The sequence below is a fragment of the Erpetoichthys calabaricus genome, chromosome 10, assembly GCF_900747795.2.
Source record: "Erpetoichthys calabaricus chromosome 10, fErpCal1.3, whole genome shotgun sequence".
In the NCBI taxonomy this organism is placed as follows: Eukaryota; Metazoa; Chordata; class Cladistia; order Polypteriformes; family Polypteridae; genus Erpetoichthys; species Erpetoichthys calabaricus.
The window spans coordinates 304,346-424,771 of record NC_041403.2 but is presented as its reverse complement, the minus strand read 5'-3'; the positions used below and the strand labels follow the sequence as shown (position 1 = coordinate 424,771).

The 120,426-nt window shown below is 47.3% G+C and overlaps 5 protein-coding genes across 13 annotated transcripts; 2 read left to right on the top strand and 3 right to left on the bottom strand.

Moving 5' to 3' along the window:
* Window positions 1–5,240: 5,240 nt before the first annotated feature.
* On the top strand, window positions 5,241–6,838 carry vamp4 (vesicle-associated membrane protein 4). Of its 2 annotated transcripts, XM_028810715.2 has the most exons (8): window positions 5,241–5,387; window positions 5,561–5,635; window positions 5,825–5,871; window positions 5,954–5,980; window positions 6,062–6,162; window positions 6,254–6,333; window positions 6,408–6,459; window positions 6,532–6,631. In XM_028810715.2, the coding sequence occupies exons 2-8, from the start codon at window positions 5,570–5,572 to the stop codon at window positions 6,555–6,557; spliced, it is 399 nt and encodes a 132-aa protein (XP_028666548.1). In that variant the 5' UTR covers window positions 5,241–5,387; window positions 5,561–5,569; the 3' UTR covers window positions 6,558–6,631. The 2 variants fall into 2 exon arrangements, with proteins under 2 accessions (XP_028666548.1, XP_051789043.1); XM_051933083.1 differs by lacking the exons at window positions 5,241–5,387; window positions 6,254–6,333 and having other exon boundaries at window positions 6,532–6,838.
* Window positions 6,839–6,879: 41 nt separating this feature from the next.
* Window positions 6,880–8,391, top strand: myoc (myocilin). Its single transcript, XM_051933085.1, is given in 3 exon segments — window positions 6,880–7,256; window positions 7,258–7,493; window positions 7,583–8,391. Coding segments are annotated over 3 exon segments (1,407 nt in total). The 3' UTR covers window positions 8,377–8,391.
* Window positions 8,392–8,532: 141 nt separating this feature from the next.
* Window positions 8,533–30,711, bottom strand: prrc2c (proline-rich coiled-coil 2C). 7 transcript variants are annotated; one of them, XM_028810713.2, is made up of 33 exons: window positions 30,560–30,711; window positions 21,788–21,958; window positions 21,522–21,699; window positions 21,308–21,432; window positions 21,088–21,219; window positions 20,734–21,014; window positions 20,561–20,643; window positions 20,227–20,357; window positions 20,063–20,150; window positions 19,844–19,988; window positions 19,272–19,767; window positions 19,043–19,179; window positions 18,737–18,971; window positions 18,480–18,654; window positions 14,904–16,817; window positions 14,623–14,804; window positions 14,376–14,530; window positions 14,028–14,304; window positions 13,841–13,926; window positions 13,579–13,764; window positions 13,269–13,487; window positions 12,919–13,179; window positions 12,652–12,838; window positions 12,395–12,571; window positions 12,207–12,313; window positions 11,984–12,108; window positions 11,635–11,902; window positions 11,345–11,545; window positions 11,081–11,266; window positions 10,892–10,995; window positions 10,530–10,656; window positions 10,228–10,452; window positions 8,533–8,966 (listed from the first exon to the last, which is right to left on the bottom strand). In XM_028810713.2, the coding sequence occupies exons 2-33, from the start codon at window positions 21,900–21,902 to the stop codon at window positions 8,709–8,711; spliced, it is 7,566 nt and encodes a 2,521-aa protein (XP_028666546.2). In that variant the 5' UTR covers window positions 21,903–21,958; window positions 30,560–30,711; the 3' UTR covers window positions 8,533–8,708. The 7 variants fall into 7 exon arrangements, with proteins under 7 accessions (XP_028666546.2, XP_051789040.1, XP_051789035.1 ...); XM_051933080.1 differs by having other exon boundaries at window positions 13,579–13,761; window positions 18,737–18,965; XM_051933075.1 differs by having other exon boundaries at window positions 12,207–12,571.
* Window positions 30,712–43,298: 12,587 nt separating this feature from the next.
* Window positions 43,299–77,978, bottom strand: LOC114658683 (flavin-containing monooxygenase 5-like). 2 transcript variants are annotated; one of them, XM_028810712.2, is made up of 9 exons: window positions 77,842–77,978; window positions 57,148–57,348; window positions 56,886–57,074; window positions 56,234–56,399; window positions 52,099–52,241; window positions 47,166–47,365; window positions 46,734–47,089; window positions 43,890–43,962; window positions 43,299–43,815 (listed from the first exon to the last, which is right to left on the bottom strand). In XM_028810712.2, exons 2-9 carry the CDS (start codon window positions 57,277–57,279, stop codon window positions 43,419–43,421), a joined length of 1,656 nt encoding a protein of 551 aa, XP_028666545.2. In that variant the 5' UTR covers window positions 57,280–57,348; window positions 77,842–77,978; the 3' UTR covers window positions 43,299–43,418. The 2 variants fall into 2 exon arrangements, with proteins under 2 accessions (XP_028666545.2, XP_051789041.1); XM_051933081.1 differs by lacking the exon at window positions 77,842–77,978 and adding an exon at window positions 71,443–71,595.
* Window positions 77,979–86,342: 8,364 nt separating this feature from the next.
* Window positions 86,343–119,863, bottom strand: LOC114658681 (flavin-containing monooxygenase 5-like). Its single transcript, XM_028810709.2, has 9 exons — window positions 119,716–119,863; window positions 89,540–89,682; window positions 89,267–89,455; window positions 89,001–89,166; window positions 88,777–88,919; window positions 88,500–88,699; window positions 88,069–88,424; window positions 87,113–87,185; window positions 86,343–87,026 (listed from the first exon to the last, which is right to left on the bottom strand). Exons 2-9 carry the CDS (start codon window positions 89,669–89,671, stop codon window positions 86,621–86,623), a joined length of 1,665 nt encoding a protein of 554 aa, XP_028666542.1. The 5' UTR covers window positions 89,672–89,682; window positions 119,716–119,863; the 3' UTR covers window positions 86,343–86,620.
* Between the last annotated feature and the right edge of the window lie 563 nt (window positions 119,864–120,426).

Here is a 120,426-nt window from a genome sequence, read left to right as displayed (position 1 = left end):
CACCTGCCAGCCAAAGTGCCTCCCAGTCACGCCACCCTATGCCAATTAAAATTGGTCTGCGAGTGGAACGTCTGCTGCCATTCAGTCCTGGGTTCAAAGTGCCATGAAGTGTGCGGGGTATCTTTAATTATCAATACTTGTGGTGCATATCACAGCTCGTGTGCCAAGGTGACTTCAAATGTTTTCACGAGCTCTGCCCGCGGCCCGCTTTGTCACCTCTGCATACTTTCTTCAGTAGGCGAGTAACACACAGGTGGTCACTGTAGTGGGCAGACAGCAAAGTGTCACACAGGTAAGCTGAGCTCTGCCCCGGGTCATCCGCGTGACTCCTGCCAGGCCATGGGGGGGATTGGGGTGCTCCAGAAGGCTGGCAGAGATGACAGGGGCCACACCAGAGGGTCAACACGACTTATCAAGTGTGCATGAAGAACCTCGGCCAGTCCAAATATCACCTACTGTGGCATATGGGGGGGCTCTGTGCTGCCATAATAATGGAGGAGGACTCTTGTGAAAGTGAGGCGGGCATCGGGGGGGGGGGGGTCCGTGCTCCGTCCTGCCCACCTTGGGCACGTCACTCTGATACTTGATGTGAAGAACGTGTGACTCGGTACAACGTCCTACAGGATCAGGTGTCTTCTTTTACTCCTGTGATGGACAGAGACCCCCTTAGCCAGCCAGGAGGCCAGTGTGATGATGGACCACAGGAGATGACCACTGCTGACTACAGCAGATGGCAGCCTCCCGCAGGGCATGCTGGGACCTGTAGTTCTGTGGGACTCACGATCCCAACTTTCAGGGGGGCTCAACTCTGGAATTAGTCACGGGAGCTGCTTGAGGACCACCAAAGGACTTGGAGTTGGGAGAGGAGCGGGACAGCACACACCTAGGGGGACTCGAGGAGGAGGAGGAGAAGAAGAAGAAGAGTCGGCTTTTTTGTGCTGCGTTGGGCCGTGAGAGGTGCTTTGTGAATTAACAACATGTTTACTTGCAGCTGGGGGTGTCTTGGTGGGCTTGTGTCTGGGGGTCCCTCAGAGTTGTGGCGTTTACTGCGATTCCTAGGAGTCACTCGGAGGGACCTCATCACATGGCCGCTGCCTCATTGCTCTTTAATCTGTGGTGGCGGCGATGATCCCAGCAGTAGAGCCTCCCATAAAGTACTCACTGCAGCCATCTGCACCCGTGGCTGCTGACTGAACAAATTCAAAACCCCTCATGTGAGACCCCAATTCTCACTTTGTATCCAGAAAGACAATTCAATGTTAACTTAGAACCCCCCCCCCATTTCAATAAGTGGGGGGTCTGCTCTTCATTGTCTTTCTAACTTGTACCCAAATAATGACAACAGAAAGAGAAAACACTGGCACTGGGCAGACCCCTGAACCGCTGGTGAGGTCACATCTCTCGGCTGGCCTGGGACCACCTCAGAGGAAGTGGTGCGGAAAACGGAGGCCTGGCATCACTGCTTAGACCGCTGCCCCCACGACCCACATCTGGTTGTCAAATGCGCTCCTGAAGATTGAAAACCCAAAGTGAGGGGCCGAGGGTCTGTGTTGGTGCCCTCCCAAAACACACGAGAGGAGAGCGGATGGCAGAGGAGGGAGTCGCCCCCCTGGGCGTCAGATTCGCTTAATTGCTGTGCCTTGTGACGTCGAGGCAAGTCCCCCTGTTGAGCGCTGCACTTCCTGCCTCGTCCTTGGCGTACTCCCTGGCGCGGGCGCTTAGTTTGTCTGCAGTTGGCGGTTGTCCAGCGTTGTTTCTTCTTCTCCTCTTCCTCAGTAAGCGGAGGTTCGTCCAGCAGCAGGAGTTCCTCGTTATGCGAGTTCAGCAAGTCTTCTACGTTCTTGGCGTCGACCTCATCAAATCCGACCTTCAACTGGGGTGCCAACTGGGGGCAAAGTGTTTTCCAAACAGCAGTCATTGTTGGCCGAGACACTTTTTGCCACATAGTTAATGAATTCCAAAGCCTTCTCGCTGCCAGAGCCGTTCCAGGGAGGTTTTCCTCATTGGCATTGGCCTCATTGGCAGGTAGTGCAGCAGCAGCTGTAAGTAAGGTGCCCGAAACACGGCAGTAAAGACCTGGTGCGTGTGCTGCGGCAGCAGAGATGATGGGTTTGGGGGCAGAAATACCACCTGAACGTTCTCTCCATAGCTGAGGGTGCGAGACGGGGGGCCGGGCAGACCGTCGACGACCACTAAAGCCTTGTCCGGCAGATTGTTGGCACTTGTGTACATTTTAACAAAGGGTGACAAATAAGTGAGGGCATAGTTGGCAAACACATGCCTCGTGACCCAGGCTTCACGGCTTGACTGCCACACCACTGGCGAGGGGCTCTGTAGAAGGGTACACCAGCAGTGGCTTTGGTTTCACATCCCCTGCACAGTTGCCCCCGAGTAGCACGGTAAGCCTGTCCTTTGATGCCCTGTGCCCGCCTTTTCACCCCGAGAGATGAAGGTACGAGATGGTATCCTATTCCAGAAGAGTCCAGTTTTGCCAACACTGAAGATGTTTGGCGCCGTGGCCTCCTTCGACTACGATCTCCTGCATTCGGGCTGGGAAGTGTGCGGCAGCCTCGGTGTGGGCAGAAGCTCCGTCTCCGGTGATCCTGAGGTTATGCAGTGTGGCGCGGGTCCTGTCGATCACTTTGAATGACAAGTCCTTCTCCTGCCCGTCTCCGCTCTCCACCGCCCTGATCCTCAGGTCATTGAATATGGAGACGGCCTTCTCCTGGATTGTCGCTGTGGATGGAGGGACCCCTCGATCTGAGAGAGTCTCCATCCAGAGCACCAAACACCTCGTGGCGACGTTTGGTGACGTGACGCGTTCTTCCATTTGACTCGTAGCTTTTCCTTCTTTGGTGCGCACAGTAGAATCTGCCAGACTGAGAGTGGCACAGATGTCTTTTGAGTTTCTCCGCTCGCTCAAAGCGCCCAATGACGGTCAGCACTTTCCTCGCTCTCTTCAGGCTCAAAAATAAAAAAAGAACATTTAGAGATGGCCGCCCCGAGCCCCCGCGGCTGAATTACCGCCCAGCCGTCTGTATGTGAGGAAGACTGTGATCTGTGAGACTCGAGGACGGTGGGAGCTCCACATGAACAGGCCTGCCTCGGGCACCTGCGGCCACAAACAGAACAGCAGGTCAGGGCACCTATCGACACTCTTGGGGGATTCTCTACGTTTGGGGGGCACTGAGACAAGCGAAGAGAGAACTTTGGGAATTGTCTGCGACTGCACAACAGCAACACCCAGGAACTGCTTATGGACTTTCACTGCGCCAAAGAGCCTCTACGCCCGGGCACTATTCGAGGACTGGATGTAAAGGTGGTCTACTCCTACAGGTACTTGGGGGTCCACATCAGTGACAGGCTCGACTGCCGTGTCTCCTCTTCTCCAGTTCTTCGGTGTTCTTTCTTAGAAGACTGATGCTCCTTTCACTCTTTCAGGGCGGACGTCGACTTTTGTCAACAGAAGGGCCTGGGGTGGTAAACGTGATGTCTTAGTTTGACTCTCACTTTAGCTTTGTGGGTTTGACGGAGACTCCCTGCACTCGCGTGAATAACGAAGAGCAGGCAACAGCAAAAATGGCAAGAGAGCAAGCGAGGTGACTGACTGCGCAAAGCACACAACAGCGTGGATGACGTTTTGCGAGTTATCGCTGAGTTGGACTGTGACGTGTCAGACTTGTAATCAAAACAAATGGGAGGTGGCAGCATCAGCTAATGGTGGTGCTCAACACTTTCAAACAACTGATGCGCTGACAGGACAAAACGGACTGCACTGTACCGCGACCAATGTGACCGCCCAAACCCAAGAAACATGCCAGCCGTTGTGCTACCCAGGAGTGGCTTGAGCCACAAGAGACTGTGGACGGGTGGCCACGACACGCAGCACCAGACACTTTTATGTGTGAAACGATTGCTTTGTGTGCTTTTCAGAAAACCATTTTTAGGAAAAAATATTCAGCCCTCAAAGAGTTAATGTGGGAAGTGACGTCTTTCACGCCTTCTACGACTCTGTGATGGCCGGTGTGCTGTGCCAGGCTGGTGACGAGAGAGGACCACCGCATCAACAGGCTCATTAAAAGGGCAGGCTCAGTTACAGGACACCTGCTGGACCCCTGGAGGTAGAAGACGAGGAGAGGAGAGGGTTAAAACAAAACCGAGTGCCATTATGAACAATGCTGCACATCCTCCCTGTGACACACAATAAATCATTCAGCACCAGTGTGACAAGAGACGCAACTGGGGGTCCAACAGCAGTATGCCTGTTTAGCGCCTCACTGGGACCGCCACGTCCTCTTTCTTTTTAATTTTGCTGCTTTACATTCATTCTTGTGTGTGTGAATTTACTTCTCTATTTATTTATTTACTTATTCAAAGAGCTTCTGTAAAAAGCCAAATTTCCCTGAGGACAAATAAAGTTCTATTTATCCATCATAGGTAGCGACACAATAAAGCAGTAAAGAGTTGTAACTTGAATTAACAGAGGAGTTCTAATAAAATGGACACTAAAGCCCAGAGCCACGGCAGCCCTCCATGGGCCCATCTGAGCCGCGAGGCCTTAATAAATGGAGGCTCCAAACGACAGCTGGGTGTTTCTGTTCAGTTACCTGCTTCAGAGGAAGACACCGAAGGTCCGACTCGTTCTGCAAGCCCCTCGTATTCCAGTGACCTCCTCCACATCTCGGGCCTGTCCCCTCAGGTACGTCGGGTCTCGTGGGCCCTGCTCCCCACCCCAAGCTGTCACAACGTGGCTCCAGCTCCCTGGCGTCCTCGCTCATTCACGACGTCTTAAACTCAAAGCTGCCCTTCATGGCCGCTGCCAGGGCTGTAGCCGTAAAAGAAGGCCATTCAGTTCCTCAATCCTGACTGCGCAAATTCTCTTCTATCAAGTTATTTATTTAGGATACCCGCTTCCAATATTAACGGAATGCCACCATTGTACGTATTTACGTTTACAGTTTCATCATTTGCAGTCCCGTCCGTGGACTGTATACGGCCAATTCGAGTCTACCCACCTGCCTGACCCGCCGACGTGCCAAGTCAGCTTCATCGATGCCTTTTTCATTGGCGCTGCCGCCCGTCCCTAAAGCACCGAGTGCGGGCCAACATGAAGCTGCGGACGGGGCTCAATTAGCGGCGCGTGAGGTCCGCAGGCAGGCGAAGAAAACACGCGGGCGGACGACAACAACAAACTGAAGCAGGCGCCACGAGGTCACGTGAGCAGGCGCCGAGCCGAGCCTCTTCCGGGTCACGGCGCGCCAGAGGCACGAAACCGGAAGAGACGGAGGCGAGCGGGCTGCTCTATTGGAGTTCTGACGCCCAGTCGGACCGGAGCCGAGCCGAGCCGAGCCGGGGCTGCTGCGGACAGCCAGTTAAGTGCGGGACATGTAAGCGGGAGAACGGCGACGACGCGGTCGTATGGGATGGGTGGGCTAGCGGCCGCATCGGCGGGGTCGGGGCGGCTTGCGGTGGGTCAGTCCGGGGGGCTTAGCCGAGTAGTGGGCACGACTGCCGTTCCTGCTTCTGACCACCCATTCACATGCGCCTTTGTGTCTTGCAGCTGGGAATCATGCCCCCCAAATTCAAGCGTCACCTGAACGCCGACGAGCTGGCGGGGTCCGTGAGGAGCGAGCGGGTGAGTAGCGCCGCAGTGCCGGCCTGCGTGGCCGCGGGCGCCCAGGTGCCTCAGCTGCCCGTCATTCTCGTGCTATGAATCAGCGGCGCGCGCTAATTGCAGGGTGCGCGCGTGTGGAATGTGGGCGGGGCCTGTCGGGGGCACTGGGGTGACGGCCACGGCTGACTGCCAATGTCTCGTGTGTTTCAGAGGAACCTTCTAGAGGAAGACTCGGGTGAAGAGGAGGACTTCTTCCTGTAAGTGACAGAGAGGTGGGGGTGGGAGGCAGGGACATGGCCGTCCCCGAGCCCCTCAGCACACCTGTTGTCTTTGTTTCAGGAGGGGCCCCAACGATAAGATCCGGCAGTAAGTTGACCATCCCATTACGGGTGTTCTTGCATCAATGGGCACAGCGGGCTTGTCTGAGCTGCCTCCCTCTCCTGGCAGGGTGCAGACGCAGGTGGACGAGGTGATCGATGTCATGCAGGAGAACATCACGAGGGTCATTGACCGAGGCGAGCGGCTGGAGGAGCTGCAGGATAAGTCAGGTAAGGAACGTCCATTAGGGGTCTACATCTGCTGAGGAACTGGGTACAGTGATCTGGGGGGTCTCTCTCTCTGTCATCATCTTTCTTTCAGATGGTCTGTGTGACCAGGCGGCCGCCTTCAGCAGCAGAGCCAGGAAGTTGCGGCGAAGCATGTGGTGGACCGACTGTCGGGTGAGTGGCTGCCTTTTAGGCCCCGGATGCCAGGTTTGTCTTGCGTTTGTGTGACCCCTGCCCATGTTTTGCAGATGAAGGTGGGAGCGGCGCTCGTAGGGATCATCCTTTTCCTCGTCATCGTTGGTGGGTATCATGGTAGGTGAGAGTGCCACCCCTGCTCTTCTGTCTGTGCTGACCTCGACCCTCTCTTTCTAGTTGCTCTTGTCCTGCACTACCAGTAGCAGCCGAGCCCCGGAGCGACACCTGGGACCACTCTGATTGTACCCTTGAATTGTTCAATAAAGTCACTGCACTCCGCCTGTGTTTACCCTGCTGTGGTCAATGGGCTGGCAGCAGCCTTCTGGGAATGCGTAAGCCAGTAGAAACGGGAGCTGCTGGCGCCGCGCTATTAATATCGGAAGCTGAGCTCTGGCATTTGTGGAATGATAACAGCGCTCACCTTTATAGCGCCTTGCAGCACATTTACTCTCCCCCTCCCCCTGCTGCGCAACCTGATCCCTGACTGATCCCTGCCAACTCCCCAGCGGAGGGCCTCCTGTCAGCATGCGTCACTTGTGGGCCGCTCCCGCCCCTCGTCGCCCTATAAACTGCTGCGCCATCGGCCCACGCACAACTTACACCAGGATGGATGTCCAGCTTCTGCTCCTCTGTGTGTCCTGCCTACTGGGGGCCTGTGTGGGCAACACGGCCACCCTGCACCAGGCCAACAAGAATGGCCAATGCCTTTACACCTTCACCGTGCCCGGTCCTGTCGAAGGCAGCTGTCCACAGGCGGCGGGGGAACCGGAGATCGAGGCCATCAAGAACCGCCTCAGCCTCGTGGAGGCGCTGCTCAGCCGTGTCCTCCAGGGGACCCCAACAGCCAGCCAGGTGAGCCTGGAGCGGGAGATGGCACGTCTGCAGGAGGAGAACAGGCACCTGAAGGCGAACCAGTGCCACCACAGAGCTGGCAGCACAGGTGAGTGGCGGGCAGGGTGCCGTGTCAGGGCAGGATGCTTCTTGGCTGCCTCCTCACTTTTTGACATCCCCTTTGTCTGGCGCAGACGACACCCGTTTCTGGGATCTTCGGGGCTCCAGTTTCATGGAACTCAAGTCTGAGGTGACAGAGGTGCCCGCCTCCCAGATGCAGACTCCACCCGCCAGTCCGCTAGATTCAGGTAAGCTTGTCGTGCCATTGGAGCACATGACTGCCCGTGCGTGACCCCCCTCCCTGGCGAGTGTCCAACTGTGCTCTCCTGTCCTCCAGGCTGTGGGGATCTCGTGTGGATTGGGGAGCCAGTCAGCCACAGAAAGGCAGACGGCATCGCTGGCAAGTATGGGGTGTGGATGAGAGACCCCCAGCCGATGCCCCCCTACACAGCCGAGACCGTGTGGCGAGCGGACACCGTGGGCAGCGACGTGCGTCAGTTCTTCTGTTACGAGAATGGAGAGCAGTTTGCAAGGGGATTTCCCAGCCGAGTGCTGGTCCTGCCCGAGGCGATGGAGAGCACGGGGGCCGTGGTGTACGGGGGCTCGCTCTACTACCAGCGGCGCAAGTCTCGCACCCTCATCCGCTACGACCTCAACAGCGAGAGCATCGCCGCCCGCCGAGAGCTACCCCACGCCGGCTTTCACGGCCAGTACCCCTACTCGTGGGGCGGCTACACCGACATCGACCTGGCCGTTGACGAGAGTGGCCTGTGGGCCATCTACAGCACCAGCAAGGCCAGGGGGGCCATCGTTCTGTCCCAGCTCGACCCGGCCAGCCTAGAGGTGCGGCGGACCCTGCAGACCAACATCCGCAAGCAGGCCGTGGCCAACGCCTTCCTGGTGTGCGGCACGCTCTACACGCTGGCCAGCTATGGCACTGCCAACTCCACCATCAACTACGGCTTCAGCACGGTGGAGGCGGTGGGACGGCCACTGCACATCCCCTTCCAGAACCGCTTCGGCTATACGAGTACGGTGGATTACAACCCCGCCGAGAGAAGACTGTTTGCCTGGGACAACTACCACATGGTGACCTATGAGGTGCGGCTGAGCCCCAGCCGGGGGCAGTGACGGGGGGGCAGGCGGGGGGCTGCTTGTCTGTATGCCAATAAAGAGCTTCCAGTCAAGTTCTACTTGGTATCTTCTTGGTATTAGCGTCACACTATGGCGAGTGACCCCGCAGTGCCGTGCTTGGAAGAAGCAGCTTCAGACAGGCAACTCGGCTCCTAAGTCATCACTTTTTCCACTTTATTTTTATATATATATAAAAAAAAGCACAAGATTTAAAAAGAAGAGAAACGAGAAAAAACCAAAAAAAAAAAAAAAGTATACGACTAACAGGAAGGAAGAAAAGCCAAAGAGGGAAGCCAGGAACGTCTCGAGGCCTCCTCCTCCTCCAGGGCTTACTTGGTCTCATCGGGCTTCAAGGCCTGGGGCTTGATGGGCCCCGTTCGCACCGGCTTGGGGGGTGCCGGAGGCCCCTTGTCCACTTCCAGGAGCTCCTGAGCCAAGGGTGGGGTCGCCATACTGTTTTCAGCGGGCTGCTTCCCGGCACTGTCGCTTCGGCACATCTTGCTCCCAGCGGGCTTGTGTTGTTGCTGCTGCTGCTGCTCCAAAAAAAACTTCTGGGTGGACTGCAACACTTCGGCCCTCTGCCTGGCCTGCAAGTGAAGAAGAAGACAACAGCAGTGAGGGCAGGCAGGGGGACACAGAACCGAATCCAACTGGGTGCAGCATCTGCTGCTCCTACATCTAATCGCGCTCGCCCACATCAGCCAGCATGCCCACCAAACACAACTAGGTGTCCACGCTGTGACTGGCCGATGTTTCACATGCAGTATGAGAGGGGTGGCGATGCCCACTTGTAATCGTACAAACTGACCAACGTCCTTGAGTTAGTCTCACAAACAGAGCCTAGGGGGCAGTGGAAGTAGTCGCTTGTCCACCATTTCTAAAACTTACACAACAGGTAAGCAAAACACAGGCAGCACCATGGAAGCCAACTCTTCTATGCCCACTATGGTGGGATGTTTGGTTTCTGTTAAGGGTAACCAATCAGGGAAGAGGATGTCGTAAAGAGCCGCATCCCGTCAGGGAAAAGTCACACAACATGGGCACCACCTTTAGCAGCTGAAAAAGCTGGCGTGGTGTGGTTGGAAGGTGAAAACACAGACAAATGTCGGCAGTGCGGACAGCGTCTTAGTCTGTCAGCAGCCACCAAAGCGCTAGCCGTCTAACGGGGCGCCATGTGAGCAGACTGGCCGTTACCCGCAGTGAGGGCACGGTGCACGTGTGCTCAGGTACTCAGCCGATGTAGGCACAGCACAAGCATGAAGACCCCTACATGGACAGGTCCTACCCCCTCTACCGTGCCGACCGTCAGCGAGGCCGCAATCCCAAAGCGTTACATCAATTCAGGTCTGCAGACCACAATCCAAAAACGGACCGTCACGCCACAAGGGGTCCCGAGAGTTCTGTTTTCATGGGGCATTTCGAGGTCCTACACAACTTTACACTTGTGCCACGGGGGCACTACTGACTAGGGACATAATGCACCCCCCCGCCCTTTGACTAGGCCCACTCATATAAACTACAAAAAGACTAAAGACACTCAAGTAGTGCCATTCCATGGGGTATAAGCCTGGGCACCACTTTCAGCTCCCTGGGTTTTTACAATGCTGGGTAAACCGTATGACTGGTGCCCACTACGGACATTTTGTTACTTTTATTCCTTCTACAATTGCGTGTAATTAAAAAAGGAACAGGACACCCCCTCCTCATAACCCCCCCATTATGAATTCAAACCTTGTCTGGTGACCTGTGCCAACAAGGCCTGGCAGGGAGCAAAGCACTGGAGACAGTGTGTGCCCCTCTACCACCGTGAAGCAGGCAACACAGGAACAGCAGGAGCAGCACACTGACCTTGAGATCCTGCTCTGCCTTGAGGGCTGCCTGCCCACCACGAGTGGGGGCCAGGGCCCCTGAAGTGCTTCGAGCGACATGCTGGGACCGGGCATGGTTCATGAGGCTGGCACCAAGAGATGGAGACATTGGGGGGCCCATGGGTGTTCTCTGTACCCCTGAAGGGAAGGAGCTGGTGTGTGGGGGTCTTGCCAGTGGAGGCATCAAGTTGGGCTGAGACAGCATCTGGCAAGAAAGCAGAGCTAGGTGAGCAACGTCAGGAGCAAAGATCCTGAGGGGCCAGGGCATGACGGGCACCTCACCTGTGCAGGAAACTGCCCTGAAAAGTGCTGTGGCAAGCACACACTAGGGGGCGCCGACTGGAACTGCTTCTGGTACACCACGCTGTTCATCTTGCTGCTTTGGCTGCTGGGACTGGTCGAGCTTGCCCTAGAAAGAAAAGAAAACAAAATACTGAAGACCTCTGATCCGCCACTCTGCCCACCCTGGCAGATTCTGGACTCGGACACAAATCAGATAAAATGTGGTTTTGTTAATCCGGTTCCTCAGGGGCTGCTGGTAAACACCCATCACTTTTGTCATGCTGGAGGTCTTCTACTCCATTCCAGTGTCAATAAAATAAAGAGGCTTTCAGCAGCGCCACACACAGACACGTGCCACTCACCTGAACGGACTGGAGGTGGGCGTGGTGCTCCGAGCACCAATGGGGGGCGTCCCAGGCTTCATGTCCATCCCGCTGCCAAACAGCTTGAGGTCCATTTCACACATCTGCGGGGATACAGAAGCAAGTTAAGAGCACCACGCCATTCACCGGACCACCAACACTGTCCAGACGCCCCCACCCCAAACTCACCTTATTGGGTGGCGGCATCATGCTGTGCTGCGTCTGGTTCACTAGGCCTCGGTACGGCTGGCTGACCTGTGCCGGCCGGGTGAGGCTCTGAGCAGGGGACTGAGGAAGTGCAATCAGAGGCTGTGGGGCTCCCGTCGAGCCAAAGTTGGGTAGGGAAAGCTGGGAAGTGGGTAGGGGCACAGTCACCTGGCAAGCAGAAAGTCACATGGGTAAACGTGGAGGAACGTGACCAGAGCAGAGAGTTCAGCCGGACAGGAGGCTTACCTGCTGCAGAGTGGCACTGGGGAATGGTCTGCTAGTGTAGTAGCTGCTCTGGCTGGCGTGCGAGTGGGTGGGCACGTTCACCTGCTGCAGAGCGGAGCTAGGAGATGCCGCCGCTGCCGCCGAGCTGTAGTAACTGCTTTGACCGGGTTGCTGCACCTGCCCGGTATATAAGCTCGAGGGCTGGCTCAATCCCTGACGTGCCTGATACACACAAGAATTGTAAGTAACTCCCTTGACCCGACCGACAACCCACGAGGACATTACGGGACCCTCCGAGGCCCCATTCTTACCTGCAAAAGGTGCGTGTCCACGAGCTGTGAGCCCCCAAGCCCAGAAGGCTGACTGAGAGGCGGTTCAAACAAGATGGGTATGTGAGGTGCACTGGAGGTCTGCTGGAATGCCAGGCCAGATGATGCCTTACTAAGGTCAGGTGGCTGCACAGGTGGGTAGTTATGAATGGCTGCACCAGACAGCATCATGGCAGACGGCTGGCCTGTCCCCGAGAGGACCACCGGAGAGGGCTGGGACAAACTGCTCTGCATGAAGGCCTGCTGGGACCTGGCATACAGTAAAACACTGGTCAGTGACGTCTGTGTCTCAAGTTGGCAGGGAGGCGGTAGCGGTGGCAAATGGGCTTACCTGTACGGTTGCAGCGAAGAGCTGAATAGTTCCTGTGCCTGGGACACAGGGGGCCCCAGTTGTGCCTGATGCTGCCCCTGCAGTGGCGCATAGATGGGTATGGGAATCTGCTGAACTGCGGTAGGCTGAAAAAGGGAAAAAAAAAAAAAAAAAAAAAAAAGTCATTAGCTCGAGATGAAGATGCTGCGGGCAGCGGGCCGGGTTACCCTCCATTCCTCACTACCTGTGACAAGCCTGGCTGGAAGCTCTGCTGCTGTGCCAGCCTTGGGTGTTGTGTGCTGAACAAGTGGCTAGTGTCCACATAGAAGGCAGGGATCTGCGCAGCAGAGCCTGGCATGATAGAGGAGGAAGACGAGCAGTGAGCGGTGGAATCCCATCTAGCAGCGGACCTCTGACTAGAGTGCCACCCACCTGGAGCCGACTGGGACACAAACACCTGTGGGGGGACACAGCCCAGCTGGGAGAAGTGGCCAGCTGAAGCCATGCTGCCACCCTGTAGCTGCTGAGGCTTCACTTTGCAGATATTGGGTGGGTCAGAAGTGCTGGTTGTCTTGGTGCTCAAGGACGATGTGGTATACGTGGCAGAGCCTGCAAGAAGAAGAGCTTATTAGAAGTCACAGAGGATGCGGGTACATCCCACCATCGAAGGTTACCTGCTGCACTCATACCCGATAGGGAGGTAGTAGGCGTTACTGATGCCACGGGGATCTGGGCCATCGACGTACTAGAAAAGGAGCTGTAAGTGGTGCTGCTGGCAGCCGCACCACTTGTGATGGGAGACGCCGACGTCGACACTGGCGAGCTCTTCTCCCCAATACTGGGTGAGTTCTCCCATGCCTTCCTTGCTGATTCCATCTGTAAATGAGCCAGAGTCACGTTAACGTGGTACCAGCCATGCCCATCAAGAGAGGTCTGGGCACTCACTACCTGCTTACCTTAAGGGTCAGGTCAACTGTGGCAGGAGACACTGGCGTCAGACCTGAGCTCTGCTGCAGGGTTTCTCGTCGTGGGATGGGAAGTGCATGAGGCAAAGGCACTTGGGGAGCGCAGGGTGGCGGATGAGCAGTGGCATGCTGCCCACTGGGGGGCTGACTCCCTCCCCCACCATATCTACTCACGCTGGGCACTACTCCATCATCCATTTTAGTGCCATCAGCCAGAGATGAGGAGGGGGACGTGTAATCTGTCACAGTTTCCTGAAAAACACAAAAGCACCACATGGAGCACACAGTAGTGGCACAGGAGGGCAGGGAGATGCCCTTTCCCAGGAGGCATCAAGGCATACCTTTGGGCTTGTAGTGAACTCAGTGGTGTTGACCGACATCATGCTGTCAATGGGCACAACCTTGCTGTCTTTGGAGGGAGAGTTTGGGTCCACGGTCTTCTCGGTGGCCTGTTGCTCCACTTGCTGGCTATCCTTCACCTTGCGGTTCCTCAGAGAACGCTCCTTGCCAATGGGGCCGGGTTTGTGCTCCTTGTTCTCAGGAGGTACCAAATCTGGAAGCTACAGAACACCAGAGAAGATGATTAGGGACCTTCTGGCATGACCACGTATGGCATTTACCTCGGCTCCACCGCCCCCTTCATTGGCATACCTTCTGAGGCTTGATGGGCCCAGCCCGTGCCGGCTTCTGCCTCTGCTCCTTGGGTTCAGGAAGCTTATTATCTGCCACTTTGTCCAGAAGTGCTGGGGTACCATCACTGTCTGTACTGCCTGCGGATGAAGGAGCCCCAAACTGGATTCCTTCCACACTTCCCTCTGGTCCTGACTTTAGGCTCTGCTAGTTAAAGACAAACCCAGTCACTCGTCTGCAACTGCAAAAGTGCTCCACGAGCCAAAGGACGACAAGCACTCACCTCGGGGACCAAGGCTCCTCCAAAGGACGTCAGGGGCTTGTCCCAAGCACTGACACTGGGTGGCTGAGGGGGACTAATTGGGCCTACTAAAAGGCAGGCAGACAGACAGACAGGCAGGTTAGGTCAATTGGCTCATGTGACAACACCCCCAAAACCCCCACCCCAAAAATGGCATAACACCACTTACATTTTTTACTCAAGTCACTGAGCACACTGGAGCCAGCCATCTTGGTCTCCCAGAGCTCTGTTCCCAGGGTGCTGTGTGGCTGACCAGCTGCAAGTCCCTTGCCCTGACTGGTAAATTCAGTACCATGGGCAGCTGCGTTGGCAGCAGCCTCTGCAGGTGGCGGAGCAGCAGCTGTGGACTGGGATGCTGCCTGCTGCTGCTGCTTCTTTGCAAATCGGGGAGGCAATTTGGCTCCGCCCCCTCGGCTCTTTTCACTTGAGCCTTTCTTGCTCCAGCTCTGAAAACAGGGTAGCCATTTTATCAAATGTCCACTGGAAAAGCCTGCCCACAGACGGGCACTGCCCCTACCTGCACACTCTGCTCTTCCTTTTTTCTTCTCTCTTCATCCTGGAGTCGTTTCTGTTGCTTGCGAGAAACCACCTCTGTGAAGCCGTCATCCACCAGGCTGGACTGAGGGTCATCCAGAGTGGTCACTTCAGGGTGATCATCAATGATTACCACACCTAGAGAGGCAGAGACATTGCCACCATAAACAAAAAGCACCACGGCACACAGTTGTTGGGAGAGCACGCATGCAGAAATTGGCAGCACTTACTGGCGTAATTGTTGAGGTCAAACTGAGATAAGGCGTCCACCTTCTCCTTGACTTTGCGGGTGGCAGCCTGCTTAGACTCGTCCCTGCGTTTCCCAGAGGTGTCCTTGCTCATCCTCGGGCCAGAACTAGCTGTGTGGATACCATCTGCTGCATCCCCTCCTTGAGTGTGGTCTTCCAGAAGGCTGAGAAGGAAAGAACAACACAAAAAAAAAGTAAGGGCCAAGTCCCCAACATCTAAGCAACGGGTCTTTCTGCCACTTGTGCCCCCTAATCACACTCACCTTCGCCGGCCCCCCTTGGCGCCCTCGGCTCTCCTGCGGTCTCCTTTTCCACCGGTGTAGCTGCGCCCTGGTTTTGGGCCACTGTTGCCTCTTCGGTTGGGTCGCTCTGTCCCAGGACGCTGGCTGGAGAAACTCCTCTTCGCTGCAGCAGCTTCACGTCTGCTGCCGACACCTCCTTCTGATGTACCACCTTTGGAACCAGTAGCTTGTGGCGTGGCGATACAAGCAGTGTCGGTGGTCAATTTCTTCTCCTCTCGCTCCCGCCGCTCATTGAAGTCACTACTCTCAGAGGCAGTTTCCCACTCTTCGTTGGCCTGGTCAGATGAGTTCTGGTTGGACAGGTCCGGCGATTTACTGCCAGCCGCCACATTTTCCAAGGCATTGCCCACATTCTGTTCCACAGCTGGGGAACTGCTTGCTCCCACATCACTGGCGGCCTCCCTTTCCTTCAGTCGGCGGAAGCGAGGTGGCTTGTCCTGTCTAGGGGGCCTTGCTGGCCGCTGTCTCCGAGGCCTGTCCCTCCGTACTTCAGGGAACTTTGGGGTGGGCCGCTCGGCCACAGGGTGGAAGGCTGGACCTTGCTCAGGTCGTCTCGGCTCAGCATCCTCCGGCCTGAAAGTGTCCATAGGTTTGACTAACCAGTGTCTCCGCAGGGGAGTGCTGCGAGGGGGCCCGCCTCGCTCACGAGCCCCACGCTTGTATGTTCCTCCTCTTCCTCGTCGAGAAGGCTCCCCTTTGGGCAGGAAGCCTGCTTTGGGCTGTATCTCATCTTCCTTGAGTGCAGGAGGGGGACGGAATGAGAGGGGCTGAGCCCTGAAAGACCTGGCAGGCCAGTCATCACGTTTGCCCACACGCAGCTTGCTACTCTCCCTATCAGACACGCCAGTATCGCTAGCCGTGTCACGCGCTTCACTTTCCGAGTCGGTGCCCGAGCCACGCTGCCGGCGTCTTTTGGGCAGCACTTCAAAGTCAGAGCTCTCGCTGCGTGTCTCGCCCTCCTCTCGGTGCCTGTTTGTCCCAGTAGGGGCAGGGGCAGGGGCCGGTGCCAAGTCTTGGTGGAGTCGACCATCACGGAAAGGATATTCACTTCGACTGCGTCCCCGTGGACCCACACCTGGGCCTCGGCCCCTACCCCCATAAGTACCTCTGTAGCTCCGCCCCCGTGAATAGTACTCACCCCTACCTCGGCCCCTGTAGCTGGCCTCAGGACCCCAGTCTCTGTCACGGTCTCGCCGGTAGCTTCTTGGGGGCGGAGCCATCTCCTTCTTACCGATTGACTTGGTCTCAGGGTGCAGCTTCTCATTGGCTGGAGGACTCTCTGCTCGTGTGTCTGGTTTGTCATCAGGGACTATGGGCACCGTCTTGATGGGTGGGGTGACGATCGTCTCCTCCCTTTTGGAGTCGGCAGCAGGCTTACTGCTCTCCGCTTTGACCAGTACCTCCTTCCTGCTCACTGTCCGTTCTGACCGCTCCTCCTTCTCCTTCCGCTGCTCTCGTTCTTCCTTCATATCACGTAGGATGGGCTTTTTAATGGGGCCTGACCTGCGGATGGGCCTCTCACTAGCTCCTTCCTTTCTACTAGAGCTTGGCCTAGGGCCCCAGCGGGTCTCCGACTTCACTTTAGGGGGCTTTTCAACTTTGGGCAGATTCTCAGTTGGTGGGGTAGTCCTGCTCAGAGGCTGCAGACTTTCCTTAGCTTTTTCTGTCAGTTCAGAGGGGTCAGGGGTCTGGACAGTGGTGCTGCACATCACCTCCACAGGCTGGCACTCTGGAGTGCCAAGCTGCTTGTCTGTTTGCTCATTCTCATTCTGCACATCTACACCTGGGTCCTTACTGATGGGGGCATCCAGGAAAACATCGATCTTGGTCGGAGGATCCACAAGGCCCCGCTCCAGTTCTGCAGCTTCCTCCAACCTGCAGCAAGAAAGAAGGAGCTGAAGTGTGTACAGTAGGGACGGGCAGATCGATGCTAAAGTCAAGTATAGATGCCTCTGATCCTGACCTTTTAATTTAAACATCCACGTTCACATTAAAGTATTGATACACATTTCAATAATATGCAAGTGCAGAGAAGTTTTTTAAAAAGCATTTGATGGCGAGATCATGATTAAATGTGTCATACTGTGTAAAATGGAAGCTATTTTTCCTTCTGCACTTTTCATCATCCTGCATTCACATTGGCAGTGCGCGATCCACCAGCCAAAGATCTGGGAGTGTGTATGTAAGGCAACAGCAGAAAGAAAGTGAAGCGTCGTTTGGAGTAATTTCACTCCACAGAACAATAATGAAGCAAAATGTGATACGCGTCAGAAGACCATACATTATTGCAGTAACACCAAAAACCTGATAACACACATGAAAGTCACTCAGTTGCCAAACACATGCGATCAGAAGAGAGCACAAACACTCAGGCTAAAAAGCCTGGCATGGTTGCCAAAGGGCTGTAGTCTGCACTTGAAGCCTTCCACAAAGGCTGGCAGTACCCAGGTAACGTTAGGATCATAAACGGATGTGGGGTTGTTGATTTCTTTTAGTGAGGAGTAGATTACATTTATAGCTTGATGAATAGACATACTCAGAACACATTTTCAAACTACTCGATATTAGCCTTACTTCACTTGGGCTGTTAAAAAAAGGCCCAAGAGTGTTAGACCCAAGTAATGGTATAGGCGCGTCATCTTCTCTCACCAGTAGGCGTGCCTAGTGCTAATGGCTTCACGTGGCAATGCCTTTTAGCAGCCCAAGTGTTGCATACTCCACAGTGACATGAGCAGTGATGTCGAGGGGCCTCCCATCAGCAGTGATGACAAAGTTAATCTGCCTTCAGACGGACAGTGAAACCACAAGTGACACTCACATGGTATTGGCATCATTATTGTACATTTTACACTTCTGACTGAACTTTTAATGTTTTGCATGTTTTACATCGAAAACTCATTTTTTGAACCAAAAAAAAGTAGCACTTTTGAAATGTTTTTCAAGACAAAAATGTAACCCTAATGCTTGTTGCTGATCCACAAATCGTTTGCAAGAACTGAACATGTTGAATAATTTCAATTCATGAACAAGCAAAGAAGTCTGATCTTCGGCACTGTATGTAACAGTCTACTAATGCAAGTCTTTAAAAATGTGACTCAGGTCCGGGCGGCACGGTGGCACAGTGGTAGTGCTGCTGCCTCGCAGTAAGGAGACCTCCCTGTGTGGAGTCTGCATGTTTTCCCCGTGTCTGCGTGGGTTTCCTCCCATAGTCCAAAGAAATGCAGGATCCTAAATTGTCCCTAGTGTGTGCTTGGTGTGGGACTTTTCCTGCCATGCGCCCTGTGTTAGCTGGGATTGGCTCCAGCAGACCCCCGTGACCCTGTAGTTAGGATATAGCGGGTTGGACGATGACTGACTGACTTTGAGGTCCACACATACTGAAAGTTTTTATAGAAGGTTAACCATTCTTACAAGATGACACACTGGCAATGCTGGCCTCAGTATCACCCAGTATCAGTTTGAATAGAAAATCAACAGTAGTATCACCCATCACTACTGCACAGCAGTAAACAGTGAGCCCTGCACATCACACATTACCTCGGTTCATCTGCCACCTTGGGGGGTGTACCCGCAGGTGTAGGCTCTGGCAGAGGGTACGGCTCTGCTGCCCAGACGGCTGCTGCAGGATCCCGCGCTGATCTGCCAACGTGCTCAAATGCCTCCGTGCTTTCCATCTGCTCCCTTCTTACTACTGGCTTTGGAGCCAAACGCCCTGCACAGACAGACAAAGGACACATGGGGTCAAGAACAGATTGGTCATGCCGCTCAACCACCCCACAATGGGCAATGCATACCTGGGTGCATATTGGACATTTCCATAGTGGCACGGCCAGACATCATGCAGGGTTCCATGTATGACTGCATCACCAACCAGCGTGGGTCAAACCCCATGGAGGCCAAGTGCTGATGGTGAGGGCCCATAGGCTGATACAAAGAGCGATGTTGTGCCGTCGTCACTGGGCCACCTGAGGGAGGAGGGCCAGCCATTGCCTGCTGTTGCTGCCACTGCTGTTTCATCTGCTCCTGTAACTAAAACGAAATCATGACAGAGCACTGCTGCATAAGGCCAACAGACCAGTCCCAACAGGCCCACCACCTACCTGTTGTCTCTGGAAGCGTGGTGGCAGGCTCTTCTGAAACTGCTTGGAGTACCCAGAGGGGCGTGAGTGGACATTGCACTCCCCTCCCTCACTCTCCACTGAAAGGACTGGAGCAATCATAGGGGGCTCCTCCTCTGCTAACAACAACAAACATAAGAGAATGTTCACTTATAGGTCCATCGACACTGACACTACCTGTCCTAATTCCTCCTGCTCCTGTCCCCCCTACCTGGCTCAGGACCTCCATCCTTGGAATCCTCCCCCTCACAGGTATATTCTGGTTCTGTCTGCTCCTCCACCTCAGACTTGTCCTCGGCTTCTTCTGCAGGTGTTGCAGGTGCTGGTGGTGCTGGCACTTCTTCCACTGGTGGCTGTGGCTCCTGGCTTGGTGAATCACTCTGTTCTGGAGAGGCAGGGATGGGCTCTACATTCTCCTCCTGAGGTGGCACTGGTGCATTTTCAGCCACGGGTGTGGCAAGTGGAGCAGGTCTGAACTTTTCATCCAGCCGCTTCAGCTTTTCTGCACATGCAGCCAGACGCTGGATCTCCATCCTACGCTCCTCCTCTTCCCTCCTCCGCCGCGCACGCTCTGCTGCTTCAGACATCTCCGTCTGCTTTTTGCGCTTCTGCCTCCATGCCTCCAAATCTTCATCAGTAGTAGCAGCCTGTGGTTTTGTCCGTCCTGGCGGTGGCACAGCAGACAGGTGGCGTACTGAAGGAGCTCCCTGTGAGCCAATAAGACACGTCAATGTGAGGACTTATAGTAGGACTGGTTGTGGGTGCCTGCAAACATCACCTCACCTGTATGTCAAGCTGTCCTCTAGCGTTTGGAGAAACTGGTGCTGGGGGTGTACCCTTGCTGCTAGGCCATTCCTCTTCCTCCAATCGCTCTTCGTGGCTCTCAGCATTACGGGATCGCATCTTCTCCATTTTACTCATCCACTCCCTGAGGTTCAAAGGAGAATTAGTCAGAGGCCCTGGACACGAGTGGAAGGCAGCCAAACAATTTGTCCCACTCACCAACTGTCGCCTTTTTCTTTGCTTGCCTGGTTTTCCTCATCATCACTGAAGTTGAGCTTCTCTGTGTAATCCACCTCCATCTGCGCCCCTGACATTGACAAGTTTAGAGGTCATTTGACATTCAGGTCACATGCTTTTTACTGCAACACTGGAAACACACTCACCAGCCCAGCCCTCATCTGCCTCAGTGTCCAGACTGTCCAGCTCCTTCAGGTCTGTGGCACTGACAATGGAGGGCCTGTCCACACCATCTTGAGGCCAGCCCTGAGGGACACGTACAGCAGTCCTGGGGCCCCTTGAGCAAAGGCAACATACACAGCTAAGTACCAAGGCAGGACACTCAATAACATACATGGTCACAGAAAACTTGGGGAGTCCGTCCCTCCTGGCAGGCGTAAAATACCCAGCATGTTCCCATAAACTGAGTAGCCTACGTGTAGCAGTTTCCACCAGGAAATGCCTACGAGGGAAGGCACACAACCCCAACTTAACACTCACTTGTTGGCCTCCTGTGGCTGGGCATACCGTAAAGTGGCACCTTGCACCGGGGTATACGGCATTCTGGGATAGGCAGGAAACATCTGCAACATATAAAGGAAGGCCATTGCTCAAGTGAGTCGCATCACCTGCAGGCTCCTCATATGTAGGCGCGCACACACACACACACTTACATATGATGGCATCATATTTCTAAATTGAGTCGGGAGAGGGGCCACTCCACCAGCCAGTTGTTGCCCATTAAGCTTTGGCTGCCCAACTGATGGCCTGTCACGAACGTCCCTTTTCTCCCACTGCTCGCTGGGAGCCTTGAGAACCTCTGGCTCTGGGGTTGGGGATGGAGTGCAGTTGCTTGGCCCTCCCTCCTCTGCTGCAGCTTCTCTGGCATCCATTTCGGAGGTCCCTGAAGTGACGTTGAGATTTCGCCCACCTCCTTCTCTCCAGCTGCCCACATCTACAGAGAAACAATGATCAGTCTAAAACAAAAAGCAATGGGTCATCCTTCCAGGCAACTTGACGACACGTACTCTGCGGTCTGAGACTAGGGCCTGGCCCATATGGCTCCTCCGCCTCTTTCTCTTCTCCAGGCTTTTCAGACTCCCCGGCTGCCTGCAGACTGGGGAAATCCTGATGGAAGTGGCTGTTCAGACCGGCGGCACCTACAACAGACCCAAGTGGCTCAGAGTCCGGCCCACAGCACTTCAGCAGAGCACGGAAAGGCAAAAGACAAAAGGATGACTGGCCTACCGTCTATCTGTGGGCCCGGTCTGCTACTGGCCCAGGAGCGACCTGTTCCACTGCTCACCTCCTGAGGGGGTGGGGGTCCCGGCTTTGGTGGTGGTGGTGGTGGTGGCGTCGTGGTCTCCTGGGGACTGCAAGGACAACACCGCCAGCAGTCAAGCCTGAGGGTGATGTTCCCAACTACTCAGGTCTGGCTTTATGATGATACAGAAAAACTTACCGTTCCTCCCCAGGCTGGTCCTGGCGCGATGCCCAGCCACTGCCATCTTTAGGAACTATGTTGACGTTGGGATCGTTGCCCTTGTTCTCTGCTTTCAGGCTGGGCAGGTTGGCAGGCGGGGGCATGCGCCTGCTCACTGCTACCTTCCCAAGGCTCTGTAGGCCATGTCGAGCTGCCACTGAGAGTCAAACAAACAGAAAAGCAAAGGACACAGTTATGCCCGCCATCACTTGCTGAGAGGTTCAGCCCCCAAGACGCATACCCACCTGCGCTTTTCTGCGTCTCCAGTGACTTGCCCTTGTAAGTGTTAAACAGGCTGAGGGTGGCATACTTGGTCTTTCCATCCTTTGCCTTGGTGCTCTGGCCTGACTTCTCGGACATCGCGCTGGACGGTCATTGAGTCTGGTACCTGAGGCCCTCACCCTGAGAACTAGCTGCTGTGGAGAAATAAAAAACAGACTCATTTTTGTAGCACCCTTGTGAGGGAATGCAGAGAAAAGGAAGAGGTGGATCAATTTCCCACTCGTGTCCAGTCACATCAATGGGCATTCAAAAGCAGCGCGCATCCTCATTCTCTGTGCTGAGCAACGGCAGCAGATTGTTTGATCAATGCAGCGCATGTGGCTGTCCACACGACAACAGGCCCAGAGAGGGGGAACCAGTAAACAAAGGCGTATCAGCTCCACCTGGTGGCCAAATACTGCTTGACACACAAAAAGAAAAGTGCGGCGGCCAGCTTGACTTCTGAAACAACCTGCAAAATTTGACTTCCTGTGGGACACAAGAGACAAGCAGCTGTTAGCTAATGGTGTGTTGGAGAAATGAGCGGGACTTTTTCTGGTAATGTTCAAAACGTAAACCTTAACAAAGATGCTTTATTCTTTTCTATACTGAAGCCGCCTGTTACATTAAAAAATAAAGCAAAACAGCCTGTTATGTTAACTGGCTACTGAAAATATATTTGCTCCAGTAATGCTTTGGCACTTGCTTGAGAATTTATTTAAGTAGAAAGTGTAATTTGCTCTTCTATACTGTGAGCAGTGCTGTCAAATGTACTGAAATATTAATCAGTATCGATTTTACCATTTTAAAATTACTTCAGTTTCTCATGGCACTGCTTCAGTTGTCTGCATTATGAATGCACTTCCAGGATGCCATGGCAAGAGCTGCAGCCCAGTAAAATGGCAGCTTCAGTGGCTCTGGAGCCTTCACTAGCTGCTTAACCAACTCAAGAGGGTATCCAGAGTGGAGTCTGGAATTATTTTGGCTTTGTGGCAAATGGGGACGGAAAGCCACAACTTTAAGATGCAGGCTGTATGAAGACTTGATGATTAGATCAGTCAAACACTTCAAGGACTGCCACCCAAGTCAGTACTGAGAACTTCATGAGGTACCTTATTTCTAAATTGCGGAAATACTAACAAGAATAAACTAACTGTTGTGTTATGAAGCAATGATAGTCTCCCCCCACCCACAGGTTAAAACCTTTTTTTTGTTGTTAAACGTTTAATGCATGAAGTGCAGGATCTGCCACCATTTGTTACCTGTGGGTCAGTTTTGTTCTGTGGTACTCATTCAGGGGCAACATCAGCCCAAGCTCCATGCCAATATGGTAAGAGGGGCATTAGAAATTCTTGGTGGGACATAGCATGTTAAAAACTAAAAGTCCAGCGTGTAACAGTATACCCGACAAGTCAAATAATACAACTGTGACACTAGCAACATAAACAGAGGGCTTCTGCTGGCGAGCACAGTCTGCACTTTTCATAATGCCCACTGAGGGAAAGTACGTCTTTGATGCTCATTCACCCCAACTTCAGGTATGACATGATAATAGCATCTGTGGATTTAGTGTATTGCTGTACAATGCGTTACAACATTAGTAAGACTGAGATGAGAACAGGCCATCTAGACCAACCCACTTAACTGGATGTCACTGTGAGCTCTGAAGGTCCCTAAAGTCCTCCTGTCCACCACACTACTTGGTCACTTATTCCAAGTGTCTGTGCTTCTCTGTGTGAAGTCCTTCTAATGTTTAAATGAAATTGACCCTTCACAAGTTTCCACTGTGTTCTTGAAGAACTCATTTGAAAGTTGCCTTCTCTACCCACTGTACGACTTCCCTTCATCGTTTTTAAACACTTCAGTCACGTCACCAGTCTTCACTAAACAGTGCATTCTCTGAACATCAGACAAAAAGAAAAAAATATAGAAAAAAAACCAAATAAGTTTAAAACAAGCAAAGCTGATGCGAAAACAATAAATGTATCATATGATATCGAATGCAAAATGAAACTCTGCAGTATCACGCCTAAACACACACGGTGTGCACCAGAGACTTGTAACACACATTGTGTCAGACACGTAAACTGGGTTACAACATACAGAATAATCCAAGAACTACTATAATCATCATCATCCTCCTCAAACGGTACTTCTGTTTTCCTTTGTCATGCCATCCTTTTAGAACACAAGTGTTTTGATGAATTCATAACATATTTATTGGGGGGTGGGGGGGGGAGGCGAGGGGAGAAATTGGAATATTATAGAAATACAAATATTCACTTGTGGGGTTAGATACCAAATTGAAGAGGGGAGGTCACATAAGGTTTCTCCCTACCCATTCTAGTGTTGGGGCTCCAAGGGGGAGGTTTCACCGCCGTCCATTTAGTACACAAGTACCCCTCAAACTGTAGAGGACATGGACATGGCAAAGTAAAATGAAATGATCTCCACGGCCACACGCCTGTGACTTCAGACTTTGAATATGTTGCTGCAGGTTTAGTGTAAGCATCTCTCAAACAGACTGGCGTTAAAAAGCCGCACCGGCCAACAGAATGGGCAGGGGGGTACAGCCCAGCTAAATGACCCCCTGGAGCTCCTTCACTCCCTTGATGTTTAAACTGGCACTGCAAAGCATCCTGCTGTTGCACATTACTTTTTAATTTTTCATTACATGCAATTTAAAAATTATTTCATCACATTTACTGTAGAACTTAAAGCGCTGTAACATTCCAGCGTTCAGCTGCATAAACAGTCCTCCAAGTGCTCATATATTGCAGCTACACTTCAGAGCGTGTGTTTAGCTCATCATGGCTCATTTGCAGCACAACAAAAGGACATTGTGGCCTCATCAAAGAGTGCGCTGACATGAAACTGTGGAAGACGTCAGTTTAGTTACACAAAAATGCAACGTGTGCTGCTTTCATTTATTCAAAGCCTTTCAGTGTGTTAGTAGTCTACTGTTCTAAACAACTGTTTACAGGAGACCACATTAATGAGCGTTCTTTTTACTTGAATGTTTACACATCATTTTAAAATATGACTACTGTTTACAAAAGATTGCAATAATTAACATTTAATGATATCTGGAATATAAAATGGTATTAAACTTCAGTGCTTTTCTTTGTATCAATGTTTGAAATTTCAGTATTGCAAGAAACCCCAACAGCAAGTCAAAAATATGAATGGTCGAGCAATACAGGTGCTGGTCATAAAATTAGAATATCATGAATACCATTCAAAAAGTGAAACTTGTATATTAGATTCATTCATTATACACAGACTGATGTATTTCAAATGTTTATTTCTTTTAATTTTGATGATTATAACTGACAACTAATGAAAGTCCCAAATTCAGTATCTCAGAAAATTAGAATATCAATTAAGACCAATGCAAAAAAAGGATTTTTAGAAATGTTGGCCAACTGAAAGGTATGAACATGAAAAGTATGATCGTGTACAGCACTCAATATTTAGTTGGGGCTCCTTTGGCCTGGATTACTGCAGCAATGCGGCGTGGCATGGAGTCGATCAGTCTGTGGCACTGCTCAGGTGTTAGGAGAGCCCATGTTGCTCTGATAGTGGCCTTCAGCTCTTCTGAATTGTTGAGTCTGGCGTATTGCATCTTCCTCTTCACAATACCCCATAGATTTTCTATGGGGTTAAGGTCAGGCGAGTTTGCTGGCCAATCAAGAACACTGTGTGCACGTGCCAGGTCCTGTTGGAAAATGAAATCTGCATCTCCATAAAAGTTTGTCGGCAGCAGGAAGCATGAAGTGCTCTAAAACTTCCTGGTAGACGGCTGCGTTGACCTTGGACCTCAGAAAACACAATGGACCAACACCAGCAGATGACATGGCACCCCAAACCATTACTGATTATGGAAACTTTACACTGGACCTCACGCAACGTGGATTCTGTGCCTCTCCTCTCTTCCTCCAGATTCTGGGACCTTGATTTCCAAAGGAAATGCAAAATTTACTTTCATCAGCGAACATAACTTTGGACCACTCAGCAGCAGTCCAGTCCTTTTTGTCTTTAGCCCAGGTGAGACGCTTCTGACGCTGTCTCTTGTTCAAGAGTGGCTTGACACAAGGAATGCGACAGCTGAAGCCCATGTCTTGCATACGTCTGTGTGTGGTGGTTCTTGAAGCACTGACTCCAGCTGCAGCCCACTCTTTGTGAATCTCCCCCACATTTTTGAATGGGTTTTGTTTCCCAATCCTCTCCAGGGTGCGGTTATCCCTATTGCTTGTACACTTTTTTCGACCACATCTTGTCCTTCCCTTCGCCTCTCTATTAATGTGCTTGGACACAGAGCTCTGTGACCAACCAGCCAGCCTCTTTAGCAATGACCTTTTGTGTCTTGCCCTCCTTGTGCAAGGTGTCAATGGTCGTCTTTTGGACAACTGTCAAGTCAGCAGTCTTCCCCATGATTGTGTAGCCTACAGAAGTAGACTGAGAGACCATTTAAAGGCTTTTGAGTTAATTAGCTGATTAGAGTGTGGCACCAGGTGTCTTCAATATTGAACCTTTTCACAATATTCGAATTTTCCGAGATACTGAATTTGGGACTTTCATTAGTTGTCAGTTATAATCATCAACATTAAAAGAAATAAACATTTGAAATACATCAGTCTGTGTGTAATGAATGAATCTAATATACAAGTTTCACTTTTTGAATGGAATTACTGAAATAAATCAACCTTGTCATGATATTCTAATTTTATGACCAGCACCTGTATGTTAAAGTTTATGATGTCAGAAGCTACAGCAGCCGATTTTGGAAACAGGATTTTAGTTTGATGAAGTTTGGATGATGGCACAAGGGCAACTCATTTACAGAAGCACACCTCACTGTGCCTCCCGATTCTAATGGCAGAAACAGGTCAGCTCTGAACGCACTTTTAGGAAAAAGGAAATTAAACTGGGGGGAAAAAAAAAGGCCAAGTGGTTTGACAGACAGGATGACCACCACGTACTCGGATTAACTTTGTAGGTTCAGAGACGCAAGCAGGGGATTGTCAAGACAACAATCCTCAGACTTACTGCTGACACGTCAAGCAACACAATAAATTTGCTGCCCGGAGAAGAGTCAACATCCAACAGTGCCAGGCTGCATGGTGTTCACACATGATTTTGCTTTTCTTTATGACACAATCTATTTAGGCAATGCATAATAAAAGTGTAATGGGTTCTCCTGCCTGTTCTGGTACCCTGTCTAGCTGCCTGGCGTTAGACGTAAAAGGAAGGGCCTTTTGCAGATATCAGGAGCGCCACACACCCCTCTCCAGGGACCTCATGACAACCCATGCTCTCCCAATCCATCTACTGACTTCATAGGATGAGTCACCAGAGACATGAATGTCACCGCCGAGGTCAACACTCTCCCCACAGACAGACACACTGCCGATGGCCATGGCCAAGAGGTCATTAAAGGCCTAGCTCTTGGTTTTTATCAGGACACTCACAAGCCCACACACTGAGTCTCTCGAGACCCCCAATCACAGCCTCCATTGACTACAGTGTGGCAAAAGAATGAGATTTGAGGCGCTCTGTTAAGGTTTATGTAACAAAGAGTATAAAGTGAAATACGGTCACCCTAGGACCCTACCATGACAGTCACAGTGCTACTGGTATGACAAACAATCTGACAGGGCACGTCAAGGCAAGCAGAATAAGCTCCCCTTCAACACTGCAGTCACCGCTTACCCATACTATACCACATTTGACAAGAAAGTTAAATCAGCAGGATTGTGCTGAACTGCCCCACATGCCCTTCAAGCGCCTGACAATAGCTGGCTTTACTTTAAACCTGCTGCACAATCACAGAGGCACAGCGGTGTTCCATTACTCATTTATTAAACTTGAGTGGGCCAGTGGTGATGCTAGGAGGGAGGATTCAAACCAAAGGCAAAACTGCACTTGGAACATAAACTATGACAATGTCACAAACACAATTGAAAATGGGGGACAGTTTAAGAGAGTGAACTGTTGATGCAGTGGAAGTGTGCCCACAAACTAACAACGCTTACTGCAAATAAGGCTGCAGAGAAAGAGAGCATGACAGTCAAAATCTACAAAAAATAGCAACATAACACCAGATAAAGCCTGCAAATTAATCTGCTGTAGCATAAAAGAAATTATAAAACATTTGATTTATAGAGCACTTTTCCCATGTTCAAGAACTTCAGAGAAATTCAGGATGAACAACAGAACAGAACATTGGATACAAATAATACCACATAAAACTCAAAGATAGGAAATGCAAAGCTTTCAATTAGAATATCAAACTACAAACCAGTATATAATACAAACAATCACATATTTAAAAGGATTTTTCATTTGCCCTTTTTACTACAAGCGAAGAGGTTACGGCCAACCCTCCTCTTGTGGCCTTTTGCTGGAAATGTTTTGCCAGCTCCCCATTTTTGGTACTGTTGTAGCTGAAAGCAGCAGGTAGTATCTGGGGTCTAGCTGGGCAGATCAGTGAAGATTCCAGCCTGCTTGAGCAGCAGCCTTTGGGGGTCTCACGCCAAGACCTCCATATCATGACACTCAGGTAATCGCATGTGCAACCAATCTGAGAAAATTGAGATAAAGTATGTAAAATACCCCTACTTGCTCATGTATGCAAATTGGCCTTAATTTGAACAAACTACCTACCAGAGAATTCATATTTGGCTAGTTTCTTTTAAGTTGTGTTTGTTTTATTTTTTTGTATAATTAGGAATTTGAAAAGTGATTGGATTCAGAAATAAGGCATCTCTCTGGGTTTAACCCAAAGAGGACCTTGTGGAGTTTGTCTGCTCCAGCTGCTGCCCTATGCTACCAGCCTTTCAGCGCCATCACTTGAACAGGAGTAAACCACAGCACTCATTATCTGAAGCAAAGGCTTTAGCAACTTTGGGGAAACATAAAAAGACCGCTTTCAGTTTCTTTCATACTACTGGTTACGCCGCAACAAATCCTTTGGTTGCACACATATTACAGAAATAGCAGAACAGAACAAACATTGCTGCAGTCATATTTTCTGAAACATTACGATATTTTATAAGTTAGCACAGATTACAAAGTGACATAAGAGTAGAGGCAGGGAGTGTGGCATTGTGGTTAAGGCTTTGAACTTCAAGACAGAGAGCTCTGGGTTCAAATCTGACTACTGCCACTGTATGACGCTGAGCAAGTCACTTCACCTGCTTGTGCTCCACTTGGAAAAACTAATGAAATGGAGCCAATTGGATCATAAATGTTGAAATGCACTTTGGATAAAGGTATCACACAAATAAGGAAATAATAGAAACATGATTTTATTAACACATTTTGGCAATCATAGTTTGTGTGTCTCAGTCTGCATTTAAGCTTTGCCAGCGAGTTAGACCTCTTATCCTGTGCCAAGTGTGGTTGAAAAGAAAAAAAAACTGTTTGCTGCTTTAGAGAAAGTGTGCACATCTATTTGCGTCAAAATATGAGTCAAAAAAGGGAACATTACTCTGCAAATAATTTAAAAATGAAGGGCCAGTAACCAGTAATTTGGATCACTAAGTTTTCTTATTATTTCTCAGTAAGGGAATAAATTTCACCCTTTTAACCGATGGAAAGATAAGATACAAAGAAAGTTGCAGTGCCTCCGATACAGCAATAGCAAAGCAGAATCGGCATCAGTTTGTTTTGTGGATCTAAAATAAACAAAAAAATGATAAAGAATCAGGGCACTGGCGACGAGTGAAACGGTGTGATTGATAAAGCTCCATGGACAGGCCTAACGGGAAAGACTTAGAGGGAGAGTGGCGACCACGACGTGGCTTTGGGGCCCAAGACGCCCGCATCCCAAAGTGCACCTCACAGATTTGGAGGCAGCAACTAATGGAATTTTGCAAGCTCACGGAAATCAAAATCCTCCTACGAGAGCTCACGTGCTGCGAATGCACACAGCTGGAGCCACTGCAACCCACGCCCCACGAAGCCCTGGCACTTTTCATTTGTCAGACGGCTAAGAAGGGCATTGTTGGTCGCGCGGACTATGGCTGCACAGCAAGTCCAGATGCTGATGACCTTTCCGTCGCGTCTTTTGAATCGGAGGACGGGTACGCGGCGAGTGGGTGTGTTGGATGAGGAAGGACCTCAGTGGACTAACGGGCTCCAGAAGAGCTGCCTGACATTAGCACATGCGCCACGAGACAACAACAGAAAATAAGAAAAAAACAATGTGAATGAAGCGCCATTCCGCGAGGAGGAAGAAAAATCGCTAAGGACTGCGCGGCGGCTGCACACGACTTGCGCTACCCGACCACCCCCTCCTCCTCCACGGTCTCCGAACACTGATCAGCCCCGGCGTGAGTGGGCACATCTCTGCACTGACCGCTGCGGGGCCGACTTTCCGCTCGAGTGCTCTGCGGCACCGGGCCGGGACATTGCGGGCATTCCGCTGACCGCTTCCCAAAACCGAGGCGGACTTTCCCACCGCACCACACGGTTCAGACACGCGGTACCGGCCCCGTGTCTTCATGCACGCCGTGTAGGGTCATCTGACACTCCCTCAGCCACCCGCGCGCAACTCCTAGTTATGGATAGCGCATATCTAATACATCCCACCCCGACGCTCCATGGGGTTCCGAAGCCGCAGCTCTTGGTGAAGGATGTGCCGCAAGCACGGCGGAGGACAAAGGGCCTTCCAAAACAGCAACGACCGTAGGCCCTCCGTGACTTCGGGTGAAACCCCTGTACTCTCGTTCCCTCCGCCGAGCCTTCTTTACCTCTCTCCGCCAGTCCTCTTCTCGTCTCTTCGGCCTGCCTCGTCTCGGTTCCGTTTGGCTTCCAAGCTCGGCTCCGCCACGGCCTATCGCACCGTCTAAGCCGGAACGCCGCCAAGGCGCTGCGTATGACGTCAGACGCCGACGAGCCGAGGGTGAAGCCGTCTTTGAAGGCGGGGCTTGATAGGCGCCTGCGACGTCATCACTTGGCGTCCGCCGGCGAGCTCCCGTGACGCGCTGGATCTGCGTGGCCGCCTGTAGATGACAGCTGCCTGTAGATGATGCTGTCTACGACGGAGAGACACACACTCAAGGTGCGTTTTTCCGGTGTACTTCCTCTCTGTTGCAACCAGGGCTTCAACGACAATCGATAGGCTGAATTTGGTTTATATTAGTCAAAAAGTGACCCATAATTTGAAGAAAGCAGCCCATCAGCATCAAGTGACTCCGTGAAAACCCTAACTACAAAGAGGACTATTTCATTTATGTTAGGTAGAATGCCCAGAGGGGACTGGGTGGTCTCGTGGCCTGGAACCCCTACAGATTTTATTTTTTTCTCCAGCTTTCTGGAGTTTTTTTTTTTGTTTTTTCTGTCCACCCTGGCCATCGGACCTTACTCCTTTTCTATGTTAACTAATATTGTTTTACTTTACTTTCTTATTTTGTCTTTTATTTTTCTTTTCTTCATTATGTAAAGCACTTTGAACTACTTTTTGTATGAAAATGTGCTATAGAAATAAATGTTGTTGTTGGTGAAGGATTATCAAGACTGTGGTCTGTAAGCCTCTGACTGCACTAATGCCAGATAGCAAGCAATAAGTGAATTAATGTTTGAGTCAACGTTAAAGTGTCAGCATTAACTCCATTGAATCATTGTTGAAGCCTAACGTTGATCCACCATCAGTTTGTAGGCTACTCTGATTTAAAGTTGAAATCCAAAGCAGAACTTCAGCACTGCTTCACCCATTTTTCAACCTTGTGTAGAAGTTCTATTACTTTAGTAAGCCTGCTTTATTATTTATTACTGCATATTGTCCAAACAAACAAAGCACACAAATCTGTAGTTTCACGACAACTTTTGTATTAAAATTGCACATCTTTACACAAGATCACATTTTATTTTATGATCTGGTGCAGAGGCAGCCATTTTTTGACAGCATCTGCCAGTTCGTACTCGGGCTCTTTGTCCTCCTCCTTTCGCAGTTTCAGGGAATCTAAAACAAGCAGAAGGAAAAAAGGGAATAAGCTTGTCTACTGTAGAACTGTGTGCAAACACATGCACTAAATGAATAGAATCTCTCTAAACCTTGAGACGAGACGAGACTATCGGCAAGAGATGATTTCAAGTCCCGCCCTCCTCTCAGACCACGCCCTCTCACGGCCCTCTCACCTCTCATTGGTGTCCATGCTTTTGTCAGCACAGTTCCTGCTCTCTCAGCTCTTATAAATTTTTACGTTTTCCTCACTTTAAGTTCCCAATTAAAGAATAATTCTTTATTTATTTGTCACATACATAGTTATACCGGACAACATGCAGTGAAATGCATCTTTTCGTATAATTCTTGGGATCAGAGCGCAGGGTCAGCCATTGTACAGCGCCCCTGGAGCAATTGAAGGTTAAGGGCCTTGCTCAAGGGCCCAGCAGAGTAGCATCTCCTTTGGCAGTGACAGGGATTCAAACCAGCAACCTTTGGGATGCCAGCGCAGATCCTTAGCCTCAGAGCCGCCACCACTCCGCCCCCAAAAGAAGACGTATTCTGTCCAAATCTTATTGAAGAATTTCATCCCAAAGGGTTATCAACAGAAGAAATGAGTACACGGGCAATCCTGGCAACGAGAAATGAAGTCAAACAAATTAACATGAAAATTGTCGATCAGTTACACTGCAAATTGGTTAAATGCGTATCAATAGACTCTGCTGAAACAGTTAGTGGTGATGGTGTGGAAGATTAAAACATCAACTTACAGTATCACGTAGAATATCTACAACCATTAACACCGTCTGGTCTTCCACCGGCTGAATTGCTGTTGAAAGAAGGACGAATTGTAATGTAATTGCATAATTTATGTTTGAGTGATGGGCTATGCAATAGGACAAGATTAGTTGGATTCAAAATTAGTCAAACAATTCTGACCTGTAAAATTAAAAGGCGACAAGAAAGATAATGTAGTCCATCTTCACTAATGACATGAGACACCAGAGGAGATGTTGATATGCCATTTGTATTAAAACGTTTATAGTTTCCTGTACGAATAGCAAAGACAATTAACAAATCACAGCGACAAACATTCAAAAAAGTCAGTTTATTTATTAGAAAGAAAGAAATGAAATTCACTCCCAGGCAGTTATACGTGGAGTTGCCACGATGAAAGTCCAAACACGGAATCACAATTCAATGTGATAGACAAAGAATTAATTCCAAACATTGTTTGACAGTAAAAGTGTAAGTTTAAAAAGTCTTTGCGTGTTAATTTCAAAGCCAAACAGAACAAAAACGTGTAACGTAACGAATACCTTTAACGCAACATGAAACACCATTTTAATATCAATTTATTATGTTTGACTATTTTTTTAATAAAGTTAATTACTCGCTGTAATGTAAACCAGTTAGTTCTATTATCCATGTGTAACAATTCCCATGAATCTGCTTAAATTGTACATCTGCGAGCGGCAGAGCTGTGGAGTGGCTAGCGGGTAGTGCCCGCCTGGAGGTTGGCGAGCAAGGCAAGCAGGGGGCAGAGCCCCCTAGTTCTTCCTGACTAAAAGCGTACGCCTGTGCCAGCGGTACATTCAGTCTGTCATTAACCCAAATTAGGCGACGTCTACGAATAACCAAGCGACGTTTGTATCAGTCGTTAATATTTCAAATCCAAGTCACTCACCAAGTGCTGTGTTTCCTTCTGCTACCATCCCCGACAATTGAATCCCGATGGCCGCTTCATCGCCAGGGCACAGGAAAGCAGGCCACGGACCGGACCACCAATAACTGTAAAGCCTAGTGAGATGCAGATGACACGAGGAGACGTGAACTCCGAGAGCACAAAGGAGCTCCCACATGGTGGGCTTGTCCAAAACGTAGGAGGGTCGGCTTAAACCCCACGCTGGGTTTTAGGTAAAGCAGGTCAGTCCCACTAATGGGCTCTCTGCTGTTCCGCTGCTGTCCTCGCCTCTGCTGACTGAAGGATTTCTTCAAACCTTGGAGGGTCTGTGTGGAGGAGGAGGAGGAGGAGGAAGGCCTTAGAAAACCTCAAGGTTCTTCTCTGAGGTCCTTTACCTCTCCCTTGGGCTCTGTGACCGTTTCAGTTAGTTTCTGCAAAGCAACGTCTTGGGCGGATAAAGAAAGATTGTTATTCATCTCGCTGAGTGCGTTTTAAATGTGAATTGAATTTGGGAGGACAGGCGTTGGGCACTCACCTTTTATGAGGTGCCCTTCCGTGTGTCTGGCATCTGCTTTGAAAGACAAAGAGGAAAGACCGTAGGACACGAGGCGTGTGACATCAGACCACTTCCTGTCTACTCTCTGGGCTTAGAGTTCAATACAAAATCACACAAGAAGGGCCGCAGTGGGCTTTGACAGCCCCCCAGCCTGGACTCTCTGAGAAGACAAGGAAAACAACCCTTGTAGGGGAAAAAATGGGAGAAACCTCGGGAAAGGCAGAGAGACCCCTGGGCGTTCAGTGGGTGAGACACAAAGGCATAGTGGCAGCACGCGGGATTTTCTGTTTGCTTTTCAGAGTCGTGAGTCTCGGGTGACGCGCTGCCATCTTACAGACTGCTGGAGTGGGCAGCGCAGCGTTTTGCTGTACCAGCAGATGTTAAGGGAGGAATCTGCAGCTTTCTTGCCAACTACAAGTCACGTTCGTCTGTAAGCTGACAACTAAAAGCCGTTGTTAACTCAAATGGAGTTGAATGGAATGAGAATCTCACTATCTGACTTGTCACGTCTGTATTCTGTGCTCAGCCACGTTTAGCCATCACACCGTTCCTAAATGTTACTGAACCATGCCTGGGCACAGTACGGTTGGCCTGGCATGGAGAGATCACGCTAGTCAAATGAACGAGACTTTGGGGGTTGCCAGCATGAGTACACCCTGAGACCCTGCAAATCCTACAGACGTGCTGATGGTGCCCATGATGAGGTGGCAGACATGAGGCCCCTTCAGTGCCCATGGTCTGAATGGCACGGCATAAGTGAATGCCACTGATGGCCAAGGTCACTCCTTCATGCCTCCAGTCTGTCCATACTGAGGTGGACACGTCCAGCGTGATGAGACAACCTGGGCCTGGGCACATATGACACACATGACGACGAGTTTTCATGGCTTCCGCAGATCTGAATCCTACCGGGGGGGTGGGCACCAAGACGGAGCAGGCATCTAATTGGCAAGAATGGTGCAACACGACAACTTCAGCAATGGCACCTTAGTGAACAACACAGGTGGCATCCTGGAGAAGCCATGGGCTGGGGGGGGGGGGGGTTCATGAAGTCCAAAGGAGGCGCCACCCGCTACTAGAGAGGGGGACTTCACAGTGTCAGTGACACCAAAATCCACTAAATAACAAGCTGGTCAGCAAAGCCATGAGAGGAGGGCTGGGACAGAACTGAGGGGACGTTTAATAGAAATCGAGGAACGTGTGACGCATGCGGGGGAAAATGTTACACCACGGGGGTCAGGAACGTGAAAGTACCCCTGAGAAGGTGTGAGACAAGGGCCAGGGGACCCCTCAGTCCAGGCGTTGCTCATTTAGTCCCCATGTCCAGAGACCACCTCCATGACACTTTAGAAGAAGAAAAGTCCGACAAACGCGAGGAGACCCTTCAGCCCCCTCAGGCTCATAGTTAAACGGTGCCAGCATCTCACCCTGATCCTTCATGAAGGTTCTCAAGATGTCTGCTTCAACGTCAGGTCTCAGAAGGTCCCCACAACTCTTTGTGTAAAGACATCCTTCCTGGCCTCAGACCTAAATGTGCTTCCCTTTCACGTCCATCAATGTCCTCAGAAGTTAACAGAATTCTGTGGGATCTTCTTTATCGACGCCTTGGAGGATTCTGAAGACTTGCTGAGGTCCCCATTGCAGTAGGCCATGTCCTTAAGTCCCATGATGCACCTGGCTGCTCTCCTCTGCACAGGGACTCTGCTGATGACCTCACCCCGTTGTCCTCACTGTATTTGTACTCCTCGTCTCCAGTCGGTCACATGTGCTTCCTCTTGGCGTCCACTAGGTGTCCCTGAGCGCCTGGCCTTCTGCACTGTGATGGCGTTTTCGACACTTGTTGCTATGATGCAATGTCAAGTTGCTAAGGGGTGTGTCCCACCAGGTTACGGAGAATTCTAGAAAACGTTGAGGTTTGAGTTCTGGGTCAGGGGGTCTGCGCCTTTCTTCTCGACTTTGACACCATTTTGGAGAGTTTGTCTCTTTAGTGTTGTACCCGCTCTGTAATGCCAGGCGCTGACCTCCTGCCATCTGCTGCTCCTCTCCCTAACTTCACCCTAGTCCACATCATTAATGCACAGGGGGGCACCTTCCTGTCTGAGCACAGACCCCCGGGGGACTCCTCCTCTCGTTTGGCCCCTTATACTCAGAGCTCTGATGCCAGTGGCTGCCAGTCTCATAATGAATGCCGGCTGTCACACCTGTTGCATGGCAGGGCCCTCCTTGTTGTGACACGGCTGGGGTGTGAAGACTGAGGCAGAGGGGACCAGAACCAGAAGAACGAGAGACAAATCAAAGTGACAAACGAGCTGAGCAAGAAGTGCAGTGGAAGCTGCAACTGAGAACGATGGGCATGAGAATCGTGACGTGCTTAATTAAAAAAGGTGGGCACGTCCACTGATGGCACCCTCACCCTCGCAGGCCTGACTAGCTTGAGTTTCAGGTCACGTCACAGTAGTCGCTAAGTGACACATTGATGTCAGCCCTTCTTTGCTGTGTCAGACCTTCAGTGGGCTTCTGTACACGTATTTGGGGGGCTTTTACCTCAAACACTTAGGCTCATCGTCCACAAGCTTCTCACACTACATGGTGGGGCGTTGTGCCCACTGCCTGCTGTAAGTCAGTTAGGTTGGTTGGCCTCCCTGCCTGGCTGCGCCACTTCACCTTCAGGCTTGGCGATGCCCAATCCAGGACTTCCACTTTGCTGTCTTGAAGCCATGTTGTTACATCTTTGGGGGTCTTCCTGCCCTCAATCTCCTGCTAGAGGATGAAGTTTCAATAGAATGTAAATCTTCTGTCTGATGTCTTTCTAAGACTTTCTTCTGATGCCGTTTATTTTCTGAGGTGCCGCCCATGATATGATGGTGGCACTGCCATGCCTCAGGGTGGGATGTGTGCTCTTTGGCCAACAAGACTCAGCCTTCTTCCTCCATGTGTATTGGTGGTCTTTATGACCCAACACTTCACTTTTTGTTTCATTCTTGCAAATGGCCAGGTCTTTGTCCTGGTGGTCACCTGGGGCTTCCCCGGACACCCACCATTCAGGCCATGGTGATGAAGAGGCTTCTTAATCTGCTGGATGTCAATACATGGAAGGGCTGTGAGCCAAGCAAAGACGTCTTTCCACCATCCGTGCCATGTGTGCCCTCCTCATATGGTGATGATTATGGTGGCTTGTCATATTTACCTGTCACAGCCCCAAAGTCTGTCTGTGTGGAGAACGTGTGGCCGGACCCCCAGTGCTGTGCCACAAGGATGTCTGTTGGTGCGACTTGAACCAAACAGCAGCTGTGGCAGCGAACACAAGAGGGGGCAGAGAGGAGGAGGCTGAGAGCACCGGCCACCCAGTTGTGTGTAGTGGCCATCGCGGGGATGGTCACTCAGCCTATTTGGCCACCAGCTGCTGCTTCTTGAAAGCCAGCTGAGCCCTCAACTGGGTGCACACACACTGGGGCCAAGAGGAAGAGGAAGAAGAGACGCTTTGGCACCTGATGCCCCCCACTCCCTGGCCAGCCCCTTGGTCCTGCTCTTGGGGTTCAGCAGAGACCATCAATGACCCTGGGAGTTCTCCTTCCTCCATGACACCCCATCTGAGTGGTCCCCACGTGTTTCTTTTTGCAGGCAAGTGAAGGTCTTTGGGAGTCGCTGCACTTGTGGAGGTCCGCCATGCTCTCCTGAGGAGTTGCTGGGTTTGCCCAAAGGACTCTGCCTGGTCCCGCACACAAGGGGCCATTAAGCACAAAGAGTTGCGTCAACAAGCCAGTTTAACGTGGCACTGCCCGAGGAGGTGGATGACACTTTCCCTTCTCGTTCTCCATTCCCCTTTTTAGCGATGATTCTGTGTCGTCCGATGGACTTTGGCTGATAATCTCGGAGCACAAATCTGCACGTCTTCATCACAGAAAGGAACAAAGAAGAGCAGAGCCAGCAGAGGGTCTCCTTCAGGCAGCCAACCACCCCAAATGCCAATAACTGCTGACCACAGCGGCCGCTTTTGAGGTCCTCGTGCCCCATTTGAGCGGATTTGTCAAGTTATAATCTCCAGTTATATGTTGATAAAGTGCCAAAGTTTACCTGAAAACCGCGATGAGAAAATCCGCCATACGTTAACATTATTGTATTAAGTTCGCACACAGGTTTCTACGGTCCACACATACCGGTAACACGTAACCAGCCCCGCGTGGGCGTGGTCAGTTCTAGGCCCTGCCCACCCTGATACCGCCTCTGACTGCTGGATGGACACAGGAAGTGCTGTCCGCTTACAAGTCGCACGTGGAAACCTCCGCTCTTCTAGGTGGCACATCAGGGTTAACAGACACCCGGCAGAGCAGAGCCCTGTGAACGTCCAGCTGTGATGGGAACGACGGCGTCACCGGCAGCGAACTTCATCGACCGGCCGCAATTATGGCCAATTATCACTAATGTCTCCTCGTCACTGCGCCTCGGCGATCAATGATAACCTTCAGGTCCCTTTGTAGGTCGTCATGTCCGCCTGTCATCTCGTCTTTGGCCTCTTCGCACTTTGGAGAGCGCCCGGATGTTTGCCGACTTTCACACGTCGTCATATCTGAGTCTAAATCGGCTGTCGCATCTTTGGATGATTTCCGACAAGACGCTGCAGTGGTGAGTAACTTCTTCTGTTGGTGAGGCGGCACATGGACACCTGACTTCCATCTCGTCTCCACGGACCGTCTGCCTTGCTGTCCAGTATGTCGCGAATATCTGAATGAACATGTTGGCATCAGCCGGAGGCGGCGCAGCTCGTGATGAGGTCCCTGCGGTCTGATGGCAGGGTGTCTGCTCCTCTGTCAATTCCAAAATCTCTCTCACGTTTATCAGACTGTGAGTGTTTCACCCGTTATGATCGTGTTGGCTTCGCAGAAAGCCATGAAGTTCTCATTAAAATAAGGAATGAGTCCACTGCCAAAAATGCCATTAAATTTAACAGTGAAAGCAAAATAAAGGAAAGTCATCTTGTGTTCTGCTGGATATTCCTTGTATATCTTAAACAGTTTTTACAGCCAAGTTCTGTAAAATTGATCTACCTTCAAAATATGCTAAATACCGTTTACTGATACATCACAATTACACTGAAAAAAGCGCCGTTAATTGGACAGTGCAAACCGTTAAAAAGCGAAGCTCCAGTAACGCCGATATTTGCATAAGGACACGCTCCCTTTCACCATATGGCGATTCTTGAGGTTATGTCTGGTGGGTTGTATTTGGTAAGCTGGCCCACCCGTAGGACACCAAACACCACCACAGCAGACCTGACTGCTCCACCAGACCATGTGCCAGGACCTCTTTTAATGGATTATACGCCATTATAATGATAAATACGCCAGTCGTTAAACGATAGCACATGTTTGCTGCTGGCTGTTGTTACTTCACTAACGCTGACTGCGTACTGGCGTTTGATCCTCACAATGTCTTCTAATGTTTAACGATTGGCGCATTCATTACAGTGCCAGGATTTCAGGTTAGGGTTAAACGTAAAGAAGAAACAGTCCCTTACTTACGACACAGTTATACCGTACGTAGATCTACAAATATTGTCACCTTCTTTTTTAGGGTAACATTCTGGCAACTACAGCTGGCAGCCAGTTTTTTACTGTAAATGTATCATTTTATTTTATTATAGTGAGGAGAAACGCGTTATATAAATGTAAAGAATTGTTATTAATGGTAGCAAATCTGAAAGTTGTGACAGCACAGCCTGCGTGTTGCGTAACAGTCATCGGATGGGCAGATCCTCTTTAAACTTCGGACTTTCCACTGACATCAGACATCGTGATGTAAAGCCCAAGGCTCTTGTTCAAAAAGCGGACACCACTTGTTTTTAAGATCAGGGACCCGGGTGTACCTGTCCTTACCCCCACGAGCCTTAAGTTCAGGGCTTGTAGTAGGGGTAGGCCAGTCTAAGACAAACAACAAGAAGGAGATGGCGTCCGCTTTCTGAACAAGACCCAAGCCCAACATCTCCGCAAACAAAATCTGCGCATTTATCTAGTGCTTTGCTTGTATCGGTAGCTGTCACCTTTGACGGGTTTGGCATGACTGTCACTTTAGTTTGAGCCTTCGCTACTGCGCACTCGTGTCCCTTGTGTGTTAGCACATCTGTCACAGGAACTTGGCTGTCATCGCCATCGAGTGCCCGAGGTCAGCCTTGGAGTTCTGCAGTCTTTTAATGTTCTTTTCAGTGCTGCGGATGTAAGGCCGTTAACGGGCTCGGCGATCTCGAGAAGGCTACGCGCGGGACACTAAATGCACGCGTCCTAACGGCTCAGAAAAAGGAATTATATGAATTTATGAATTATATATATATATATATATATATATATATATATACAGTGATCCCTCGCTATATCGCGCTTCGTCTTTTGCAGCTTCACTCTATCGCGGATTTTATATGTAAGCATATTTAAATATATATCGCAGATTTTTCGCTGCTTCGCGGGTTTCTGCGGACAATGGGTCTTTTAATTTCTGGTACATGCTTCCTCAGTTGGTTTGTCCAGTTGATTTCATACAAGGGACGCTATTGGCAGATGGCTGAGAAGCTACCCAGCTTACTTTTCTTTCTCTCTCTCTTGCGCTGACTATCTGTGATCCTGACGTTGGGGGATTGAGCAGGGGGGCTGTTCGCACACCTAGACGATACGGACACTCGTCTAAAAATGCTGAAAGATTATCTTCACGTTGCTACCTTCTGTGTGCAGCTTTTAAGTATGCTGCACGGTGCTTCGCATACTTAAAAGCTCAAAGGGCACGTATTGATTTTTTTATCTCTCTCTCTCTCTCTCTCTCTGCTCCTGACGGAGGGGGTGTGAGCTGCCGCTTTCAACAGCTTTGTACCAGCGGTGCTTCGCATACTTAAAAGGCAAACAGCCCTATTGATTTGTTTGCTTTACTCTCTGTTTCCTTTGAAGAGGAAGATATGTTTGCATTCTTTTAATTGTGAGACGGAACTGTCATCTCTGTCTTGTCATGGAGCACAGTTTAAACTTTTGAAAAAGAGACAAATGTTTGTCTGCAGTGTTTGAATAACGTTCCTGTCTCTCTACAACCTCCTGTGTTTCTGCGCAAATCTGTGACCCAAGCATGACAATATAAAAATAACCATATAAACATATGGTTTCTACTTCGCGGATTTTCTTATTTCGCAGGTGGCTCTGGAACGCAACCCCCGTGATGGAGGAGGGATTACTGTATATATATATATATATATATATATCTGTGGTGGGCTGGAGCCCTGCCCGGGATTGTTTCCTGCCTTGTTCACTGTGTTGGCTGGGATTGGTTCCAGCAGACCCCGTGACCCTATAGTTAGGATATAGCGGGTTGGATAATGGATGGATATCCATCCATTCATCCATTTTCCAACCCGCTGAATTCAAACACATGGGCCACCCTGTATATGACAGACAGACAGACAGGCAGACAGATAGATGTGAAAGGCACTATATAATAGATAGACAGTTTATTTGTCCCAAGAGGGAAAGTCAGCTTTACAGAAGCTCCTGAAATATTGAAACCCATTGTTACTCTGACAAACAACAAGGACCCCCAATACACAAAAGACATACCAAAGCAGAAAGCCCCCCTGCTGTGGGTCACCGGCCGTTTCGATTCTTGCTTTGGTGGTCTTGTCTTGTTAACCTGCAGTGACCTTCTGCTTTGGTAATTTAGTCATTTGCCTTTAATTTGTTATTTTGAAATGTAATATTATTTGGGACTCGTCTCCTTAATTCCGGATTATGAAATGTGCGCCGATGTTATTTTGTGGCCTGTGGTGCCCCCCATCAGCCTCTTCTTCATGTGGATGTCATGAGTCTGCACAGCCATTGTCAGCACAAAGCCCGCACCACACCAGGCCCCCTAGTGGTAAAATCTCACAAAAGCCCCCCAGCCCAGGTCCATAAAGTTGATCCCTCTCCCACTTGGACAGAGGCAGTGGTGCTGTAAGAATTATGTTTCTAGACTTCTCTAGCGCCTTCAACACAATCCAACCTCTGCTCGTTACGGACAAGCTGACAGAGATGGGAGTAGATTCATACCTGGTGGCATGGATCGTGGACTATCTTAAAGACAGACCTCAGTATGTGCGTCTCAGGAACTGCAGGTCTGACATTGTGGTCAGCAGCACAGGAGCGCCGCAGGGGACTGGACTTTCTCCGGTCCTGTTCAGCCATCGGACTTCCAGTACAACTCGGAGTCCTGCCACGTGCAAAAGTTCGCTGATGACACTGCTATCGCGGGCTGCATCAGGAGTGGACAGAAGGAGGAGTATAGGAACCTAATCAAGAACTTTGTTAAATGGTGTGACTCAAACCACCTACAACTGAACACCAGCAAAACCAAGGAGCTGGTGGTGCATTTTAGGAGGACCAGGCCCCTCATGGACCCCGTGATCATCAGAGGTGACTGTGTGTAGAGGGTGCAGACCTATAAATACCTGGGAGTGCAGCTGGATGATAAATTGGACTGGACTGACAATACTGATGCTCTGTGTAAGAGAGGACAGAGCCGGCTATACTTCCTTAGAAGGCTGGCATCCTTCAACATCTGCAATAAGATGCTGCAGATGTTCTATCAGACGGTTGTGGCGAGCGCCCTCTTCTACACAGTGGTGTGCTGGGGAGGCAGCATTAAGAAGAAAGACGCCTCACGCCTGGACAAACTGGTGAGGAAGGCAGGCTCTATTGTTGGCATGGAGCTGGACAGTCTGACATCTGTGCAGAGTGATGGGCACTCAGCAGGCTCCTGTCAATTATGGAGAATCCACCGCATCCACTGAACAGGATCATCTCCAGACAGAGGAGCAGCTTCAGCGACAGACTGCTGTCACCATCCTGCTCCACTGACAGACTGAGGAGATCGCTCCTCCCTCACACTATGCGACTCTTCAATTCCACCCGGGGGGGTAAACGTTAACATTATATAAAGTTATTGTCTGTTTTTTTACCTGCATTATTATCAATCTTTAATTTAATGTTGTTTTTTTGTATCAGTATGCTGCTGCTGGAGTATGTGAATTTCCCCTTGGGATTAATAAAGTATCTATCTATCTATCTATCTATCTATCTAAAGGCCTGGGGTTCAGGGGGTGATCCGCCTGGGCAGAAAGGCGCACCCTGCCAGCCCAGTCCTTGTGCCCCCCTGCTGGCGGCCTCGAACACGGCTGTCTGGCTTATCAATTCCCCGACTTTTCTTTGAATATCCAAACCCCCCCCCCCCATCCCCACTCCCCAACTGACCACATCAACCATTAAAGTTATCAGCCAACTGCAGGAAGGAATTCCAGGAGACATTGAGGAGCCATAGTTTATATAACCCTTCACTTTACAGAGCATGATAACCGAGGCCTCAGCCAATGACAAGACGCCACGAGACTCTGAACAGAACGTCACCACCGGGCCCGATGGCTCAGCCCCAAAGTAGCTGCATGAGCCTCTGCAGTGGAGATGGGTGCTCATGGCGGACCCAGTAGGTGACAACAGCGCAGAGTGCAGCCACCACAGACAGCCTGAGCAGCCGGGAGCAGGCCGAGGGGCGCTCTTCCTTTGGGGGCTCTCGATTTCTCAGCGGTTTGATGACCCGCTTCCACTGGGTTAGAATGGTGTCGCGTGCCCCTGCCCACTTCCCCGGCCCACTCAGCCGGTACTGGTATGGTGTGCAGGGACCCAGAAACACAGCCATCGCCAGCTTTGGGTCCCGGAACAGTAGCCCACCAATGCTGGGACGCACCCCGATCTGCACAGCCACTTCATCCATGTAGGTGACATAGTCGACCTGGACTGTGTGACGCTGGGAGGCCACGTACCTGCAGAGGCGGAGGACAGGTGGTCAGTTGAAGGCCGGAAGAGCAGCCAGCGAGACATTGGCATGATACGTTACCTGTGTGCCATCCTCTCTCGGGCTGCCTTGATGTCCTGCAGCATGTGCTGGCGTGAAGGAAGCTTGGACCGCCCTGGAAAGAGAAGATGAGGACAAGCTGGAGGTGGACAGACAGGGTCTTGGAGAGCAGCACATTCACTCACATGCTGGTGAGATGGAAATTGGGGGCCGAAGTCTCACCCCAGTGTGTCCCCACCCCAGTAGTGTTTGTTATCCACGTCCTCTCAATCACCTTCGGGACGGTGGACATTAACTTCTGGTGGTCACATTGGTGGGCTCCGCCCCCTGAATCTTGACTTCAGTTGACCCAAGCCACTCGGTGCCCATCAACTCCTTAGCACCACCCACACCACGCCCACTCCCCATGTAACCCCGCCCCTCCTTTCTACAGTAGCCTAAATGGGTGGGTCCGTCAGTATTTCCCATTGATGTGCGACCCCCCCCCTCATATTCGGACTGCTGTCCCGCACCTCAGGTTGACATAATGCTTCTGCAGCCCTCTGCTCTTTTTCACACCTTAATGTGATTTGCAGACATTTATATAAAACTAGGGGGCTCCGCCCCCTGCTCGCCAACCCCTGGTGTTGTGAAATTACAAAGAGCGTGATGTATGAATGAGATATAGCATAGTGTGAAGGTGTAGATGACGCATATAGGAAGCAAATAAAGTTGTCCATGTCCAAAAACGGGCTCAGAGAGGTAGATGCTAACTTTGTCTATGGTTTGTCCTTGTGATTTGTTGACGGTCATGGCCAAGGCAAGTTTAATGGGGAACTGTCGCCGTTTAAGTGTAAAAGGTAATTCCAGGTCAGAACTTGTAAGGTGAATTCTAGGAATCAGAACAGTATTGTTAGCATGTGATCGTGTAAGAAGTTTTGCTTCAATAACATTGTGTGGCATGGTGTTGACGACTAAACGTGCATAAACCTTGTTTAGTGTTAAGGTTTCTTAATAGCATGATTATTGTTCCATTTTTAAGGCTAAGATTGTGTTGTGGTAATCCGGCCGGGTTAATAGTGTTCAAATATTCTAAGGGGAAATTAAGATGGTCATTGTCGTCATCAGAGTCAACTTTGTCAGAGGTTAGAAAGAGCCGTGCCATTCCAGGATGTAATGAAATGACCTGGTTATTTATGTGATCAACATTAATATTTTTTGGACATAATATAGTTCGTTGTGTTAAAAGGGGTATTTGGTGTAATGAGATTGCTGTTCCAAATATCTCCGTAACTCTTTTGAAAGCAATGCCAATTGTCTGCGTATTTTAAGGTGGACTGAAGAATAGCCGAGCGCATGGCATGTGGAACAATAGCTAAGCACTGTGTAAAATCTCCTCCTAATAAAAGTACCTTTCCTCCAAAGGGAATATTATTATTCATTAACGTTTGTCGAAGTTTATCAATGGTGTTGAGTAAGTGACTGGATGCCATTAGATGCAAAAGCAAATGAACTATTGTAGGATCTAATGCAGTTCATAAAGTTTTTACTTTCAGGTACATCGTTAGTTAGACTAAGTGGCGCAAGCGTTTAGCAGGTGTCTGGCGTTGATGTCCTTGACGTGTATCTTTTGCTTGTGCCGTTTGAGAGGCGCGTCGTTGTACGTCCAGTATTTGGGACGTGCTATTTTGGAGCTGTAATCGATTCGCCTGTGCTGTGCGAGAAGTATGTTGCAGTTTACGTCGTGCATTGTTTGTATTGAGTCTTGTCCGTTTTCGTATGTCGGTTAGTCGAGCTTTCTCTTTTTGGAGCCTTGCCTGCTTGTTTTCCAGCATTTCAGATGCGCGTTGTAGACGTCTGCGTTTATTTATTTTGTACCTTCGCTGCCGTTTTTGTATCTCTGAGACTCGAGGTCTTTCGTTTTGAACCCGTGCCTGTTTCGATGCAGCACTTTGAGACGCGCGCTGCATGCGTCTACGTTTATTGTGTCTGTCCATTTGCGCTCGTCTCTGTAACTGGGTTAGTTGAGCTTTGCGTTTTTGGAGCCGAGACATTTTTTCTTCCGGAGTTTCAGAAGCGCGTTGTAGCCGGCGATGTGTATTTTGTTTTTTCATGCGGGTTCGTGTGTTTGGTCCCGTTATCCGAGCCGTATCGTTTTGTACCCGTGATCGTGAATTCATGACTTGTTTGTTCTTCAGCGTGATAAATATGGATAAGTAATAAGGAGGATCGCACTCACTGTTAATATGGAGCCTTTTCTGCGGTTGAACGGTTAATAGTGCCTCATTGTAATGAGATCCACCTATGCTGCATAGTGTGAAGGTGTTGAGATGACGTATGTTTAATACGGACGGTTCCTTCAGAAATGGGGCTTTGTGTGTCATTTCTTATTGATGTTAGTGTGGTCGTGGGTCTGAATCGTCGTTTTTGTGAACGTTTCGTGTGCTATGTCCATAGTCTGTCCCGTTTCATGTCCAATGGGCTTTGTGTGGCGCTCCCGGCTTCTTTTTTTTGTGTGCTAGGGGCTTGTTGAATCCTCCTCTTTGTGTGCGTCCCGTTTCGTGGGCAATGGGTTTCGTGCGGCGCTGTGTGCGTCGCCGGCGTCTGATTCCTTTTTTCTGTGGTCGCGGCGCCTCATTTCTTGGGGCGCCTGCACAGTACGTCTTTTGCGTCCACGGCCCATGGCCGGATGTCCCTGCGTCCATCCGGTTTACCATTCTCGGTTAGTAATGTGGATCCCAGACTCCATATGAGAAAGCGTCCAACATCCTCCCCCCCACGACACCATGCACCCCCTTGCTTTGTGTCTACAATGGCATGCCACCACTAGAGGGCACTGAACACAGGATGCTTCTCTGAAGCCTCCCCCCCCACGCCCACCAAGACCAACCAGAAATCCACGCTCACCTGCAATAACCCGTGTGGCCCAGCGGGCCTGCAACTCCGAGATGGGCATTATGGCACCAAGTGGCTGCACAAGGCCGATGATGGCCAGCGTGGGGTGCTCCAGCTCTGGTGGAAAGACATACTTGTAGAGGGACACCTGGTTCTGGGCCACCGGCACCACAGAGGGGGGCAGGAAGGGGAAGGAGATGTTGTAGCCGGTGGCAAAAATCACAAAGTCAATGTTCTCCTCCACGGTGTCGTCGTCAAACACCACAGCTGATCCCGTGAGGCAGCGTACGTTTGGCTTGACCACGACTGCCCCGGTAATGATGCAGCTTGGCAGGTCAGTGTTTACAGTCGGATGCTGGGACATCAACCTGTGGAGCAGAAGTCACCACGGTGAGCGACACAAAGGGGACAACACAAAGCACCACAGCACAAGCCGTCGCTCACCGGTGCCGAGGCTGCAGTCCGTACAGCTTGTGGTCAAACCAGCTGTTGCCGTACTTCTCTCCCAGAGCGCTGACGAGGCCTCGAGGCAGGATGGACAGGAGCAGACTGTTCAGACGCGTGTTGAACTGCAGGTCCGCGGGAATTCCATGTTTACCAATGCGGCTGAGAATCCAAGCACCTCGCCTTGTGCTGAGAAACACCTGGAAAGGCATGAGGTTGAGTGGTCAGCAGTGCCAGCCACACCCGGGTATTTGACTCCAGCCAACCTTCTCATGCTCTTCTGCAGTCAGTAACTACAGACTTCACTGACTCCACCCCACTTTCCAACCTATCCACAGTGACTCCGCCCACCCCAGCAGTCCTAACCTCCTCAGCCCACCCTCATTTATCCTAATTTGTTTCATGACTCCACCCACTTCGTTTTTTGTTCTCTGCGGCCCCACCCACTTTCCTATCTCCTTAATGATTCCACCTCCACGCCTGACATGCTAACAAGCCCACCCCCATCTCTTCAGTGACCCAACCCCATCCCACTTATTCCCCCAGTGACTCCAGTCCAAACTCTTCCCCAATCTCCTGTGATTCCACCTTTGACCAGCCCAAAGAGCCCCCTGCAATCTCCTCAGTGACCCCGCCCTGTTTTTGTGACTTCACCCCCAATTTACTGGCCTGTTCTTGGTGACTCCACCCCCCAGCTCCTCAACTTTACACACTGACTCCCCCCACTTCCTTATCTGTACTCATTTCAATACTAGCTCCACCTTCTCAGTGGCTGCACCATTGCCAGCCCATCATCCACCTGTGCAGAGTCAGTGCCACCATCTCTTAATTGACCCCACTAAGTGACTCCGTCCACGAGTTCTCGTCTGTCCTTCACGTGCCAAACTGGTGGACTGTCTCTTTAAATGGGAGCTCTTTCCATGTTCTGTGTGTGTGGAGCCCCCGTCAGTCTCAGTGGGAATCATTGTGATGTGAAGCCTGTTTTAGTATTCTGTCCTGTCTCAGCATTCGGATTACTGGCCCGTGTATTTTCACTGTGAATTGACATTTTGACAACTCATTTAATGTTTTTGTTTTCTATTTTGCATTTTTGGTGTTTTTTCAAACAATTCTTTTTTATAAAGATTCTCTTTATTTGTTTTTTACGGTTACCCTCCTCTTGTGGGTTTTTTAAGACATCTACGGTCACTTTGGGGCTGACGTCCCCAGGCACATTGGCTCGACAGGGTGGTCTGTCCAGTGAAGCCTTGGGGGGTCATTACTGAGGCCGCCCATCTTGTTTGCGGCTCTTCTCACTGACTCCACCCCATTTGGCTATTTCCTCGATGACCCCACCCCTCTTCCTGACCTGTTCTCTGTGACTCCACCCCCTTTCTCATTAACTTAACTCTTTCAGTGCTGGTGTTTTTTTACTTCTGTCCCAGGGCTGGATATTTTTCAGACATAAATCAACATAAAATACTTATTTATGACAAATGTCACTCCATTTTATGTGCCATGAGCCTCTACAATATGTACATTCTTATCACATACTTGTTTGTCTCCTCACTCAGAAGGCGAAAGGCACTTTCTTGGGAAAGAAAAAAGTTGTCGAGTGTCTGGTGGTCCGTGGTGTCCACTCACACGCTGTGTCATTAGATGAGGTCTGCTAGTCAGCGGGTGTCCCACCGATCTCTGTTGGCATAGCCCTCCCATTGGCGTGCTCAGCTGATGTGTTTGATTTACAGATCATTTGTGTCAGAATTGGAGTTTGAGAAGTCAGAGTCTGATTCAGCAATAACACAAATAAACAAATAAAACGTTCTGCTTGGCACCTTCGCTTTGCTCTCGCCTGATGTCGATGCAATTCGAAATGTTGTTTATTCTGCACTATTCGCGTACATCGGGGACTCGATGTCAAGTGGCTGTGGTGTGAAATTTTGCATATAAGTTGATAAATATTGTGTTTGTCTTTATTGGTAACTTGTAACACTAATGTCTATCACTGAGAAGAACAGCAATGGTTAGATGGTACAGAACCCCGTCCCCCCCTTTTAAGAACCAGTCCTTGGACGGGGCTGGACGGCGGGCACGCACGGAGGGCGGAACGGGGTGTGAGGGGAAGGACGCCCAGTGAGGACGATGTATTGATGGGTGAACAGTCATCTCTTAGTCATCGTTCAGTACGCACTGCCCCCAACTCCTCACCTGAATTGCTGTTGTCTGTGTACGGTCCACATGCACTTGTGAGTCACGTTGACTTTTTATTGTTCTGTTTGTCCGGGCCGGGTGGGGTTTCCCGTGTTGAGTCTAATTAAGCCAAAGGCTCCACACCTGATGGTGTCCTTCTGTCAATTCCTTTAAGTTTCAGCTTTGCAACCATACTCCCCCCTGAACCCAAAGACTTTGGTTGCCCGGCAGATCATGGGAATAATGCCACCGGATCGCCAGTCAGCATCGTTTATGGTCGGAACTACGACGGTATCTGATCGTCTTCGAACCTCCAACTTGCGTTCTTGATTAATGAAAATATTCTTGGCAAATGCTTTTGCTCTCACGCGAATTGTTGGTGGACGGGGCTCTGACGTGTGTCTGCCATGGTTTGGCTGCTTAGTGAATTGTTGGTGGGCAGGGCTCTGTGAGTTGGCGTGCGTGCCTCCGTCGTGCGTATCACACGTTCTGTCTTGCGTGCTGCTTCTTGCATGCCCTGGTCGACAAACAAATTGTTTTACACGCTGCATACAGCGATTTACATCCGCAACAAACATGCCGGCTGCCCAGCGGGTCATGGGAATAATGCTGCTGGATCACCAGTTGGCATCGCTTATGGTCGGAATTACGACGGTATGAGATCGTCTTCGAACCTCCGACTTTGGTTCTTGATTAATGAAAACATTCTTGGCATATGCTTTCGGTGCTCTGCTGTGCGTGTGTCATGGAGACGAAAGCGACTTTCGTGGTGTTTCTTGCCTGGAGAGCGAGAGTGGGCGAGGGCCGGGGAATAAGGAGTATTGTGTAGACAAATGTTTTCCGTGTTCCTGCAGGACCATCTAAGAAGAAGCATGTTTGTTGCGGATTCAAATCGCTGTATGTAGCGTGTAAAACAGTTTGCGATGGTGGACGTGGTTGTGCGTCGTAACCAAAACATCAACGTGGCTCAGAGGTGCATGTGGACTGTAGCAGAGACGAACGCGAATGACGTCATGTTTTGTGAGCTGTCGCGTCTGAGTTGGTGGGCGTGGCTCTGTGAGTTGTCATCCTATCCCATTTGGTGGGCGGGGCTCTGTCTTGCGTGCGTCTTGCTTGCCATGGACTTAGTGAATTATATATATAGATGTCTTTATTGGTAACGTGTAACACTAATGTCTATCACTGAGAAGAACAGCAATGGTTAGATGGTTCAGAACCCCATCCCCCCTTTTAAGAACCAGTCCTTTGTAATTTTTAGGACAGGGTCAGGTGAAGACCCTCAAACCAGTTTGGCCAGTGATTCTCTGCAGGACCTTCTCAGTCAACCCCCACAGGAAAGCCAGACTGCCCAGCTGCCAAGCGTCTCCTTAACACCTGGTTTGGAGGGTGGCAGGTGTGAGGGTACTCTGTGCCCCATTGGTCTGAAGGATGGCTGTTTGGGACTGGCTTGTATCAGAAGCCTTTAAGTACCACGACACCCTATTGGCTGGAGGGGTTGGACAGAAGATCTATAAATTTGCTTGCTTAACCTCACTCTCTATCTCTGACCAAACTGATGAAGGAGGATCTCACCCACCATGAACTGAGTAGGACTACACAATGAAGAGCACAGCTCGGCAGCCATATTGAGACAGGCATGCGGCCTGCTCTGAAGAAAGCAGACCACAAATGAGGACTTAACTGGAGACATTTAAAGTAACTAACAAGTCTGAGTGCCGCCTGAAACTACACGTCAGCATTTATCAGGTTGTATGGTGGCCGATATTCAAATGTACTTTGCATATTGTTATTAGTTTATGAATATTACCAATAATACATTATTTAAAGTGTAACTTAACTCCTGCTTGTCTTTTACTACACCTAATTGCCTGAGGTTGCACATGTAGGAGGGAAGGTGGGGAGAAGTTCTATGGCACAATACCTGATAAACAGTCTGGGAGATTTGAGGCCTTCTGACATTAATAATACAAAAGGGGACAGTCGAGACATAGAGAACTCCACCGAGACAAAACACAAGTCAACGAGTCTAACAAGTTCCATGGATGTTGTGAGAGACGGCTGGCAGATCAGCCCACTCGGGACCCCCCAGAAATTGAAGGAGGGGGGAAGGCAGCTACTTTTGGACACTGCCTCCCCCAAGACACTAGATGTAGCGGTGCCCCGGATTACCACACAGCATCCTGGGACTTGGAGTCTGGTTTCTCAGCCCTGTTGGGTGCCATGGGTGCTATGAGAGGACCTGGGGAGTCGTGCTTCCCTTATAGACCAGAAGTACTAGGAAGTCACGAGGTACTTCTGGGCTGATTAAAGAACTTGAGTTCTCCATCCGACCTGGAAGTGCTGGCAAGTCACGTGGGAGGAAGAGCAGGAGAACTTCTTGGTCGGGCACTGTTTAAAGAACTGCTGGACACCCAGCAAGCGAGCTGGAGTCGGGTGGAGGAGAAAGAGAAGAATATTGTGCTTGTTCATTTAACTGTCTATTGGGGGCTGTGGTGCTTGAAGGGCAGTGTTTTGGAGAAGAAAGAATAAAAAATACTTCTCAGTGCTTTTACCCTGTGACCTGCGTGTCTGTCTGTGGGGTTTAAAGGGGCGACGGCGACCCCTAGAGACCACAATGTTTACATCTTCTATCACCATCTGCCCCGGTTGTCAACACCCTTAATTCCTTAATGGCTCCACCCCCACAGTGACTCCCCAAATCTGCACCTGGGACAGCAACTGCACACCCACAGCTCCTCACTGACTATACGATCAGCTCCTTCACCTGCTCTGTGACTCGGCTCAGCTCCACTGCGAGGTCCCCACCAGAATTTCCTATGCCAATGATGACGACCCTCTTCCCCCGAAAATTCTCTGGACTTTTGTAGTCACGGCTGTGAAAGTACTGCCCCTCAAAGGTCTCAATTCCTGAAAGACAAGAGTTAGAACATTAGAACATTCTGGACAAGAAGAGGCCATTCAGCCCAACGTAGCCCGCCAGTCCTATCCACGTTAATCCTCCCAAATAACATGAATTTCTCTTTCGAAGGTCTCTACAGTCCTCCTGTCCACCACACTGCATGGAAACTTCTTAAATAGGCCTGCGGTTCTCTGTGTGAAGAACAACTTCCTGATTTTTGTGTGAAGTTCACCCTTCACAAGTTTCCAGCTGTGTCCCCATGTTCTTGATGAACTCATTTTAAAGTCACCATCTCGACCCACTGGACTAATGCTCTTCATCACTCAGGTCTCCTCTTAATCTTCTTTTGCTTAAACTGTAAAGGCTCAGCTCTTTGAATCTTCATCTCTCAACCCTTGTAGCCTCCTGTAATCAGCCCAGTCGCTCTTCTCTGGACCTCCTCTTGTGCTGCTATGTCTTTATGGAGACCCAAACGTCACCCAGGACTCCAGATGAGGCCTCACCGGTGTGTTCTAAAGCCTGAGCAGACCCTCCTGTGACTTGTACTGCACATATCAAGGCGCTATATAACCTGACATTCTGTTAATGGCTTCTCCACACTGTCGGGATGTCGATAGCTTAGAGTCCACTACGACTCCTCAATCCTTCTCATAAGGTGGACTCTCGATTTTCACACCGCCCATCGTGTATTCAAAGCTCACATTTTAACTTCCTACTTATAATACTTTACATTTACTTAATGCGTTTTTAACCATTGACTTGCTGATGACACAACGTGATACAGTAGGTGCTGTATGGATATGAAATCTGTTATGTGTAGCTATGTCGACAAAAAGGCGCTATACATGAGACAGATGACGACTTGCTGATATAAATATACGCACAACTCTGCTTATCTGATTCATAAACAGACAGGGGATATGAAGGGTGCAGTATGGATATGATATGAGCGACGTACGCACACATGCTGTACATACAGTACATACAGTAGACAGCAGGGCGCCATACATATTAGTCACGTCATCGTCTTCCTCCTCTGACTTGCTGATGTTAATACACATGAAAGTCAGACTATCAGACGCAGACACAGGTAGGTGATATAAAGAGGGCTAGAAGGATAAATCCCCGATTAGCGACAGCGATACGTGTTGGACAGTTTTTTTTGTTCCTACTGGCTTACTGACTTAAGTGTAGCCCCCATAAGAGAGAAACGGGCGGTTTAGGCAAAGAAAAGTCACATTTATTGGATGGGTTGATAAAAAACATGTTGCCCCGCTGTGTGTATTAGGCATTCGCCCGCGGCACAGATCATAATGGGGTGTAGGTTAGGAACCCAGCCACATGGGTTAGCCACCGAACAGTTGGTTGGCTCACTAATGAGTTTGGCTCAGGGTGTGGATGTCTACCTTATGTCCTGTGCTAGCTGGGTTAGGCTCCAGTGCCACCCTATTCAGGAACAGGCGGGTTACAATGGCAAGGACAGCTGTGCCCGGCCGTCCCATTGCTTTACTTCTCACTTTAGTCACAGATCGGCCATCTCTCCAGTTATTCCTCCTTCTAATTATTATCAAACTAGGGGGCCTTTGGCGCCCAAACCCCAGCTGCGGCCAGAATTTTAGTAAAATCTGTAAATGTACAAAAGAAAAATGTTTATTTATTGGAGTCAACAATGACAAAATTCTATAAATATGTAAAAGAAAAATAAATTTTTATTTAATAGAGTAAAAATCATGAAATGAGAATAAAATATTTCCTGTCTTACCGAGTGGAGTATTCCTGTTAAACTGATGTCCACTATGCTCCATGAGTATTTACAAGAGACGAAATAAACGATCCGTTCACTTTAACTGACATTCTTATAGATAAAAAAACAAAACTTTTAAAAAAAATGACTAAATAACCGGAAAAAAATCACTAAAGTGGTGCGCAGCGGGTGAGCGTAAGTCGACCTTCAGTGAACTATACCAACATTGGTGTCATGAAGAGATCATTTGTATTAAATAGTTTGTTCTTGTGAAAGTTTACTCAATTAAAAATAAGCTAATTTATTGAATTAAATTATTAAAATAAATTATGGAATTAATAAGGATTTATTGAAATTAAAAACCATGACTTGCTTGATATTTTAGTTTATAATTTAAAAATGGAATAAGAATCTGAAAATCTAACAACATCACATTAAAGTTCAATAAATTCTGAAAAGAACGATCCCAAACACATAAATATGTAGGTTTTAAAATAAGCCAATTTAAAGATTTGACAAAAAACATGACATAAAAACGTCACACAAAATCTTTGCACTTTTAGATTTAGGATTTTATATCTAGAGAGAAGATTATTTTAAGCAGGGTGGCACGGTGGCACAGTGGGTAGCGCTGCTGCCTGGCAGTAAGGAGACCCGTCTGGGTTCGCTTCCCGGGTCCTCCCTGCGTGGAGTTTGCATGTTCTCTCCATGTCTGCGTGGGTTTCCTCCCACAGTCCAAAGACATGCAGGTCAGGTGCATTGGTGATTCTAAATTGTCTCTAGTGTGTGTGTGTGTGTGTGTGTGTGTGTGCACCCGGGTTTGTTCCTGCCTTGTGCCCTGTGTTGGCTGGGATTGGCTCCAGCAGACCCCCATGACCCTGTAGTTACAATATAGTGGGTTGGCTAATGGATGGATGGATTATTTTAAGCACCTTGAGCATAGGAAAGGCACTATATAAATTAAATGTATTCTTCTTAGTATTACATCTGCAAACATAACAGCCTATTGATTATGTTCTTATTGAAAAGAACAGCAGCTCCATCACTGCCCCCTGCTGGTCACCACTCTTAACTTCACCCAGTTCTGATAACAGTTCCTCACACCATCACCCTCTGCTTCCTGTGTCAGTTCTGTGCCCATCTGCACTCCACACTCTGACCTGCAACTTCTTTTAGTTTGATGCCCACCTCTCATGTGGCACCTTATCAAATGCTTTCTGAAAGTCCAGATCAGTAATCTCATCTGCTCCACTCTGGTGGTCCCCTTTTGTTGCCTCCTCATAGAATTCCAGCCTCCCTCTTCTGAGCCCACGCTGACCGTCCCGTCCTTGCCAGGTGTTGCTCCATCTTCTCCTTAGTAATTCCTTCCATTCATTTTCCTGTGATGTTTCACATTAAGCTTACTGGCCTGTAGTTGCTCTGATCTGCCTGGTCACCCTTTTGATATAACGGGATGATATTTGCCAGTTTCCAGTGTGCAGTGACTTCCTAAACATCTGTGCCAAGAGTTTCTATCTGCACTCGCTGGCCTCTCCCAGGACTGGGTGGTAAATCTGATCTGCTCCTGGTGATATGTTTGATGTCCGCCTCTTTAATCTCAGCTGCTCTTCTCTCTTTAGTTTCTAAATCCCTCAGCTCCTCCTTAGTAGTCCCTGTTACTCCTATGAGGTGTGACAGATGTCACTTTAGAACATTTTCTCTTTCACTGTCACTTTATTTTCGTTCACTCATACATTTTACTGCTGAAATCCTTAATAGAATCTCTTTGGGTCATCTGTCGCCTTATCTGTGATGTTCCTTCTCTGATATCCTTCTTAACGGCTGCCCTCCTGCTGTCACCCATGGATTAGCTTTGGAGTTATTAGTCTTATTGTGCCTTATTCGTTTTTTGATCTCTTTATTTTGTGTTTTAATTTCCAACCAGTACTGGTTTTTGGGATGTCCTGCATTATCTCTGAAACATTTTTAAACCTGTTCCACCACTCCTCGTCCGTCTCCACACCTAAAAGTCTACCCCACTTTATCCCTTCTGTTCAATTTTTTCTTTACTAAACTTAAACTTAAGAGTTGTAGTCCTTGACTCTGAGCTCGGAGAGTTGTGTTATATTATTGTCACTTGACCCTCGTGGTTCAGACACCTTCAAACCTTCACTTCTGTCCTGGATGATATAAAATACTAAATCTGGTCAGGCCAGGCCTTCACAATCTCAGGTCTACAATGGCCACTAGGTGGCAGCGGCTGGCTCTCTACCTCACCTGGGAAGTCCTGCAGGGGCAGGTGAGGGTACGTGTGATGCCCAGTGCAAACCAGCAGCCCATCAAAAATGGCAGACTCCTCCAGTCCCTCCGTGTTGACCGTCACCACCTCCCACTGGCCGGAGTGGGTAAAGTCAGGGCGCTTCTTCACGCTGTGCACCGAAGTCTGAGGAGAGACAGACATTGGGAGGTCAGTACTGGGGAGCGTTGGCAGGCTGGTGGACTTACAGAGCACCCTAAGGATATTAGGAGCAAGAAAAGACCCGAAGATGAGAGAATGCTGTGAAGCCATCGTTAAAACACGAGGAGTCAAAGAACAGAAAGAAGCTACCAAAAACGAAAAAAAAGATGAAGATGAAGAGACAAATGAGGACCTGAGACGAGGGCCTACTGGAATTCAAAGATGAAGAAACACATCCATCTAGGGTTTAACTTGAATGGCCGACTGCTGCCATGACGAGTGACATCACAATTACGACCACACAGTCACATGACCAGGACCAAGGTGGTGCGTACATAATGAAAGTCAAGGTGCTAAAAATATTACACTCGACTCAAAACAGAAGAATTTGATTCTCCATGTAAATAAACGGACACAAAAACAAACGCATGGAATTGTGTGCATATTATGGGCAGTAATTTGACCTCTGACCTTGAAGTGAATGTACTGCAGCAGATCAAAATGACGGGTGTACATGTGGAAATACTCAAGAATCTTGGAGTGGTGCATGTAGTTGGCGAAGCTGGCAGGGATGGGATAGTCGCTGTAGCACATCATCTCCTTGGAGGTGTTGATGACCACTGAGCTGTAGATGCTGGCCCGGTCATCCTCCGGATCTTCCTAGAAAAGGCCAGAAGAGTTGGAAAGTGACCAGCAGAGTGACTGCCACACTGCTCGGATCAGCAGGTCTCACCTTGAACCTCCAGAGACCCCCGATGCCATCGCTGTACTCAAAGCACACTGGCTCCAGACCCTCGTCCAAACAGCACTTTATGGCGACCAGGCCTGAGGCCCCTGCCCCGATCACCGCCACACGCCGCTTCATCTGGCCAAGGCTTGACTGGGAGAGGAAGAAGACCCTGCGTGTCTCGTCGTAGTGCCAACACAGTCCTCACTGTAAATAAAAATACAAAATGAAACCTTCAGCCAGCCAGCCTTCATACAGCACCTTCTACAGTAACAATCTGCTCAGGGCCACCTAAAGAGCAAAACGTCAAAAGAGGGCAACGCGAGAGACGAGCTTCAAGTGACGGGAGGAGAGTCAGAATCTATGGAGAAGGCTCAGAAGACAACGTGAGAAAAGGACAAACTGGACGAGCTGCCCACCCGCCTGCCCGCCACGTCACAACTCCCAGGTGCAGTGCAGCTGGCAAGCAAACGTGATGCCAAGACAGCAAAGCTGAAACGAGCAGGGAGGCACTGAGCAGAGCGAGCTCAACGAGGGGACACGTGTCAAACAGCGTTGAGCCCCTTGATTTGAGGTGACATGAAGTCGTGTGAGAAAGTAAGTATCCCCCATGGAAACCGCTGTAGATCTTCATGCAAACAGATAAAGGGGACCTACTTAAAGAAATGACACCAAAAACTGACGTGGCCCATTCACCCTCATAATCTAAATGATCAAACGCGCAGATTTGTTACGTGGAAAAAAAGTCAGTCAGTCAGTCAGTCAGTCCACCCCTGCATCGATCACCACGTCCGGTCCATCCAATCAGGTGTTCATGACGATCCTTAGGAAGTCAGCTGGTGGACCTGCCGCTCTTATTCAAGTCACAGATATCTGCCGTGGGCTGCCGATGAGCGTGGAGCCGTCACACCAGGATCAAAGAGCCTTCTAAGGCCCTCACAAATAAGGCTGTGGATGCCTTGGAGCCTGGCCAGGGATGGAGAAATCAATGGTTCCACTGTGAGAAAAATGATTTACAAGTGGCGAAGATATCAACAGACAGCTATTTGTCCAGGACTGGCCCAGGAGCTGACTGTTTGATACCAAAGGAAGTCTCCATGGACACCAAAACTGCACCGTAGGACCTGCGAGTAACTCTTTAGCAGTTGGTGTCAAAGTGCACGCATCTGCAACAAGAAGGAGACGGCAGAAATGTGACCTACAAGACAAGAGCACCAAGAAAAGGCTTGTGCTGTGCAAAAAGATCATCACAGCAAGATGCCAGTTTGCTATTGGACATCAAGGAACAGGGCAGGCCATCTGGACCAATGTGCTCTGGGCAGAAGAATCAAAGAGTAAGAGCGGTGTGGCCACCATAACAGCAGACATGTTTGACCGCCTTACAGCACAAGAACCTCACACCAACTGTGGAAATGTCCTGGTTTGGGGCTGCGTTGGTGCCTCAGGGATCGGGCAACTAGGAGTTCTGCATCAAATCAACATGGGAGGCCATCTGTCCGAAAGATGAAACTGAACCTGCAACAGGAGAATGATGGGAATGGCTCAAGAAGAAGACATGGAGGAATATGGACGGTCCCCGTCAAAGCACTGAAATGTAGAAACAGGCTGGACAAGCAAGAAGACCCACAAGTCTCCAGTAACGGATGGAGCCATCAAGAGCGTCACCAAGTTAATGTCAGAGACCAGTGGGCATTTCTGCAAAACGCCTACAAGAAGTCAAGGGGGCAGTGGCAGCTTGAGAAACAAGATAAACCCCCAGCGCCACGTCCAGAAGTACCAATATTTAATGGTGATCCTCTGACATATTCATCACTCATTAGAGCCTTTGATTATGCTGTAGACAAGGCGTTTGAAAATGAACAAGATAAACTGCATTTTCTAGAACAATACACTAGAGGTCGCCCTCAAGAGCTCATTCAATCCTGTCTCGGACTTGCGCCAAAGGAAGGTTATCAAGAGGCACGACACCTGCTCAAAACCTACTATGGAGATAGCAGACAGATATTTAGAGCACACATTAAAAAAATTAGGAACTGGCCTCAGATAAAGTCAGCAGAAGATGGAGGAGCATTGGTAGATTTAGCTCTCTTCCTCAGTCGTTGTATAAATGCAGCACCTACTTTAGGAGAAAAATACAACGAATTCGATATAGGAGAAAATCTACATATTGTTGTCTCAAAGCTTCCATATGAACTGAAACAAGAGTGGTTATCAGTAGCCTGCTGTGCTGAGAGAGAAGAAAAAAGAGACGTAAAATTTAAAGATTTAATAAATTTCTTACACACACAAGCTCAGAACGCCTCTCATTCAATACATAGTACAGCTACGCAAAGTTACATCTACATAGAAAAAGAAGAGAGGAACGACAAAAGAAAGCCTTCTATGAATTTTAGTCAGAAAAAGGAAAGTACTTTCGCTACAAACATCACTGAAACTGATGAAAAAGAAACTCCGGACACCTTAATCAAGAGCTCCTCCATAGACACTGATGCCTTTAAAAGGCCTTGTGTATTCTGCAGTGGCCAGCATATCCTTGCTGAATGTAGTAACATCAAAGAACTGCCACATAAAGAAAGAATTGACTTTTTAAAATCTAAAGGTTTATGTTTTCGTTGTCTCAAACAGGGACACCTTGTTAAGAACTGTAAAGAAAGAATGAAATGTCAGACATGTTCTTTTCAGCCCCCAGACATCCTGCACATCAAAAAAGACAGTGGAGCAACATCTAAATCTACAGCTAGTGTGGCAACATCTACTGACAAGGAAACAGAGACCGGAACTTGTGCCTTCACTGGGGCCGGAGAAGAATGTGAGCTACAAGTAGTTCCTGTTAAGGTAAAATCTAAGAAAGGTGAAAGGTATGTAGAAACATACGCCTTTATAGACCTCAGCAGTACAGTAACAATCTGCACTGAAAGGCTTCAGAGACAATTAAACCTTCAAGGGAGAAGAACACAAGTATTTCTCAAAACTATGAATAACTATGATGATGATTCAAAAGTGCTAACTCAAAGTTCTGTCTTATCAAATTTACAAGTCTGTGGTCTCAATGATGATAAATATATTGATTTGCCAAAGGTCTTCACAGAGGTCTCCATTCCAGTGGACATAGAAAATATTCCACTACAAGAAGACATCGATAAGTGGGCATATCTTAAAGAGGTACGTCTAACTCATATTGACTCTGAAGTTCATCTTTTAATAGGAATCAACTACCCAGAAATCTTCAAGCAGTCATGAACCATATATAGCCAAGGAGGTGGACCTCATGCTATGAAGACTGCACTTGGATGGGTGGTTGGTGGACCATACAAAGAGATAGATGACCTCACAAAACAAAGTGGTAAGCTACCCAAACACTCAATCAATCGTGTGTCTATAACAGAGATTGAGGATATGTTGCTGAACAGTATAACAGATTTTCCAGAGCGCAGCTGTGAAGAAAAGGAGGAGATGTCACAGGAGGACATCAAGTTCATGCGCATAGCCTCGGAATCTGCGAGTCTGGTAGGTGGTCATTATTCTTTAAATTTGCCTTTGAAAGATGAAACACTGAAAATGCCAAACAATCGCTGTATTGCTGAACAGAGTGCTATTGGGCTCAAAAGAAAACTGAGCAAAAATTCAGGTTTCCACGGAGACTATAAAGCCTTCATGAAAGAAATTATAGACAATGGTTACGCTGTTAAGGTACCCAAAGAAAACCTAAATTGCAATGAAGGCAGAGTGTGGTACATCCCACATCACGGTGTGTATCATCTAAAGAAAAATAAAATTCGAGTGGTCTTTGACTGCACAGCCACCTACCAGGGAATCTCACTTAATGAGCAATTATTAAAAGGCCCCGACCTAACTAACACACTCAATGGTGTCCTTACAAGATTCAGAAAGGAGCCAGTAGCATTAATGGCAGACATTAAGTCAATGTTCTACCAAGTTAAAGTACCAGATAAAGACACTGATCTGTTACGTTTTTTATGGTGGCCTGAAGGTAATCTAAATAAAGACCTTAAAGAATATAAAATGACAGTACATCTTTTTGGTGCTACTTCTTCACCCAGTTGTGCTTCTTATGCTTTGCGTAGAACAGCCGAAGACTCCAGAGATACATTTCCTGAGGAAGCAGTTAACACCGTTCTCAATAACTTCTACGTGGATGACTGTTTAAGGTCAGTGACAACAGAAGAACAAGCTATAAAGCTGGCAGAGGACCTCCAAGCTCTACGCCTCAAAGGGGGATTTCATTTGACTAAGTGGGTGAGTAACAACAGAGAAGTTTTATTGTCTATACCAGAAGAAGACAGAGCTCATGAACAAAAGGACTTAGACTTGAGCCACAGTCTCCTTCCCTCAGAGCGTGCCCTGGGTGTCCAGTGGTGCACAGAAACGGACAGTTTCAAATTTCAGATTAAGTTACAAAACAAGCCCGCTACAAGGCGTGGTATTCTGTCTGTTGTTAGCTCAGTTTATGATCCACTTGGTTTTCTAGCACCCACCCTATTGCCAGCAAAACTTATTCTAAGAGACTTATGCAAAGAGAAATTTGGGTGGGATAAAGAAGTAGAAGTCAAACACATTCAGAAATGGAAAAAATGGATGGATGATTTGCAGTTACTTACAAACTATAAAGTGAACAGATGCTTCAGACCTACCGGGTTTGGAACCATAAAGACAGCACAAATGCACCATTTTGCAGATGCTAGTGAAGATGGATATGGCACTGTCACCTACCTTGTCTTAACCAACGAAGAGGGCCAAAGGCATTGTTCATTCCGGATGGGCAAGTCAAGAGTTGCACCACTGAAACATGTCACGATTCCAAGATTGGAGCTGACAGCAGCCGTTGTGGCAGTTAAAATGGACAAAATGTTTAAAGGTGACCTTCAAATGCCCTTAGAAGAATCTACATTTTGGACTGACAGCACCACGGTGCTAAAATACATTTCAAATGAAAGCACTCGGTTTAAGACCTTTGTTGCCAACAGAATCTCCGTGATCAGAGATCATTCACAGCCTTCACAGTGGAGGTATGTCACATCTGCCCTTAACCCGGCTGATCAAGCGTCCAGAGGGCTAAGCATAGAGAACTTTCTCAAAAGCACCACATGGTCACAAGGTCCAAGTTTCTTATTGAAGCCCGAACAGGAGTGGCCAAAAAGACCAAATCAACCAAACGATTCACTCACTTGAAGATGATCCAGAAGTTAAAACTTGTGCAGTCAACATGACAAAAATAGAGGAAGCAACCGAGCCCATCCACAAACTAATCACCTATTTTTCAGATTGGCATCACTTGAAGAAAGCAGTGGCGTGGTTTCTCAAGTTTAAAGACTTAATGCTGAACTTAAGAAATGAAAGAAAAACATTTCAATTAGAAGTCAGTCAGACTAAAAGTGATCCAGAAGAACAAAAATCACTCATTGCAAAGCACATGAAAAAGTATAAACTGACTTTAAAAACAAAACCAATATCTCTAGATGATTTAGTTAAAGCCGAATCAGAGCTTATCCGCCTCAGCCAACAGCAAGAATTTCCAGAAGAATTAAAGGCTTTAGAGAAAAAGACTTGTGTTAAAAAGAACAGTCAAATCTATAAACTTGACCCGATCATACAAGATGGAATACTGAGAGTTGGAGGAAGACTCTGCAAAGCTGCAATGCCTGAAGAAGCTAAACATCCTGCAATTCTACACAAGCATTCACATGTTGCTTCTCTCATATTGCAACACATTCATAAACGAATTGGACATTGTGGGCGCAACTACGTGCTCACTCAGTTATGCCAGAAATACTGGATACCACAAGCAAACAGCTATCAGAAAAATAATTTCAAAGTGCACAACGTGCAGAAGATACAACGTGAAAGTAGGTGAGCAAAAAATGGCAGATTTGCCAGAAGATCGCCTAGCACCAAACCAACCACCGTTCACTAATGTTGGAGTCGATTATTATTGGCCCTTTCTAGTCAAAAGAAGACGAAGCCTAGTTAAGAGGTACGGAGTAATCTTCACATGTTTAACAACCAGAGCTGCGCACGTAGAGATCGAACATAGCTTAGACACTGATTCTTGTATCCAAGCCATACTCTGATTTACCGATAGAAGAGGACAAGTTAAAATCATGCGCTCAGACAATGGAACAAATTTTGTTGGGGCAGAAAGAGAGCTACGAGAAGCTATTAAAAAGCTGGAACACAAAAAAATCAGCGACGCTATGATGCAAGAACAAATCAAATGGATTTTCAATCCACCATCAGCTTCTCATCAAGGTGGAGTCTGGGAAAGACAAATAAGGAGCATAAGAAAGATTTTAAATTCAACACTAAACCAACAAACACTCGATGATGAAAACCTTCCTACAATGATGTGTAGAGTGGAATCAATACTCAATAACAGACCCCTTACAAAGACATCAGACGACCCAAATGATTTAGAACCACTCACACCCAATCACTTGTTGTTACTGAAGACAAAACCTAAATTACCACCCAAACTCGTTTCAGAGAATGAACCATACCCAAGAAGACGCTGGAAACAAATTCAATACATGGCTGATTTGTTTTGGAAAAGATGGACTAAAGAGTATTTGCCAATACTTCAAGAACGTCAAAAATGGCTTGCACCAAGAAGAAATTTTGAACCAGGGGACGTTGTTTTAATTGTAGATAAAGCTTCACCTCGCAATTCCTGGGTAATGGGTCGAGTCATCAAGACAATGCCAGATGCCAAAGGTGCAGTCAGAAGAGTCTGTGTGCAGACCAAAACCAGCACACTGGACAGACCCGTGAACAAACTGGGCCTGCTTCAGGAAACAGACAATGTTTGAAATATGAAAGTTTTTAAATGTTTGTTTGGAGTGTTAATGATTTGAAAACAATAGTTAATATAAAGCTAACTGGCTCATATTGAAGTATAGTAATTGTCTCCACTCCTGCATAGCCAATTAGGGGCCGGAAATGTAAGAGCCAATCATAGAAAGTTAAATTTTGAGTTAAACTCATATTAATGTTTGCTTAATTTGAATAGAATTTAATTTCTTCCATAGTCATAGACAATGCTGTGGTCTTTCCCCCTATAAGTTAATAAGAGACAGAACCTTCTTGCTATAACTGAGAAACAGTGTGATAATAAGCTCTAGTTGTGTTTAGAGCAGGTCCCAGTAAAGAAGGACTTGATAAACCCATTTTAAGTTAGAAATGGGATAAGCATACAGTTTTCTGACCGCTTTGAAATGGTTCAGAAATGATAAGTGATTAGTAACGATTTCAGATGTAACAAGATTAAGCTCTGAACTGAATTTTTTCTTATTATAAATTTTTCCTTTTTTCCTATTTCATTTTCTTTTTTGTGTGAACTATTTTACTTTAAAATTTAACTAAACTTTTAAAAAACGAAGATATTTTGTCTGTGGAATCGTTTCTGAGCATCAGGCCTTTGTTGAATCCCATTTTTTGAGTTAGAGCTGCAGAATTTTGGAAACTTTGGGAAAACACAGCTACAGACGGGTTTATCCTGCTTATCTCTTGGCCCCAAAGTCATTAAAAATGAACTCTAACTTTATTCGAAGAAACAAAAGTCGCTACAAAACAAAGCTGACATCCTGAAATTCTCAAAAGCAAATGCCCAGTAGAGGGGGAAATCCCATGAAAAGCCCTGGCTAGTCACAAAGAGGGCCTCATCAAATCTTTATAAAATAAAAGACTTATCCTTTGCAAAAATGTTCTTCAATAACAACAACGCTCAGTGGAGCACAAAGGCAACAGAATTTGCTCAAAAGAATAAAGCAATTAGAACGAAATGGTGAGAAGAGTTGAAATACAGAGCGGAAAGTCAAAATCAAGTAACAACAAAGCACACGGAATTCACAAGAAGTCACCACCCCTACGCACATTTGAAATGAACTGCCAGCAGCTGTGGGCACCCCTCCAGATTTACAGGGCAGCGACTGGCAGTGACTTGCACCTGAAGAAGAACACTGCAGATCACAAAGAAAAGAAATAGAAATAAAACCACAACGTACAACACGCCAAGACGCCAAACAAGCATTTGAGCTTTGACAGAAATCTCCCGAGTTCAACTTGCTGGATTTTCATTTTATTGAGTTTTACTTTAAAAGTCAAACTGGAGGTTTAGGGGCTGCCATGGAACACAAAGAGCTTTGCAGTTGGACTGTTGGGTAAAAGAAGATCAGAAGGATTGCGAGATTTCAGTTCATTTTATTAAGTTTAGGTTACTCTTAGTAGCACTCTGCACTTACCAAAGTCTCACTCATTGGGGAAGAGAAAAGTCAAAGGGAGAAAACAACAATAAAAAAATATTCAGATAACCACAAGAAATGCGTCAAAAAGTTATGTCAAAAGTTACATAAGATCACACACGAGATCTCACTGCTAAGATGCCAGCGTCTCTCTTTTCTCCAAAAAAGCAAAACGCACCCCGTTTCTAATTCTGAGTAACATCCACCCTGGGCCTGCGGTGGGCTGGCGCCCTGCCCGGGTTTGTTCCTGCCTTGTGCCCTGTTGGCTCCAGCAGACACCCGTGACCCTGTGGTAGGATACAGCGGGTTGGACGATGGCTGACTGACCCTCGTCCTGACTTTTTATTGTGATGCCACAGAAACTACAAAGCTGATATTCTTTTTGTTTGTTGCTTGGACGCCTGAACCGCCTCAGTGGGCTCCTTCTGATGTGGCGGAGCAGCGGCTCGACTTCCCTGAATGTCTGCACACCTCGCATGTCTGTCACTTGAGTCCTTTTGCCTTTCAGCTCAGCTCCCTCTTCACCGCGACTGAGGTGACGGGACGGGCAGTGGAGAGGGAGACCCCAAAGGTGTTTGCTTACATGGGTCTGAATCACAATGACAAATCTGTGAGGAGCACATGGCCGACACATTAGGACGAACCAATGAGACAGCCAGCTAGTGGGACCCCAATGTCCATTGTAGGAGTGTTTATGATGAACTTGACTTTTTTAGTGTTAAACGTATCGAGAGACGACTCCATAAATCACAAAGAGCTTTTGCAGGTCTGGCTCTGGATTGACTCGGCTTGTTCACACAATGCGGCCGTTTCTGATTTGGCGTCAGACGCTCCGCAGCACCAGGTCAGGCACCAGGGAGGGTGTGACGGTGGGACGCAGCCATGTGTCTGAACTCACTCCACGTTTCACGTGTTAGTTTTCATTCTACTGGGATTACTGGGATTCACCAAAATCTCCAGGCCCCCTCTTGTTTTTTTTTTACTTGCCCAGAATTAAATTTGTGTCTGAAATACAAAGTGCAAGGCGCTTGACCGCAGTACCTGAACTTGAGGTACAACACTTCAGACAACGTATATGGCAGCCATAGGAAAACTCTCTTTAAACGAAGGCACTTGGGATCTTCACCTCTTCCATATCCGGAGGAGCTTGTGGCTTTCAGAATCGCTTCGGATATTCGGCCTTTTCACTTTCATACGAGCTGATCGGGCGTAACGAGGCTCTTTGGGCGCCGGTGACCGCAGTGCTTCTGGGTGAATGTTTAATGATCTCACTTTCCATTCCTCAGAGTCTCTCATGTTCTCATGCGGATGTTACAGACCTGGGCGGCCATCACATGTCTTACGTTCACCGAGTGACATCTCTGAAGTTCACAGCTTGTCAGAGAGGCGCCACCAGTGCACAGGACGGAGGGGACAGCAGCATCTCTTCAGGCTCATTAAAAAGGTGTGGCAACAAGCTGATCAATAACAATAAGGAATGACAGTAAAAAACATTCATCATTCTAAAAAAGAGAGAAAAAAAGAAAGAAAGAAAGAAGAAAGAAAGAAAGAAAGAAAGAAAGAAAAAAAGAAAGAAAGAAAGGAAGAAAGAAAGAAAAGAAAGAAAGAAAAAGAAATAAAGAAAGAAAGAAAGAGAGAAAGAAAGAAAGAAATAAAGAAAAAAGAAAGAAAGAAAGAAAGAAGAAAGAAAGAAAGAAAGAAAAAATAGAAAAATAGAAAGATAGAGAGAGAAAGAAAGAAAAATAAAGAAAAAAAGAAAAATAGAGAAAGAAAGAGACACACACACAGAGAAATAAAGAGAGAGAGACAGAAAGAAAGAAAGTTAGAGAGAGAGAGAAAGAAAGAGAAATAGAGAGAAAAAAAGAAATAGAGAGAGAGAGAAAGAAAGAGAAAGAGAAAGAAAGAAAGAAAAAAAAAAAGATAGAAAGAAAGAAAGGAAAGAAAGAAAGAAAGAAAGAAAGAAAGAAAGAAAGAAAGAAAGAAAGAAGAAAGAAGAGAGAGAGAAAGAAGAGAAAAGAGAAAGAGAGAGAGAGACAGAGAGCTTCTGTAAAGACAGCTGCATTGGGACACCCAGAAGGAGAAAAAAAAAAAAAAAGAATGGGGTCCGAGAAGTCACACCGTCCCCCCTTGGCGGCCCCAACTCTTCCTCTCACTGTCACTCATCTTTAAGTCTCACTGGAGATCTGCCAGGTGTTGGGGGGCTTTCAGCCCAAGCTCTCATTTCAATACAGCGCAATGTTTGGGGGTCTTTGAGCCTGGAGGACACAGTGGTCTCACTGCTTTAGACAGCAATGCAGTTTCGACAGTTACAGTAATACTTTGATATGACATTCTTATTGTTTTCAAATTTCTATTAATGTAGATGTATTTTTATTACCATGTGCACCTTACAGAAATCCATCCATCCTCTTCTGCTTATCCGAGGTCGGGTCACGGGGGCAGCAGCTTGAGCAGAGATGCCCAGACTTCCCTCTCCCCGGCCACTTCTTCTAGCTCTTCCGGGAGAATCCCGAGGTTTTCCCAGGCCAGCCAGGAGACATAGTCCCTCCAGGCGTGTCCTGGGTCTTCCCCGGGGCCTCCTCCCGGTTGGAAGTGCCCAGAACACCTCACCAGGGAGGCGTCCCAGGAGGCATCCTGATCAGATGCCGAGCCACCTCATCTGACTGCTCTCGATGCGGAGGAGCAGCGGCTCTACTCTGAGCCCCTCCCAGACGACTGAGCTTCTCACCCTATCTTTAAGGGAGAGCCCAAACACCCTGCAGAGGAAACTCATTTCAGCCGCTTGTATTTGCGATCTCGTTCTTCGGTCACTACCCATAGCTCATGACCATAGGTGAGGGTAGGAACATAGATCGACTGGTAAATTGAGAGCTTTGCCTTACGGCTCAGCTCCTTTTTCACCACGACAGACCGATGCAGAGCCCTCATCACTGTGGACGCCGCACCGATCCGCCTGTCAATCTCACGCTCCATTCTTCCCTCACTCGTGAACAAGACCCCGAGATACTTGAACTCCTCCACTTGAGGCAGGATCTCGCTACCAACCCTGAGAGGGCACTCCACCCTTTTCCGGCTGAGGACCATGGTCTCAGATTTGGAGGTGCTGATTCTCATCCCAGCCGCTTCACACTCAGCTGCGAACCGATCCAGAGAGAGCTGAAGATCACGGCCTGATGAAGCAAACAGGACAACATCATCTGCAAAAAGCAGTGACCCAAATCCTGAGTCCACCAAGCCGGACCCCCTCAATGCCCTGGCTGCGCCTAGAAATTTCTGTCCATAAAAGTTATGAACAGAATCGGACAAAGGGCAGCCCTGGCGGAGTCCAACTCTCACTGGAAACGGGGTTCGACTTACTGCCGGCAATGCGGACCAAGCTCTGACACCGATCGTACAGGGACTGAACAGCCCTTATAAGGGGGTCCGGTACCCCATACTCTCGGAGTACCCCCCACAGGATTCCCCGAGGGACACGGTCGAATGCCTTTTCCAAGTTCACAAAACACATGTAGACTGGTTGGGCGAACTCCCATGCACCCTCCAGGACCCTGCTAAGGGTGTAGAGCTGGTCCACTGTTCCGCGACCAGGACGAAAACCACACTGTTCCTCCTGAATCCGAGGCTCGACTATACGACGGACCCTCCTCTCCAGGACCCCCTGAATAGACTTTTCCAGGGAGGCTGAGGAGTGTGATCCCTCTGTAGTTGGAACACACCCTCCGATCCCCTTCTTAAAGAGGGGGACCACCACCCCGGTCTGCCAATCCAGAGGCACTGTCCCTGATGTCCATGCGATGTTGTAGAGGCGTGTCAACCAACATCCAGAGCCTTGAGGAACTCCGGGCGTATCTCATCCACCCCCGGGGCCCTGCCACCAAGGAGTTTTTTGACCACCTCGGTGACCTCAGTCCCAGAGATGGGGGAGCCCACCTCTGAGTCCCCAGGCTCTGCTTCCTCATTGGAAGGCATGTTAATGGGATTGAGGAGGTCTTCGAAGTACTCCCCCCACCGACCCACAACGTCCCGAGTCGAGGTCAGCAGCGCACCATCCCCACCATATACAGTGTTGACACTGCACTGCTTCCCCCTCCTGAGACGCCGGACGGTGGACCAGAATCTCCTCGAAGCCGTCTGAAAGTCGTTCTCCATGGCCTCCCCAAACTCCTCCCACGCCCGAGTTTTTGCCTCAGCAACCACCAAAGCTGCATTCCGCTTGGCCTGCCGGTACCTATCAGCTGCCTCCAGGGTCCCACAGGACAAAAGGGTCCTGTAGGACTCCTTCTTCAGCTTGACGGCATCCTTCACTGCTGGTGTCCACCAACGGGTTCGGGGATTGCTGCCACGACAGGCACCGACCACAGCTCCGGTCAGCCGCCTCAACAATAGAGGCACGGAACATGGCCCATTCGGACTCAATGTCCCCCACCTCCCTCGGGATGTGGTCGAAGTTCTGCTGGAGGTGGGAGTTGAAGCTACTTCTGACAGGGGGCTCTGCCAGACGTTCCCAGCAGACCCTCACAACATGTTTGGGCCTACCAGGCCTGACCAGCATCCTCCGCCACCATCGAAGCCAACTCACCACCAGGTGGTGATCAGTTGACAGCTCCGCCCCTCTCTTCACCTGAGTGTCCAAGACATGTGGCCGCAAGTCCGACGACACGACCACAAAGTCGATCATCGAACTGAGGCCTAGGGTGTCCTGGTGCCAAGTGCACATATGAACACCCCTGTGCTTGAACATGGTGCTCGTTATGGACAATCAGTGATGGGCACAGAAGTTCAATAACAAAACACCACTCGGGTTCAGATCGGGGGGGCCATTCCTCCCAATCACGCCCTTCCAGGTCTCACTGTCATTGCCCACGTGAGCATTGAAGTCTCCCAGCAGAACGAGGGAGTCCCCAGAAGGTGTGCCCTCCAGAACCCCCTCCAGGGACTACAAAAAGGGTGGGTACTCCGCACTGCTGTTCAGTGCATACGCACAAACAACAGTTAGGACCCGTCCCCCCACCCGAAGGCGAAGGGAGGCTACCCTCTTGTCCACCAGGGTAAACCCCAATGTACAGGCTCCAAGTCGGGGGGCAATAAGTATACCCACACCTGCTCTGCGCCTCTCACCGGGGGCAACTCCAGAGTGGTAGAGAGTCCAGCCCCTCTCAAGGAGATTGGTTCCAGAGTCCAAGCTGTGCGTCGAGGTGAGTCCGACTATATCTAGCCGGAACCTCTCAACCTCGCGCACTAGCTCAGGCTCCTTCCCCTTCAGAGAGGTGACATTCCACGTCCCAAGAGCCAGCTTCTGTAGCCGAGGATCGGACCGCCAAGGTCCCCACCTTCGGCCACCACCCAACTCACACTGCACCCGACCTCCTTGGCCCCTCTCATAGGTGGTGAGCCCATGGGAAGGGGGACCACGTTGCCTCTTCGGGCTGTGCCCGGCCGAGCCCCATGGGTACCTTACAGAAATGTACATTTTATTTCTTTAGACTTTTTTTATTTGACTTTATTCTGTTATTAATGTCTAATCCTAATGTACTCACTGTGGTGTTGAACTTGTAGACCCCTGTAATTTACCTTTCACAAAATTAAAGTAAGGGATTTGTGTTTCCCAAATTCGCCCTGTTGATCTTATTAATTGAGACTTAATAAAATAACAGTAATACAGTAAATGTCAGCACGTCAAGACTGGAGGAGGGCGAGTGTTGGGGGGCCTGCAGGACTCTGCTTGCTGCTTTGATCCCCCTGTCGATTTTCGGCTCCCTTTCCCCCTCACTTATCATGAAGACCCCGAGATGCTTAAACTCTAAAGCACCTGAGGGGCCACCTGCGCCCCACCATGACCCCCAGCCTTGGAGGTGCAGTGTCTGAGGTCCCACGACCACCTACGTCATCTACACAGAGATGCGATCCTCAGGTCAGCGACCCGGACAAGCGCCCACCCTTGGGTGCACCTGTACATTCTGTCCACTAAAATCAGGCACAAGATCGGTATAAAAAAACTACAAACGGGGCGAGCGGGAGTCGCGAGTCGTGATTCGTTAGTCTTTACCTTTTTTTGGCTGCAAGATCGACGCTCTGTTCTCAACCCCCCATCAAGCCGTGAAACGCCGCACTCCGGGAGTAGAGCAGTCTACGGGAGGGGACGAACACGCGAGTGAAGAGCGACTCGAGCGAGTCTGCTCTGGACGACAAGAAGTTCCGTAAAAACCCGTTTAGGCGGTTGGTCACGACCCCAAGTTCGCTCCTTCCTTTCCGCCCCGTCCCGCCACGCCCACCTGCGCGTGACTTGAGGCCCTCCGAAGCCATCGTAGCCTGGCGCGCCCGGGAACGCTGCTGTGTGTGCGTGTGTGTGTGTGTGCGCGCGCGCGCGCCCTTGTGCGTGTGTGTGCGCGCGCCTGCGCTCACGTCCGTCCGTCAAAGATTCCGCTCGTGCGCTCAGTCAGTGCGCCAGGTTCAGGTTGACGGACACGCCGAAGTAGCGAGTGTGCAGCAGCAGCTGGACGAACGTAAACTGGAAACCCAACGTCTTGAATTTCAAAAAAGACGACCTTGTGAGTCTCAGAATACAACGCAGTAAAGTTGAGTTGCACCTAACAAGAAGGTTTCATTTATTCTCATAAAGTAACGAATGGTCACACGATGGGCGCTCTTGCAACGGCATTTTGTATTTCTGATCCTTACATTTTCAAATCAAACGCTCAAAAGGTACAACAGCACTGGGTGCCCAGCCACCCACTGGAACCAGTTTGGAGTCGCCAGTAAAGGAAAAGTCTGAACTTTGAAAGTGCCCCTCATGAGTCGCGGTGGATTCAGCGCTGCACTGTCTACATGCTGACCGTGGACGACAGAAGGCCGACAGGATGTGAGGTGACACGGCGCCCTGATGTGCGGAGTACGAGTCAAGATGTACGTCACACTGGTGAGGCCCCACCTCAGTGACATGTGCAGGGCTGGTGTCAGTGAGCAGAATTGAGAAAGTCCAGAAGAGAGCAACTGGGCAGATTTCTGGACTGAGGGGTCCAAACTATGAGGAGAATTGAAGGAGTTGAGACGTGAAGCGGTGACACGACTGAAGTGTCTGAAATCATGAAGGGAATGAGTGCAGTGGATCGAGGAGGTGACTTTAAAATAAACTGTGCGTCAGGGACAAGGCTGGAAACCCGTGATGGGAACATCTCAGACAAAGAGGCCCAGACAGTAAGTGGAGTAAGTGAGCAAGTAGAAGGGAGGACGGCAGGACTTTAGGGACCTTCAGGGCTCAACCTGATGCTACTTTGGACAAACTCTGTGAATGGGATGGATGAGCTTAGTGGGCTGCACGGCTCGTTCTTGTCTCAGTTCTTCTAATGTCTGCGCTTCATGACTTATTAAGTTATTATTATTCTTCTTATTCTTATTTAAATGCCTGTTGTTCCAGCATAAAGTTTCAGCTATCAGAAGAGAGGCAGAGGGGTCGTTCACAATTTGTTCTTAATGGTGACACAGGAGTTTTGACCTTGGAGGACAATGAGCCCAGAGTCCTTCTCTTGTAGTGCCAGTGTAACCGGTCTCTCCACCGCACGCGCCGTACTGCTGTGTCCTCGCCTTTGGATTCGGTTAACCCTTAAAGCTTCTGCATTGTGATTTATATGCAACGTGCCGTACAAACTGCCACGAAAGAATACTGCAAACACCCTTTAGTCCTTGAGGTTTACTCTTTTTTATTAACGGTCTGAAATAATAAACAGAGAACATAAAATGTGACAATTCAAGCTCTGTGATTCCTCCTCCTCTCACAGTAACACAACGTAAAGATCAAAGGCACCCGCCTCAGACCAGGGGCCTCATGTATAAATGGTGCGTACGCACAGAAATGTTGTGTACTCCCGTTTCCACGCTCAAATCGCGATGTATAAAACCTAAACTTGGCGTAAAGCCACGCACATTTCCACGGTACCTCATACCTTGGCGTACGCAATTTCTCCGCTCGGTTTTGCAGACTGGCGGCACCCAGCGTCAAAGCAGTGCTACTGTTCCTGTGTGGTCTTTCTTAGCTCCACATTCCTGACGCAGCTTTATAAATACACTGAAACTAACTGCATATTGTTTATTAGTGTAATGCATCTGATTGTAATGAACCTGCAGCAATATAATGTCCAGGGAATAGCCATAGTATTCCAAATACCATAACTGCTTTAGCGTTGTTACTCTCAATGCACCTTCTTCTTCTTCTTTCAGCTGCTCCCGTTAAGGGTTGCCACAGCAGATCATCTTTTCCATATTACTCTCACTGCACCACTCGGAGTGTTTATATCACTGTATCTGAGTGGGGAATCACAGCAGCAGCTGATCGGAAAGAGAATTATCAGGAATACAGCATGAAGCAGACGCTGACTCAGCTACAGCAAAACGCTTCAGAGACTTCCCAGTACGGACTTCGCGGTTTAGAAAAAGTTTCATCCCAAGAACTCTAAACGCACTCAATCAGTCCATCAAGTGCTCCTTGTAGAACTGTAAGTACTTATAAGTACAATCACCTCACTGTAAACTTGCACTACAGTTATAATATTACACAACCTGAGCCACTTTATAAAGCGCGTATTTACATATGATGACGATATCATTTTTAAGATGAAATGCAGCAAAATATGTTGATTATATTATACAGATAAAACTTTAACTTCATTTAAATAATCTGTATTGTTAATAATTAAACATGTGAGGACACGGTGCCGCAGCGCTAGCTAGTTCAGGGATATCTCCTGTCTTGCGTTGTATTATTGCTGGTTCTGATGCGACACTGGAAGGATAGACGGATAGAATAATTAAACATGTACTACGAAGATATTTCAATGTTCCTTAAAAGTTTTGAAGAATCGGCGTTCTAAGCTTACAGATGGCTTCACGTCTATTACAGAGCTGATTGTGTGGCGATTGGGTATTTGGAGAAAGAAAAGTAAGGACAGGAATTGGAGGTTAGTATGTTTGAAAGAGACAGTACTGCTGTGATAAATTATTTCATCGAAGGTCACGCACGGCACAGCAAGCCTCTTACGTGAGATGTGAACAAGCACTGCGCCACCGTGTTCACATGTTTAATAACATGCTTTCATTGCTATCATCATGAAAAAGATATCACGTATACATCTTAGTATTTTAATTATTCAGAGAGCTGTAATATCACGAATTTAATGGATTATGTGTCCTGTCGGAGAAAGAGAAAGTCAGTTTAAGAAGCACGTAGTGATTCAAACACATAGAGCACATAGAAGATCAAATACAGAACAAAGCATTTAATGTGCCACTTTAGTTACAATGGGATTTGAGAAACTAGTAAATTAAATAATTTTAAGATGAAGTTTATGATGTTCTACTTTAATGGCAAAATACACTACGTGATTAAAGTGGAAATTTCGAGATTAAAGTTGACATTTCATGCTTTTTTCCCACTGAGTGCCTATTTTTTTTTGTCTGTACCCTAATAAGCTTTCATATGACACTCAGACGGTGGGCTACGACTCGCCTTTTCACGCCGACTTTGATATGTGATTTCTTTTTTATTTTGGGCGCTGTGCGACTTTGTGAATTTGATCTTTCGAGTTTTTCCGACACACTGTCACTCGATCAGCTTCCTTTTGTTGATTATACCACTGTTTAAACCAACAAATAGTACGTTTTTCCTTTGCCTCCACTTGGTATTCGCTGAAATTCTTATATTTTCCCCCGTGCTTTTCCCATTGTCTTTTCACAGAAGGCTGTTTATATTGATTTGCATATTCAAAGAGGCGTAATTCTGGGAGGAGTTGGGGCGGGACAGAAGGCGCGTGCACGTGCTTTACTTTTCACGCTGATCGGGATTTATGTAGCGGAAGAACGTGGAAGGTTACGTACGTACAGATTCCTGCATCAGGATTTTTCTGTGCGTAGGCACATTCCCACTTTGTGCTTACGCCATGTTATAGTGTGAGTTCTACGCACGGCGTTATACATGAGGCCCCTGCTGATCTACGTGTGCTTGTGGCAGACAGGAATGAGCGCAGCCAAAGATAACTAGCTGACAAATAGGAAAGCACAGCGTTTACTGGTGTGGATGGAAATCCTCAAAATCATGTTTATAAGATCAAGGATCAACCGGGACATGAGAGGGTGGCACATAGGAACTTGGTACTTGGTACTAGATGTTAGTTTTTTGCCACTGAACCTCTCAGATGCGGATCCTGAAGAGATTGATACAGTCTCTACGTCTTTATGCAACTCTTTTGCAAATGAAGAAGATTGTAACTTAACTCCCGTTGATGGTAACCAGGATCATATCAGGTATGCAGGTACAGGAGAAGTTACCCAAAGGCCAATGTCCAGGATGTTAGTTTCTCACAGATAGTGACTGTTGTCAGACTCCTGCTCTCTGACTCTGCCCTCTTATCTGTCAAAACGTGAGACAGAAGGTGAAGACAACACCGTGCAGAGATCTGAACAATCCTCCGACGCTCTGAGTGAGACAGCGGCCTCTCCGTTCATACAGCCTGCTTCTTCTGTAGTCCCACATTTGCCCTCAGGTGTAGCGTCACACTCACATGCCACTCAATCCTCACATAACTTGGCTTCTACTTCAGGAAGGTCTTTTAGAACAAAGAATGGCAGGGTGGTTAAATCTGCCAACTGGCTCATTGTGACTATGGCTCACAAACCTTTTCTTAAGAGTGATTCCAGTTAAGTTGCTAGTCATTCTTCATCTCTTTTTGCTCTGTTTAAACATTACATTTCTTTTCTACTGGGTGGCATACATGAATAAGACGCAGATATCTGTATTATATATTTCTGATACATCCTGTAAATTGGCAAAGTGTTATGTGGCGTACCAGGCATCACGTTATTCTAAGGGGTTATGAAACCTTAGAATAAGCCTTTTTTTCTTTAACATACTCTTGACAAAAAGCACTTGTACCACCGAGAAACTGAACAGAAGGAATCTGCCATCCGTCACCAAGATGGTTCACTCAGCCCGATCGTGCGTGGGGTGCCAGCCCATCACAGGGCACACTCACCCGGGCATTAAATCTAACACAACCCTGCTCATATGGGGAGAACACGCAAATGCCACACAGTCACAATGAAAAGCTGGGCTCTGAAGGGCTGGGGCTGTGGTGCCACCCACCCTGTGACGGACCCCCCGACTGAACAAATGAGAACCTTCAGCCGATGGAAGTGGAGCTGTAAACGGGCCTCAAGGACAGCCGGGTGGATCCAGTGGCAGCGCCCGTTTGCAGGCCTCACGTGTGTTTTCTTTAAGCCCCTGAACTTCACTACTGGGTGCCCCCTAATGAGGCTTTTTTTTTTTTGCTTTGTTCTTCCAGTTTTCAGGTTTTGATCCCAAACTTTACAGGCGCTTGTCACGACTCGGAGCAAAGGTTCAGATGTGTTTGCTTCTCTTTGTTATTTCGGTATGAGGTTCACATGCTTGGCTCGCTGACTGAGTCGGTTTGTGCGTCTTTTCTTTATTTTAATATTATAAAGTGCCTCCGACTCTGATAGCGTAAGTGGTCCGCTTTGAAACCCTTTTGCAGTTGGGTCTCTTAGGACTGCAGCAGCTGCCCAACTTATTGGTGTCCTTAGCACTTAGGGCTACGTGTGTGTCGATTAGTTTGGACCAGTTCTTCAGTTTGTCGCGGACCACCCACAAGAAGGCAGGGCCCTGTAAATGTACTCGTTGGACCAGCCAGGCTGAGTTACTGTCATCTCCGAAGGGTGTGGCTAACCCTGCATGTTAATGTGCTCATTTAAAAGGGGCGGTGCCCTGCACGTCACTGGTCACACAAATGGCACCCCAGAGTTGAACCTCAGTCACAGTTCTCGATTGAGATGCCCTGTAAATTCAGCCTGGCATCTCTCTACGTCTCAGTCTGCCATGTGCTGCCTGTTGGGTTCTCCTGGTGCTTTGAGGATTCGCTGGGCACGTCTGCATTGAAGGTTTCTGATTTGTGACACTTTACCAAAACTTCCTCAGATTTGCCTGTTTTTTTTTTTTTCCCCACCCACTATATGGGATCATAGATAGCCAGAAATTATTATGTCACATACAAACTCTGGAGGGGATGCCAGTCCACCACAGGGCACATGCATGTTTTGAACACTGAGTGCAGCACCACCAGGCAAGGGTGGGCACTGAAACCGAGAGGCTCATGGGAAGTGGAAGCTTAGGCTGAAAGAAAAGACGGCTGTGTGGATAAAAGTGAACAGAATAGCCGAGCTGCTGCTTGGCACCGACGTGTTTAGAGTGCCAAGTCACATCTCCCTGATTGCTTCATGACTTTACTTTGCTTGTTATTCAGAGACTCTCCCTGGCTTAAGGCCTCCTGTCTCAGGCAGCACCTTTGGAAGTGGCACTCAGGTGCCACCCCGGTGCCACTCTCCACATCGACACCCCCTTGAGCTATATAAGCAGCTCCCACTCGCCCTGCCGCAAGCCTACCTGGTCGCAGGTCTCGGGTGTCACTCCGCTGCCCGTTCTGCGAGGCTTGTCCTTCAGCTGACATTCAAATAATAAAGCAGGGAGGAAAGTCCAGAAACGTGACTGGCGCTGTGCAAACACAGCTCAGTATGCCAGTGCAGCAGTGAGAGGGCCATTTCATTATCTCTGCTTCAGTGCCCCCCTAGCGTGAGATACGTGACTCCCAGCAGGTGCTTATCTCTTGAAATGGGTCTCAGTGATCATCGCAGTTTGTGAACCCGTCTGTCTGTCTGTCTGTCTGTCTGTCTGTCCCGGGCTGGTTTCCTCCTTTCTTAGAATTAATCCTGACCTTCAGTAGGACCTCATGCCAGCTCCGTGCCCGGGCGCCAGTCTCACCTGAGGGGGTGCATTAATGATATGGTCATTATTGTCCCACATGCAGAGTGCAGCGAAAGTCTTACTTGCACGTGTTTGCCAACATGCAGCTCTCCCCAGCACATGACTGGTGATAGCTTTGAAAGGCGCTATATAGTAGGTACAGACAGAGAGAGATGTCAGTCTGGACAGTCCATTGTCCATTTGCTGCCAGCTCACCAGTGACACACAGCTGAAGAGCTCATCAAACCTCCATTAGTGATAGTTAGCTCTGTGGGCACCCGGGGGTCTGCACTGACGAAGCCGTCATGGCCACATTAACGTGTCCGTTAGGCCGGATGTGAAGATGATGAGAGGCCGAGAGTCGTGTGTCCGCACCCCATAATAGTCAAGCCCCCAACCTTGTTCAGTATAACCTTTGGGTAAAAAGGAAGGCCACGATGTGGAGACACTGCTCAGCCTGGGTGGCCATCGTGTAAAACGTGATGCAGAAGACAGAAAAGCCACAATGTCCCGTGCTGTTGTGGCCAGCGGCAAACGAGAGCCCAAGTTTAATTAAACCTAACAGATGAGTGAGCCTGCTGGGATGGAACGCTGCAGTGGGGTTGTTAGGCAGTTTAGGACTCGTCTCATTGCCTTCGCACCTTCAAGCTCAAGTTCTTCATCATGGTGGGGGACGTGACAGTTCATGCCTCATGACTCCAGCAGTCAGCCATCATCTGGACGTGTCATGAAATCGATTTCAAACCCAAACCTGGCTACACCCACACCTGCACTCCTATGCTCATCATTAGCCTGCAGTCCAAGGAGATTCTTCCTTGTATGTTTCCTTCACAGTTGTGGCTGTGAGGACTTTCTGGGCTCCATGAAGTTCGGGCCCCTGGCTTTTCCTCAAATGTGAGGCCCAGAAACCAAAATCAAGAAGCAGGCTGTCTGGGCCTGCAAGACCATCAAGGGGCTCAAGGCTGCTGTGCTGTGAAATGTCCAGTAAATCTATGAGTCAGAAGTTCAGCAAGAATGGACTACAAACCTTGAGCTCCAAGTTGGACGACTCGCAGAAAACAAAGCTATTGGATGAGTTGTGACATTGTGTTTACCTTTCACTTTATACGAAAATATAACCTGCTCAGCCAGCTCAGTGGTGAGACTGCGTGTGCAGTAAAGCGTTTATTACAGTTGCTTTGCTTCTTATCTCCATGAAAAACGCAGTTGATTGTTGATTGGCTTTTTTTGCAGACCAAGTAGCAAATCAACAGCAAAGTCGCTTTTCTCTGAAAAGTCCACGTGACTCACTCAGGTGGGAAGTCAGAGCTCTGAATGATCCGACAAAAAGACATGGAGGGCGCCATAAAACCCCTGGCTCACAACAGCAAAGCAAGGGGTCTTTATAATGAACTGGCTGTCCGCCCACGTAGTGGAGAAACGGGACAAACTTTAAAAACTGGCCAAGCAGAAGGAAGGTACGCTCTAACATCAAACACTGGCACCGTATCTGATGAGGAGAAGATCACATGGCCGTGATATCTCTGCCAATCAGCAGCTCCCCTCTAAAACACACGGAGCTCTGATGTCTCCCTCAAAAACGTCAAACGTTACTTCTCAACAATCTCGAGATGATCATGTCTGCTGAACAAACAGATATCACTAGCTAAGTGGAGACAAGGTGCGCTCCAACACATGGCGCGTGAGTGAGGCGGGGCTCCCCACTCCTGAGGTCCCGCCTCCCCCTCTCTTCGGCCCACAGCCTGTGCTGATGAGAGAAGTCGCAAAATCAACCAGAATGTTCAAGTAAATTCTAGAACAAATCCCTTCAGAAGTTCTCTCATGAAAAGCGGACAGACAGACAGACAGACGTTGGATTTTGTGTGTATATATATATATTCACGGCGTTTGAAGTCTGTGTCACAATCTGATTGTAAGGGTGGTTACCTACCATACAATCAGATTGTGACACAGACTTCGAATGCCGTGAATGTAATTACCCCGATCTACATGCTGTCAAATAAACGAACCACACGCTGTGGCGCAACGTTAGGGGCATCGCCTCTGGTGCTGACGTCCGAGGTTCGATTCCCGAGAGGGAGTGCAGTGGAGTTTGTACGCCTGATGAGCCCAGAATGAGGGCGAAACATGTGTCGCATACTCTTTGCATTTATTTGACAGTAAACTATTTCAACCATATATATATATATATATATATATATATAGAAGAGTTTATTTTTCTAGAAGAAAAATTTATAAATGAGGAAAAAGCAAAATTATCGCCCAGAAGTGAAGAAAATCAAATGTGTGTCAAGTAATCAATTCCAAGGGACAGAACCAGCATCCAAAGAGCAGGAGAATCAGAGCAGAGGTTCAAACAGGAGGCAGCAGTGAGAACAAGTGGCTCAGCGGGCCGTCTGATAGGCTCTTAAATAGTACTGGGGGCGGGGCAACAGTTGCAGCTGTAGGAGGCCCCACCCCCTCGGGCTCAACATACTGAGAACAAGCAGAGAGATAAAGAAATTGAAAATGGCAAACACAGAATAAAAATCAAATACGAACAGAGGACAACGAGTACAAACTGGACAAGACCTCAGGGGTGACTTTACAACAGGATTACAGAACGTGAGTGTGAGGAGCAGTCAAGTGGCCTTGGAGCTGAAGATCAGAGCTGGCACTGAGTGAAGTGGACTGAGGGGGTCCTAGTCCTGATGGTCGAGGTCTTCTGTCAGACCGTTAGCTTTTCAGTTCATCCTGAACAGTAGACAGCCGTGTGCCAGTCAGGTTCTCTCTGAGGTGCCCCGTGGCCCTGGGCTGAGCAGGTGCCTACCAGGATGTTGTACAGTCCCAGAGGACAGACCCCACTGTGCACCTAAAAAGCTGGCGACCACAGATGAGGACATTCAGGGATGGACAGGTGTGTCAAACAGGGAGTGTTAGCTGCACGGATCGACCAGCGTCAGTGTTGGGGGATGAAAGGTCATTCAGGTTACAGTGTCATCTCAAAGTGGCAGTCACGACAAGTGACAATTTTACTCCTAAAAACATTCAGCACAGTCCCCATCAGGCCCTGTCGGAAGACCCCAAAGACATTCAGAAGGCTAAATGCTGCAGTAGTGGTCCGGGCGCTCACTCTTGGCTGTTGTCCTCTCCAGAAGCTGTTTGGGTGTGCAGTGTCATCAACTGGGTGTCCTACAACATCGTCTCCTTCTTTTAGAGTTTCTTTCTTCCTGTAAGTGTCCAGTCTCCATATCTGCTGGGGTTGCCACTCAGAGACAAGGATTCCTTACACGAGGACTAAGCCACCGTGGTAGTGCACTTCATCAGTCCAGCACTGTGTGTGTGTGTGTGTGTGTGTGTGTGTGTGTGTGTGTGTGTGTGTGTGTGTGTGTGTGTGTGTGAAGTCCCGAGGACTCGGCCCACCGAAGGAGCTTAACCCTTACTGTCAGCCCATCACAAGATCTTTAAATCTTTCAGGTGCTGTGACAGCCCTGCCACTTCTGCTGGACCTTTCTTGAACTTGACTTTCCATTTGGTGGCCTTCTGGAGGTGGCGTACCAGCGTCTTCTTCTTCTTCTTCTCTTGCCACCTCCACCCCTCTCTTGTAAGCTCTGTCCTCTGCCTGAGCCCCTTTTCTGTGCTCCAGGTGCTCCTTGATGGTCTCTGCCACACCAGGAATGCTGCAGTCCAGAGTTTAGCAAATGTCCAGGCGCCCCCTAGCGGTGGCCATGGGTCCTCACAGGGTTGAGCCTCCAACCTCTGTTCCCTTGGCCAGGGTGGCTGCCCTCTCATATTCTGCTCCTCTCACGGTTCTTCCACTCTCCAGGCGTGCCAGCTGGGCAAGGGTCCCAGCCGACTGTAAATTTGATGCTTTAGTTTGTGGAATATGTTTTGTAAATGATATTGTCTTATATAGAAACGTCTGCATGTGGAAGTCTGTCTGTCTGGCTGGCTGGCCCAGAAGTGAGAGGCGGAGTCAGGGTGAGGGCTCTGCCTCCGAGGAAACAGAAACTCGCTTACCCGCTAACATTGGCATCAGAGTATCCCTTTCACTCCTGCCACTAATGCACAAGCGATGTGAGCGCGTCGACAAAATGAATCCTCCGAGGAGAGAGAGAGACGCCAGAGGAGTTCCTTTCAATTTCCTACATCTCGACATTTCTGTATTTTTTCCAATGATTTCAACAGTTTCCAGGACCCCGGGCGTACACAGCTTGTGTATTATAATAGTTGTGGTGAAGTCTTATTGTTGGTGATATTTTCTTTTCAACTTGATCTCATTGTATTTCTACCTAAGTATACAAAGTTGGTCTGCGCATCACGGTGCGGTGGTCACATGATCAGGCTCACCAGTGGAGCAGAAATGCGCATATCGAGACACTTCATGGACGCTACGTTGAAGAAGGGGGTCTTCTTCTAGTAAGACTCCTGAAGTTCTGGTCAGGACACGGTATGTTTTAAGTTTGCTGTCCCTACACCTTATTGTTTAATTGACGAGCTGTATTCTATTTTAGTTGTTCACCGTAAACAGGAGAGAAAGCGAATTTCTACTCTTCAGACATCAGTCGCCTGGTGGACTCATCTGTACCAGGAGAACACTCACAGGAGCAGCTACAGTTTTCAATAATTATACTCGACTTCCTTGAAATATCTACGAATACTGAGGTCAAGTTAAAATCGCGATGTCACGCTGTCCTTACTTTAATCTGCAGATACCCTGGTGAGGGCAGAACGGAGTCAAATGCCATGAAGAAGGGAACGTAAATCCTGTAAGGACGGGCCTGCACTTGTTAACTTGGGATTTAAGATTCCAGGGTTGTGTTCTCAAAGGGGCTCTGATCACTCGGCCAGGCACTTATGCTGCCCGATTTTGGGATGAAACCAAAGATCCCCTCCAGTTACGATGAAGAGCGTTTCTCCAGGCCCATTATTGTCCACAAAGGCGTTTATTTGCACAGCAGGCCTTTAACCAGCAGTGAAGGGAATGTAATCTGCTCTGAGTGACATCCCCTCTGTATAATCTTGGTGAGGGGGCCAGACACAGTCACATTGTCTTTGGTGCATCGAGAGATGCAGGTCCTCTTTAATACCTCAGACTGCCATATCATTAGTGTCCACTAATTTAGCCTCAATGTCAGATCCTGTTGCCCCTGGCAGGCTGACTATTACATGCCATTGGGAATTCAAACACTCCGCACTACGGAGTCACTAATTAGGAGCACTTTGTTGTTCTCGGCCTCGACAGTCGCACTGCTGAGAATCTCGACTGGGTCCACGTTGGTGTTCTGGGTGCCAGGAAGCTAAATGTTGACCTCCCAGATGCCCGTCTCACTGTTACCTGTCACCGGTGCTGATGGCTGGCTACAGGGGGTCCTGGAGAGACTTGAGCTGAATCAGAAACAGCCGAGTTGCCTAAACAAACCGAGCCGGTCCAGTTTTGGGTTTGACTTACTGCTGTCAGGTTCCTAAAGCGGCCCACCACTTGGCAGGTGAAGCTGTCTGTGTTGTTGGCCAGAAGAACGAAGCTGCGCGTACTACGGGACACACACCATATAAACGACGGGCAGAGAAGAGACGCCCCTTATGTTTAGCGCTGACTTCGCCATTGTGCTTATGTGGGCAGGCTTTAGAAGTTCTGGTGGCTTTCTGGGAGACCCTCACGTTCAGGTGTCCTCACCCTTTGGGTGACTGACTCGAGCAGAAGATGGCAAAAAAGAAGGAAAAGTGAATCAAGTGAAGGCTCCGAGGAGCCCCTGAATAAACTGCAGCTTTCATCAACCACAGAATCCACTTATGCAAATATTTCACTTTAAGAGTTGTGTTGTTTGTTTATTTGTGTTTAAATGTTGATCTGCGCCTTTCTAGCAACTCACAGGGGTCTTCAGCCACACAGGCATTAAGGTGTGAGCTGGACAGGTGGCCTGCTGTCTGTCATCATGTTAGGACATTTATTTATTTATTTATAGAGTTTCGGACCCCCTGTGGACAAATAAAGTTCTATCTATCTATTATCCAGTGCCTTTCATATCCATCTCTCTAAGCCTGCCGACTACGCTATCTATCTATCTATCTATCTATCTATCTATCTATCTATCTATCTATCTATCTATCTATCTATCTATCTATCTATCTATCTATCTATCTATCTATCTATCTATCTATCTATCTATAAATATAGGCACAGGAAGTCTTGTGGTGGTCTTTTGTGTTTGCGTTTGCTTTTCTTGGGCTTTGTGACGTTCCTCACCTCGATCTCGACTTGGCTTTGGTGGTTTTCTCCATTGAGTGTTCTGAATTTTTCCTCGTTTTTTTGATGTATCGCTTTGTCGATTCTTTCTTTTTTGTGTACCGTGATACTCGACATGCTCTGCTACTTTGTGTTATTCACGTCTCTTCACCATGGTAATGTCTCATGGTAACGTCCCAGCATTCTGTGGGAGATGCACCGCTGAATTGGCAACGAGTGTTAAGGTTGACCAGAATGATGCTATCACGGGCAGCTGGGTGCCATACCCAGCCAGGGCACCTATATAGCGCCTCTGCTAGGAGAGGACAGCCACCCTGGTTGCTATGGGGGTCACAGGAACTGAGCTGGGAAGCTCAGCCCTATAGGGGCCCGTGGCCACTGCCAGGCGTTGGGTTCTGGTTCTTTAAGCCCTGGAAGTGGCAGAAGTGCTGGTGGAAGTTCATCAAGGGGCACCTGGAGAGCTTCTTGGACAACATAAAAGGGGCCGCCTTCCAACAGTCAGAGAGCTGGTGTCGGGTGGCAGAAGGCAAGGCTTCGGAGAGTGGGAGAAGGCGGCCCGACCATAGACAGACAGACAGACAGACAGACACGTCTTAAGTCCACCACACGTTTATCTGCAGCATCTACAAGTAATGTCCCGCTCAGCACACAGAGCTTCCCGCACCACGCGCCTCTCTTTCTGGCTCTCTCAATGGTCTTTTCCTGGTGTGGTGGAAGTGCAGGTTTTCAGGGCTTCAGGAACCACAACCCACCCCCTGGCGGTGGCCACAGGCCCCAATAGGGTTGAGCTTCCCACCCCAATAGCAACCAGGGTGGCTGTCCTCACCTAGCAGTGGCGCTATATAGGCGTCCCAGCTGGGTATGGCACTCAGCTGCCCGTGACAGATGCCATGGCGTCCGACTTTAGGGACCCTAAGCTCTTTCTGTGCTTGCTTCTCACATTTCTTTATTTTTCATCTCCTGGCATTCAGCTTTGTGCCTTCGTTCTTTTTGGTTTCTCCTCCCAGTTTTGACCTCTGCCTGTTCCTCTCTCGTCACTTTCCTTCTCTGTGTCCTCACCGATGGGACAGAAAGACAAACACGTGCGGAGCTGCCACTCTGAAGCCTTTGATTTGGGGGTCCATCGTTTGTCAGGACATATTTAGGCCTCCCAATGTCATCCCAATGACCCTTTCACATGGGGGTCCATCTGGCCTTACATCAAGGGGGTAGGGGGGTGGTCTGTGGTGACCCAAAGGTGTGTGACAAACAGATACTATAAAGGCGGTGGCCTCAGAGTCTGGGCACTCAATGGGGTCTCACACACAGAGGGGCCGCCACTGAGCTGAGTTGTGCTCATCATATGACCCTGAAGCGATGCCCCCTGTGCCCGCCACACAACGAATGACAGGTTGTGACATTCTGAAGTCCTGGGACAGAGGTGACAACTTCTTTTAGTGGTGTACATCCATCACGACATACTGAGTGACTCACCTTCTAGAAAAGTCTCCACTCCTCTGGCAAGAGTCTCCAGATGGGCACCTCTCGTTAATTGCTTTTCTGCTGGTGACTTTGTGGATTTCATGGATGGCAGCACTTGTTTGGTCTCGGTATCTCTTGGACACGGGTTCAAATCTTTCGCTGCCTCTCTGACTTCTCAAGTTTCCATGATAGGTGTGCCCGACTGGCACGCATCACTTTGTGCTGCCAGCAGATGCCCAGGTTCACAGTGACGCAATATTGGAACGGTTGTGTTCAGCAAGTGGCTTGATGGCAGAACATCCTCTGTTTCAAACTCGTTGGCCTCTGCCACCATCATGTCCAAACAGACCCTGACTGAACCCAATCAGCCGCCACCCCGCTGAGACCACCAGTCTAAGTGCTTCACACCACCCTCCCCACAGACCTCCAGCCCACCATCACACAGACCACACACGGCCAGCTTGTGACACAGATTTATTGACAACTGGCATTGTGAAGGCTGAATAGAATCTGGGAGCTGCCCTGAGGGCACAGCTGTCAATCACCAGAAATCCTCCAGTGAGACATCGCTGACAGGCCACGCCCACAATAGATCTGCTGAGCCAATCAAGAGCCTTCAGCCTGCGGGGCAGCAAAGCGGTCAGCCCTGGATACACCTGGACACCTTGTGTTTTAATGATGGCCCTTCAAACCCAACAACAGCTCCCAGACGGCCGCATGTCTAGACGATGCCAGTCACTGCCAGTGGATGCCCACTGTGTCCACCAGCTTCTGCAGCAGTGCCGGACGCTGCCAGTGGACATAGTAGGTGACCATCGCACAGAGCACAATCGCTGTGGTCACCTTGAACAGCAGGGCACCAGCAGAGCGGCGGGGCTTCTCCTGAAGCATGCGTGTCTGCAACGGCTTGAAGACCCGCTCCCACTGGGTAAAGATGGCATTTCGGGCACCTGCCCACTTCCCTGGCCCCATTAGCCGATACTGGTATGGTGTACAGGGCCCCAGGAAAACAACCAGTGCCAGCCTTGGGTCCCGAAGAAACAGCCAAGGAATGCTGGGTCGCGTGCCAATCTGCGTGGCCAGCTCATCCATGTAATAGATGAAGTCCTCCTCAAAGGTGTGACGTTGGGAGGACACAAAACTGTAGGGACAGAAGGGCAGAGGTCAGGGGGGGCACCACCAGCAGGGCCTGGCAAGGGCAAAGGGAACTCTCAAGCATCTACGTACCACTTGGCCAGTTCATCCTTCTTCCTCTGGATGTCCTTCAGCATCACCTTCGTCTGAGGAAGCTTCCCGAACCCTGAGAAGACAGAAGGGGTTTGTGACGTCAGTTATCCTCAGACTCCGCCCACTTCAGACGTCTACCAGAGGACTCTCCTCACTCACATGTCCTGCTTATGACTCCGCCCCCACGTTATGCTCGCGTCACAGACCTGGTCTCGATGACGCGTATCGACTCCGCCCACAACAGCAGACCTGCTCAATGTCAATCATTCTGGCTGACCCCCCCCCCCAGCCCAGACCATGAACAGCATCTCATTGTGGTTGATGGCACTCATGTCACACTTGAACCACAGGGACCTGTTAAAGGTCCTCTCTAACTCCGCCTGCCTGAGGCTTTTACCAATGGCCCGCCTGCAGTCATTTATGCTGCTTGACTCCGCCCACTTTTGACCTGGTCCTCTTTAACATGCCCTGTTTTTGCTCCTCCCACTTTAGACTTGTGCCACAAACCTGCTCAAAGCCACTCATCCTGGCACATTCTGATGTTGACTGTGCCCACTCATTCTGGTCCTCGCTGCCAGACCTGTGCATCCATCCACCTCACACTTGAACCCCGGACCCCTGCTCCACTTACCCAGGCTTTCATTCAAATGACTGTTACTTGCCACTCTTGCCATCAACCCCGCCTAGTCTTGCTGTTGACCCCACCCCCTTGCAATCCCACCTCATTTTATGCCAATCCTGCCCATAATGACTCATAAGGGGGATATTTCAGATAAAGAAGGCAGAAGAACACCCTGATGATGGCACCAGAGAGTGGCACATGCAAGTGTGATTTTCACTGGACAATACTGACCCCCCCTAACCCTGTTCTATTAATAGCTTCTCCCACCCCGGTCACACCCATTACCTTCATCCCCTGGTCACACTCTCTATGGACGCCACCTGAACGTCCTTACCTGCGAAGACGCGAGTGACCCAGCGGGCTTGCATCTCTGCGACCACCATCAGAGGGCCATGTGCTTGGACGAGTCCAATGAAGGCCAGCGTGGGGTGCTCCAGGGCCGGAGGGAAGACATGCTTGTACAGCGACACCTGGTTATGGCGAACAGTGATAACGGAAGAATCGAGGAAGGGGAAGGACACGTTGTAGCCGGTGGCGAAGATGACCACATCGATTTTGTCCTCCACGCTCCCGTCCTCAAAGGTCACGCTGGAGCCCCTCAGCTCCTTGATGTTGGGCTTGACCACCACGGTCCCAGAGATGATGCGATTTGGCAGTTCGTCATTGACAGTGGGGTGCTGGCTGGAGACTCTGGGTAAAGACAGCATTTGGTCAGCGGTCGGGCACCAATCGAGTGGTCAGCTGGTGAGAGCGGTGAGGAGGTACCTGTGCTTCGCCTGCAGGCCGTACAATTTGTGGTCAAAGCGCTTGTTCAGCTTCTGCTCCTCCATCCAGTTGAGAAAGTTGAAAGGAAGGATCTTCTTCAAGAGGCTCGCAAAGCGTGTGATGAGCAGCATGTCGTAGGGCAGCCCGTCATCCAGGATGCGGTTGAGTACCCAGCAGCCTCTGCGTGTGCTCAGAAAGACCTGAAGGTGGACAGGGCGGAGCTCAGCGGTCCCACCTGCCCATAACTCCTCCTCCGCCCTCGGACCCCGCCCCTTACCTGGTCAGCGATTCGGCTCAGCTCCACTGCGAGGTCCCCTCCCGAATTCCCTACGCCAATGATGATGACCCTCTTGCCCAGGAACTTCTCAGGACCCTTGTATTCTCGGCTGTGAAAGTACTCCCCCTGAAACGTCTCAATTCCTGAAAGACACGGGTCCAAATTCACTTTGTGTGCGCCCACCTCTAGGGGCCAGGAGCTCCCAGCAGGCCTCTCTGACTCACCTCGGAAGTCCTGAAGTGGCAGGTGAGGGTATGTGTGGTGCCCGGTACAAACCATCACCCCATCAAAAATGGCAGATTCCTCCAGTCCACCACTAGTGGCTGTCACCACCTCCCACTGGCCAGAGCGGGAAAAGTCGGGCCGCATTTTAACTCTGCGCACCGTCGTCTGAGGAGAGACAGTCGGCCTGAGATCAGCAACCAAGCAAACAAAAGACACAGGACATGGCACGTGGCACGTGGCACATGGCAGACAGGGGACCTCTGACCTTGAAGCGAATGTAGCGCAGCAGATCAAAGTGACGGGCGTACAAGTGGAAATATTCGAGGATCTTAGAGTTGTGCATGAAGTTGGCGAAGTCGTCAGGAATGGGGAAGTCGCTGTAGCACATCATCTCCTTGGAGCTGTTGATGATCACCGAGCGGTAGATGCTGGACCGCCCATCCTCGGGCTCCTCCTGTAAGTGACACATGCTGAGGTCACCTGTGGGCCGGGTTAGGGGGTACAGACTGGCTGGAGAGAGCTAGCACCGTGCACTCACCTTAAACCTCCAGAGACCACCCAGGCCGTCACTTTGCTCGAAGCACATGGGCTCCAGCCCCTCATCCAAACAGCACTTGATGGCAGCCAGGCCCGAAGCCCCCGCCCCGATCACTGCAATCCGCCGCTTCATCTGAACAGCACCTGCAGGGCACAGAGAGTGTGGACAGGTCAGTCGCCGGCCAGTCCTGTGGGGGCCCAGTTCTTACTGGGCAGGGCCTGAAGGTGATCCCAACACAAACAAAGACAACATCGAGTCAGACTTGTGCCCCATCACTGCCAAAAACCAGTGGCAAGTCCTAACTGGGAATGGCATCCCAGAGCTCAGGGGGTGCAGGCCCCGTTAGCTTCACACACATGTGGTGGCCATAAGGTGATTAGAAAATAATTCATTAGAAGCTTTTGTCTCACAAACGTTAAAACACAAAAAGATGGACCCTCAAATGAAATACGGGGGGGGTTAATAGAAGTGAAGTGAGACGTCGCGGTAAAACAATACAAAACAATAGCGTTTATTTTTGTGTATCCCAAAATCACACAAGAAGTGCCGCAAGGGGCTTTAAAGGCTTTTCTATTCCAGATGCCCCTGGTGGAGGGTCTGGTTTTATCCCTTGGTCTAATTATACTCCTTGTTTTTTGGTTATCAATTAATTTAAGGTTTGTATCAAAACTAAATTTACTGGATGCCCCACGACAAGGATTATGGGTAACAACTTTAGGAAAGTAACAGGTGGGATAAACAACAGCCTGTGATTTAAGATCACATGACTGTGGCCTGGATGGTGCTCTAATCAGTCAACCAGGCAGTTTTGCTGCCATATTTTGGGATGATACATAAGATCCCCTCCAGTTAGGATGAAGACCATCTCTTCTGAAAAATCCAGGCCTTTCCCAAAAATCATCCCAATTGTTCACAAACGCTATGCTTTTGTTTGCATACCAGGTTTCTAGCCAGCAGTGAAGGGAATGCAATCTGCTATAAATCACATCCCCTCTATGTAATCTTGGTGAGGTGTCTGATACAACTCAATTCCGACATTTTCTTTTAGCTTTGGTGCATAGAGAGATGAAGTTCCTCTTTAATACCTCAGATTGCTGTGAATGAATATCATTAGTGCCGACATGCAGCAATAAGGTAGATACTTTATCGTCGGCGACACGGTCCAATGCGGCCTCTATGTCAGAAATCTTGGCCCCTGCGAGGCACTTAACATCAACTGCTGGTTTTTAACGTAGTTTGGAATTCTAACATTCCGCACTATGGAATCGCCAATTATGAGCACCCCAGTAAGAATGGAGCGAAAGGGCTTCTCACAAAGAGCCACCAAGACAATAAGGTGACACGCCACACTGCCACCAGGAAGTGAAGTGTCAGAAAACAGGTGCGGGTGGTCACCACACGGGGTCATGGGTGGTCTACGCTCCAGCGTTAAATCCGCAAGAAAGCAGAGGTGCTTCTGCAATTAAGTTACAGGGAAAAAGCGGTCAGTTCTGCATTTAAAAAAATGTCTTTTTGCTTATTTCATTTCCAAAAATACATCATAATTGTCAGCTAAATTAACAAGGAAATACTTCTGAGCAGCCTAAGTTATCAAACGTATCTGCAGGGAGAAATTCTGCATGTTGGGGATTTCAAAGAACCCTTCAACATGCCAGCTGACTTTATATTAGGAAGAAGAAATTCAGCTGCTGGCAGAAAACGTTTGACTTCATAAAACACGCTGGCTGGTTCTGACGTGGCATCTTCAGTTTGATTAGGGCACTGCAACAAATGTCAATTTATGGATGGACAAGAGGGGGCATATCATGTGGGGTTGGGGGGCTCACACATTCTCACTGGGGGACCCTGGGAAATTAAGGCTGAGGACCCCTGCAGCAGCTGCGCGTGTGCCCAACGTTACTGACTGCAGCAGGCGGCGTCTTCATGAACAACACAAGACTGTCGCAACATCGCAGTGACATAAGCGCTCGGCTGGAGTTATTAGCTGGAGTTGACCTGTCGAAAGCTATGGAGTACAAAATCACGTTGTTGAAATGTAAATGTCTCTATTATAAAAAGAAATCCTGTCCCCTGTTCTGATAAGTCTACGATACGTGATCTTCTCGAAAGATAATTTAAAGACCCGCGAGACGAAAGAGACCTGCCACGGTGCGTCTCACAGGAACATAGAATGAGAGTCTAGCAAGACAAGCGATATCAAAAAACAGAAATCAGTAGTGTAAAGGCAGTCAGTCACGCAGCACACACAGCTCCAGGGCTCTATAAAGTGCATATAAAGTGTATAAGGTCAATACGGTAGAAATGAAACGTCAATGAAGAAGAAAGAAAAGCGCAGAGAACAGAGACCCAAAAGCGTTGGAGAGAAAAAAATGCTAAAAAGAAAAACAATAATCCATCCATTGTCTCCCGCTTATCCGAGGTCGGGTCGCGGGGGCAGCAGCTTGAGCAGAGATGCCCAGACTTCCCTCTCCCCGGCCACTTCTTCTAACTCTTCCGGGAGAATCCCAAGGCGTTTCCAGGCCAGTCGAGAGACATAGTCCCTCCAGCGTGTCCTGGGTCTTCCCCGGGGCCTCCTCCCGGTTGGACGTGCCCGGAACACCTCACCAGGGAGGCGTCCAGGAGGCATCCTGATCAGATGCCCGAGCCACCTCATCTGACTCCTCTCGATGCGGAGGAGCAGTGGCTCTACTCTGAGCCCCTCCAGGGTGACTGAGCTTCTCACCCTATCTTTAAGGGAGAGCCCAGACACCCTCCGGAGGAAACTCATTTCAGCCGCTTGTATTCGCGATCTCGTTCTTTCGGTCACTACCCATAGCTCATGACCATAGGTGAGGGTAGGAACATAGATCGACTGGTAAATTGAGAGCTTTGCCTTATGGCTCAGCTCCTTTTTCACCACGACAGACCGATGCAGAGCCCGCATTACTGCGGACGCCGCACCGATCCGCCTGTTGATCTCACGCTCCATTCTTCCCTCACTCGTGAACAAGACCCCGAGATACTTGAACTCCTCCACTTGGGGCAGGATCTCGCTACTGTAGAAGAAGAATGTTCTCCTCAGCACCATGTATTTTGTGTGTTTAGTAAATTAGAATCTTTATAATAACTACTTTGTAACTTGCCAGTGAGAGACGCTTTGGCTTATGAACTAACAAAAATATGTTATTCCAGGGTTCAGGAGAAATAGTGTCCACATGAATAAATTCTAAGCTGTTTCTTGTTTTCCCTTTCTAAGAGTGAATGTTTCAGGGACAAGGTCACAAGGCTTCAGAACTGTACATGTAGTTTATGCAAAGGCGTCTCTCCTGTGCTTAGCTTCCAAAACACAGATAATGCTTAGCTCAACAGACATATTGTTTAACTTTGCTGTTTTGATAAGGATGTTCTTTCTGTCTTATTAATCATGAGATGCTGAAGTATAAAAAACCCCTCCTGGCTTTTGATCAGGGTTCAATTGAGCTTTGCGGCAATAAGTTATACTCTTTTGAATCTCTACTTACTGTGACTCCAAATTAATAAACAGGAGAATTTAGAAACTATTATCTGTCTGCTTTCCAGTGTGCCTTTTTCGTCCACACTACCAACCCTGAGAGGGCACTCCACCCTTTTCCGGCTGAGGACCATGGTCTCAGATTTGGAGGTGCTGATTCTCATCCCAGCCGCTTCACACTCGGCTGCGAACCGATCCAGAGAGAGCTGAAGATCACGGCCTGATGAAGCAAACAGGACAACATCATCTGCAAAAAGCAGTGACCCAATCCTGAGCCCACCAAACCGGACCCCCTCAACGCCCTGGCTGCGCCTAGAAATTCTGTCCATAAAGTTATGAACAGAATCGGTGACAAAGAAAACAATAATCTAATGTGCAAATTTAGAAAATAAGGAACGTGATGATCAGCCCGGAACAAGTGGAATGGAAAAAAAAAAGCACATCCAATCGGACTCGGAATTAAAAAATTAGAACTTCATAAAAGTAATAAAAGACCAGGCAGTGAGCCGTCATTTTAAACAAGTCAGCAGACCTCTAAGCTAGCAGTTGTTGGATTGCTTTTGGCAGACAAGCATCGTGAGCTCCGAGCTTTTAAAACAACGACATGCGACAGGCAGAACAGACAGCAGATGATCCAAAGGCACATCCTTAGCGTACGTTCAGCTGCAACACCCTTCACAACACGAGCAGTGTTATAGGTCTGGGAAGAAAGAGATGTAACCTCACGCGGGGCAGGAAATAAAGAAACAAGTATTGTTTTTACAAAAGTTTTTAAAGTAAAAGTGAAAATAATACATATGTAACAATTCCCAAGAAAACAACAATCTCTTTAAATTGTAGGTTGCCTGCCGAAGGTAAAGTCATCCTTGATGACTGGGGACGTGGGAATGAGGGGTCCTTTCATCGGATTAGCGCTGTTTCAGATGTGGAATGGCAAAATGGGGGAGGCAGCTTGATGAATGAGGTCTCCAGGACTTAAAACAAATCCACATCTTCTTATGTGATATCATCTAATGTGAAATTCTACTCCGGACTTCTAGAATTTTTATTTTTATACTGTATTGAGGATTTATTCTGTTCTATGTATTGTACTGTACGGCTCAGAATTAAAAGACAATGAGTAAAATGACAAACTAGGACTTCATAAAGACGTTTACAGACGTTGGCGCTAAACACATGCAGAGCAGGTTAGAGATGATGACACCAGTGAAATTTGAAAGGCTAAAAAAAAACAAAAAAAAAAAAGGCGCTATACACATGTGGAGAAAGTTAAAGGATATGAAAGTAGGACAATTAGAAAATATAAAAAAAAGAAAGTAAAGATCGCAGTAGCGCAAACAAACAAACTGCCTCATTTAACTCTGCACCAGTCTAACTTTGGTTTTGCACAATAATTACTACACTATTGCACCTTAACACTTAATTCTACTTTAGTCACATAATTTACTTATTTATTATGTTCTACTGTACTGTTTTCTTTCAATCTATGACTTTTTGTTAATCTAACTGATATTCTTCTAACTTTGCACAGTTTTTGATAAGCGGATCAGGATGCATGTCACTGCGTGTTGTCCTGTAGAACTACGCATGTGACAAATAAAGAATCTTGAGAATTTCAAAAACAGAGTTTACCGCACATATACATTTATTGGTTACTTTGTTCATGTATATTTATTTATCTGTCTGCTTATTTAAAAAGCTACATTTACCCCAGGAGTCAAAAACGTTCTGTCTAGCCCTTATACAAAAACCTATAGAGAAAAGCTGGGGTATCAACTGGGTAACCCCAAGTGCCTTTGGAACTGTGAGAGGAAAACAGCAGGACTTTACAGACAGGAGTCCAGTGCAGAACTCGACTTACTTTATTACTTTGTAAAAAAAATGATGAACTGCTGCTGATGATGATGAAGATCGTTTTGTCTGTGCTGAAATTCCAAACAGAGAAACCTGTCCTGACCTCATTAAAAAGATTCAGCATATTGGGACTCACAAGATTACAAATATTGTTTTTACAGAAGTTCTGAAATAAAAGTGAAACTAATGAAATAGCAACAATTCAAAGAAAACAAAATCTTAAAAGTGTGTATCCGGAAAACCAAACACAGGGGTTGGCGAGCGAAGCGAGGAGGGGGCGAAGCCCCCTAGTTACAGTAAAGGATATCAAGGATCGAGCCGCTCAACTGGGAACGAGAAGACGTGCACAGAACATTAGAACACTCATGAGGGGAACAGGCCATTCAGCCCCACAAAGGTCCACGTCAAGTCGAGTTGTGAAGGTCCCTGAAGTCCTCCTGTCCACCACACGACTTGGTTGATTAGTCCAAGTGTCTCTCGTTCTTTGGGTAAAGAAAAACTTCTTAATGTTTGTGTGAAATTTACAATGAACAAGTTTCCAAACTGTGTCCCTGTGTTCTTGATGAACTCATTTTAAAATAACTGTCTCGACCCACTGGCCCTTCATCATTTTAAACACCTCACTCAGGTCTCCTCTTCATCACTGTGAAGGCTCAGCTCTTATACTCTTCATCACTCATCTCCTGTAGCCCTGAATCAGCCCAGTCACTCTTCTCTGGACCTTCTCTTGTGCTGCTATGTCTTTATGGAGTCATAAACTGCACATAGGACTTCAGATGAGGCCTCACCAGTGTGTTATAAAGCCTGAGCAGAACCTCCTGTGACTTGTACTACACACATCAAGGTGCTATATAACCTGACAATCTGTTAGCCTTCTTAATGGCTTCTGAACACTGTGTGCCAGTTGAGTCCACTACGACTCCTATATCCTTCTCATAAGGTGGACTTTCGATTTTCAGACCCTCCATTGTGTATTCAAACCTCACATTTTTACTTCCTATGTGTAATTCTTTACATTTACTGACATTAAATTTCATCTGTCACAAATCTGCCCAAGCCAATATGCTATCCAAGTCCTTCTGTGATGATATAACAGATTCCAAATTATCTGCTAATCCACCTATTTTGGTATCATCTGCCAACTTTACCAGCTTGTTACTTATATTCTTATCTAAATCATTTATAAATATTAAAAACTAGCAAAATACCCGCGCTTCGCAGTGGAGAAGTAGTGTGTTAAAGAGGTCATGTAAACATATATATACATAAACATATATACATATATATATACATGTCTACATATACATACATATATATACATATATATATATATATATATATATATATATATATACATATATATAAATATATATACACATATCAACATATATATATACACACATACATACATACATACATACATATATATCTATACTAATAAAAGGCAAAGCCCTCACTGACTCACTCACTCACTCACTCATCACTAATTCTCCAACTTCCCGTGTAGGTGGAAGGCTGAAATTTGGCAGGCTCATTCCTTACAGCTTACTTACAAAAGTTAGGCAGGTTTCATTTCGAAATTCTACGTGTAACGGTCATAACTGGAACCTCTTTTTTGTCCATATACTGTAATGGAAGATGGCCGTAGGAGATGGAGTTGCGTGTCGCGTCATCATGCCTCCCACGTAATCACGTGAACTGACTGTGAACTCAGTACGTAGAAAAGAAGGAGGAGCCCCAAAGAGCGCTGAAGAAAACATTCATTACACAATTGACAAGGCAGCGAAACAATAAGAAGCGAATGAGTGACGCATACAAGCATCTTCATAAGACACGAGGTATAAAAAAGCACGGTGTAAACCGTAAGTCTAAATTACCTTTATACAAATGCTCCCGCTGCCGTTTGCAATACCATATTCGCGAGATACAAGTTTAATGAGAAGACACGAGGTATAAACGAGACTCTGGATGACTTTGTAACAGAGTTAAGATTGCTGGAGCGAGAAACTTTTAAGCCGAGTCATGTCACGTGTTCTCAGGTAGGTACACCAAAAAATGTATACATTTATGCATGTAATGGGCAAACAAAAAATGTACTATACCCGAAAGCACTGCAGTAGTACTCAATGTATCTTTACTTCTTAAATGTTAATGTTTTACTGTTTAATAATTTATACGCTTCTTATATGTTGTTCAAATTCTTTTATCAAAATACCAGTAACAGCGCACTGCACGATAACGTGGAGTGAATACACTTGACATGAGCATCCATGTTATTTATCCTCTTTCTCTGTACGATTACCATTCGTTTGCTCAGAGGTTGATGCGCTTGCTGCTTAATGAGCAGCTCTTCACCCTAGCGTCCCGCTGCTTCTCTTCTTTCGTCGGCATCTTTTCCCGTTAAAACTGATTAAGTTAGTTTTTGTGGTGTGATAACTTAGTATGTTTTCTTTAATTTTTCAGTTAAGCTGGCACTTAAGTCTTCAATCTGCCTCAAGAATGATTAGCGAAGGTGGTAGGGAATGAAAACGGCACCCGTACGCATCCGCCACGGCCGCACAGGTGCGTGTAGCTGTGAGTTGATTCTACAATAAAATAAAATAAAGATAAAAAGATTAATAAAATCATCACCCCGAAAGCAAATAGTAGACGTGACGTACTATATGTGTACCAAATTTCAAGTCAATAGGTGAAACGGTTTGCGAGCTACATGTGATTTACAATCCTGGACAGACAAACGAATAGCCACGGTAGCAAATTATAGAAGAAGATTTTACTGTTTAATAATTTATATTTATATACAATGTGCTTCTTATGTATTACTTCATATTCTCATATGATAATGATGTTAATGTTGTTTATATTGATTTCTATGTTATTGTAAGTGCTCTTTATTTGTGGAAAAATAAATTTGGCAATTAACAAACTTATTTTATACATACATTTTATTTTTTTCTCTTGCACTCAGTGAGCGAATCCACTGGGTAATCAGCTATATATATATATATATATATATATATATATATATATATATATATATATATATGTATATATATATATATATGTGTATATATATGTAGATATGTATATATATGTAGATATGTAAATATATATGTATATATATGTGTCTGTGTATATATGTATGTGTATGTATGTATGTGTATATGTATGTGTGTATATATGTTGATATGTGCATATGTAGATATGTATATATATATGTAAATATATGTGTCTGTGTATATATATGTGTGTATGTATGTATGTATGTATATATGTATATGTGTGTGTGTATGTATGTGTATATATATATGTGGATGTGTATATGTATATATATATATGTAGATATGTGTATATCCATCCATCCATCCATTTTCCAACCTGCTGAATCCGAACACAGGGTCACAGGGGTCTGCTGGAGCCAATCCCAGCCAACACAGGGCACAAGGCAGGGAACCAATCCTGGGCAGGGTGCCAACCCACCGCAGGATACACACACCCACACACCAAGCACACACTAGGGCCAATTTAGAATCGCCAATCCACCTAACCTGCATGTCTTTGGACTGTGGGAGGAAACCCACGCAGACACGGGGAGAACATGCAAACTCCACGCAGGGAGGACCCGGGAAGCGAACCCAGGTCCCCAGGTCTCCCAACTGTGAGGCAGCAGCGCTAACCACTGCGCCACCGTGCCGCCCATATGTGTATATGTAGATATGTATATATATGTAAATATGTATATATATGTTTATGTGTGTGTGTATATATATATATATATATATATATATATATATATATATATATATATATATATATATATATGACAGCAACACTCATAACAATGACAACACAATTACATTGACAATCATGTTACTTTATTTTTAAAATGTTTCCTTTTCTTTTTTCATAACCTCTTTAACACACTACTTCTCCGCTGTGAAGCGCGGGTATTTTGCTACATATATATATATATATATATAGATAGATCTAGATAGATATATGTGTATGTATGTAGATATGCATATATATGTGTATATATATGTAAATATGTATATGTATATATATGTCTGTATGTGTATATATATATATATATATATACATGTATGTATGTATGTATGTGTGTATATATATATATGCTAGCAAAATACCTGCGCTTCGCAGCGGAGAAGTAGTGTGTTAAAGAGGTTATGAAAAAGAAAAGGAAACATTTTAAAAATAATGTAACATGATTGTCAATGTAATTGTGTTGTCATTGTTATGAGTGTTGCTGTCATATATATATATATATACATACACACACACACACACACACACACATAAACATATATATACATATACATATATATACATATCTACATATACACATATCTACATATACACATATATACTGTACATATATATATATACATATACACATCCACATATATATACATACAGTATATACATACATACATACATTGACATATATATATATATATAATATATACATATCTACATATATATATATATAGCAAAATACCCGCGCTTCGCAGCGGAGAAGTAGTGTGTTAAAGAGGTTATGTAAACATATATATGCATAAACATATATACTTATATACATATCTACATATACACATATCTACATATATATATATATACGAGCTGTATATACCCGGCGTTGCCTGGGGCAGAAGTAACCTAATCGGTCAAACACTTACATATATACCAAAGTAAACGTAATCGGTCAAACAGTTACATATATAAAAAAACCGAACCTAATCGGTCAAACAGCTTCATATATACAGAAGCGAACCTAATTGGTCAAACAGTTATGCATGTGCAGAATGATTTTACAAAGATTATGCGTGTTAACAATCATGAAAAAGAAAAGATTGAGGAACTGTTCTTGTATATGTGATGAAGCTGGATGAAGCTGACTTGACGAAGACGTAGGTGGCATAGATTGGTTTTTCTAAAACAGAAGAAAAAAAAGAGTATCTATTATTATTTTAAATTAGAATGAAAATGAGAACCTTGATTAGAGATAGATTATCTGTATTAAAATATGTGCATGAATAAACTTTTGCTAACTCTGTAGCAAAAGTTTATTCATACAAATTGGAATGGGATGGCTTTGTGAAAAAGTAAAAATTACATAAAAATAAATTGAGAATGCGTACTTCCATTTGACTGAGATTATCTGTAATGATGAAAAAAAAGTTTAGTATGTTTTTTTTTCCATACGGGAAGGATGTAAAACCTTACATAGGCACCCTTCAGCCCGTACTGAAGGGTAGTGTCAGATTCTTACTGACTAAAAAACACCCTTTTTATTCCACAGCTACCCGAAAAACCACTATTAGGCATTACTTTGGGGTGGCAGTAGTTTAGTTATGAAACAGCTGGGTCCTGAAAAAAATCTGTCTTATTAGTGGCTTCATCACATATAGAAGAACAGTTCCTCAATCTTTTCTTTTTCATGATTGTTAACACGCATAATGTTTGTAAAATCATTCTGCACATGCATAACTGTTTGACCAATTAGGTTCGCTTCTGTATATATGAAGCTGTTTGTCCGATTAGGTTCGGTTTTTTTATATATGTAAGTGTTTGACCGATTAGGTTACTTCTGCCCCGGGCAACGCCGGGTATATACAGCTCGTAAATTATTAAACAGTAAAATCTTCTTCTGTAATTTGCTACCGTGGCAATTTGTGTGTCTGTCCAGGATTTTAAATGACCTGTAGCTCGCAAACCGTTGCACCTATACACTTGAAATGTGGTACACATATAGTACGTCACGTCTACTATCCGCTTTATGGGTGATGATTGTTTTAGTCTTTTTATCTTTATTTTATTTTATTGTACAATCAAGTACTATCTGCGCACAGCAGGGCAGCCGTGGGCGGATGCGTATGGTGTATTCACTCCATGTTATCGTGCATTGCGCTGTCACTGGTATTTTGATAAAAGAATTTGAACAACATATAAGAAGCGTATAAATTATTAAACAGTAAAACATTAACATTTAAGAAGTAAAGTTACATTGAGTACTACTGCAGTGCCTTCGGGTATACCTCATTTTTTCTTTGCCCATTACATGCTTAAATGTATACATTTTTTGGTGTACCTACCCGAGAACACGCGACATATAACCGAGCGTGGGAGAAGCATGGATTTTAAACACGCGTTGAGTTCATCTGCTGGTCTCCCTCGTGGAATAACTGGTAATGTTTGACTAAAATCTACAGCGAGTAAAACGACATTACCTCCTTTTTTTTTTACGATCTCTGAGATCTTGCTTTTTTTCGGTTCAAGGCTTCATAAGCTCTTTTATGTTCAATGTTGTACTTAATAAGTACTAATTATCCCAAACCATCATCTTTGAATGTTGCAAGACTTTCGCCTTGTATGTAGATCGGGGTAATTACATTCATTGCATTCCTAGTCTGAATCACAATGTGATTGTATGGGTGGTTACCTGGCACTGTAGGGTTGCCACCCGTCCTTTAAAATATGGAATCGTGCCGCGTTTGAGAATGAAATTGCGCGTCCCGTTTTGAATCAATACTGGACGGGATTTATCCCGTATTTTTTTTATAATTTGTTTTTTTAAAGCAGCGTCTCATGCAAATCATCCCACACGCATTTTATGAAGATGCCTCCTTTCCTACTTTTGATTGGGTAATACTTGATGTCATCGTTAGTTTGATTGGTGTTTTTAACTGTCCAGTGAGGAGGGCGTGTCTTTCAACCGTAAGCAGATTTTTTGCACTGGTATCACTGACCTCGACGACGGCGACGTTATACGTCAAAAATAAATTACGATAAATGACGATTTTAGCAATACTTTATTACGACGGCGGCTACATTAGCTATGTTTCCATCCAGTTTTTTGCGACGTTTTGTTATCGACAAACAGAATATACGTAAAAAAAATGTGCGAAATTTGCTGTCTCCAGCCTGTTTCCATCAAACTGGCTTTTTATCGATAAAATGGTGTGCGTGATGACGTCATCCCCCCCAAAACGAACTGTCGCATAAGTTTTGTTGTATCGCGAAAAAAAATCTGCCCTTGAGCCGTTTCCATACATAATTTTGTGTATGTCGCAAATTATCTACCTTTTGTTTTCCACGTTACACCCCCTCCACTAAACAAAGAAATGGAGAGATTATTCAGACAGTTTTTTGAAATTTGCCAGCTTACTGTTATTTCAGTTTCACAAATAATTGGAATTGTACATAATATCCAAAGACGACAGCAGAATGAAGCAGTTGCTTGTCTGATAGCCCTAGAGCTCGAAGAAAGTACCCCAGTGCGACGAAACCCACGGGTATGGGAGAGACGACGGAATAAGACCTTCTGGGAGGAGGTGGTGGAGAGACACTTAACAGAAAATCTCTGGCTGCAACATTTTATAATGACACGGCCGACGTTTGACATGTTGTGTGGATTCATCAGTCCTGATGTTGCGCCCATCACAGGTTGCCACCGACCACCGGTTCCAACCCAAAAGCGGATTGCCATCGCCCTTTACAAGCTGGCAACCTGTGCCGAGTATAGAGTAGTTGGAGAAACTTTCGTGGTTAGTAAAACTACCGTCCATCGATGTGTATATGCTGTGTGCACCGCTATTAAAGAAAAATTAATGCGGCGTTATATCAGACTTCCGACTGTAGCGGAGGCCAATGAAATGGCATACCGCAATTCCTTGGTGCATCTTGTGCCACAGATTTACGGTGCGCTGGATGGCACGCATGTGCCTATTCTTCCCCCGACGGAAGGCTACCGCGATTACATTAATCGCAAAGGGTGGCCATCTATTGTTCTCCAGGCCCTTGTTGATGACAGGTGCATGATACGAGACATTTGCGTTGGCACTCCTGGAAGTGCCCATGATGCAGCTGTGTTTGCAGCATTGGATCTGTACAGGTGAGCCTACCTTTCAACATCCCTTCACAGTGCGATAACAACTGAATTAACCTGCTTCCCTGAAGGTTTTTAATTAAAACTGAAATTTGAATTAATACAAAATAACGACGTTTAATCAAAAATAAAAACTCTCTTCATCAGACCATGCGAGCCGCTCCGCCATTCTCGTTTTGATTGCACGTGATGAAAATGTGACACATTTATTTGCGTTAAAGCCCTTTTTTCCGACAAAAACTGTTTCCAATGTAGTTTTTGCGACATCTGAAGTATCGACATGGAATTTATGCGCTAAAGTTAAACGGAAAAATATTATGTCGACATGTACAACATTTCATCGATAATTAGCATTTCCATCAGCTATATCGGTAAAAAATTTGAAGCGCTAAATATTTTTTCGCAAAAACTCCTTGGATGGAAACCTGGCTATAGACACGATCAAAAAAAAAAATCAAATAATCATTCTACATTTTCAAAACGTCGAAAAAACGACGGAATGAAAAAAAGGCCCACCCGACGACCCACCCATTCCATTTTTATATATATATATATATATATATATATATATATATATATATATATATATACATATAGACATCCACATATATATACATATATCAACATATATATACACATACATATACACACATACATACATACACACATATATATATATATATAAATATATATATATATACACATACAGACACATATATATATACATATAGCAAAATACCTGCGCTTTGCAGCGGAGAAGTAGTGTGTTAAAGAGGTTATGTAACCATATATATACATAAACATATTTACATATATATATACATATCTACATATACACATCCACATATACATATATATATATATATATATATATATATATATATATATATATATATATATATATATATACATACATATACAAATTTACATATCTACATATATATATATATATATATATATATATATATAGATATAAATATAGACATACATATATACATACATATTCACATATATATATATATATCTATCTACATATATAAAAATGGAATGGGTGGGTCGTCGGGTGGTCCTTTTTTTCATTCCGTCGTTTTTTCGACGTTTTGAAAATGTACAATGATTATTTGATTTTTTTGTTTTTATTTGATCGTGTCTATGTAGCCGCCGTCGTAATAAAGTATCGCTAAAATCGTCATTTATCGTAATTTATTTTTGACGTATAACGTCGCCGTCGTCGAGGTCAGTGATACCAGTGCAAAAAAATCTGCTTACGGTTGAAAGACACGCCCTACTCACTGGACAGTTAAAAACACCAATCAAACTAACGATGACATCAAGTATTACCCAATCAAAAGTAGGAAAGGAGGCATCTTCATAAAATGCGTGTGGGATGATTTGCATGAGACGCTGCTTTAAAAAAAAAATTATAAAAAAAATACGGGATAAATCCCGTCCAGTATTGATTCAAAACGGGACGCGCAATTTCATTCTCAAACGCGGCACGATTCCGTATTTTAAAGGACGGGTGGCAACCCTACAGTGCCAGGTAACCACCCATACAATCACATTGTGATTCAGACTAGGAATGCAATGAATGTAATTACCCCGATCTACATACAAGGCGAAAGTCTTGCAACATTCAAAGATGATGGTTTGGGATAATTAGTACTTATTAAGTACAACATTGAACATAAAAGAGCTTATGAAGCCTTGAACCGAAAAAAGCAAGATCTCAGAGATCGTAAAAAAAAAAAGGAGGTAATGTCGTTTTACTCACTGTAGATTTTACTCAAACATTACCAGTTATTCCACGAGGGAGACCAGCAGATGAACTCAACGCGTGTTTAAAATCCATGCTTCTCCCACGCTCGGTTATATGTCGCGTGTTCTCGGGTAGGTACACCAAAAAATGTATACATTTAAGCATGTAATGGGCAAAGAAAAAATGAGGTATACCCGAAGGCACTGCAGTAGTACTCAATGTAACTTTACTTCTTAAATGTTAATGTTTTACTGTTTAATAATTTATACGCTTCTTATATGTTGTTCAAATTCTTTTATCAAAATACCAGTGACAGCGCAATGCACGATAACATGGAGTGAATACACCATACACATCTGCCCACAGCCGCCCTGGTGTGCGCAGATAGGAGTTGATTCTACAATAAAATAAAATAAAGATAAAAAGAGTAATACAATCATCACCTATAAAGCGGATAGTAGACGTGACGTACTATATGTGTACCACATTTCAAGTGTATAGGTGCAACGGTTTGCGAGCTACAGGTCATTTAAAATCCTGGACAGACACACAAATTGCCACGGTAGCAAATTACAGAAGAAGATTTTACTGTTTAATAATTTATATTTATATGAAATGTGCTTCTTATATATTACTTCATATTCTCATATGATAATGATGTTAATGTTTATATTGATTTCTATGTTATTGAAACTGCATGTATGTGTGTATATCTATGTATATATATATATATATATATATATACATTACCTCCTATTTTTTTTTTTACGATCTCTGAGATCTTGCTTTTTTCGGTTCAAGGCTTCATAAGCTCTTTTATGTTCCATGGTGTACTTATCCCAAACCATCATCTTTGAATGTTGCAAGACTTTCGCCTTGTATGTAGATCGGGGTAATTACATTCATTGCATTCCTAGTCTGAATCACAATGTGATTGTATGGGTGGTTACCTGGCACTGTAGGGTTGCCACCCGTCCTTTAAAATACGGAATCGTGCTGCATTTGAGAATGAAATTGCGCGTCCCGTTTTGAATCAATACGGGACGGGATTTATCCCGTATTTTTTTTATCATTTTTTTTAAGGCAGCGTCTCATGCAAATCATCCCACACGCATTTTATGAAGATGCCTCCTTTCCTACTTTTGATTGGGTAATACTTGATGTCATCGTTAGTTTGATTGGTCTTTTTAACTGTCCAGTGAGGAGGGCGGGTCTTTTAAGTAGCGTCTGCAAACTGTTGGCACTGGGGTGTGGCACCCGCTGCAGTATGCGTCCCTTATTTTTTTGTATTAAAAGTGGTAACCCTACCTGGCAGGTAACACTTAAGTTTGGTCATGAAGTCGTCTAAAATCCGCCACGTGCCCTCTTTTAATTGCGAGAAGCAGATATATATAACCAAATTCTCGCGGTTCGTTGCGGCAAAGTACTGCTTTTAATTTTTTAATAAGAAAAGAAAACCTTTTTAAACGGATCGAAAATATACCAATAACAATTTGTTAAGGATCTGTTTTTTCTGAACCTCGCTTTTCACAGCTGTCGCGCTACGGCGTGTGTTACGATTATTTGACAGTATGTAGATCGTGGTAATTACATTCATGGCATTCGTTTTCTGAATCACAATCTGACTGTATGGGTGGTTACCTGCCAGGTAACGCTTGTGGTTGGTCAGGAAGTCGCCTTACATCCGCCACGTGCCCTCTTTCTGTTTCCAGAAGCTGATCATAGAATGGTTTTAATAATTTACTTTCAAATAATGCAAAGAGTATGCGACACGTGTTTCTCCCTAATTCTGGGCTCATCAGGCATACACACTCACTGCATCCCCTCTCGGGAATCGAATCTCTATCGTCAGCGCCAGAGTTGAAGCCCCTAACGTTGCCGTCAGCAAGTCGGCTAACATCCGCCATGTGCCGTCTTTCAGTTGCGAGAAGCAGATCATAGAATGGTTGAAACTGTTGCCCCTAACGTTGCGCCACGGCGTGTGGTTCGTTTATACCTCGTGTCTTCTCATTAAACTTTTATCTCGCGAATATGTTATTGCAATCCGCAGCGGGAGCGTTTCTATAAACTTAATTTAAACTTACGTTTTACACCGTGGTTTGTTTCCCTTATGAACATGCTTGCATGCTTCACTCGCTCCCTTCTCAATTGTTTAATGAATTTTTTGCTCTTCGCATTTTTGCGGCTCTTCCTTCATTTCCCCCTACTTCGTTCTTTTATCTCGGGAATATGTTATTGCAATCCTTAACGGGAGCGTTTCAATAAACTAATTGAAAATAGTTTTGCATTTACCTTTTTAGTAAAAGGCGAGCTTTTAAGCCTGAGAAATCACCCCGTAAATGCACACGTTTAATTGCACGTGTTAATATGTATGGTTACACAGTATTAAAAGACAGTGAACAACGTCAGTTACCTTTGTGCCCCGCGTTTGATAAAAGGCGAGCTTTTAAGCCTGAGAAATCACCCCGTAAATTCACACGTTTAATTGCACATGTGTTAATATGTATGCTTACACAGTATTAAAAGACAGTCAAAAATTAACGTCATTTACCTTCGTTCCCACGTTTGACTCGTGCTGTAAATCTCTTCCTTGTTTTTAGTTCACGTGATTACGTAGGAGGCGTGATGACGCGATACGTGACTCCGCCTCCTCCATTACAGTATATGGACAAAAAATATGTTCCAGTTATGACCATTACGCGTAGAATTTCGAAATGAAACCTGCCTAACTTTTGTAAGTAAGCTGTAAGGAATGAGCCTGCCAAATTTCAGCCTTCCACCTACACGGGAAGTTCGAGAATTAGTGATGAGTGAGTCAGTCAGTCAGTCAGTCAATCAGTCAGTCAGTCAGTCAGTCAGTAAGTCAGTGAGTCAGTGAGGGCTTTGCCTTTTATTATTATGTATAGATATATATATATATATATATATATATATATATATATATATATATATATATATATAAAATATATGTATATGTATGTATATATACATATGACAGCAACACAATGACAACACAATTACATTGACAATCATGTTACGTTATTTTTAAAATGTTTCCTTTAGTTTTTCATAACCTCTTTAACACACTACTTCTCCGCTGCGAAGCGCGGGTATTTTGCTAGTAATAAATAAACGAACCACATGCCGTGGCGCAATTTTAGGGGCTTCGCCTCTAGCGCTGACGTCCGAGGTTCGATTCCCGTATTGGAGTGAAGTGAGTGGGTGGTTACCTACCAGGTAACGCTTATGGTTGGCCAGCAAGTCAGGTAACATCAGCCACGGTGCCTTCAGTTGTGAGAAGCAGATCATAGAATGGATGAAAATAGTTTACTGTCAAATAATGCAAAGAGTACGCGACACCTGTTTCCCCCTTATTCTTGGCTCATCAGGTGTACACACTCACTGCACTCGCTTATGGTAATCGAACGTCGGACGTCAGCGCTAGAGGGGCTTCGCAGCGGTGAAGTATTGCTTTTAAATTTTAATTAAGAAGAAAACCTTTTTAAATTAAGTCTTAAAAAGAGGTGTAAAGATATTGACAATAAGCTACGCAAACCCACCAAGACATGCAATCGTTTAAATCAAGGCGCAAGTCGAAAAACACCATCCCATAATATTAGTTAACGATTAACACATTTGTATATATATTGTAAGCATACAATACAACTGATAATATGTTGCGCTTATTTATCTGGTGTACTGACATTTTTTGCGCGTTTAACGGCTGAAATCTAACGTGGTTTGTGCCCTTCAGAATGAAAAGAGTTTGCATTTACCTTTTTAATAAAAGGCGAGCTTTTAAGCCTGAGAAATGACCCCGTAAATGCACACGTTTAATTGCACATGTGTTAATATGTATGCTTACACAGTATTAAAAGACACTCAATAAGTACACAGTATTAAAAGACAGTCAACAATTAACGTCATTTACCTTCGTTCCCGCCTCCTCCATTAGAGTATATGGACAAAAAACAGGTTCCAGTTATGACCATTACACGTAGAATTTCAAAATGAAACCTGCCTAACTTTTGTAAGTAAGCTGTAAGGAATGAGCCTGCCAAATTTCAGCCTTCTACCTACACGGGAAGTTGGAGAATTAGTGATGAGTGAGTCAGTCAAACAGGTTCCAGTTATGACCATTACGCGTAGAATTTCGAAATAAAACCTGCCTAACTTTTGTAAGTAAGCTGTAAGGAATAAGCCTGCCAAATTTCAGACTTCTACCTACACGGGAAGTTGGAGAATTAGTGATGAGTCAGTCAGTCAGTCAGTCAGTCAGTCAGTCAGTCAGTGAGTCAGTGAGGGCTTTGCCTTTTATTAGTATAGATCTACATATACACATATCTACGTAATACATTTATATACATATATACATATATATATATACATATACACATCCACATATATATACATATATATATAGACATATCAACATATATATACAAATACATATACACACATACATAAACACACACATATACATATATACATACATACATAGTGCGTTGTAACACGGGCTGTGATTGTTACATGGGAGGGAGACGACAAATCACAGGCTTCCCGCTTTCTAATCGGGCCTGTGATTGGTGCTTCGACTGATGCCCAGATCCCACAGTATCTCCCCTTAGGAGAGGCGTTATGCGAGTGTAATTGAATAGCGGTGCTGCAAGTTTAGCTTTACACCTGTTTTTAAGGCTTATTGACTGAAAGGGGCTTTCATGAAAAAACTTAGGGCTTTGCTACAGGATACACCCTCCACAAGTTAAGGAAGTAAAAATAAAGGTATATATTTCTGTTTTATTTAAACCTTTTAAGTTTGTATGCGGGTGGTATGGTGGCACAGTGAAAGGTGCCAGTTAGGAGACCCGGGTTCGCTTCCCTGCGTGGAGTTTGAATGTTCTCCCCGTGTCTGTCTGGGTTTCCTCTGGGTACTCCGGTTTCCTCCCACAGTCCAAAGACATGCAGGTTAGGTGCATTGGCGATTCTAAATTGTCCGTGGTGTGTGGGTGTGTGTGGGTGTTTGCGCCCTGCGGTGGGCTGGCACCTTGCCCGGGGTTTTCTTCCTGCCTTGTGCCCTGTGTTGGCAGGGATTGGCTCTTGTATTTAGGATATAGCGGGTTGGATAATCGATGGTAGGACATTTGTATGCATAGCCCCATTTGCCCATTTTCGTCTTTTTTCTTTCTTCAGTAATATTTCAGTAAACCCGGAGCTTGTCAGTTCAAATCCTGGTACTGACACCACTGTGTGACCCTGAGAAAGTCACTTCACCTGCCTGTGCTGCAAAAAACAAAAGTAATGTAACAAATTGTACCTCAGATGTTGTAAGTTGGTGGAATAAAGGCATAAGTAAAATAGATAAATATATATTATACACATAGGAACTATTCATTTATTTTCAGTTAAGTCATCTGCAGCAAACCTTTATAAATGAGGGTTTCTCCGTTTTAGATAGTGCAAACTGTTTCTTCTTCATTGACGTTTTCTCTTGGAGAGCTTTTTTCATTTCATTGAAAATTAAAGCAGCAGCTGCCAAAATATGTAGCTTTCTTATTAATTTTTCAACATTGTGTAAAATAACTTTATAAAGTAACATAAAAGGTTTAAATACTGGTTATCCTTTTACACTAAAATATTACTAAAGAGATACAAAAAAAGTAAAATGCATATGTTGTTTTTCTTTAAGGAGATTAAATATTACTGAAGAAAGAAAAAAAAAACTAAAACAGCCAAATGGGGCTATGCATACGAACTTAAAAGGTTTAAATAAAACAGAAATATAGTCATCCCTCACCTATCGCGGGGGTGATGTTCCAGAGCCCCCCATGATAAGTGAAAATCCGTGAAGTACCAACCTATATTTATTTTATTATTCATATATATTTTAAGGCTTTATAAACCTTTCCCACACTCTTCTAAACACTTCCTATGCTCTTAAACACTTTCTACACTCTTAACACCGCAGAGCAACACTACACGCAGCGATCAGACGTTGATGTGTCTGCCACTCGCTTTGTGAACGCACATTAAGCAGAGGTGGACTTTGTGCTGCTTCTGCCAAAATGCCTGCATGTGGCTTTGCGCGTTCTGAAGGAGGAGGAGGAGTGTGTGTGTGGGGGTGTGAGGGCTGAACGCACGTTCGCTCAAACCTCCCTCTCCGAGGAGCGGTACGCTCCTATCACTTCCCGTTGTGAATGGGGGAGCGGGCTTGCTGAATGCACGCTAAGGAGAAGTGGACTTTGTGCTGCTTGTCGCTCTGCGTGTCAATAAGCCTGTACAGCAGCTGTTTTCCTGTCTCACTGCGTTGTCTTGCATGAACTTAAAATGTTTTATAATAGAGAGATGTTACTCTCTAGTCCGACATCCACATATCATATGTGTTAACAAAGTGTGTTTTATAAGTTTACATGTGTTTAAAGCGTGTGGGATGGGTATTTTAAGGCTTAAACTAAAAAATGTTTATTTATATGGTCTTTCTATATCGCAGATTTTCACCTATCACTGATGGGATTTTCAACTATTTTGTTCAATTTCATATTGTCTCCATCTTCTTCAAACTGAAAATTGTTATACACCTCTAGCGCCTCTTTGCCAATTACATGTAGAAGCATAGACGCTTTCATTTTTTCACTTTTCCTATCTTCTTCAATCGCAGCAAGATACAACTCGAATCTCTGTTTAAATCTTTTCCAATTTTCAGCTACATTTCCCTTTAACTGGAGATTTGGTGGGGGCTGTAATCCTTCCATATTTTTTTTTTCTCTTTTGCTAGAACGTCTTAGCGCTTTCTGACCACGTTTTCGGGTTACTCACAGACACGAGACTCGTTCAAAAGCTGAACCTCTTCTTCACATTCCTCTTCCAATCCGCCACTTCTGACACCATGTAGTGATCTTGTTAGGTTCATAGTTTAATCAATACACAGGATTGAAAGATATAATAACTTTTTAATAGACAGACTTTAGAGACATTTACTGTACATGTTACTACTCGTTCTTTAGTTCACGCCCATTCTCCTACTTGCATTGGCATTCACAGGCATTATTAATCATTCTGTAAGTATCCCTTAATAGACCTTAATAATCAACTATCATTACAAAATCCAACGTGGTTTGTGCCCTTCAGAATGAAAACAGTTTGCATTTACTTTTTTAATAAAAGGTGAGCTTTTAAGCCTGAGAAATCACCCCGTAAATGCACACGTTTAATTGCACATGTGTTAATATGTATGCTTACACAGTATTAAAAGACACTCAAAAATTAACGTCATTTACCTTTGTTCCCGCGTTTGACTCGTGCTGTAAATCTCTTCCTTGTTTTCAGTTCGCGTGATTACGTAGGAGGTGTGATGACGCGATACGTGACTCCGCCTCCTCCATTAGAGTATATGGACAAAAAACAGGTTCCAGTTATGACCATTACGCGTAGAATTTCGAAATGAAACCTGCCTAACTTTTGTAAGTAAGCTGTAAGGAATGAGCCTGCCAAATTTCAGCCTTCTACCTACACGGGAAGTTGGAGAATTAGTGATGAGTGAGTGAGTCAGTCAGTCAGTCAGTCAGTCAGATGGGGGGCTTTGCCTTTTAATAGTATAGATAGCAGCAGCCCTAGCACTGCCCCCTGCTGGTCACCACTCTTAACATCGGCCAGTTTTGATGAGGTTCCTCGCACCATCACCCTCTGCTTCCTGTGTCTAAGCCAGTTGTGCACCCCATCTACACTCCACACCCTGACCTGCCACGTCTTTTAGTTTGATGCCCACCCTTTCATGTGGCACCTTATCAAATGCTTTCTGAAAGTCCAGATCAGTAATCTCATCTGCTCCACTCTGGTGGTCTCCTTTTGTTTCCTCTTCATAGAATTCCAGCCTGTTGGTCAAACATGACCTCCCTCTTCTGACCCCATGCTGACTGTCCTGTCCTTGCCAGGTGTTGCTCCATCTTCTCCTTAATAATTCCTTCTTTTCATTTTCCAGTGTTGCCCGTTAAGCTGACTGGCCTGTAGTTGCTCTGATCTGCCCTGTCACCATTTTTTTTTGCCATTTTCCAGTCCTTGAGAGTCTCCTCAGTGCGCAGTGACTTCCTATAATCAGTGTCCGGGGTTTCTATCTGAGCTCACTGGCCTCCTTAACAAGTCTGTGGTAAATGTTATCTGGTCCTGGTGATTTCTTTGATATTTCAGCCTATTTAATCTCAGCAGCTCTTCTCCTTCTTCAATTTCTAAATCCCTCAGCACCTCCTTAGTAATCCCTGTTACTCCTCTGAGGTTATCCACTTGCTGACTTGTGAACACCTCAGAACAATGTAAGTTTAGTGCGTCTGCTATTTCACTGTCTGTATCTTTTAATTCCCTTCACTATTCTTGATGCCCTTCACCTCCTCCTTGACTGTTCTCTTACTATTTGAAGACTCTCTTAGGGTCGTCTGTCGCCTTATCTGCTATATTCTTGTCCAACTGTCTTTTAGTCTCCCTGATTTCCTTCTTAATAGTCGCTCTCATGTTCTCATACGCTCTACGATTCACTTTGAAGTCATTAGTCTAATATGTCTTAGTCATCTGTTTTTTTCCTTTGCAGCCTCATTTTTAAATCTTTATTAGTCCACCATGGAGTTTTTTTTAATTTCCTATTAATTCCAATTTTAGGTCTGTACCTGCCCTGCATTACATTTTTAAACCTGTTCCACTGCTCCTCGACTGTCTCCACACTTCAAAGCTTATCCCAGTCCATCCTCCTGCTCTGTGGCCAGGGATCTGCACTGACAATCAGAAGGTTGCTGGTTCGAATCCCATAAATGCCAAAAGAGACTCTGCTCTGTTCGGCTCTAAACCTGCAATTGCTGAGCGCCTTGAGTAGTGAGAAAAGCGCCATATAAATGCAAAGAATTATTGTTGTTATAAATAACTAGTCATTTAGCCCGCTACAATAACGGGCACTAGAACAGTAGTGCATAAACATCAGTAGGCACAATCTATATTAAATGGCGAGGGACTTTGACCTCATTCTTTTTGTTGGTCGTATTTTTCTTTCTTTGTTGATGTTTACTTGCTGAGCTGACCGTTCTTCGTGGGCTGCCGTCGTGTATCGTGTGTCTTTAATTTTCTGTGACTGTAATACTGTCTTGTACGTCCGCTGGCTTGTACGTCCGTAATAAACCTTTAATTTTCTCTGGCAGTAATACAGGCGTGCGCGTCGGTAATATGCCTTTAATTTCCTCTCGCAGTAATACTGGTTTGTATTTCCATAAAACGCCTCTAACTTTCTGTGACAGTAATATCGCGCGTCGCACCGTGCCCTGCGCATGCGCACTTCACCAGAAGACAGACACACACGGACACCTGGATGCACAAAGGGATTTTATTAAAGAGGATTATTATTATTATTATTAATTATTAAATTAGCCCTACTAAAGTTCAACTTAACAATTTTAGTCTTTGCATCTGCACTCTTACAAAATACTGAGAATTGCATTATATTATGGTCACGTGACCCTAGTGGTCCAATCACCTCCACACCCCCAATTCTATCCTGATTATTACAGAATACTAAACCCAGTCAGGCCTCACCCCGTGTTGGTGAATTATGTCGCGTCTTCTCCCGCCTATAAACAGATCTGCGACAAACCTCTGCGTCCAGTTACGGCGCAGGACATGGAGGTCCTGTAGGACATGGACACTGGCATCCACTCTCTAGGCTATCGACTGCGCCACCTGTGCTCACGCGCAGACGACGAAAAGGACTGAGCGAGGACGCAAGGGGTGGGGGGGCACTTAAGTGCCGCTCCTCTGAGTCCGAGTCTCCTTTATTTAATTGTACGGTGGGGAGTTCAGTAACGAGCACCCCCTTTGGAGTTTTGATCCCGACCGTTAACACTCATTTGAACGGTAAGTCCAGGCGTGCGGCGTTATGCGTGCAGGAATGCAGATGCGATAGACGGGAAAGTGCCAGCACTCCGGACCGGTGCTTGCCGGCCCACCTCAGGCCCAAAGTGGAGATGTGACTTGTGTGCCAGTTGTTACCTTTCCTGCCTGTCTCTGGACCGTGGTCTGGGTGACGCAGGGGAGCTTCTCCTTCGTCGTGTTCAGTGGTGTGAAGCTCCAGGGCCAGAGCCACGTGCTCTGGGGTAAAACCCTGTCCCTGAGTTCCCTTGTCCTAATTTTCAGCAAGGAGCGACACAGAAGGCTTGAAGGCTCCAAAGTTAACTTTATTGAAGATACTTATTAGGTGCTTGTTTTCAAGTTAACAGAGACCAACACACAGAGAGAGAGACCCGCTACAAGCCAACACAACACAACAAGACAACTTCCTCCTTCTTACAATCTTTATTCCAAACTCCACCCCTCAAACACCGACAACTCCACCCACATCCCACATTCAGTATGATTGGGATGTCAGGCTGTAATTTTAAGCTCTGATCCCAACACAGTCTAGAAAAGCACGAATGAGAAGAGAGAAGTCCCGTCACGTGGCTCGCCCTGACTTTTCAAATGTATAAAATGTCTTTTCTTGTTGATCTGTTATTCTCTTCCTATTTTTGAAATCAACTAAAACCAAAAGAGATGCTTTGTGAGGAATCAGATGGACCTCACGTAACCCACCACACGTGAATGCGGATTTCTCTTTACAGTCATAAAAGTCCACTTGACGTGCGCACACCTCCTGTAGTCCATTTGTCTGAATTAATGTCAGTATTGAGATGTCTTAGAGCTGCACAATCCATCCACAGATTAAACTCGCGTTATTTCAGCGAGTCCCGTCGTTACTTTATTATGGGGCGGACGCGATTCTCCATTCGATTACAGTGCAGCAATCTTCCTAAACTCGACGGGAGACGCGCGACACCGTCCGTTAAATCTCAAAGGAAATTCTTTCTGTCAAAGTGGACCTCGTTGTCTGCCGTCTTCCTCACACAACTCGAGGTCACGTAAAGACAGAAGAACAAAAGATCGACAATTGCATGAGGATATTCAAAGGCCGAACAATGTGTGGTAGGACATAGCGGGCTGGATGATGATGATGATGATGATGATGGCTGACTGACTGAACAATCGGTCGATCTCATGTGATCGTCTGGGCACAGCTGCTCCGCTACTCTCGTGCCAATTCATTCCCACTTTCTCAAAGCTCAGACAGTCTGAAGTTATCCCCCCCTCCCCGATCATTTTCCCACCCACATAAATACGCTCAGGACACGTAAACGTAAAGGACGCCCCCCGTACTGGCAGCCCACATACTGTATATACATACACAACGACACTGGAGGGTTGCAGACTGGACCACCACGAGACTCCTATCACGATAGTCCACCGTTGTATTGTTGTGTCGGGACGTCAGAGGGTGACAGGCGACTTTTGTAAGCGCAGGGTGAAGTGAAGGCGGTGCAGTTTCAGATGTCACCCTCGGAAGATTAGCTGGCCAAGTCGCAGGGACAGCCGAGCAGGTGGCCTCCTCACTACACTCGTTTATACCGACAACGGGTGTGGCGTTCGTACCGGTTTGTCGAGTGTGACTCATCTGTTCTTCCCTTAAGGGCAACTGCCAGCATGTAGATGAGCCCCCCCATCCAGATTACTTCCACCTCCCCTTTTCAGTTTTGATGGTCAGGCCCGTCATTGGTTAATAACTGGGGATGCTTCAAGATCCCACCCACGAAGGGCAATGCCTGTCACCAACCATCCTGTCCTGCGAAACGCCCCCCACCTGTACTTAACAGCGTGGACACCCAGGGAGTACAATCCAAGCACACAGGCGTCAGTCACACACTACGACGTTATTGCTACAATGTAGGACTTTATGTGCGGAGAGCTCAGTGCCACTGAAGAGGGGCTTCAGACATTCACTGGCAGAAGGAGTCAGGGAGGGTTGGAGGCCCAGTAGGCCCTCAGGGCAGTTCAGGGTTTTCAGGAACGGGTGTGTCAGCTAGTGAGGGGTCTCGGCCGGACATTCGACACCCCATGGGGGTTGGGGCTGCAGCCATTTTTCTTTCCCTCCACCATCAGCACCAGTTGTTCCAGTGAGTTTTCCCAAAATCGGGCCACAGTAGACGGTGGTGCAGGATGAGGAGCTTATGGGTGTTGTTAATGTTTGAGGGTCTGCAACGAGCTGGTGGGGTAGAACTGGACTGCTCTAAAGAAAGAGTGGCCCTCAAAAACAAATAAAATCAAACAAAACCAAACTGGAAACACAAAACCAAACTGGAAACACAAAACCAAATCAGAAATGCAAACGTAGCCAACGAAACGACGACGACTGCGCAAATTAACGGAGAAGCGTGAAAGCACAAGGAGCAGCGCATCACCCAAACGGAAGCAGATGAAACAGCTCAGCGTACATCACCAAGTCAGTCCCAGCTCCATGCCAGTGACGACGTGCCACCCGCCCGGTGGCACTGGGGTCAAGGTTAGGGCCGTCAGTGTCACCTGACTCCAGTGGTGAGTGTAAAGTGACATAGCACTGGCCGCTCAGCCAGGTGGACCCCCGCTCCTGCGTGCACACGGCTGGACTGTTGAAGGGGGGCTCCCCTGCCCGTGAGTTCCGGTACATCGCCAGTTCCTCTCAAAATGGCATCACGTGTGAACTTTTCTCTGTTTATCAGTTTCCTCTGTCACAACTCTTTCTGTCTCTACAGGCTGCCCCCACAAACTTGATGTGACCCCCCACCCATATCACATACAAAAGTCAGTAAGCAGTATATTTATATCAGCCCACCCCCAGGCACAGCAAGCTAAAAACCGGCCCACCACAATGAGGGCAAGAAGAGCGGCACTGAGAGCCCACTGACAAGCCACCATCAGCAGCGAGGAACTGACTGGGAGGGCTTCAGCCTGGTGGTCCTCATTGACAGACGGTGAGGCTGAAGCCACTCACAAATGTCCCCTAATCTCAGTGCTGGATGAAGCCCACTTGGAGTCTTAAGTAGGCTCGATGGACTTCGCTCCTCATTGTCCGTAGTGGGAAGTTGGCATTCTTAGGACTGATGCCCTGTGGGAGTGAGGAGCCCGTGCCCCTTCTATAGCACAGATGGCGCCACTTGTGCATATACCAGGGACTTTAAGAAGTCTGGCACGTGTGCACTTTTACTTTCATAAGCGGTGCCCAGCGGGTACCACCGCTCACCCAGGATCATCAGACTGCAGCGACCACAGGCGGCCCCCCTTGGGTTTACTTTCATTAATGTCATAGCTTGATGACCCGTGTCTGGAGCACACGCTCCTTAACTTTCCTAAATGGTGGCCCTCAGATGACGGTCCCCCGGGTGTCCGCCTGTGTCACCTTAAGGACTGACCAGCTCTGCAGAGTCTTAAAACAATAAGACCACTTGGAAACAAAAGTTAAACGACTGAATTTACATGAAGTGCCCAAGCTTGTCAGCAACACTAAGGAGCTGGCCAGAATCTTTAGGAAGCCCACCGACATCTGTTATGGTGAGGGGGAGCTTAGAGTGCCACCCAGCGATGACCCAAAGTGGCCACAACACACCTCAGCTCTTGTCACAAAGGCCCACCTGAACTTCTTCTTCTTCACATACCTGAGCTCAGCTTGCATTTTTCCACCTGATCTCATGAATTTCTACAGTGGGGTCCATCACATCCTGACGTGGCACCTTTAAGGCTCAAGAAAGTGGGCACAGAGTAGGACTGGCACCCAACTGCCTTCTCTTCAGGACATGACATGTGTCGCCTCAGAAAGGCAAACAGGATAACTAAAGCGCTTGGCCTCCCTTCATCAGCACTGCTGTCTTCACTCCTTCTCTCTGACCGTTGGCATTCGCAGCAGCAGACTGAGGGGCGTTAGGCTATGGAGCAGCCACGCATCGTTCTACCCATCGATCTGCTATCCCCGTCCTCGCCTGGGTGGTGACTGACACAAGTGGCAGAAATGAGTCACCTCTGCAGGACGTCTGGGCTCAGCCTGAGAGATGAGGACCCTTCTGATTAGGGTGCCCCCAGATGCCTCCCTAAGTTGGTATTTCTGGCATGTCCATCCAGGAGGAGACCTTGGGGCAGACGTAGGAGACACTGGAGTGATTACGTATCTGACCTGGCCTGAGAAGAGTAGTGGGGCAGGTGGTGGCAAAAACGGGCATCTGGGCATCTTTACTTAGACTGGCACCCCCCTTGACCCGGACTGGATGGATGGAAGAGCTACTGTAAAGAACAAATACATCACAGCAGAGACCATAACCTGCAGAACTGCGCCCATTTGCTGTATGCGGCCTTCCTGATGGCACTCCGGTCTCCTTCCACAGTCCAATGACATGCAGGTGAGGTGGACTGGCGCTGCTAAACTGGCTCTGATGTGTGTGTGTGTGTGTTCACATTGGGAAGGACTGGCACCCCATCCAGGTGGTGTTCCTGCCTTGCACCATATATTGGATATGATAGGCTCCAGCTGCCCTGTGACCCTTCTCTGGACAGGTGGCATGGATGGCTATAAATGAAGCCAGCCGAGTTCCTAGTTGAGACAGCAATCATTTGAAAATGAGCAGCACTTTACAGCGTCTTCCTTTAACCTGACATTCCACCCCAAGACCACAACTGCCCATGACGTATCCATAATTGGCACTGACATGGTGCCCTGCTGACCCCGGCTGGCACTGCCCTCTGAGTGAGACCAGACACGTCCCGTGACTCTAACACTCCATCTGTTCGGCATCATCATTGTCCAAGCAAGTGCACCAGGGTGACAGCTCCATCCAGAACTCGTAACGTCATATAGCGCCTTTCACACCAAAACACTCCATGCTCAAGAATCGAAGCAGATGCCAAGTGTTCATGAAATTTCAAATTGTCACCTTTTTTGAGTCACAGTGAAAGACGCTACACAGAATTACAACTGAAGCCCAAGTGGATTCAAACTGTGCCAACTGCCACTGCCTGCCCCCCCCCCCCCCACTTAATGTGCCATCTGCACCCTCAAGTGCACCCAAAATGAGCTCCTCTGCCACCCTTCATGCCCCCAAGGCCAGCAGGCAGACACTCTCAATTTATTCAGTGCCTCCCTTTGTGTCACTGAACAACGATGTCACAGCTCAGCACCCATCATGTGTGTCACCCAGAGAGGAGCAACGGCAACAGCAGTGGCCAGGAGACCGGGGGTGTGGGACACCCACCAGACACTTGACCCGAGCCATGTCCAACATGGCAAAGCAGAGCCACCCGATGCGTACCTCAGAGGCGTCCGGCACTCCAGTCCAGGCAGCTGCGGCAAAAAGAGCAGGACACCAAGGCCACCTTGAAGAAAAGTGCCTCGACGTGTGACATCAGTGAAGATCAGCCAATCGTCAGTCGAGACAGCGGCCCAGTCATCATCCAGCGAGACAAGGCACCAGGTGACAGCAAGCCGTGCCAAGAGCAAGTTTAATGTTCAGTTGATGAGTGGTAAATGAATACAAAGGGGGCAAAGGAGGGCAGCAAACAAGCTAAGAAGAAGCCTTGGAAATCCAAGTACTCTCTGACTGGCGGATCGTTGACCCCTCAATCACGAGGACATCTCATTGAAAAAAATACATGGAATGTTGGGGGGCAGGAAAATGACAGCCAATCAGGTCTCCTGGCTCACGACTGCAGGCAAAAGATCACCGTACCGAAAGGGTGGCCTCCCTCAGTTGCCTTGTCAGCAGTGCGGGACGTGCCAACGGACCAAGCAGGTGACCACAGGACAGAGGACAACAGCAGCAGGGAACATGAGCGGCGGGGGGGGGACAGACGGCGTGTGCAGGCCCCCACTGTATGAGGATGGCTCCCTCCTCGTGCCCCAGCCCACTTCTCTGGCACACTCAGGGGGGACTGGTATAGTGTGCATCATTGACATCCATGGCATGCTGGGCCAGCCTAGTGGGCTCTGCCAGCTCATTCATGTTCTGATGGGAGGTCACCAA

Excerpts from the sequence above, each read along its gene's own strand:
- prrc2c (XM_051933075.1), bottom strand. The coding sequence starts at position 21,902 with ATGTCCGAGAAGTCAGGCCAGAGCACCAAGGCAAAGGATGGAAAGACC. Across the intron at positions 21,700-21,787 it reads GGAGACGCAGAAAAGCGCAG|TGGCAGCTCGACATGGCCTA; the intron begins GTGGGTATGCGT and ends TTTGACTCTCAG. Across the intron at positions 19,180-19,271 it reads GGATGGAGGTCCTGAGCCAG|CAGAGGAGGAGCCCCCTATG; the intron begins GTAGGGGGGACA and ends TGTTGTTGTTAG.
- LOC114658681 (XM_028810709.2), bottom strand. The coding sequence starts at position 89,671 with ATGAAGCGGCGGATTGCAGTGATCGGGGCGGGGGCTTCGGGCCTGGCT. Across the intron at positions 89,456-89,539 it reads GTGGTCTCTGGAGGTTTAAG|GAGGAGCCCGAGGATGGGCG; the intron begins GTGAGTGCACGG and ends TGTCACTTACAG. Across the intron at positions 88,425-88,499 it reads GGCCTGCAGGCGAAGCACAG|AGTCTCCAGCCAGCACCCCA; the intron begins GTACCTCCTCAC and ends GTCTTTACCCAG.
- vamp4 (XM_051933083.1), top strand. The coding sequence starts at position 5,570 with ATGCCCCCCAAATTCAAGCGTCACCTGAACGCCGACGAGCTGGCGGGG. Across the intron at positions 5,872-5,953 it reads GAAGAGGAGGACTTCTTCCT|GAGGGGCCCCAACGATAAGA; the intron begins GTAAGTGACAGA and ends TCTTTGTTTCAG. Across the intron at positions 6,163-6,407 it reads GGAGCTGCAGGATAAGTCAG|ATGAAGGTGGGAGCGGCGCT; the intron begins GTAAGGAACGTC and ends CATGTTTTGCAG.
- LOC114658683 (XM_028810712.2), bottom strand. The coding sequence starts at position 57,279 with ATGAAGCGGCGTGTGGCGGTGATCGGGGCAGGGGCCTCAGGCCTGGTC. Across the intron at positions 52,242-56,233 it reads GCCCCTGCAGGACTTCCCAG|GAATTGAGACCTTTGAGGGG; the intron begins GTGAGGTAGAGA and ends CTTGTCTTTCAG. Across the intron at positions 47,090-47,165 it reads GGACTGCAGCCTCGGCACCG|GTTGATGTCCCAGCATCCGA; the intron begins GTGAGCGACGGC and ends TCTGCTCCACAG.